The 121,896-nt window shown below is 37.9% G+C and overlaps 1 protein-coding gene across 6 annotated transcripts; it reads left to right on the forward strand.

Annotated features, from left to right (window-relative positions):
* Window positions 1-52,222: 52,222 nt before the first annotated feature.
* Window positions 52,223-119,095, forward strand: SEPTIN10 (septin 10). 6 transcript variants are annotated; one of them, XM_019434601.2, is made up of 12 exons: window positions 52,223-52,441; window positions 79,792-79,860; window positions 85,608-85,728; window positions 86,133-86,328; window positions 90,892-91,078; window positions 94,149-94,310; window positions 95,897-95,993; window positions 97,180-97,348; window positions 109,759-109,891; window positions 115,475-115,662; window positions 116,178-116,335; window positions 117,431-117,507. In XM_019434601.2, the coding sequence occupies exons 1-11, from the start codon at window positions 52,346-52,348 to the stop codon at window positions 116,293-116,295; spliced, it is 1,536 nt and encodes a 511-aa protein (XP_019290146.2). In that variant the 5' UTR covers window positions 52,223-52,345; the 3' UTR covers window positions 116,296-116,335; window positions 117,431-117,507. The 6 variants fall into 6 exon arrangements, with proteins under 6 accessions (XP_019290146.2, XP_053746462.1, XP_019290150.2 ...); XM_053890488.1 differs by lacking the exons at window positions 52,223-52,441; window positions 116,178-116,335; window positions 117,431-117,507 and adding exons at window positions 53,445-53,974; window positions 54,616-54,763; window positions 118,795-119,095; XM_053890487.1 differs by lacking the exons at window positions 116,178-116,335; window positions 117,431-117,507 and adding an exon at window positions 118,795-119,095.
* The last annotated feature ends 2,801 nt before the right edge of the window (window positions 119,096-121,896 follow it).

Here is a 121,896-nt window from a genome sequence, read left to right on the forward strand (position 1 = left end):
ACTGTAATTTATGTTTTTGAGAAACAGCTGTTAGTTTCCTATTGAACTCTGGTAGAGACTGAAAGTTTGACCATGGGACATCAGATTAGTAGGCAGCACAACTTGCCATCATGAACTGGATGATATCTGACCCATCAAGCCATATGGCTGTGCACACACAGCAGGAATTCATTATCAAGTGAGAAATGCCTTACTTCCTTTGATATGTAAAGAGTTCCTTGGTCAGAGTAAGGTTTTACAAGACACCATGATAGTAAATAAAGCATTTTTTGAGTCCGTGAATAGTGGGGCTAACAGAAATATCGCAGGCAAGGAAAGCAAGTCCACATCCAGAATAGGTGTCTGTTGTAGAGAGAACAAGTTGCTTCCCCTTCCATAATGGAAAGGGATTTAATGTAATCAACATACCACCACATAGCTGGCCTGTTACCAACCCCCTCTTGGAAATGGTTCCCTATTAGGGAAGAAGTGTTGGCTTATGCCATCAGCAAATTGGGTGCTCAGCAATGGCAAATATCCAGATCAACCTTGGTAAGGGATAGTCCATATTGTTGAACCATCCTCCCTATTGCTATGGTTACTTTTTACATGGACCACTGAGCAAGCTGAGGAGAAACCTAATATTCACATATTAATATCATTATGTCCATCTGACTTTTGAAAGTCTCCTCTGCAGTGGAGGCCATTGGTTATCAGATGAGACATAAATATTATCATGTTCCATCCATTCTGAGAGGTCATACCTTTTCCCTAGATTTCTTTGTCATAAATCTTCCAATCTATTTTAAGTCCTCAATCAACCAGCAAAACCATTAGCCATTGTCTAATGATCCTTACCTCTGGCTACCTCTCCTGCTGAGCAAAGTGCTCAAAGTTCTGACCATCAGGAAAATTTCTCTTCACCACTGTCCTTCAGGGCCATCTTGAAAGGGGCTGAATATAATGGCAGTCTATTTCTTGTTAGTGCCACTATGTTGTGTAGATGCATCTGTAAACCAGATATAAGTTTTTATGTCCCTCTCATATGGTCATAAAGAGCTCCTATGAGGCTTGAGTTTGGAGGAAGTGAAGGGAGCAATGCAGCAGGAAGAGGTATCATGAGACTACCTTCTGGTTCTTCTTGAGCCCAATCTTATACATATGTAGCTATCAAACCAGCAGGGAAACAACATCAGGAGGGGGAAGCTACCTTTCAGAATGCTTTCAGCTGGGGAGCAATATATGGTGCCATTTTCTCCCATAGCATGAATTCACAAGTCCAAGGATCAAGGGGTAGAAGTGTTAAATAACCCTCTCACCATCACCATCCTTGAAAACTTGGTCTGGAGGTTTAGAGTTTTTGTCTGTCACCAGGGAATACTGTCTCAGGTGATGTACAATGTTCCCACTGACTCACATATTGAGACATGGCAATTTGGGGCCGCCTTATACCACTACCTCGTACCAACAGGCAGATAGGAAAGAGGACTTAATGAGCTGGCTGGGTAATACATCCTGATTTCCAAGGGGATATTAAGTTGGTGTTATATAGTGGGGGACAAGAGAGGACCAGGTCTGGCACCCAGAGGATTTAGTGGGCTCTTCTTAGTACTCCCATGTCCAAAAGTAAAATCTAATAGAAACTACAGCTATCCATTCAAGTCAGGACCCCTGAGGACTCACACGACTCAGAAATAAAGGTTTGTGTCATTTTACCAAAGTAAAGAATGCCAACGAAGTGATGGCAAAGGGAATTTGGAAAGGGTAGTGGGGGAAAAAAGGTGATAATATCAACCTAATGACAGTTACAGAAATGAGAACTGTAGTAGTTTTCAATAATACGATATAATGTAAAATAGAAATAAATGGAAATAAAAATACAAAATATATAAATAAGTTTTTAGATTACACACACACACATCCATTTTACCTGTTGCCTATTATTTTAGACAAGGAGAATTGGTGGTACTTAACCGGTATAGTTCATATACCACATGTGAAGCCAAATCTGGATCTGACAGAGAGAACTATGTATACACTTTGAGATGGAGCCAGAGATTGCTGGGACTTTATGTCTCTCTCTCTGAAGGGAGAGGATATCTTAAAGGAGATCTGATCCTTGTAGTTGACTCAGTAATATTATCGAATGAGAGTTAAATATGTCTAAATATATGAGAATAAATAGAGCCACAAAAGGAGTGGTTGTGCCAGTTATTTGCCATCTGCTCTCATAGCTTCCCAGCCCTCAGCCTGCTGTGTTCTCTCAGACTTCATTTCCCAGACTTCCTTGCCAACCTCCAATTAGGATTGGCCAATGGTAGAAACTAGCAAGAGATTGGCAGGAAGGAAAAAGAGAGAAGCAAAGTAATCCCTCCCCATTCTCCCTGGTCTTACAGTGTCTCTAGCTGTGTCTCTTCTGTCCCTCAGCTCTGACTAGGTGGTTTCTCTCCCATAGCCCCAGCTTCAGCTCACACAGGTGGTTCTGGCTTTTGGACTCCATGCTTTACCTCCTTTATTTGTCCTTTCCGCCCTAGGGAGGTAGTAGCTTCCTGAAATTACTAATGTCTGGGATACCTTACCTTCCACTGTGCTCTGTCAGCTTCTTTACACATTGCTCCTAGTTCCCCAGATTAAATTCCTGCTGTTGATCTGTGTGGTTTAGGCTATGTTTCCCAAACCTAATTACTACTCTGTGTGCTGTCACATCACTAGAAGGTACTGTGTTAAGTCTTATGAATTTCTATCATCTGCTTGACTTTTCTTTCCCACGAAATCCAAATGAGCACATGTGTTTGTGAATCACTTAAAAAATCAAATTCACACACTTCAGTGCCTTGCAAAGAACATCCAGAACTGAGCTTACTCTGGGAAGCTTTAGGACCACTGCAGCTCTGCTCAAAGAAAAGGTCACAACTGTTTTGCAACAAACAGCTGCATCCTAGAATCATCCTTTAATCATGTCTAGTATGACATGCTGATGAGGGAGAGGCCATGTGCTCCAAGGGGCTAATTATCAGTGTGATGGGTCTTCTAAGTTCATCTCTGCCTAAGTAGTTATTCATTTCCTTTAAACACACAGTAGGGGAAACTTTCTTAAAGGAAAGTTGTGTTCTAGAAATCACCTCTTAAGAAAATGGAATATAAAAAACTTGGAATTTTAAAATAGAGAAATGAGGAATTAATCAGATGCATTATAAAAATATTGGTTATTTTAGGAAAGCATAAAATTCATAATACCTTTAAACACTAAATCCGTGTAATGCATTTAAAAATATTTTCAGGAACATATCTCATTAAAAAGCTTCAACTTCAGCTCCCTTCATTTGGCATGCAGGCCTAGACATGGAGACAATTAAATCATTCTTGCTTTCTAAGTAATGTCTAATTTTCAATTTCTCAGCTTATACGAAACTGGCTTTTTGTTTTTCTTTTTCTTGTTTTCAAAGTTTGTCTTAGTCAGGTTTTTATTTTCTAATTCTTAACAAAAACTGTAACATTTTAATTTTTAGTAAGCACCAAGTCTTACTTTTTTGTTTTATGGTGTGAAGGTAGTAGTTAACAAGCACTGTACTAAGGAGAAATCACAGAAGCTCTAAATAGGGTACAGATGAGTCATAGGTCCAAGGTGACCTGGCCTGGTCACTTTACTCTTGGTTTGTGGACCAGCATCCTCTGGGCTCTGCTTAGGAACATGATCTCTAACCTCACCCAGACCTACTGAGTCAGAAATTCGAATTTCAACACGGTTCCCAGTTCGTTCACATTCACCTTCAAATTTGGGAAGCACGGTTCTGTGGTATAAAGGTTTTTAGAGAAGCAATAAAAAAAGTAAAGTAGTTGTGGGTAAGCACACACAGACTGTTGAGTCTTGAGTCTGGGTTCCAGCACTGACTATCTTGGGAAGGACATAGCTCTAAAGGAAGAACAGAAAGCAGTTCTGGTCCCTTCAGGCCCTAGGGTAGTGACTGGACAAGGAGGGTACATGGCTTATTTTGCATCAATGTGTCTTTTCTTCTCCCCAAATCCTGCAAGCATAGAGGCCACCTATAGTTCTTCAGAAACCTGAAGTGACCACAGCAGACATCCATTCCCTCCTGCTTCATTCTCAACCAAGCACCATCTTAGACAGGCATCCCTATCCCAGCCTTGCGTAGACCCTGGTCAGCTGAAGGCCTGTGTGTTCCTTCCTTAAAGAATGAGGGACCCTTTCCCAGAGCTCTCCAGCAGCCTCCCCAACATACTGTTAGCCAGGGTAAATTGTTAGCCCTTGGGGAACTTGCATGTCTAGGCAACAAGTCTGGCAATGGGCTAAGACTGACCAAGATTTCTACACTGAGGAAAGGTCACATTCCCAAACAGTGGATTACTGGGCATAAGTGGGAAAAAGAAAGGTGCTTACTACAAAAAGTAAGGTGATCAGGTATCAGTGTGCACAGGGGAGTCATCTGGGCCAGTCAAAAAGGGTGGATATGGCAAACAAAGGAGTGTGAGGGGAGGGGAATGCCCCATTTTCCCCCAGCTGTGTACCCCCCAAGACCCACAACCTCCTGCTTTCTGGGGAGGTAAGAGCCAGCACTTGGGGAGGCTGCCACCTCAAAGGTGGACCTGAGCCCAGATGAAACAATTTTCATGACTCTGTTATAGCGAATGATATTCTCCAAATCCACAGGACCAGAAATCAGCTATTCATCTTTTCTCCAGGCCAGGTTGGGTGTGGGTGTGGGAGGGACATTAGAAATGCTTCTATTTCCTCTTCTTGGTTTTACCCCCATCCTCAATGGCTATGGGCCAGTAGTTTGTTGGAGGCAATCGCAGACATGCAGGTCCAGGAAGGCCAGGCTGTGGAATCCTGTGTGTTCTTCCTTAGCACACTGGCGAAGCACTTTTCACTTTGTGTGATTATCTCTTATTGCACTGATAGAAAGAATGGTAAGCAGAAAAACAGACCCAATCTGATGGAGGTCCCTAAGATGCCTGAAGAGCAGGCCCTCTGATTTAAGCAGCCAGCCTGAACAGAGAGGGCCCAAGGGCACAACAGGCCTGGTTTCCTCAGTGGTTGTGATCAGAAGCTGTCCTGTGTGCCCTCCCTTACTAGGGACTCAAGTTAACTATTAAATACATTATATGTCAGCCTCCATAAAGGCTCCTCCCCAAACCAGGACTCACTGACCCAATTTGGGCTGAGACATGTGGGGACAGTGGGCCTTTGAGAAAAATTCCCTTACTCTTAAAAGGAAGCTCCAGGGTGAAACTGAGTCTCTCAGTGATGGGGCCCCACATCTGCAGCCATGGAGGGGATTCAGCTGAGCATAGAAGTCTAAGAATGGCAGAGCATAGGGCATAGTGATGGAATGAACCTGAGTCCCTGATGACATCATGAAATGACCATCACATCTTTGGAAGGTCATGTGATAAGAGATAATAAACACTCCTCCTTAGACAACTTGGTTGGGATTTTTTAGAACTTAAAACTGATAATAATAGAGTAGCCCTGCTACTCACAATGAAAAAGCACAGGCTTTGCCCTGTGGCCAGTTTATCAATATTGCCTTGCATCTGTAGGTTCCTTCATTATTTGTCAACGTACATGGTCACAATCACTACTTATCTGCTAAGTTAGGGGGTTAGCTTGAGGGAGAGAAGTACTCATTCCTCTATCTTCTGAAATTGGTTCTGAGATGGAGAGGGTGTTCTGGTTAGGACAAGAGCCACTCTACAGGAGTGGGACTATGTATATCTCTGAGTTCTTGAGGGGCTTGCCTTTGTAACACACCTATCTGCCCCCAGGAAATGGTGACCCATGAGAGCCTGACCATTCCAAGCATTTGCAGGTGACATGCAGTTACTGCCAGTGAGAGCAAAGGACATACTTTCCTAGTTGTATTACCACCGACCTCCCCAGGTTATACCTGCAGGAGGGCCTGAGGGTGTGGTCTGACCTAGTGACAGCACCCCAGCCCAGGTGAGCTCAGCCTGGCTTTCCATGTCATCTATGAGCTCTTTGGTCTGACCCAGACACTTGCCAGGTTCTTTTTTTTTAAATAGTTATTTTTTTGAGAGAGAGAGAGAGAGAGTGCATGCACCAGGAAGAGCAGAGAGGAAAAGAGGATCCGAAGCAGGCTCCGTGCTAACAGAAGCAAGCCCAATGCAGGGCTCGAACTCATGAACCCTGAGATCATGACCTGAGTCAAAGTAGGATGCTCAACCAACTGAATCAAACAGGCACTCTTAGGCTCTTATTTCCAACTGGCTGCCTCACCTTTCAACTTAGATAAGCATGTCAAATTTAACCCATCCCAAAATATAAACTTCGGTTTTCCCCTAAAACTTTTTCCTTCCACAGGTTCATCATCTCAATAAAGATACCACATTGTTCAAGTCAGAAACTGGAATCTTTTGTTTTTTTTATATACTCCAAACCAGACAAAAATTAACTGACCATGTTGGAACACAAGCCAGTGGCTCCCTCTGAGGAGGTGGGTGGGGCAGGGACTGGGAGGGGCACAAAAAAGCTCTGGGAGGTGATGAGGTTTTCTGTCTTGGTCTGGGTAGTGGTCACCCAGTGTGTTCACATTGTAATGGTTCACTGAGCAGCAGTAACTGACCCCATACTCTACTGTCAGAAGAGCAGACAGGCCCAAGAATATTGCTTTGCCTCCTTTGAAATATGTTGGTATTAGTATTACCTTACATTTATATGTTACTCTTCTATTTTGTATGTTATTTTTAAAGTTTATTTTAATATTCTTTGAGATTGTTACATGTTAATTTTTCTATGTTTGTCTCAAAAATATTAGAATGTCATGTAAAATTGCTTGGAACCTAATTCTTCAGACTGGACAGAAATCGATGTGATGTGGTGGCTCTTCTTCCAAGCTGCCTGAGTTTGAGCCCTGGTTCTACCACTTAAGTTTTAAATTGTGTCTCAGCTTCCCCATCTATAAAATGGGCATGGTGATGATAAATATAGCATTCAAATGCAGAAGTGCACATTCAGAATGGTGTCTGGCAGGATCAAGTGTCATATAACATTAGCTTTTTCTTTAAAAAAAAAATGCTTTATGAAAAGTTTCATTCATATACAAAGGAAGAAGGAATGGCATACTTAACCCCATACACCCAAAACCAGACCAGTGATTATCAACACATGGCTGGTCTTTTTTCATTAAGACATCTCCATCTACTTCTACAATCTCAGGCAGACAGATATAATACCATTTCACCCAAATATATTTTAGTATATATGTCTAAAAGATAGGAACTCTTTTTGAAAATGTAACTGGGATTCATTCTTGAGTCTTCCCTAGCCTTCTCCATTCATTCCATTAGTAAGTCCTGAGGATGCTAACTCCAAAACAGTTTTCCAGTTTAGGCCTTGCTCTTGGCCTCCACACCAGAGCTCCGTTGTTGCTAGGATGGTTACCTCATGTTCCATCTCTACCTCTTGTCCTCCAACTCACTAGTCCATTCTCCGCAATGCAGCCAGCAATATGCTTTTAAAAGATGTAAATTAGACAGTGTCATTCTGTTACTTAAAATCTTCCAGAGGCTTCCCATACATGGAGAATATAGTTCATTGATTCCTGCTAGCCTTCCTTCAGAAACCAGCCCTGGTCACTCTGTTATTTCATCCTCTGTGCTTCTTCCCTAAGACTCTTCTGATGTGTGATTCTGCTTAGTTGTCCATTTAGTTCCTTATTGTCTGCCTCCCCCAACAAGACTGTAAGCAACTCCAGGGCAGGGATAGAGGTCACTTGTCACTGGTCACAGGGCTTTGCATGGGGGATGGAGTGCAGTAAGGTGACCAAGGAGGGTTTGTAGAATGATACTTATTCTCAAGGTCTCAGTTACACCTGGCCAGCACAGGTGTGACCTCTAAAGCCTTTCAGGAAGGAAAGGCATAAAAGCAAGTCTAGTTTGTCCTTAGGTTCTAATGTTGCAAATCTGGGTGAGCTGTGTATTTCCTTGCTTTCTATGCAAACAACTTCTATATTCCTCCCTCCTCTAGGTGCCAAGGTCTTCTAATCCTCTTCGGGTCTCCCTGTTATATTTTCTTAAGTGTTCTATTCATAAGATATGAGTTTCTAATGACACTGAGATGGAATCATTTCTGTCTCACCATTCACTCATTCAATTCCAAAGAGGGTAGCCTTGAGGCTGGAGGGCTGATTCAAAGCCCAGCCCTCCCCTGAACTGCCACTTAAAAGTGTTGTTAGGAGTAAAATGGTAACTCTAGGTAAGTGCTGCTAATAGCACTGGTAGAGAACAAGCACTACTTAAGCATGGGTTGTGAGTATTGTTTCTAAGAAAAATATTTACTCGTGAAGAATGGAAGTCACTTGTAACCATGCATTTGTAAGTTCTAGGGTGGCTTTAGGTCATGATATAACAATAAGATACAGTTTTACCCAAAGTATGTGTTTGTTTACCTCAGTCAACTAGAGGTAAGCACATGGCATTGTCACCCACTGTACCAGGTCCTGGGGACAGAATGGTGACCAAACAGATGTAGACCCCTGCTCCCAGGAAGTTTACATTCTAGAAGAGAAGACAGACACTAAAACATTCTTACAGATATTTTATTACATAATTTTTGAAGGACTTAGCTGAGTAGGGGTCAGGGAAATACTCTCTGAAGAGGTGGTGTTTAAACTGAAACCTGAAGGTTAGCTGTCAGACTTTCTGCAGTTGCTTGAAATAGCCACTCCTGGAACTGCCCTGTATTACTTTACACCAGTTAATTGGTTTGTTGATATTATCTTCCCTCTTTGACCTTTCTCATACATTGTCTTTATGAATCTATGGGTATTGCCAATGACAGCCGTGCAAAGAGTAACCATGTTACTAGGCCTCTGCTATCCTATTTGACTTGTTAAATGTGCTTCAAGGAGTTTCTTATTCTAAATAATGGAAATCCATCTACACTAGCTCAAGAGTTTAAAAAGGACTGGATTATAAGGACATGCATGTAGATGATCATGAAACCCACTGCAGCTTCATGAAGAAACAGTCAGGACCTAGAAGGTTGTTTCCAAGTCCTGCTCCCAGCCCCATGGTCACTTGTCTCCATTTCCATCTGCACATCGCCCATTGTCTGTCTTTGCAGACTGTTTACATGACCAGTTATCACCAAACATGAGTTTACTCCTTGGTGAGTTAAAAGTAGCAACTACTCCAGGTGGAGCTGTCACGCAAAGTAAACGTAATTTGCAGCAAATAAGGAGATAACAGGGAATAACTTCCAAAGCTGTGACTGTCTGAGCAGGGGTTCTTTTTATTTAGGATTTAGGATAAATATTCAGAGAAGGGAGCTTTGTCATTGCAGGTAAAGGCAGGCATAAAGTTGCAAAGGCCTACTTAGAAAATAAGCCTACACATGCACGCATATATAAGTTAATGAAGCTTTTGCACCTCAGGGGAGCACAGGGTGGAGACTTTAACACTATAATGAGGCAGAGGTAACCAGTTGGCAAGGGGAAGGGGCTATGAGCATGCTCCAGAGAGTACCTATATACACTGGATGGGGTCTATGTCCCCTTATCTCTGTAAGGAATGCAAGACCTTTGCTTAACTTTTGAAATAGCACTAGCGGTTTTAGTACTGATTTATTGTCTGTGATATGGTTAGGCTTATTTTCTGGCCTAGTAGAGTGTTTTTGCACTCCCTTTGTTACCTTAAAATCTTTAACTACTGAGGTTTTTACATTTTTTTGTAATTCTGCACCTAGGAAGTTTCCCAAGAAATGTGCTAGGGCAAAGTAGAGCAGGTACATAGGGCATATAGATCTTGGAAAATAGCTGGGGGCCTAAAAGGACTTTTGTGTCACAAAAAGTAAGTCTCATCTTTCTTTTTCTGAGGGCCCTTCACTCTTTGCATACACAGCTACAACTGTCCCCTGGTCTCCAGGCTAGCATGTCCCCATGAATTGGCCAGCACAGACTGGCTTTTCTGCATCCCAGTTCTCAATTCTCAATCAAGATCTATTGTGCTTGGTGTAGTTTTGGTCATGCTTTCAGATGCGTGCCTGGGAGGGCCACTGTTAAGGAACCAGGCTGGAACGCTGGCAGAAAAACCAAGCAGCACTTGGAGATCTCGGTGGATCAGAGATTTATTTAACACCAGCGGGCTCAGAGGAGACCGTTTCTCCAAAGATCTGAGCTCCGAATGAAGGGGGGAAGGTTAGTTTATAGTTGCCAGCTTCCATATCTGTGGCAGGTATTTGCGCACACGCGTGGCAAACAGGACAAGAAGAACCTGGAAGAGGGGTCTCTAAGCTAGAGACCAGAGCTTGTTTTAGTCCCATAGGCCATCTTATGGTGTAAAACTTTATTCATTTTCCCAACATTCCCCCCTTTGATGCCTTTTAAAATCTTTTATTAGGCATCGCTTTTTAGCTCTAGGGGTTGGTACCCTCGGAGGGCTAAGGTACGTGCTGCAGTTTAGCAAGCAACAGTGCTTTCAATAAAACGTACCAGGGTATTTAGTATACATGGGCCAATGGTCACAAGTAAAATTATGGAAAGGAGGGGCCCTGCCAGGGGAACCAGGATGCCCAGTCTGTGAGATCCCATCTTCTCCATTGACTGATATTTTCCTGTTGTCTACTTTGAATTCTTTCCTTGAGTTCCTTAACCTTAGTCCTGATTATTCCTGATTGGATTACAAAATAGCAGCATTCCTCCCAGGAAAGATACAAGTCCCTCCTTTTCCTGAAGTGTGGAGGTCGAGAGCTTACCTAGTTTGGAGGGACACCACTGCCAGGGAGTTTATTTGGCTTTGTAAGATTGTCAGGGAGTCTGCTATCCATTCCATGTCCAGTTTGTTGATGCAGTCTCTATTAGCCCAACAACAAGAAGCAAGATCAGGGCTATGACACCAGTAAGGGGCAAGGGCTGGCAGAGTTGCATCCAAACCCCTGGGCTCCGTCCACATGTTGATTCCACAAGCTTCTGCCATGCACAGATCAGCCAGCTACCAGGGTATGGCTGGAGTAAGACTGGAGATCTCAGGGGCCAGTGTCTTTTTGAAGGTCAGTTTTAAGCAGGTTGACTAGATCTGGATCACTTCGCCAGGTTGAGAGTTCCTCTGAGTTGGCCTTCTTAACTCTGGAGTGATGGACCCATGGGGTTATACCTGAAATGGAATCCTCTATTTGGTGGTATATCTGTAAAGTCCACCTCCAAGCCTTCGAAAGGGGCATGTTTCTGGTAATTGTAAGATCAGGGTTAGGGAAGATATGGTTTGCATATTTAGGTATCCATCCTGTTTTCCAATTGTTTAAATGATCATATGCCCATGAGGTCTTATTATTATTCCCACAGAATAACAAGCACAGAAGATTGTCTATACATGAAATACTGTGACAATTTTTCTGAAGTTTACCTCAAGTTGTCTAGTTTAGGCAAACAACATTTAAAGACAATCATAACTAGAATTTAACATCCATAACGGTGCATTGTTGAAACATAGTTTTTCTCTCTAAAAACTCCCCTTTCCAGAGACAGCCAAATTGACACCAATACATTTGTAGAATAAGTCCAGTCTTAACAAACCTGGCCTAATTATTTACATAAGCTCAGCAAGAATAGCGATTGATCATGAGGATCTTTTAAAGTTTGCTTTGCTGGAAACTTTTATAAGGAACCTCCCAGTTGAACTTTTAGTAGCCTCTCCAGACCAGAAGCCAAGCCAAATACTTGCCATGAGACAGGCCTACAATACCTGTAGAATTGGGCAAATTCCTCTTCATGAGGTCCTCAAGATATCCTGAGGTTCTTACACCTGCCAGAAAGTGACCTTCTTTACTCACCAGGTGAGGCTTCTGGGAACTCTGTAAGCAAAGTATCAGGCCAACATTTCCAAGGGGCTTTATGGCTCCATGTTTCATAAAGCCAACCTTAGTTCCTGAAAGCTGTCTGGTCATATCTGAGTCTATGAATGTCATTTTCAAATATGACAGTCCAGTCAAAGCCTTAGAAAAATAACCAGTATTTCCAATGGTGACCTGTTACAAGATGAACAGATTCTTACTGAACTTATGCAAACAATTGTAACTGCCATGAAAGAAAGAATATTCACTGAGAGTTTTTTAATTTCAGGGGAGTTCTTTAGAGAGAAAAGATAAATGCTTCAGTTTACAAATGAATACTTTATGACATTTCTGTATTTCATAGATATCTTAGGAGCAAGTTTCCTTAATCTGGAAGAGCAAACATTAGAGAACCAGCAATATTTTTGACAAGAATCACAAAACTATAATCTTCCTCAATTCATTTAATCCCATGTTCCTAATTTTTGTTCAGTTTCAATGCAGCTTTTTAGTTCTGGAAATTCTTACCCATTTTAGTATTAATCTTAAAGATGTCAAATACCTGTATTTGTCTCCAAAGTCCTTCTTATAAATCTCCTTGAAAAAGAAACACGTTTTGTGAGAGAATAAGAACAATTATAAATGACAAAATCTCAGAAATAGACCTTGTTAAAGATCTGATGAGAGTTCATTATGATGCAAGTGATAAAGAAATTCGGTTATTTCTGTGACACATAACACTTCAAGTAATCAGAATATTAAGTGATGACCTTATACCAAAACATTAAAACTTTAGGAATTGCATATACAGCATTCACCTGTGCAATACAACCTAAGGTTTACTATTGTATGACAGTGCTTTTCCAAGTAACTTATCATCCCAAATAAAAGGCCCTAATTGGTCAAAAAGACTTCATTTACTATTTAAATCCTGGGAAGTTTGTTAAACCTTAGGAAGTTATAAGTATATCCTAAATAGGATTATAGATCATTAAAAACCTTAAAACTTTATTTATTCAACCAAGCTGGCAATAAAAGATCCTAAAGGTGAATGTATAGCATTATATAGTTACCAAAAACCTAGGTCCTTTAACATTGAGAAGTTTTAACTAAGTAATCAAAGACCTGATAAAGATGAAACCTAAAACTTTGGTTTTCCCAGAAGACAAACCTTTGTTTGCATTGTCTTATCAAGAGTAGATCAACAGTCCAAGAAAAGTTTGTCATTTGAACAGAGAGAAAAGCAGAATTTCAACCTTATACCAGTGTACTTTTAAAATTCCATTCATCTCAATCTTAGTCAATCCTGAGCACGCATAAAATTCCTTTCCAAAGATTTCCCTTCATGAACCTTCTACAGCTTTCCTTTGCCTTCAAACTTTGTCTCAAAGCCATTTCTCTCCAAATAACCAGTCTCATTTAGGACAAAATTACTTCCTTCTAAGCTCAACAAAAATGTTTTTCCATTCCTTACATCTTTCTTACATACCTCCTACTTTCCTACATACAGGATTGCTTTCCTTATTTCCATCAGTCTTAAGTACACTTAGCAGAATTTTAACTCTTAGGAAACTTTAGTCTCCAATTGAGGACTTAGTAACCAATTGAGAGGTGTTTACACCAGACTTTTTTTAGATGGCAAATTCATGAACCAATTAAGTACAAAGCATGTTTTCCAATAGGTCCAAATAGCCTTAATTTCTCTGCGATAAGAAGTTAAAAACACAAACCTATGTTCAGTAATCAAAGCTTTAGCAATTCATTCTATTTGGAAAAGACCTAGATGTCCAAGGGGGTGCACTTTACTCCTTGACCTTGAGGATGGGAGGAGGAGCCACTGAGGAGGGTATAGGAACCAGTTATGTAGACCACACACAAGTTGGTGCAGAAACAGCAGGGGGAGCAGAAGGCAGAAGAGGCAAGGTGGCAGTAGAAGGCAGAGAAGGAAAACCTAATTCAAAACCTTAACTCAGACAGAGGAGCAGACACCATGTTTTTTCCACCAAAGTGGAAATATGGAGTCCACATCAGGCCAGAGAAGACTGGGAATTTCCCTGAAACAAATGGAGTTTCAGCAACTGCTTGGGAACATTCCTTAAAGTCCCCATCCTGAGGTAGACTAACCACAGTTGGCTCCAATTATAGCTGTTAACCTGGGAAATGAGGGAGAATCCCTCACATCTATTAGGCAGAGGAACAGGGAAAGAGAGTCAGTGTCGCCTTCAGTCTGATTCTATCTTGGCCAGACCAATAAGGTCCCCTTCTCAGGGTTCCTCCTGATATCAGCTGGGTTTCTGGGACTTTCCCTGGATGGGACATTTATTCTTCCAGTGTCCCTTCTGTTTGCAGTATGCACATTTGTCTTTTGCTAAGGGGGCTTTGGGCATCTCCCCTTTTGGTGGTTGGGGTCTTCCTGTCTTAGCAATGTCTATTTCTTTTAGTGAAAGAAAGGTGACCTTCTTTTTTAGTCTTCTCCCTGCTTCTCTTTTGGCTACTTCTCTGTTCATGAAAACTTACTGGCGGCCTCTATCAGCTGAGTGATATTCATCCTGGCAAAGCCCTCCAACTTCTGGAGTTTTCTTCTGATATCTGGGGCAGCCTGTGCCACAAAAGAGGTATTTACCATTTGTTGACTTTCTGGTGCCTCGGGGTCAAATGGGGTGTATACATGGTATGCATAGTCTTTCATAGTAGTCTCTGGGAGACTCCCCAGGCTGCTGTGTGACTGACGATATTTTAGTCATGTTCATGGGCTTTTTGGCTCCACCTCGAATTCCCAGAAGGATGGCTTCCTGGTATCATCGGATGTGGGCTTGCCCTTCTTCTGTGGTGAAATCCCATGTTGGGTGTTCTGCAGGTGCAGCAGCTTGAGCCCAGACAGCAGGGTCATTGATCCCTGGAGGTGTGTAATCTAGATACTGTCTTGTTTCTCTCATTCTTCTTCTTCTTTCCTCTGTATTAAACAGAGTATGGAGTAACTGTTTACAATCTTCCCAACTCGGTCGGTGGGTCTGGAAGAGGGACTCCATCAAGTCGACCATTGCTTGTGGCTTTTCAGAGTATGATGGAGTGTTGTGTTTCCAATTGAGGAGGTTGGCTGTAGAGAAAGGTTGATAATACATCATGGAATGGCTGGGCTGGACTGTTCCATCTTTATTCTGTCTTTCAGGCTCTCTCATCTCCCTTACAGGTATTTGGAGAGCATTAGATCTGGGTCTGGGGCACAGTCTGGCTGCTGGCCCTTGTGGGGGAGGGTTCTCTGGGTCTGAGAGAGGAGGGGAGATGGGCAGCGCCCACTGCCATGGCAACTGTGGCCATGGTGGCGGCTGCAGTGGTAACTGTGGTGGCGGCCACTGCCCCAGTGACTATGGCGGCAGCGCTGACTGCTCGGACTGCAGCTGCAGCAGAGAGACAGATGGGGGAGGAGTTTCAAACTCAGGGGGAGCAGGGAGGGAGCTTGGTGAGTCATAAGGTAGCAAAAAGACAGGATCTTCCTCCAGGTCTCCCGCAAACACTAGGGAAGCAGTGGGTTGCTTTTTTGGCTCCCTGGGTGAGTCTCCAGATAAAGCGGCTAAAACCTTTGCCTGGCTCTGCTTGCTATGGATGAATCACACCCAAGGTGGAGGATTTCAGGCAATTTCAAGCCAGAAGTCGATGTGTGGAAATTGATCAGGGTGACCTGGGTCTCAGGAGACAATGTGCCAGATGAAGCAGACCATTGGGACATCCAAAGTTCCCTCAGAGGGCCCTCCTACACCAAAAGTGGGCCATTCTAACTCACATACGGTCCTTAATGTGCCAGGAGTTATCTTAATTCCATAGTCTCCCAAAAACTGCTTCTTTGCTCTGTCCTGACCCCATAATGTTCCCATGAGGCAGAGTCACAAAGACAGACAGAGGGATAGGGGTGCCCTCTATCCCCTCTAATGAGGAGACCAGTCAGATGCCTGTCTGGCCATGTCCCAAAGGAACTTAGGTGACACTAAGCTGTAGCAGTCTCAGCTTTGTGACTTACGATCAGAAGCTATTCTGATGCCACCATAGACTGTGTGCCATTCACCATGGAGTGGCAGACAGGCCCACTCAGACTCCATGGGCTTTTGGGGACCTTAAGGGTGCCCATCCATGGAGCCACAGAATCAAACTCAGCAGGCAAGCTAGACTGAGTCACACATTCACACTCACATACACACCAGACGTTATTATATTCCCTCCCACAGAATTCCTACCTGTGAGACTTCTGAGGTCTTTGGGGAGTGATCAAGTTCCCCTTCTGCTCTTGCAAGTGGGCCTGACTAGATTGGGCCCCAGCCTTACCAATTCCAATGTTGGGTCCAGGTCTTCACCTACCGAGTCTCCTGAGTCTGGTGGGAATGGCAGAACTGGGGCTGGCCTCAGGCGACCAAGGGGGAGACTGCTGAAATTCAGGCAGGGCACACCTTCTCCCTTGCAATTCCTTGATCCTTCACCACCTCACCATTTTCCCAAACCAATGGCAACAATGGGCCAGCGCAATTGGTTTTCCAGGTCAGGAAACCAAATATGTTATGGAAACAGGCTGGAACACTGGCAGAAAAACCAAGCAGCACTTGGAGATCTTGGTGGATCAGAGATTTATTTAACACCGGTGAGCTCAGAGGAGACTGTTTCTCCAAAAATCTGAGCTCCAGATGAAGAGGGAGAAGGGTAATTTATAGTTGTCAGCTTCCATATCTGTGGCCGGTTTTCACATGCCTGGGCGGCAAACAGGGCAAGAAGAACCTGGAAGAGGAGTCTCTAAGCTAGAGACCAGAGCTTGTTTTAGTCCTGTAGGCCATCTTAGGTGTAAAACTTTATTCATTTTACCTGGAATAAATGACCTGAATGGATCACTTCTGGGGGTGAAGGAACAATTTTTAAGTAAGGAGAGGCTAAAAATAAAAAAATAAATTAAAATATAAATAGATAGATAGATAGATAGATAGATAGATAGATAAAGCCATTGGTTGGGCTTATGCCTCCCCAAGCACACACACATATTCATAGATCACTAGACATGGAAGGCAAGCCCAGGGTCCTGCTGACCAGCCATATTGGAGTCTGAGGCAAAGGGTTGAAAGGTGCATGACTCTTCAGAGTTTTATGTATTTTGTAAGGATTTTTTTTTTGTCCCAGAATATTGAAATAGTTAAAACGTACTGAAAAATTTGAAACATAAGCTTATTAAAACTCCCAGCATTATTTTAAGTTTAAATATTTTACTTATACTCAAAATAGAATTATCATTTTACTTTCCAGGCTTTGATGGAAATAACCTCTTTAATAATGTTTTATCAAAATCGTTAGCCATTTAAAAAACATAAAAACATGAATATGGGGAAGCACATTATTCCCTTTACCTCAGGCTTCACTATTGCTTGGATTCTGTCTTCATTTAAATTTTTAATACTTTGTTCATCATGAATGCTTTGCATTCATGTGATCTTTTAAAATATTAAATCAAACTATTATTTATCTGGATGACTGAGTTTTCTGGCACTGCTCCCCTTGCAGTTTGTGCCCAAGGTGTGTGCCTCACCCTGATACCTGAGTGAAATATGAGGGTCAAGTCACCTGAAAGGAGACCAGAAGTATAACCAATCAACAGAAAATAACCTAGGGAGTGTGCACAGTGTGGTCTTCCTCAGAAGAGCAAGGTGACTGAGGAAGGAAAGTCAGAGGTCAAGAAGTAGGAAGTCACCTGAATGGGGTGCCAGACCCATCTCACCATATCCCCTAGAGCCCTACTCAGCTGGTATCAGGTTTCAGATTTCCTTTCACTTTAGATCCCTTTAGTTCTCCTTATGTCTTAGTGAAGATTTTGTGAATGTTGCAGCCTATCTTGGCTGTGCTAAGAGGAAATAAGAACTTTATTTACACTGAGAGCAGAGAGTTTAAAATGGGAACTGTGCTTCTCTGGGAGCTAGCCATAAAAAATAATTATAACACTCACCCTGGCCTTCCTATAGACTCCAGGCACAGAAACACAATGTTCTCCCATCTATCCACACGGACCCTTGGAGACTTACAGTGTAATCCTCACCTGGAAAGTCTCCTTTCAGGTATAAACTTGGGAGGACCTGGGTTTATGTTAATAAGGCATGGGCTCATTTACTAATGGCAGCAACACTTGGCTTTACACAAAGAACAAAAATCTCAGGCTAAAAGGGTGCATTTCAGGCACCTCCCATCAGAGATTTGGCCAGAAGAGACTGGGTGCCCACTTGCCAATTCAGACTATTTGTTGCTATAAGACAGGTAGCTGAAATTACCTAGTGGATTAGTGAGGGTTTGCAATGCCAGTCCCACCCCACTGCCTTCCTCCTATCTGTTTCTAAAGTCCTTTGTCTTGAAAGATTACCCTGCACTCTGTTGGCAATAGAAGCTCAAAAACAATGTGTAAGGAATTAAACTCATTGAGCCCATGAAAGTGTGCATTACCAATAAAATGCCAGTGGAAGAATTTTGCAAGTGGATTGAAGACTAACTTTGCTGCTAGCATTCACTGTAACATTTAGGATCTCACTTGCTTGTGAATTGAGGCATTGTTGTTTGGGAAGCAAACAAAAACTGCTCAGAGTTAGCATTGCATTGCTATTCCTGGGGGTGGGGAAGAGCAGGAACAAACCAATGGGGGGGGGGGGGAAGTCCCTAAAAGTAGACAGTGTGAGCCCAGTGGTTTCTGCTGACTTCCTCTTCTGTTTGTTCTAAGTGTCAGGCCCTGGGGCTTGGCAGTGGATGGGGTCCTGTGATCTGGAAATCAAATATTGACAAGCAGCTAAGGAAGCAGGGCAGGAAACAGAGTCCAGGTTTGGATGACAGCTCCATTTCTTTGGAAAGTGGAATGCTGGCTGGCAGCTTTAAATCCCAGCCCAAGGCTGCACTGAGGCAGCATTGCTGCAACTTCCCCAGCAACAGTGTTCTAGATACTCTTGGGGATAAAGAGACACTGGAGCCAATTCACAGCTCAAATGTGGTTACTTCAAAAGTCTGATTTCTATTTTCTCGCTTCACAGAAATTTTGCAGATGATTTCTTAGTACTCATCTTAGACTCTGGAACATTCTAACTGAAACACAGACTACTTTCCTTCAATCACACTCTCTCCCCAAGTGACCTTATTCAATTCTTTGTCCTTAAATACCATCCATTGGTTGATGATTCCTGTTGTGTAGCACCAGCTCCATCTCCGCTGAGCCCCAGAGCTGGATATCCAACTATGGACTGACACTTCTAATCGCCACCTCAAACTCAGTATGGCCAAATCTGAACTTCTGAGTTCTGCCTCTCTCAGTTTTCTTCTCAACAAGTTCATAGTCATCCTTCCAGTTGCTCAAAACCAAAAACCTAGAAATCATAATTGGTACCCCTTTCCTAATACTACTAGAAAACAGTTCTCTACTCCCCCAAAATATAACCTAATCATTCAGTTCTTACAATCTCACTAACAGAACCAGAGTACCAGACACCTTCACCTCTCACCTAGATTACTTCGTGAAAGTTTCCTTCTTCCTTCTCTCTCACTTATTCATTTTTACTTAATTATGTTTTAAAGAACTCTTTATTTTGCAAAATTTTAAATATACAAAAACTAAAGAGAATAATATAATAACCTCCATAAACCCATCACCTAGCTTTAAAATATCAACATTTTGCTCATATCATTTTTATCTTTTTTTCGTACAAACATTGATATTTTGTTTAACTTCAGAAATTTTAAAAGCAAATCTCTTATATCCTGCTACTTTTTTTCTGTAAATACTGCAGTATGCATCTGTAACTGATAAAAAATTTTTAAGAAATATAACCACCATAGTATTATCATATCTAACAAAATTAGCAGTACTCCTTTCATACTGTACATATTGTTTTAAAACATACTTTTTACAAGTGTTTTGGTGGAATCAAGATCCAAACAAATTCCACATATTGTATTTGGCTAATTTGTTCCTTAAATCTCTTTTATAATCATCCTTCCTCTCCCTTTTTATGACATTAATTTGGGGGGGTCCTGGTCATTTGTCCTGTGGAGTTTTCCACATTCTGGATTGATTAATTTATAACATCCCCATAATGTCACTTAAATTGTTTCACTGTTCCCTGCTATTTCCTGTAAGAAAGGTAGTAACTAGTTATACAGGTTTGATTAAGTTTTGGTTACATTTTTATGGCAAGCACTACATAAGTGGTGCTGAAAACTTCCTGCATCATATCAGGAGGTATAATGTCTACAGTTCCAGTTTTAGTGCATTTATGACTGACTGTGGGTTCAAGTGTCTGACTTATTTTTATATAGGCTACAGTTGAGAATCCCTTTGGTCAAAATTAATGAAATGGAGCTATAATTTTAAAAATTATGTGGGAATTCTATTTGGTGATCCAAACCTAGAGTCTACATAGTAGGTGGGAGAAATGGAACAACGTGATTAGTTGGGACTGGTTGAAAATAAGGGATAAGGACATGACAGTAAGGCATCCCAAAATCTCAGGCCACCTGTCTCACCACTGGGATCAGATACTGAATGATGTCAACCTGAGATGGGCTCTTGACCTTGACTTGATCTTTTTCTTCCAGACACTCACCTCTACCCTACCAGCCCTCTGTTCTGTCTGGACGCATGGAGCAGGGTGTTTTGCCAGAAAGGGGCCTTTGCTGATATTACATTGATTTTTTTGCTTTCTCCTTTAAAGAGAAAATGCCAGCTACTTCGTAGCATAGTCAGTACTAAAAATACTCAGGCTAAGAGTGGGCCAGTCATCTCTTGAATGTATTAGAAGAATGATGAAACAAGATGTTTTGAGTTCTGAGAGTTTAAGAAAAATTTATCAAAAGAACTTAGTCAGCAAGAAGTTGAGGGGCACGTGGGTGGCTAAGTCATTTCCACATCTGATTCTTGATTTTGACCCAGGTCATGGTCTCATGGTTTGTGGGATCAAGCTCCACGTTGGGCTCCATGCTGACAGTGCAGAGCCTTCTTGGGATTCTCTCCCTCTCTCTCTGCCCCTTTCCCACTTGTGCCTTCTTTCTCTCTCAAAAATGGATTAAAAAAAGAAAGAAAGAAATTGAGGATGGGAGGAGCTGTCAGTTGCAGGTTTAGGAAGTGGCAGATGCTAGAGTAAGTCTTTTCAGCTTTAGTGTCTTCTTAAATTTTTTTTTTTCAACGTTTTTTTTTTTTTTTTTTTTTTGGGGGACAGAGAGAGACAGAGCATGAAAGGGGGAGGGGCAGAGAGAGAGGGAGACACAGAATCGGAAACAGGCTCCAGGCTCCGAGCTGTCAGCACAGAGCCTGACGCGGGGCTCGAACTCACGGACCGCGAGATCGTGACCTGGCTGAAGTCGGACGCTTAACCGACTGCGCCACCCAGGCGCCCCCTTAGTGTCTTCTTAACATGCACCCCATCTATCCACTGCAGGCTGTGCCCCAAAAGAAGATGGGTCAAAGATATGTTCCCTAATGACCCCTATTATTATGGGGGATATCCTGTGTGTATCAAGAGGAAGGGATAGTGTTTTGGAAGGGAACAGACTAGACTTTCAGTCTGCCACCTCCCAATAGCATATAATTGCTCTAAGATCGAGAGGGTCTATGAATTGCACTTCTTTCTTTTTTAATGTTTATTTATTTTTGAGAAAGAAAGAGAGAGAGAGCATGAGCAGGGGAGGGGCAGAGACAGAGGGAGACAGAGAGTTTCAAGCCGGCTCCATGCTTTCAGTGCAAAGCCTGATGCAGGGCTCAAACCCACAAACTGTGGAATCATGACCTGGGTTGAAGTCCAATGCTCAACCAACTGAGCTACCCAAGCACCCTTATAAATTGCATTTCAAACTGTGTAGAAGGACATCTAGTTAAATTTAGCATATACTGTCTTGTTGAATTCCCCTAACAAGCTTATGAAATAGTTGCTATTATTCATCTTTATTTTGCTGATAAGAAAGCTTGGGCTCAGAGAAGTGAATCAAATTGATCTAAGTCTCACAGCTAGTAATATGTTTTATTTTTTTAAATTTTTTTAATGTTTATTTATTTTTGAGAGAGAGAGAGAGAGATAGAGCATGAGCAGGGGAGGGGCCGAGAGAGTGGGAAACACAGAATCAGAAGCAGGTTCCAGGCTCTGAGCTGTCGGCACAGAGCCTGATGTGGGGCTTGAATCCATGAATGCAAGATCATGACCTGAGCCGAAGTCAGACACTCAATCGACTGAGCTCCCAGGCACCTCTGTTTTATTCTTTTAAATGGATTTTATAGCACTGTCCTCTGAAAGACCTAGAAACAATGATAGACCCAATAGCAATGATAAACTCAATAGCACTCTAGATGTCTCAATAGCATTTCTCACTAAAAATAAACAAACAAATAAACAAACAAACAAAAAACACCTAGGCTTCTTTAGAGAAATGTCCAATTCCAGGTATGGTGAAGAAAATGTACAAAATGAACTTGGAACATATTGTCATATTAGAAAGCAAAGAAGTAACAGAGTCCTTGAGTTATGTCACAATGAATTATTAGCCAACCTGAGAGCCAACCAAAGGTCAGAAAGACCCTCTTACATTGGCTATGAAAATTAGAGCATCAAAAAGTAATTGGAGAGGGTTGAAACACGTTAAATATGTTAGAGCTCACAGTTCATAAAGTTATCTTTAAAATTCCAACTCACTGGCCACCTTTGGGAGATTCTAGGAAACCATTTTATTATTTGGAAAATTGACAGCTAAATGGGTAAAGCCCATGCATTTGTCCTTCTTTTCCTATATGAACTATATCTTAATGTAACTGAATAGCTGATGAGAAGAAGTTTCTCCTTACAGAAGTATTCCACCTAATAATTGAAGAAGGAATGATAGAATTAGAAGATCATCATTTGACAACCCTTAATGAAATAGTGAATCTGGGCACCAATCTTCAATACCACTAACTTCACATTTATACATACAAACAACAGTTATCTTGGGTTTCCTGATAAAAGTACACAACGCCACTTATGAAGTATTCTTGGCAAAATGGAAACTGAATATAATCAAGCCTGTAGATATGAATACCAATTTCCAGGAAATAAGGGATGGAAGAACATGCTAAATGACACCATAAGGATGCAGTTGGCAAGATCTAGTCTATGGGAACTCTGCAGGAAAAATGACCCAGTTTCTTCAACAAATAAATAGAAACTATAAAGAAAAATGTTGATGGAGTAATTGGAGGAGAAACATATCAATTAAGAGACTTAAGACATATTGACCAATTGAAATACATGAACCTAATTTGGACTCTGTTTTGAAAAAAAAATGATCTATCAGTGCACCTGGGTGGCTCAGTGGGTTAAGCATCCGACTTCAATCCAGGTCAGGGTCTCACAGTTCATGGGTTTGAGTGCCCCCATTGGGCTCTGTGCTGACAGCTTGGAGCCTGGAGCCTACTTTGGATTCCGTGTCTCCTTCTCTTTCTTTGCCCCTCCCCTGCTTGTGCTCTCTCTCTCTTTCTATCCCTCTCTGTCAAAAATAAATAAACATTAAAAAAATTTTTTTAAGACAAAAGGAAAAAAAACTGTTTAGAAACCTGAGAAAATGGGGGAAATTTGAACACTCTGAATATTTGATGGTGTAAAGGAATTATTGCCAATATTTTAGGTGTGATAATGGTATTGTGATTATGTGATTGTGTGTATGCATGTGGTACACACATTTACCTTTTAGGGACACAAACATTTTTTTAATCTTGAGTTTTATTAAGAATTTAAAAATCTAAATATTTTGGAGAGACTGGGAAGGCTTCCTGGACACAACACCCTCCTGCATTAAACATGTCCATATACTTCACTGTGCACACACCTGATGATGTTCAACTTGCCAGCACAAAGAGTTTCCTCTATTTTTAAAATTCTTTGAAAACAGCCATTTAGATTTCAAAATTTATATTCCTAAATTACCAGCAGCAGTTTTAAGCATCTCAACAATATGTATGAGCTCCACCATTTCTGATGTCTGGGATTTGCTTCAAAAAAACATGAGACAAGGGAAAGTGGGTAGGAAAATAGATGAAAGAAGATTTGACAAAATGCTGATAACTGTGGAGCCTGATTTGTGAGTTAATTAGGGCTCATATATACTCTTCCATATTTTTGACATGTTCCAAAATGAAAAGTTAGTAACAACAACAAAAGCTAACCATTTCCCTCAAGATAATATCTTGTTTCTTAGGACCCACAGTCTTTCAATAGCAATTCCTATTTCCTACCTTATGTTCTACTTCTTGGAAGTACACCTTGTTCTGGCCAAAGTGAATTATTCATTGTTTCCCAATGTGAGGTGCAGACCCCAGACACTGAGGACATGCATTATATTGTCCTGTTGCTGGGACCAACCCTCCATCATCACTCCAAGTACATGGTTCCTCAGTCTGTCTCCTTTAATGCTTCCCATTTTACAATATGTTTTCACCTCTTGGAACATCAGTAACACATTAGTATGCATATCTCTCCTTTAGCACTGACATTGTTAGTTACCTTTCTATATGTATGTGACTTTCTTCCCTATCTAGGATAAGTTCCTGAGACCCAAAACCTTGTATTCTACTTATTGGTAGAAGACTTAGCACTATGGTCAATAGTAAATGATTAAATAAATATGAGTTAGTTAAATGGCTGTAATGACTTAGATGCTAGAGGTAGAAATTTGAAAGGAAAAAGATAGTGATATTTGAAAGCAAAGTTGGGAAAAAGAAAAGCTAGAAGTGAAGCAATCTGTCCAGAAGAGAAAAAAATTACCTGGTGACAGCCTTCTGAATACTTTGGTCTCAGTATGGGAAGATTTTGTCTTATGACCTTAGCAGATAATATTAGCAGATTTACTCAAGCTTTAAGTAAAGCATCATTTTGTTCACACACAAGGGACTTTTATTTCCTGCTGACAGCATAAAACTTCTGTCTGTCCCAAATGTTCAGTTGCCAAAGTACACAATCTGGCTGAAACACCCTGAACCATGCATTAAGTGGACATTAGTCAGTTCCTTTTATTAATCCTAATTTCTTTTTAAAATGTATTTCAAATAGCCAAAAGAAAATAAGGAAAGATTATTTGAGAAACAGAGAGCCTGTCTCTACCATTTACATGACTGGCTAGGATACTATCCCTTTTTCCCCAATCCATTTTTTTTAATGTAGCAAATATACATAACATAAAATTTACCATTTTAGCCATTTTTAGATCAATTCAGTCATTAAATACATTCTCTTGCTGTGCAACTATCACTACCATTCATCTCATTCATCTCCAGAACTTTTTCATCTTGCAAAACCGAAACTCTATACCCATTAACTACTAACTCCCCATTCTCTATCCCCCAATCATCTCACAGCCACCATTCTACTTTCTGTCTCTATGAATTTGACTCTAGGTACTTCATATAAGTAGAATTATACAGTATTTGTCTGTGTCGGCTTATTTTGCTTAGCATAATATCTTCAAGATTAATCCAGGTTGTAGCATGTGTCAGAATTTCCCTCCTTTTTAGGTGGAATAATATTCCATTGTATGAATATACCACATCTGTTTACCCATTCATCTATCAATGTCATTTGGGGTGTTTCTACCTTTTAACTATTGTGCATAATCCCACTATAAACGTTGGCATACAAATATCTGTTCAAGTCCTACTTTTCCATTGTTTTGGGTATATGCCCAGCCCAATCCATGTTTGAAAGCCATTATTTGCAGTTATACTTCTTAGGCATCCTGGATATCTCCCTTCTTTCTTCTCTTATTTTTTAAGTAATTCTAGGAGATTTATCTTCAATTTCTAGCCTCTGGTAAGCCTCATATAAAAGCAACAGCCTTTAAGTGCCAGAAGATTGTTGGAGTTGATTTGGAAGCAGCAGCCAGGCGGATATGGATGGATGCTGAGACATCTGATTCAGTCCTTCCGGCTACACCTGGGCCTAATTTAGAATAACAGATGCTTCAATCTCCAGGCTTGAGGATTTGGAATGACTGTTCAGTAAACAGCAGTCGGACAGGGTAAAAACAGAGCCCAGGAATTTGAACCTCCTATCAAGAAAGGGCTGAGTGTGACTGTGATTCATGGGAGCAGGAAGCTGGCAACCCAGAGTTAAGGATTGCAGTGACATACTATGGTAATGAAGCATTGGCTGTGGCCCTCAGTGACTAATCAACTTTGCCCTTCCCTGGTTTGAATTTGCCAGCTTTTAGAAAAGGGATCTTTATTGTTCATGCTTCAGAGCCATGTGAATAAATATTAAATATTAAGAGAGTTGGGCTTTGAAAAAAAAGAAATCATAATTCCTAACTGTGTGAATCCTCTACTATGGTTAATATACTCTTTCAGAAAAAAAATAGAAGGCCAAAAAAAAAAAAAAAATGAGAGAGAGAGAATATCCCCAGTACCTTTCTGAGCGGAAATTTCCATGGGTTCTTTTCTAATCTAGTACTGTTAGAAAACATGAGTGACCTGTAATAACCTTTTGTAAAAGGCATGTCAAAGCCTCTAGATTATAATCAATTTCCTCACATGATTTCTAGAGTCAAATAACTACTTAATTAAAACCTGCAGAATTCCGGAGGGATTCTCTTTACTCCCATCCACTGAGATGGAGAAACATATGCTTCATTTTCTTAGCATAAATTTGGCCTAATGTTTAAATCCATTACTACTCCTCAATTCAGAAAGTAGACAATAAAAGCACTTGAAAAAAATCTCAGTGAATCTCTGCAAATGAGGAAGTGCTGCAGATCAAACTACTTTGACATATGAAGAAAGCCCTATTTGACAACAAAAAACATTCTAAGCATTAGGGAAACTAGCTCCTACTCTCTAAGATTATTGGCTAGAAAAGCCAGGTGACACTTCTTTTAGATTGCTCCATGTTTGCCATAAAGGGATTTGGCCAGTAGCAACGTCTGCTGGGTCCAGGCTCTGTTTGGGAGCATGGCCAGAACTCTCCTGAAGGTAGAAAAAATTCTCCAAGCTCTGTTTCAAGAAACATCATCTTGGTGTTGGCAGAAGAAGCAGGGAGTCTTATAAGAACATCATCTCAACAATGCAATTTCCTAGGCATTTGAAACTGCTTTTCAACAGTTTTAGTTGTTTTTAATGGTTTTTAACAGTTTAGTGTTTTCAGGAGAGCCAGTCCTAGTAGCTGAGATCAAGACACCTTGAGTGAGCCATTAAAAGAATCTAAAAGAGAACAATATTGTACTATAATCATTAATCTTAAGAGATTAGAATTTAATGATTCCAACCTCTAAAAAGAAAGGATAATTATGTAATATGATAGAGGCGCTAATTATTGCTACAACGGCAATATTACAATATATAAATGTATCAGGGTGCCTGGGTATCTCATTTGGTTGAGCCTCTGGCTCTTGACTTTGGCTCAGGTCATGATCCCAGGGTCATGGGATTGAGCCCCACATTGGCTCTGCACTGAGTGTGGAGCCTGCTCAGGATTCACTTTCTTTCTCCCTCTTTCCTTCTCCCCCACTCACACTCTCTCTTTCTAAAAAATAAACCATAGGGGTGCCTGGGTGGCTCGGTCGGTTAAGTGGCCGACTTCGGCTCAGGTCATGATCTCGCGGTCCGTGAGTTCGAGCCCCGCTTCAGGCTCTGTGCTGACAGCTCAGAGCCTGGAGCCTGTTTCAGATTCTGTGTCTCCCTCTCTCTCTGACCCTCCCCCATTCATGCTCTGTCTCTCTCTGTCTCAAAAATAAATAAACATTAAAAAAATTTTTTAAATAAACTATATATCTATATCTATCTGTATCTGTCTATATCTTTCTATCACCTATCTATAAAATGCATCAAGTTAACATGTATACCTTAAATTTATAAAATGTGTTTATCAAATATATTTAAATTAAAAATAAATAAAAATTATTTTAAAAGAATTTTTAGAAGAATGATGAGAGCCCTGTTGCTGAGGCTCCATTTAAAAAAAATTTTTTTAGCACTGTGCAAACCTACTCTGTATTACTGTGTATTACTATATATTATATGGGGAATCAGAAGTTGATTTTGTATGTATGTATGAAAGCTAAATTGAACTGGATTGATTTTTAAGCTGGTCAATCGAAAGATGTCACACAGAAGACCAGCAATTAAATCACTATTATCTTTTTGTAGATGGCTCAGTCCCACTCTTGGAAGTCAACTTCAAAACCAGGTTCAGGACAAACAAGAACAGCACACGCTGATCCAAACATGTAATATGCATACCTTGGGGAGAATTTGGAACTTTGGTTTGTTTTTATAGAACATAAAGATGAAAGTTTCAGAAAAAAAATTTTTCAGAGAGCAAACCTTGTGTTTACCACATCTTTATATGAACTTAATTTGGTTCTAGTGAATGCTACATCTTAACTGTTAACTCTTGCACAATAGTTTGTTCTTTTACCTAATTTTTTTTTTTCGGTTGAGCATCTGACTCTTTTTTTTTATTATTTAATATATGAAATCTATTGTCAAATTGGTTTCCATACAACACCCAGTGCTCATCCCAAAAGGTGCCCTCCTCAATACCCATCACCCACCCTCCCCTCCCTCCCACCCCCCATCAACCCTCAGTTTGTTCTCAGTTTTTAACAGTCTTTTATGCTTTGGCTCTCTTCCACTCTAACCTCTTTTTTTTTTTTTCTTCCCCTCCCCCATGGGTTTCTGTTAAGTTTCTCAGGATCCACATAAGAGTGAAACCATATGGTATCTGTCTTTATCTGTACGGCTTATTTCACTTAGCATCACACTCTCCAGTTCCATCCACGTTGCTACAAAAGGCCATATTTCATTCTTTCTCATTGCCACGTAGTATTCCATTGTGTATATAAACCACAATTTCTTTATCCATTCATCAGTTGATGGACATTTAGGCTTTTACCTAATTTTTAATGTAAGTTGAAATAAGAGCACAAAGAATTTCCAAAACAAAGAATTACCTAATTTTTAATGTAAGTTGAAATAAGAGCACAAAGAATTTCCACAAAGAATTAGGACAAATTTCTTTTGTCCTAATTCCCCAAATGTTAACATTTTGCCACATGTGCTTTAACTTTCTCTTTTGCTAATTTTTTTCCTGAACCATTGAAGAGTAAGTTCCAGACATGATGCTCCTTAGCCCAGATAGTGTGTATTTCCTGGAAGGAAAGACATTCTTTTACATAACTATAATGATCAAAATCATGAAATTAGCATCAAAACAATACCATTATAATCTACAGACCTTATTCGGATTTTGTCAATCATCTTAAGAATGTCCTTCACAGCAAAAGAAAGTCTGGATCATGTGTTGCCTGTGGTTGTCATATTTCTTGAGTCTCCTTTAATCTGGAATAGCTCCTTTGACTCTCTTTGTCTTTTTTGATATTGATGTTTTTGAAGACATGTTAACTATATTTTATAGAAATTCCTCCATTTGGGCTTGTCAGATGTTTCCTAATTATTCCATTCAGGTTACATGCTTTTGGTAGAGATTTCATAGAAGTAATGTATTCTTTTCAGTGCCTCATATCAGGAGGCATATTATGTTAATGCATAATAATTTTTCATAGAAAAACTATATCTTGGTATGCTCTTCTCAATGGGAAAAAACACAGGACAATTCTAAACCATCATCAAATTCTTAATAACTGTAGTACAATTCTATGTTTATTTTATCACTTTCCAGCAGTGAGAAAAGTGTAGATCATCTCTTATTCATATTTACAATTTAGCAGCCAGAAAAGTGCATGACATCTAATTGCACTCAATAATACATAATGAATTTTTTTTTAATTTTTTTTTTTTTAACGTTTATTTATTTTTGAGACAGAGAGAGACAGAGCATGAATGGGGGAGGGTCAGAGAGAGAGGGAGACACAGAATCGGAAGCAGGCTCCAGGCTCTGAGCTGTCAGCACAGAGCCCGACGCGGGGCTCGAACTCACGGACCGTGAGATCATGACCTGAGCCGAAGTCAGACGCTTAACCGACCAAGCCACCCAGGCACCCCCATAATGAATTATTTTTGAAGAGGAGAGCACTCACTTCGTCTTTACAAATCATCTTTACTCTTGGTTTCTGCTCTGTATCTCCTCAACCTTGGCTTCTACCTCAATTTAGACAGAGTCAGACAGTAGCCCAGTTTGGATACAGCTCCCTCTTAGACATGATATATGCCTCCCCTTGGGAGCTCAGAGTGGTAAAAAAAAAAATGCCACTCACTTCAATGTTTGAGAATATTGGATCACTAAATAAAACATGTTTAAAATATAATATGCCAAGTAATTCTCTCACTTCTGCTAAACACTGGAATTTCACATTCAGAAACTTTTCTTTTTGCAATTTACAGAAAATGTTAGTATCATCAATTTCAGGTTTCCCCATAAATTGGTGTTAACACTCAGCATTTAGGCTCTTGCCATAGCCTATGTGTTAGTGGTTGCTGGCAGATGAAATAAGTAAACATGTCAGCAATGGGATATTTAATTAGAAAAAGAAGATCATAATTGTTTACCAGGCTTTAATTTTTTCATAGATACTCATTTGGGTTTGACTTCATATTATATGCAAATTAGTATTATCGCCAACATTGATCTTTTTTTGTATGCAGATCTAAATTCCTTCCTATGTTAGTTCTCTCTTAATTTTTAACACTGCAAGTGATTGTCATTATTGTATTATGCAGTCACTAGACTTTTGATTTGCCCACATATGCACATTAATGTACACATAACCACATATGTCTCAGAACTTCCATCTAGGATTACTTTAGCTTTTTCTGAATATAGTTCTTTAATGAGAAATTATGTTGGCAGCAAAGTCTCTCAATTTTTACTTATCTGAAAATATCTTTATTGTGCCCTCAGTCTTCAAAGACCTCTTAGCTTCATCTTCAATTATAGCTGACTATTATTTTTGCCAGTGCATAGAAGCCATCATACCCCTGGCCTTGTGGCTCTTATTGCTATTGAGAGATTGGCCCTCAGCCTAGCTGTCCATTTTTGAGAGATAATGTGCCTTTTCTCTCTGGTTTATTTTAATGTCCTCTCTTTGTACTTGGTGTTCTTCAGTCTAACTATAATATATATTCTGCTTATGATTTGTTGGACTTCCTGATCAATGATTGGTATTTTTCATCAGTTGGGGAAAATTTCACCATTATTTCATTATCTCCTACTAAATGCATGTATGTTGGGTCTCATCCTATTCTTTATGTGTCTTAACTTCTTTTTTTCTATTAAAAAAATCTGTCTGAGTTCCATCTAGATAATTTCTTCAAATGTATCTTCCAGTTGATTTTTTTTCTTCCTCTGAAATGTCTAATGTGGTGTAAGGCTATCCACTAAGTTTTTTTTATTTTAAATTTAAATTACTATACATTTTATTTATAAAATTTTGTTTAGTTTTTTTCAAATAAGCTTATTGAACTTATAGTCTCTCATTAGCTGCTCACATTTTTGTACTGAGCGTTCAGAAAGGAATAAGAAAAAAATCCATGCCCTGAAAAAGCTCACCACATAGTATGGGTAATAGTTAGGTAGAAAAACTAAATTACAACATCATAAGAGAAAGTGCAACAGGGAGCACACAACATGTAAATGTATCAACTTGTCAAAGTTTTCTTGAAGAAAATGACTAACTATGAATTGCAAGTGAAGTTACCAGTTAATCCATATTTCTCTTGAGCAACAACATTCACATGATACCAACTGTTGCATAAGTTAGATTTTAACAGAATTAAATAGAATCAATTCCATGCTACCAGAGAAAACAAATATCCACTGACTTTTTGAAAATCAACCAATCTGTAACAGTCCTGGAATCTAGCAATCTCTTATTTTGATTCCTACACTCATTTTCTGTGCTCAATATCATCCTTTCAACCCTAGATTAATTCTCTACCTGGGGGACAGATCATCTAGGTTTAATTTTGTTTCAGTTCTATCCAACTGCTGACAAGCACTGGAAGAGGGGGACTGACTCACTCCTTGCCCTTGGCTGTGGTTTAGCAGTGGCCGCATCCTTCCCAGGATGACAGGACTTGCTGGACAGCCCCTTTCTCCAGCTCTCTCAACAGGTGCTGGTAACATCTCAGGCTTGAAGGTGGTAACAGCTTCCTGGGTGCCTCAGCCCTCCCGGCTGGTTCCTTAATCCTGTCTTTTCTTTTTTAAATTGTTTTGAGAGGGTGCCTGGGTGGCTCAGTTGGTTAAACATCTGACTTTGACTCCAGTCATGATCTCACTGTTTGTGAGCTTGAGCCCTGCATTGGGCTCTATGCTGACAGTGTGGAGTCTGCTTTAGACCTCTGTCTCCCTCTCCCTCTCTGCCCCTCCCCAGCTTGCACTCTCTCTCTCTCTCTATCAAAAATAAATAAACATTAAAAAAAATAAAATTTTTCTAAGAACAAGACACCCCAATAATTAGACAGCAACAGCTAACAGACAAGATGAGTTCCCTCATGTCAAGAGAAAAAAATAAAATTTTAATCGGGCTGAACAGCTATAAGAAACAAAATTAGTCACCACTGCGGCACCTGGATGACTCAGCTGGTTAAGCTTCAGACTTCGGCTCAGATCATGATCTCACAGTCTGTGAGTTTGAGCCTGGTTTGGACTCTGTGCTGACAACTAGGAGCCTGGAGACTGCTTTGGATTCTGTGTCTCCCTGTCTCTCTGCCCTTTCCCCGCTTGTGCTCTCTCTCTCTCAAAAGTAAATAAACATTAAAAAAAAAAAAAACAGCGCTAAGGTGACAGGCTTGCACAAAATTCATCAAATTTGCAGGAAGACCACTGCAACATATCTTATCATGCTCTTTAGAGACTTCTGCCACATCCTGAAACTGCTACCAGAAATCACAAGCTGTATCCTTCTGGTCCACTCTGCTCTGAAAGTGTGCAGTTTGGCACCTTGACTCTGACCAATTTCGATAAAGGGCACAGAACTTCCAGTTTTCACTGATTTAACTCTGGGCCTAAACTTTCCCTCTTGAAGCATATTTTTGGTTTGTAACAGAGGCTGTGTCTCCCCAGTTTGTAAACTGCATGGCGATAAATCTTCCTCTTCCCTCTGACCAAATCTTTGCATTCCAAGAATTTTTGTTGAGAGTTCCTTCATTCAAATGTCTTTTTAAAAATTCCAGCTGAACATGCCTTTTGTTTCCCATCATCACTCTGCCTAATACAGTTTCCCAAAATCATTTCTCATACAGCATGAGCACAGGAAAAGGGGAGTAACAACATTTATGGTAATGTATAAGATTTTGGAGGCAAAAAGGAATTCAAAGGGAAAGAAATGTCACATGATAATTGTGCATTTCATCTTGGACATCAAGTATTGAATAGATAATATGGAATTGTTTCCACCAAAACTGATCTGACACCAATTGGGTACACTGTAATTCAATTCCAACACTAACGACCTGAAGTTAGTGCAGACCCCACAGGTTGAGGGTAGAGTCCTCTACAGGCTGCCCTCACTTTAGATGGCAGCCCTAAACCTCAGAGGGTCCCCAGGCCACCTGCACTTCTCACTGGTTGGCTACAATTCAGGGTTTCTCATGACCCCCTTGGGTTTGATACTTCACTAGAACAACAAACAGAAGTCAGGAAAATGCTATACTTAGGAGTATAGTTTTATTGTAAAAGTTACACATAGGGCAAGATCTGGGAGGGTCCCAAATGCAGAATTTCTGTGCCTTCTCCCTGTGGAATCAGGGTATGTCACTACTGGGACTTCATTACATGGGCATGGCTGATTAAATCACTGGCCACATAACTGAACTCAACTTCCAGTCCCATGTCCCTCCCCAAAGGTATAAAGTCCCAACCCTCTAAATGCATGTTGGCTTTTTTGGTGACCAGCCCCCATCCTGAAGCTATCTAGGGACCTATCTTGAGTCAATCATTAGCATAACAAAGATACAGCTATCAGGAAATTCCAAGACATTTTAGAGTCTCCTTGCCAGGAATCTAAGACAAAGACCGGAAACATTCTTTATTATACACAATGATCATAAGATGGCTTAATGAACTGGTAGCTTTCCCAGAGCACGGGATTTTCGAGCTTCATATTAGTATTGAGAAGGGACGAAGGACAAAAATCAGCATATAACTTAGGTTTAAACGTTATTTACAACTAGAGTTTCCCAAATTAAGGATTTGGCAAGTTATGACAGATGTTGTCATTAAACTTATGAATTGATATCTACATACTTAGCTCAATTTCCAAAAAGATTTGGGACTATGAATAAGACTTATTTTCAAAATATCCTATTTTAAGAACATATAATTCACCTAAACCATAGAAAATAGTCTAAGTGAAGGCAATAGTACTGAGACTCTGTAGGCTTAGATTCAAGTCCTAGCTCAGCCACAATGTTACTCTTGCCTTATCTCTGCTGCACTCGATATAACACCAAGAGCTGGACAAGATGGCATCTGCCATCGTAGGCCTGCCACAAGTCAACTGCCAGTTCACACAATGATGGCATCATGTGTATTTAAGCTTCAAATAACTAACACTCTTACAATATTTTTAGTACATATTTTTCAAGCTTTAAACTTAGAAACTTTCTACCATTAGGTATGGTAATTGAGATTTAAAAATCAATTCTTAATTTAGCAAATATTTATAAAGCTAATTTTTATATTAAGGTAGAGATCTTTCATTTTTCAAGTTTGTGGAATTAAGTCCCCCCAAAATGAAAAATCACTATAATTTATTAAAGAAAAAACTACTTTTAGGCCAAGTAATAGTTGTACTTTGCTGGTGGCTATTCAGTAGTATTTATCCGTTTGGTAGTATTTTTTATTTAGCCAGATGCTTACAATTAAATGATTGCCAGTGTATTTGCCAAAAACATGAGTTTCTTCAAAAGAAAAAAAAAGGGGGGGATAACACCCAGAACTACATAAGTACTTTTGTAAGGTTAACAAAATCTGCCATTTAAGTGTAAATTATTCTTTTTCTCTCTCCCTCTGCTCTGCTTCGCAGCTTGCATACTGTCTCTAAAAAAAATTAAAAAATAAAGGTTAAGTGCCTTAACTCCTGATTTCAGCTCAGGTCATGATCTCACGGTTGCTGAGATTGAGCCCCACATTGGGCTCAGTGCTAACGGTGTAGAGCCTGCTTGGGATTCTCTCTCTCCCTCTCTCTTTCTGCCCCTCCTCTGCTCACTCTGTCTCTCTCTCTTTCAAAATAAATAAACATTGAAAAACAAATAATAGATAGATAGATAGATAGATAGATAGATAGATAAATAGATATAGATAGATAGATACTTTTTTAAAAGGCTGCCTATGGGGCGCCTGGGTGGCTCAGTCAGTTAAGCATCTGACTTCGGCTCAGGTCATGATCTCACGGTCCATGAGCTCAAGCCTCACTTGGGGCTCTGTGCTGACAGCTCAGACCCTGGAGTCTGCTTTGGATTCTGTGTCTTCCTCTCTCTCTGCCCCTCCCTAGTCACACTCTGTCTGTCTGTCTCTCTCTCTCAAAAATAAATAAACATAAAAAAATCAAAATAAAAAGGGTTGCCTGGATGGCTCAGTTGGTTGAACATTTGAGTCTGATTTTGGCTCAGGTCATAATCCCAGGGTTGAGGGATGGAGCCCCATGTTGGCATTTACACCAAGAGTAGAGCCTTCTAAAGATTCTCTTTCTCTCTCCCTCTGGCCCTCTCCTCTGCTCATGCTCTCTTTCTCTAAAAAATTAAAAAATAAATAAATAAAATAAATAAAATAAACCCATTAAATGTACTACCTGAGATGAGTTGCCTTGAAAAGGTCATCATATTGGTGAAATGCCTTGAAATGAAATGTGGATAGATTTTAAAATATATAAAACAAGCAGACAGCTTTGGAAGCAGAAAAATGCATCCACCTAAAAAGCATGAGAATATAAATAAGCATATGGAGGAGAGGGGTCTACCCTAGTAAACTGAATGTGGCTATAATGGGAATAATGGGAAATATATTCTTTAATGGTCATGATCAGTTGTTCATAACAGAAACCAGGAAAGGAGGATTTATTGCAGTCTCTTAGGTGTCTGGAACATCTTTGTAAGAGTTAGAGAGAGGCTATCAGCTGGGCTTCTAATACCTTCCCAGAATACCACCACAGAAGAGGACTACTGGAGCTGCCACCTCTGTTTCTATCTGGAAGATAGAGAAGCAAGTCACTGTCCCAGATAGACCACATTTAAACATTTGTATGCTGTGCCACCCAGCTATGCTTACCAAAATCCTTTCATTAGGATGTTCATAGTACATTCATAATAGCTTCAAAGTGAAACTACTCAATTGACCATCAACAGAAGACATAAATTGTGTTATAGTCACACAACTATATAGCAATGAGAATAAACAACCAATCTGCAATCAATAATATGGACGAATCTTACTAACACTGTTCAGCAAAAAAAAAAAAAAGTCAGACACAAAGAGTACATACTGTATAGTTCCATTTTTATACAAGTCAAAATTAATCTATGGAATATTTTATATACTTCCATAAAATACTTTTTTAAGCCACTGCCTCAAATATGGACCTAGGCCCCCAAAGCCCCAGTGCACACCAGCAAATTGGATGCCTTCACACTGCTCTAGACTTTCATGAATCTAAGGACCAAACTAGGCCTCTACTCCCAGGAAGGATCTCCATCCCCAGCTTGTCTGTGGAATGACAGACATAGAAGCTCCTGCATCTCACCTTGACCTTCCTAATCTGCAAGGCAGCAATTTGATGGAAACCAGTCTAAATAAAAATTCTCAAATTTGAGGGTCTAAGAGGTATAGCTGCAAGTCTGAAATGTGCCAGTTTTCAGAGTGAGGCAAGGACAGAGGGCTGGAATAGAGTTGTGTGACCAGTCTGCAAATCAGTCTCACTTTCCCATCCACTAGCTGATGTCTTTGATATTTCCCTCTTTAGTTTAATTCTGCCTAGTCTGTTAACAGCTTGACACTCTTTCTCAGAAACTATATTTTATCCTTTAAATTATATTGTGAATGAGTTCAGATAAACAACAAAATAAGGAAGAATGGAAAAGTTGTGACAGGAGACCAAAGTCTTTTTTTTTTTGTACTTTTTTTCCTCGTGCAATATCTATCTCAAACATATTTTAAAAATATGTATATTTTTATAAACATATATATACCTATCAACAAGCTGTACCATATTTAAACATCTTGCTATGTTTGATTCTGAGTTTCTTTTAAGAAAAAGAACACCATGGATCTAGTTATTTATCCACTTCATTCTCCTTCTCATGCAGACATAACAACCATATTGAATTTGGTATATATCATCCCATGCTTCTTTTTGTACCACAAATGAAACAGAATATTATTTTATTTTCATATCATATAAAGTATATCATACTCTACATTTCAGTCTGCAATTTGCTTTTTTTGTTCACTTAACACTACAATTTTGAATTTAATCCATGTTGTTATATATGGTTTTACTTCATTTATTTTTAACTACTTTATAATATGTCATTATATGGCAGTACTACAATGTATCTGTTCTCCTTGTGTTGGAAATTTGGGTTGTTCCTTTTTTGGTTGTTATTAGAAACAATGCTACAGCAAACATACATGTACCCCTGCTTGAAATCCCTAGAACTTATGCTTGCCAATTCCTGGGATCTTGTTAAAATGCGAATTCTGATTCAGGAAGTCTTGGGTGGGGCCTGAGGTTCTGGATTTCTAATAAGCTCCAAAGTGATACTGATGCTGTTGGTCCGAAGGCCACCTGCTGAGTAGGGTATGTATTCAGAAGTGGAATTATTGGCTTAACGGGTATATGTATCTTCAACTTCATTACATTTTTCCAAATTACTCTCCAGTTCCCTTTGCTCTACATTTTAACTAACACTTGGCATTATAAGAATATAAAGTTGTTTCGATGATTATACAGTTTTTCTCCACACCTGATTGTGGTATGTTATATCAAACAGGTTTTCTCATTTGGAACCAGCTTTTCACTGCTGAAGGGAGGACCTTACTTGAATTTGATGAATTTGATAAGTTATTATTAAGGATTTTTAAATCTAAGTTAATAAGTGAAATTGAGCTATAATTTTCTTTTCTTGTAATCTACCAGTCTGATTTTGGTAACAAGATTACATTAAATTCATAGAGCATTTCTTTTTACATTATCTGAAACAATATATGGCAGGAAGTATCTGCTGTTGATACATTTTATTTGTTTTAAGAGATTACAGTGTTTGGGGAAAGATGACTTTTAATTAATAACTAAATTTATTGAATGCTTATTTGTTTTTTAAAGAATTTTCTATTGCTTTTTAAGACTTCTTCCCCTAAAACATGACCTATTTAATATTATTTCTCAAATTGTTACCATAAAGTTACTACATTGTTTTTGAATAATTTCATACCATCATCTTTAAGTTTAATGTATTTCTAGTTTGATTTGAGTGATTGACCTAGTTTCAATCTTTTTCTAAATGAGTTTCTTTAAGGCTATAAACTTGGCTCAAATATCCCATTAGATGCATCATACAAATCTTGATATATCAATAGTACTTTCAATGTAGTTCACTTCTAGGCCCAATATATTGTCATTTCAGATGCAATTTTTTTAAACTCATTAGAATTTTAGGAACATAATTTTAGGTTTCCAAAGAAATTATTTATAAAATGATTATTGTTGAGGTAATTTAATTGCACTGTGGTAAGTGAATTGGTTTGTGTGATATTGATTCTTTAAAATTTGTTGCTGGGCACCTGGCTGGCTCAGCCAGTTAAGTGTCCAATGCTTGATTTTGGCTCAGACCATGATCTCACAGTTCATGGGACTGAGCCCCTCATCCGGCTCCACACTAACAGTGTGGAGTCTGCTTGGGATTTTCTTTCTCTGCCCCTCCCCCACTCATGCTCTCTCTTCCTCTCAAAAAATAAACTTAAAAACAATTTGTTGTAACTTCCTTTTGTGACTTGTAAATGATCAATGCTTGTAAAATTTTCTGTGTCCATAGTACACACAGATACATACCTACCATTTGTTAGGCACAGTGTTCATTTATAAATACATTAAGTAGTTATTCATATATTCTACATCATTTCTAGCATTTGGGATGCATGAACTCTCAGTCTCTGAAAGGCATTTTAAATATTTTGCTCTAATTTATCACTTTCTCTTTGAAATCTGCATACTTTTAACTTTACTCAGGGGAAGCTTTGAGTATATAATCATGATTTTAAAGAAACATCCAAGGTGCCTGGGTAGTTCAGTTTGGTTAGGCCATCAACTCTTGATTTCAGCTCAGGTCATGATCTTGAGGTTCTTGAGATCAAGCCTGCAACAGGCTCATGCTGACAGCTTGAAGCCTACTTGGGATTCTCTCTCTCCCTCTCTCTCTGTCCCTCACCCTTCTCTCTCTCTCTCTCTCTCAAAGTAAATAAGCTTTTAAAAAGTTTTTTTTAACGTTTATTCATTTTTTGATAGAGACAGAGCATGAGTGGGGGAAGGGCGGAGAGAGAAGGAGACACAGAATCTGAAGCAGGCTCTAGGCTCTAGATTGTCAGCACAGAGCCCGATGTGGGGCTTGAACCCACAAACTGTGAGATCATGCACTGAGCCGAAGTTGGAGGCTCAACCAACTGAGCCACCCAGGCGCCCCAATAAATAAACTTTAATAAATGAGGGAACTGCCTGATTCAGTGAGAGAAGAGGAAAAAGGAACCTTGATACTGGACTTCTTTAATTCCACATGTTATGTGTTCAATACTTTACAGATTTGAAGCAATCCACATGATATATCATTTGAATCTCAAAACAACTATGTGTGATATGTTATATGATATATCATCTCCAATTTATAGATGAAGATTACTGAAACTCAAAATACAGTGCTTGCCTGAGTTTAAATGGCACATAAGTGGCAGATAAATTTTCTAGTGACCAAGAAATACTGATCGATTTATTTTTTTAAATTTTAATTCCAGTTAGCTAATATACAGTATTATGTTAGTTTTGGGTGTACGATATACTGATTCAATACTTCCATACAACACCCAGTGCTCATCATAAGTGTACTCCTTAATCCCCATCTCCTATTTCACCCATCTCCCCACCCATCTTCTTTCTAAAGTAACCATCAGTAGGAGTCTGTTTCTTGGTTTGTCTGTCTCTCTTTTCCTCATTTGTTTGGTTTCTTAAATGAATAGTGGTCACTTCCAGGGCACTTGGGTGGCTCAGTCGGTTAAGTGCTCGGCTCCTGATTTTGGCTCAGTGCATGATCTCACATTTCATGAGATCGAGCGCTGCATCAGGTTCTGCACTGCTGGCGCAGAGCCTGCTTGGGTTTCTCTCTCTCTCTCTCTCTCTCTCTGCCCCTCCCCTGCTCTTTCTCTCAAAATAAATAAGTAAACTTAAAACACATTGGTTACTAAACATATAAAAAATTATATCTAAATAAATATTTTATAGTACGATAAACAATACTGATTGGGGGTCAGATCAACATGAATTGATGAAAAATATGAATTTTAAGATGTCATAAGTGAAATTAATTTCTATTTATAAAATCAAACTAGGCTGAAAAATTTCTGCTTCAACATAGTTCCCAGTGTTAATGAATGCTGGGAGTGACCTGCCTCTATGCTGAGGCATGAGAATAAGCATCTGTAATCACAGAATCTTTTGGTTAAAATGTTCTCAAAGTTTATCCTGTCCAACTTTCTACTCATTGCAAGAATTCTCTCTTCAATATCCTACACTAATGGTAGTATTAGCCTCAAATGAAAGGCACACATGATGGTGGTTTATAGTCTTCACCTAGCAATCTTTCCCTTAAATACTCCTTTATTCTATTTGTTTGCTTACAAAAATATGACTTCATAATTAGCTAAGAGCTTAATTTCAATGCAGCCTAAATATGAAAAGATTTTCTGTGTATGCCCAAGAGACAGTGAGAGATGTATGGAAGAACACAGGAAGAGAGCTAATCTGAGCAGTCCGCATAAGAATTATACATATCTAGACTATACTCATTAACTCCCCTCCCCAGAAGGCAAAGAAAAGAAGAGCAGACCTCAAGTAACATTCCCCAGGCAACTTGCAGCTAACTTCAGATGGACACCTGAAGTAACAGTCTAAGAGACTGTAAATTTGAAATATTTGTAAATAATGTTTATAAAACTGGCAAAGTGGATGAAAGCATATTATCATGGTGAGGTGGAGAGGCAGTGAGGGGAGTAGCAGAAGATGAAGACATAAAGTTGAAAGTAGACTCTGGGAGATTGTAAAACCCTTGTAAGTCCAAAGCCAGGGATGGCATGGTCAGATGTTCATTTGCAAATCTCCCTTTGGAAAGGGTGCCTTGGACTGGCAGAGGAGCTGGAACAAGTCCCTGAATGAAACTTCCTGTGATACCCAAACTGTAACAAGTCCTATTGTCGTCCCAGAAGACTTGTAGTTAAGGTGTCCACGGTGAGAGTCTGAATATTAGCTTTTGGGAGGGCACCTGGGTCGCTGTCAGTTGAGCATGGGACTCTTGTTCTCAGCTCAGGTCTTGATCTCAGAGTTGAGTTCAAGCCCCACACTGGGCTCCCCACTGAGTGTGAAGCTACTTTTTAAAACAATAGCTTTTTTCACTCCTTCAATATCTGTATTAGGTATAATCCAATAAAAACTGAATAAATTATTTTATTTATTTTTTAATGTTTTTATTTATTTCTGAAACAGACAGAGACAGAGCATGAGTGGGGGAGGGGTAGAGAGAGAGGGAGACACAGAATCTGAAGCAGACTCCAGGCTCTGAGCTGGCAGCACAAAGCCTGACGCGGCGCTCAAACTCACAAACCATGAGATCATGACCTGAGCCAAAGTCGGTCACTCAACCAACTGAGCCACCCAGGTGCCCCCTGAATAAATTATTTTAAACCAAGGAGAGATTCCAGTCTGAATTAAAGAAAAGTCAAATATCTTAAAGTATAGAAGGAACCATTAAGTTGGAGTTATTCTGGGGAATGTAAATAGGAAAAATGAATACTTTTTGCCCTATCTGCTTCTATCTTGTCATTTGTTGAAATCCATGAGCACACATCACATTTTTTTATATAAAAATCATTAATAAATTAAAGCAAGGCATTTTTTTCAAATTTTCATTTAAATTCAAGGTAGCTAACAAGTAATGTAGTATTGGTTTCAGAAGTAGAATTTAATGAATCATCACTTACGTATAACACCCAGGTCTCATCCCAACCATTGCCCTCATTAATGCCCATCACCCATGTAGCCCACCCCTACCTACCTCTCTCCATCAACCCTCAGTTTAATTTCTGTCATTCAGAGTCTCATGTTTGCTTCCCCTCTTTCTCTTTTTTCCTTCCGGTATGTTCATCTGTTTTGTTTATTAAATTCCACATATGAGTGGAATCATATTAAATAATATGATATTTGTCTTTCTCTGATTGACTTATTTCATTTAGCATAAATACACTCTAGCTTCATCCACATTGTTGCAAATGGCAAAATTTTATTCTTTTTGATGACTGAGTAATATTCTATTGTGTGTATATATATATATATATATATATATATATATGTATACACACACATCTTCTATATCTACATCTTCTTTAAAATTTTTTTTTTAATCTTTACTTATTTTTGAGAGAGAGACAGAGTGTGAGCAGGTGAGGAGCAGAGAGAGAGGGAGACACAGAATCTGAAGCAGGCTCCAGGCCCTGAGCTGTCAGCACAGAGCCCAACATGGGGCTTGAACTCATGAACCATGAGATCATGACCTGAGCCAAAGTCGGATGCTCAACTGACTGAGCCACCCAGGCACCCCGTATATCTACATCTTCTTTATCTATTCATTAGTCGGTGGACATTTGAGTGCTTTGCATAGTTTGGCTATTGTTAATGCTGCTATAAACATCAAGATGCATGTACCTCTCTGAATCCATATTTTTGTATCCTTTGGGTAAATACATAGCAGTGCTATTTCTGGGTTGTAGGGTAGTTCTATTTTTAAGTTTTTGAGGACCCTCCATACTGTACCAGTTTGCATTCCCACCAGCAGAGCAAAAGGGTTCCCTTCTCTGCATCCTCGCTAATATCTGTCATTGCCTGAGTTGTTCATTTTAGCCTTCTGACAGGTGTGAAGTGGTATATTGTTGTGGTTTGATTTGTATTTCCCTGATCATGAGTGATGTTGAGCATCTTTTCATGTGTCTGTTAGCCATCTGGATGTCTTCTTTGGAAAAATGCCTATTCATGTCTTCTGCCCATTTCTTTACTGGATTATTTGTTTTTTGGGTATTGATTTTGATAAGTTCTTTAAAGATTTTGGGTACTAACTCTTTATCAGGTATGTCATTTGTAAATATCTTCTCCCATTCTGTAGGCTTTCTCTTAATATTGTCAAATGTCTCCATGGCTGTGCAGAAGCTTTTTATCTTGATGAAGTCCTAATAGTTCATTTTTGCTTTTATTTCCCTTGCTTCCAACAACGTGTCTACTAAGAAGTTGTTCCAGCTGAGGTCAAAGAGGTTGCTGCCTGTGTTCTCTTCTAGAATTTTGATGGTTTCCTGTCTCACATTTAGGTGTTTCATCCATTTTAAATTTATTTTTTTGTATGGTGTATCAAAGTGGTCCAATTTCATTCTTCTGCATGTTGCTGTCCAGTTTTCCCAACACCATTTGTTGAAGAGGCTGTTTTTTTTTTCCATTGGATATTCTTTCCTAAAGCAAGACATTTTTATTCATTTGAAGTATATATGTAGTTAATTGGGTATCAAAGTTTTAGGAAATGACTTTTTTTTTTTGGTTTCAAGTTTTTATTTAAATTCTAGTCAGAATTTAACTAGAATTTAACTAGGCCACAGCAACTTCTTACTTGACATGTCTCTGGAGGCAAGGAAAATAAAAGCAAAAATGAAGTATTGGGACCTCATCAAGAGAAAAACAACAACAACAACAAAACTTCTGCACGGTGAAGGAAACAATCAACAAAACTAAAGGCAACAGATGGAATGAGAGAAGATATTTGCAAATGACATCACATAAAGGGTTAGTATACAAAATCTTTAAAGAACTTATCAAAGTGAATACCCAAAAAACAAATAATCCGGTGAAGAAATGGACAGAAGACATGAAAAGGCATTTTTCCAAGGAAGACATCCTCAACATCACTCATCATCAGGGAAATATAAATCAAAACCACAATAATATATCACTTCACACCTGTCAGAATGGCTAAAATTAACATCTGAGGAAACAACAGATATTGGCAAGGATGCAGAAAAAGAAGGCTTTTGCACTGTTGGTGGGAATGCAAACTGGTGCAGCCACTCTGGAAAACAGTATGGAGGTTCCTCAGAAACTTAAAAGTAGAACTACCCTATGACCCAGTTATTGCACAACTAGGTATTTATCCAAAGGATACATACGGGAGTGCTGTTTCGAAGGAGAACATGTACCCCAATGTTTATAGCATTGCTATAAACAATAGGCAAATTATGGAAAGAGCCCAAATGTCCATTGATTGATGAATGGATAAAGAAGTTTAGATATACACAATGGAATACTACTTGGTGATGAAAAAGAATAAAATCTTGTCATTTGCAACAACGTGGATGGAACTAGAATGTATTATGCTAAGCGAAATAAGTCAGTCAGAGAAAGACAGATATCATATGGTTGCACTCATATGCGGAATTTGAGAAACACAACAGATGAACATAGGGGAAGGGAAGAAAAAATAAGATAAAAACAGAGAGGGAAGCAAACAATAAGAGACTTAAATACAGAGAACAAACTGAGGATTGCTGTAGGGGAGTTGGGTAGGGGATGGGCTAAATGGGTGTTGGGCATTAAAGAGGGCACTGGTTGGGATGAGCCCTGAGTGTAATGTTTAAGAGATGAATCACTAGGTTCTACTCCTGAAGCCAAGACTACGCTGTATGTTAACTAAGTTAATTTCAATAAAAATGAAAGTTAACATACAGTGTAATAGTTTCAGGAGTGGAATTTATTGATTCATCACTTACATAAAACACCCAGTGCTTATCACAAGTACCCTCCTTAATGTCCATCATTCATTTAGCCCATCCCCTGCCCACTTACCCTTCTAGTAACTCTCAGTTTATTCTCTATGGATAGGAGTTTCTTATTGTTTGCCTCCCACTTTCTCTGTCTCTCTCTCTTTTCTTTTTTGAAAAACGATTCATTGTTAAGAGCAGTTTGCAAACCAGGTGCATCTTTAAAGATTCTCTTCTTTAAAACACTCAACTGTCACCCTTTTCAATACAGCAAAGGCAAGTGTCTGCCTATTCCAAAATGGGTTATCAAAGTTCAGATTTATTGGTTAAATTTATGTCAAGGAAAATGGATGATGTATTGTTGGTTTTCTTCCAGGTTGATCATCAATCTTAAGATTGTGTATAAGTGGCCCAAATCCTTTCATTAAAGCTTAGTGCTCAGACAAGGTGGGAGGAGAGACTAGGAAGAGGGGAGGGGAGGCTGACCAAAGAAATATAACCACACCCTATACTTTTAGGAACTCCACCATTCTGAGCTAAGAAAATGTTCTTTCCCAACCCAAATGAATTTTATCCTAGGTGAGACAGAAAAATCTAAACACCTAAAAATCTAGTTTTAATCTTATTCCTGTGTAGTAATATTAGGGTATTAATGTCAGTATTTGTCTCAATCATCAGTGCGTGGTTGTGATTTTTGTTTGGTCTTTTACACAGGGACTATGAATTTTCTACATCATTTCTACATCACTAGGTGGTAGCCTTGTGAACTTATGGCCAGTTGACTATAACTTCTGTTCCCTGAGAAGTAGTATAGTCTGTTGCTTACCACAAACCCTAAGTCCAGGCCTAGGGTCTCATATAGTCTGTTGCTTACCACAAACCCTAGGCCCAGGTCTACTACCAACTAGCTTTGTGAACTTGGACAAATAGCCAGTTTCTGCCCTTCAGTTCCTCATCAGTGAAATGGAGAGACTGGAACCGAATGGGGAGGGAGATGGGAGAATTAAACAGCTTACATTTTTCTTAAGTTTATTTATTTATTTTGAGAGAGAGAGAGAGAGGGAGGGAGAGACATGCACAAGCAGGAGAGGGACAGAGAGAGGATGAAAGAGAGAATCCCAAGTAGGCTCCACACTGCCAGTGCAGACCCCCACATGGGGCTCCAACTCACGAACTGTGAGATCATGATCATGACCTAAGCCGAAATCGAAAGTCAGCCACTTAACCGAGTGAACGAGCCATCCAGTCGCCCCAGCAGCTTACTTTTTATAAAGTGCTTAAAACCTTGCCTGGCATGCACAGTAAGCTTCCTGGAAGTATTAACTGTTTTCATACAGCCAAAGAGAACCTTTAGCTGGGTTTGGAATCTCCTCAGTGCAGACTCAGCATGCAACCATAGGATTGAACTGCTGACCAAAACCAAATCATTGCCTCCTGAATGCATACTTGTTATGGACTCAATGTTTGTGTCCTCCCCAAATTCGTATGTTGAAACCTAATCCCCAGTGTGATGGTATTAGGAGGTAAGGCCTTTGGGAGATGATTTGGTCATAAAGATAGATCCCTCATGAATGGAATTAATGCCCTTGTAAAAGAAACCCCAGAGAGCTCCCTTGCTCTTTTGTTATGTGAGGGCACATGGAATAGACTACTGTCTATGACCAGGAAACAAGTTCTCACCAGACATGGAATCTGCCAGTGCCTTGGTCTTGAACTTCCCAGCCTCCATAACTATGAAAAATAAATGTCTGTTATAAACCACACAATCTATGGTATTCTGTTATAGCTGCCTGCATGGACTAAAACAAAACTCAAAGATCACGTTTATTAATATTGGAAACTTCTGGACAGATCTCAGGAATACTCAATTATATTTATAGAAATTAAATCCAAAGCTTCTGAGAGACCTGTAAGAGTATTCTAACAGGTACTTCCAGGTTCTTTCATTAGAGCACCATAAATTTGGGTTAAAAAATTACATAGTGCTACTTTGCTGGATAACTTACTTCATTCAAAGTCAGGTCAGTTTTGGCTAAACCTTTGGTCAGAATAGATATGGCCTAGAGCAAGATTTATCAAGACAGAATCAGGCACAAGGATGCCTTAAATCTATTTTAACTTCTCAGGTGCTCATGTAACCTCTGATCAATTATTTCCAAGGGCTATGTTCTACCTCCTAAGACAGTCCACATCATGTTTAAAGTGACTATTAGAAATTTCTCTAAGCTAAACTAAATTTCATCTCTATTCTTTTGCTTTTTGGGGTTTCACAAAGTAGTCATTTGTATACATAATTAATACTTAGAATATTTAAAGCCAGTTAAAGTAGATTCTCCTAGGGATTATGTACTTGGATCAACTTGTAAGGTAAAACTTTCTTATAATGAAATTTACTCATGAAAATCTTCTAAGTTGCTCACAAAGTAAAATCCTATTAAAGCCTATTTTACCTCCTGGGTTGGAATACTGTTCTTTTGGCTGGTCTGCAAATGAGGTAGTTGACTGGTATTTAGGAGCCAGATCCTATGAAAAATACTTACCTTTATTCATTTGGTAGAAGGGCATATCTCTGAACTTATCCATATGACGCAACATTATGAAATATTTCTTTAGCGTTTTCTATTTTTAAAAAACCCACTTATCATCTTCAATATACTAGGTATTGTGCAAGAGTTGGAACTTGTCTCATATTCCTCACCAATAAATGTGGAAAAATAGACACCTTTTTTAACTGAATGGGGAAGCCTCTCCTGAGATGAAAATGAGATTTAAAGAGAAGATTAAGGAGAAAAAAGTATAACATGAGGGGCGCCAGGGTGGCTCAGTCAGTTGGCCGTCCGGCTTCTGCTCAGGTCATGGTCTCGCGGTTCGTGGGCTCGGGCCCCACGTTGGGCTCTGTGCTGACACCTCAGAGCCTGGAGCCTGCTTCAGATTTTGTGTCTCCCTCTTGCTCTGCCCCTCCCCTGCTTGTGCTCTGTCTCTCTCTGTCTCTTAAAGATAAATAAACATTTAAAAAAATTTTTTTAAGTATAACATGAAAGTGATACTCTACGGAGAAAAATAATTGAAAAAGATGCAAACAACTCTACTGCTGAATCTTGAAAAATGAGTTCACAAACTGTCATCTTCCTGCTTAACTTCTAACGTTATTTCACGAAAATCTGGCTAATCACTGAAGGAACAATGCTTTGCAGAAAATTCCCAGAGTATTTATTTTTAGGAATAAATTCTAAGAAACTCCAAATAATTGCCTTCCTTTAGCAAAATTAAAAAAAAAGGTTTTCACCAGGATTAATTACAGAGATCTTCAAGTGGACTATTCAATGAATCCTTTTAAGATGCCTATTTCTAAGGAAAGAAGTCATTCTAGAAACAGAAACTAGACTTCAGTTCTTCAGTGGCACTGAAAAATATTTTATAAGTTGTCATAAAGCAAGAGCAACAACAAAAATCTCCAAAACCAATCATAATGGGATCTTCCCAAGTGAGCCATGGCTGACAATTACATCAAGGTTTCTGATGCATCCCTTTGCCATCAGAACAGAGGTGAATTTCGTTAAAATGAAGATCAAAGTATTTCCTTGGTGAGGAAATGGGCTCATTAATGTCCAAAGATTAATGGATATTGAAGAAAATTGAAAAAGGTATTCCCATATCTTTCCTAAGATCTGGTCTGGGTAGGAAGGGCTCATAGTTAGCTGGTGTGTGCATGAACTATAGCGTTGTTTTTTTTTAAGGTAGTGCTAAAAGTACTACCTTCTGTCCAAGTGGATTCCTCTATCATTGAAGACAAACTACAATAGTTTTGCCAAAATTAGGCAATTGGAAGTGCAGAAAATATAATGTGGAACAGCACTGAATCTTAAAATCTTACTAACTGCTATTTACTTCGTGACCCTGAACAGTCATCGGCTTTCATTCCCTTTTCAATTTTAAGGGACAGGAAAGGGATCAAATAAATGTGAACTTCAAAAAGCATTGTATGAACTATAAAGGACTACAAAGATTTAGACAATTCAGAGAAAAAGTCTAGTGTGAACCTTTTATTTTGACAAAACAAATTTTTACAAATTATACACTCTAAACTCCCAAGTTTCACTCATTTAAAATATAAGAGATGAGGCATCCTGGACTCCCAAGATTTCAGGCATGAATAAAACAGTACCAGATTTTCAATTTATATAAGCTAGTTGCATTTTACATACCATAAAAGTGAAGAGAATTGTGACAAGCATTCACTAGTTTCAAATGTACCTATAAGACACGTGGGCAACTTGGGTTTTTTAACCACACAGCTTCCTATTAACAAATATCTAAGTAATTGACATATATATTTCCATTAATGGCAGACACAACTCCACAAAATCAAATTATATGAATAATTTGCTTTTAATAATCTCAACTTGGAAACTGAAAAATTAGAGGAATGTATAGTTAAGTAGCTGAAAATGTTATACTTATGGCACACAAGCACATCATGACAAGGAATGCTAGAAGTTGTTCCCCTCAGGAATGAATTTGAAAATTTAAAGTATATTTTATTGAGAAGCTAATATCCTTAGTGTGAAAATCAGGTTAAATGAAGTGTTGACTCAATCTCTAAAGATCCAGTAAATTATAGATTTTGTGCAATTAGTTACTAACATACACATTTCAAGATTAATACTGATTTCAATAGAACATTTAGATGGTTCTGAAGTATCTACTTTTTATAGTTCACTTTAACTACACATGTCAATGAAATGTAAGATTCCTCAGTGGGAAGTTATAAAGCTTGTGAGGCACTAACTACAGGTAATATGTATATGATTCAGAACAAATGGCTGCTTTTCACCTTCAAAGAGCCCCCTTTTAATTTATACAAAATTAGACTGTTTTTACCCACATGTATGCATAAAAGTGCTTGTCAAATGTACACAGTCCATTTCCATAATCCTAAAACAAAACAGGCACACAAATGGATAATAGTTTATATGTTTTATGTGAATATTTTTGATACACCTTTAAACAAATTCAATTGCTATCTAGAGAGGTGTAACAAACTTGGTACAAATTTCTTTGACTTGGGAAAGTAAAGATCTAAGAACTCTCTAAACTCTGCAATTCAGTTTGATTCATATACTGGTTCACTCACTCTGCAAGCTGTTAACTCACTCCTTAATCTCTAGAGGCTGCAGGTACTTATGTTTCAGCAATTATGAGACCAAAAAGACTAAGGGAGAAGGACTTGTTAGAATTAGTCTCCCACAAAATAGTTTTGAATCTAGTTACAAATTGATTTAATATGCTTGTGAGTTAAATTTTATAATAATTATAAAGACATTTACTCTAACAAATTTGAATGAAATGTAATTAAGGACTACACCCTTAATTTTAATGAAAGGCATTTTTCATTTACATACAAAGGAATTCAATAGCCAGCAGCATTTAAATAAAGATATAGTTCCATCTCTTCTCTTTTCCCTTTTATAAAGTGCTATTTTTAACTGGGTAGATTTACTATCCAGCTTTTCAGTAACTTCACTGTATGTCTCTAATAGATTCAAGGAAACACTGAAAAATTCAAAGTCCTTAGTATTAGAAATATTTGCAAACATTGCTACAAAGCACAGACTATGAATGTATTTTATGAATAAAATAAAAAGTGTACCTTATGTGAGAATCATTAAGTTGATTTAATAATTACTTCACAGAAGCATAAGCTGACTAGCATTTATACCAATTTTTGCTAGTCCTCTAAACCAGAAACAGCTTCTGTAGGCAATTCAACTCTAAGCACCACCAAATAGGGTCATGTCAAATAGAACAAATGATCCCCAGAATAAAAACTCTGACAAATTTAGACTGTTAGACTAGCAAAACAAATTACTGAGAATCAGAACCAGAGGCAACATTTTACTTAAAAGTACCATAGGTCATCAAGTGTTTTCTTTAAATAAAATTTTGTGTAGTTATTAATAATGTACCTTAACACTAAGTGCAGTGGTCTTAGAGACAGTTAAAAGAAAACCAGAGTACAGATTAACTTAAAAGTGAATGCTGCCTATTTCTTTAGTTCAGTAATTAAAGTTGAAATTGCTATTTAAAAAATAGCTGAGCACTACCTAATACAAACAGGATACCATTTTTACTCACATTATTCTGTAAATAGCTTTTTGTATTTCAACTTTGACCTGACCTTCAGTAGTATCTCTACTGTATCTACTCTAAAGGCAAATGCAATTAGTAAAAAACAAAAAACAAAAATCAGGGCAGTATGTAGTTTTGTTCACACTTAAAATTTCATTACAATTTGCATTTCTTGTCACTCTTGGAAGAGTAACCACTTTTAAAAACAGAAACATAAAAGTGTAACATTCCTTACTTTGCATGGCATCCAGTAATGGTAAAATCAAAGGATCCCTTAATCATCAATTCTGTACACCCAATTTAAATACATTTCCAGTCCTCAGAAACAGGGACTCCAGGGCAGAGGGGTGGCATATGGAAAAGAGGCCTAGGGCAAGGTTTGATGAAATCACTTGGAAATTTACTTCACCCAGAATGCTAGGTTATGGTAATTCCTCCCACCCATTCCAACTTCCCAAGCCAGAATGCAGAATTTAACCTCTTATCTGGTCTTACTTTCTTGCCTACTCCTAGTATTCTATTCCTGAAAACAAATAAACCTAGAATTTTCTAAAAGAAATTATTTTTTACCCAAATACATTGGACTTCGGTCTCAATTTGAATGAAGATGAGTGGCTTTTAAGAGCCCGGTCCTCCTCTTCCTCCTCTCCTTCCTCCAGTAGCTGCTCTGGGTCTCTGAAAGAGGGTGTAGTGTGGATGATCTGGGTTCGGAAGCGGATTTTGTTGAGTCTGGGTTTTATTCGTCCACTAGAGCTGCCGGAGGCCTTGCGACCTGGATCCTTTGCTTTGCCTCCAGCCCATCCCTCAGTCAAGTGGTGGTGGTGGTGGTGATGGTGATGGTGATGATCCCCTCCATCCTCTAAGACATGTGAGAGTTTGTAGGTGATGAGGTGTGAAGGCAGCACCTTTGAAAGCCTCCATCGCCCACCCCCGCTGCCAGTGGCACTCTCTCCATCATCCTCATCCAGGGCTCCCACCAGGTTCTTGATCTCCTCAGCGATGCTCTGACTCAGGTATTGAGAGGCCTTTTTCCCACTGTAGTCCCTAATGTCCACGTCTGCGTCGTAAGCCCCCACCAGCAACTTCACCACCTCCACGTGGCCGTGCATGGCAGCTAAGTGCAGGGCAGTGTAACCTCCGCTCGTCCTGGCGTTAATGTTCACTGGCAGCTGGTGTTTGTTAGCGAAGTTGACCAGCATGGCCAGGAGCTCCTGTCTGCCATGCTTGGCGGCCCAGTGCAGGCAGGTGAAGCCAGTTATGAAGTCCCTCTTGGCCAGCAGGCCGGGCTCACAGGTGAGCAACCCTTCCAGGCTATCCCACTTGCCGTCAGAGGCTGAGAGCATCCAGGCGTGTTCCAGAGGGTCCAGCGTCACGGAGCCGCCACCGCTGCTCTCCTCCTCTGCCGACGACGAAGCGACGGATGCGCTGTCTGAGTCGCCCCCGCCTTTGCCGCGTCCTCCCCCAGAGGAGGTCCCCGGGCTGCTGCCCCCAGGACAGACGCTCCTCTTCAGCTGCGGTGAGCTGCCCATCACAAGGTCCCTAAGGTTCTGGCGCGTAGATTTTGGGGTGGTGACGCCACCGCCGGGGGAGCTGCCCGCGTCCGTCTCCTCGCAGCCATGGGGTGGGGGCTCTAGGTCCTCGCTGGGCCCGGGGTCCGGTCCCCGGGGGGAAGGCTGGACCTCGCGCTGAGAGCTTTTCCTCCGGGCCCCGCCGCTCAGTGGCGGCCCGCTCAGGGTGTCGCCAGTGAGGCTTGGCGGCCCAAGCGCGGCAGCCGGTGTCTCCCCATGGCTCTGCTCGCAGTCTGGACCCGAGGACGCCTCGGGAGACGCCACCTCTGGGCACAAGCCGCCTTCCTGGGTCTCGACCCGGCCGTCGGGCGTCCTTGGGGCGCCGCTACTGGACTCTGGCTCTACGGTCACCGAGATGCTGGGCAGGTCACGCGAGGGCGCAGCTTCTGACTGGGGGGGTCCCTCGCAGAACCTCTTTTTAAGGTGCACGTACTTAGAGCCGTCAGCAGGGTCGGTGCGCACCGTGGCCACGGCATTGACCAGTTCCTTGAAGAGAGCGCGGGCGCGGGCGCGCTGCTCCGGCTCGCCGCCCAGAGAACCTCTGAAGTGCTGCACCAGCTCGGCGTGTCGGGCCCGGCCCCCGCGCTCCGCGAGGAAACGCAGCACGGCCTCTGGGCTGAGCTCCACGGGCCCCTCCATCCGTGGCCGCCCTGCTCCTCCCGCGGCGGGTGGCTCAACCCGGCCCCATCGCGGCCCGCTTGAAAACACTGGCTTCTGAGGGACGTAGAGTCCAATCGCCTGGCTCCAGTGGATTCTTGCCAGAGCGTCCTCGTCAGGAGACGCCGCCACCGCCTCACTGGGGCCGCGCCCCTGGGGAACACCCCCGCCCCCCCCCGACAACCCCGCCCCTACGGCTTCACCCCGCCCCCCCAAGACCGCCCACTTCCGGTCCCTGCGCTGGCCGCTAGCGCTGCTTCAGGCCGGCCGTCGGCGGGCACGCCCCCCGTCCCATGGCCCGCCCACTTCCGGCCTTAGCGCGGGCCGGCAATCACTGCACCCACCCGCCGCCTGCTGGCTGAGTATTTTTCCGCGCGTCTTTCTTCTAAGGTCCTGAATCTCTTCCAGTCACTCTCCCTCCGCTCTGGTTTGTCGTCTTCTGAGGCGTCGAGGGGATACTCCTGAGAGAGGCTCCCTTCGCGCACGCGCGCAACTATTTGGCGCGGTTAATTAATGTCGCGCGCCCTGCCTGGCGGGGCCTTAGCCCTCTGGCTTTCTGCCCTCGCGTCACTGAGGCCACTAGACTTGGCCCCTCCCCTTTCCCCGGACACCCCTACCCCCCCTCTCCCGCGGAGGCTGGCCTCGCCCGTTACACCGCCTCCGGTCCGCGCCCCGCGCGTTCAACTCTTCCCGGCGCCCCTTTGCTCCCTTCGCGGTCGGGACGCTACGCTCGGGGGCCCGGGCTGAAACCCCACTTCGCTGAGACCCCAGCCTCCACTCAGCTCCCGCTCGGGACCATGACCTCTGAGGTGGCGCGGCATCTGGTGAGTCCCTGTCGACTCCTCACGACCCCTCCGCTGCCAAGCGCTGCCCCCTCCACCCTGGGCCCGACTCCCCGGGCCGCCGCCCCGCCTTTCCCAGGGTCCCAGCGTAACTTCCTCAGTCCGGAGCTTGGGGCCCCTTAACACAGTCAGGCCCCGTCCAGTCGTGGCCGGGATTGTGAGCCGCGCCGCTCCTCAGCTCCCATTGCCCTCTCGGCCGGTCATCCCCAGGCTCCCGAGGTCGGATGATCCGACCCTGCTGGGAGAAGGGATTCTCTCTTAGCGCGGGAGGCAGGGAGCGGGGCTGTTCCCGCTGCCAGAAGCGGGGGCACAGGGCGGACTCCCCAGCCTCCCGACCCCACGTTGCTGGAGTGGCTGGGAGTTTTTTGCACGGCTTCTCTGTCTAGCCAAAAGTTAAATCTGAAACAGCGGTTGTGGATCCATCATTTTTGTAACGGTTTTGGAGGCACAGATTAATGCAATAGTAGTGTAATATTTTACATCTGTATACTCTTCCCTTAGTCTTTACGATTTGAGCCTTTTTTTGTTTTTGTTTTTTGCTTTGGCACCCTTGAACCTTAAAATGATGTATGTGACAAATTTGTTCAATGTTTTATACTTTTTTTTTTTTTTTTTTACTTTAGAGGGAGAGAGAGCAGGGGAGAGGAGCAGGGAGAGAGAATCTTACCCAGACACCCTGCTCAGCTCTGGCCCGAGGCAGAACTGGATTCCAGGACCCTGGAATCATGACCAGAGAGGAAGAGTGGCATGCTCAACCACTGAGCCACCCAGGCACCCACAATATTTTATACTTTTAAAATCACTTATATATTTACCTCACTTGATATAGTAAGCCAGTGGTTCCCAAAGTGTGGTCACAATTATTTTTGTAACAATACCAAGCTGTTATTTGCCTTTTTCACACTCTTGCTGTTATGAGTGTAAAACGAGTTTTCCAGAGGCTACATGATGTGGAATGACCTCACCATTCTGAGGGCTAATGTGTGTACTTGTCCTTTAAAAAAATTTTGTTTAGAGGTGCCTGGGTGGCTCAGTCTCTGGGACTCTTGGTTTCATCTCAGGTCATGATCTCATGGTTGCCCGCCCCCCCCCCCACCCCCCCTTCCGTGTTGGGCTCTGCACTGACAGCATGGACCCTGCTTCGGATTCTGTCTCTCTCTTCCCCTCCCCTGCTTGCTGTTTTTGTTTCTCTCTCAAAATAAATAAACTTAAAAAAATAAGAAATTTCTGTTTTAATTAATAACACTGTAAATATTAATGGTTGTAAGCCAGGTAAGCAAAAGCTCTATGTGGGCCCGAGACCAAAAAGTTTGGGAATTACTGGTCTAAGCTCTTAAATTAGATTGTAGAAACAGAGTTCAGATTGTAGCCTGAGAGATTAGGTGATGTGTGGAAAGTTACACAGCCAGTTTCTTTGATACATCCTGGACAAGGATTTTTCTCCCTGATTCAGCCCAGGTCTCTGGACACTCTAGTCACATGTTTAGAGAAATATCAGTTTTTCTGTCTGAACTGCATTACAGTTGCTTTGTGTGCATGTGTGGGTGAGGAAAATATTTTATAAACTCATTCACAGTCATCTTCAGAATTAAACTTGAGCTGAAGAGATCACTTCATTTAATTGGTGTTGGATTGCTTGTCAACTGCTGTACTTATTTTGCAATAGTAAGTGTACTTTTATTTTCTAATTAAACTTTTTATTTTGAAGTAATTGAAGATTCAGGTGCAGTCTTGCAGTTAAGAGATAATGAGATCCTCTGTACCATTTATCCAGTTTTTTTTTAATAATAACATCTTGTAAAACCATAGTACAAGACCACAACCAGGACGTTGCCATTGATACTGTGAAGGTAAATTTCCATCATCACAGCATCCCACAGGTTTCCCTTTTATACCACATCCACTTCATTTCCACCTCACTTCCTCCTTAACCCGTGACAACCACTAATCTGTTTTTTATTTCTATAATTTTCTCATTTCAAGACTGTTATATAATGGACTCATATAGTATATAACCTTTTGGAATTGGATTTTTTTTCATGGAGCAAAATTCTCTGGAGCTTTCATCCAGGTTGTTGGATGTGTCATTGAGTTGCTCCTTTTAATTGCTGAGTAGTATTCCATGGTATGGATATACCACCTTTGTTTGAAGGACATCTGGTAGTTCCATTGTTGGGCTACTATGAAGGAGGCTTCTATAAACATTCCAGTATAGTAATATATAATGTCACCTAATGAAAACATAAGTCTTCAGTGGATGGAACTGGAGGGTATTATGCTAAGTGAAGTAAGTAAGGCAGAGAAAGACAGATACCATATGTTTTCACTACTTAACAGAAGACCATGAGGGAGGGGAAGGGGAAAAAAAAAGTTAGAGGGAGGGAGGGAGGCAAACCATAAGAGACTCTTAAATATTGAGAACAAGCTGAGGGCTGAGTGGGGAAAGTAGGGGATGGGCATTGAGGAGGGCACCTGTTGGGATGAGCACTGGGTGTTGTATGGAAACCAATCTGACAATAAATTATATTTAGTATATATATAAAAAAAGAAAACATAAGTCTTCAATCCTCTGGGATAAATTGCCAGGAGTGTAGTTGCTGGGTCACATGGCAGTTGCATGTTTAGTTTTAATGAGAAACTGCTAAACTGTTTCCCAGAGTTTCTGTACTGTTTTCCATTCCCACCAGAGATGTTATGAGGGATCATCAGCATTTAGTGTTCCTATTTTTTATTTAGACGTTCTGATAGGTATATATGTATGTATGTATCACAGGTATGTGGTTTTAATTTGCATTTCCCTAGTGGCTAATGATATTAGCATCTTTTCATGGGCTTGTCATCTGCATATTCTCAAGTGAAATGTCTCTTCATTTCTTTAGCCCATTTTTGAATTGGATTTTGTTTACTGTTGATTTTAGAGTTTTCTTTTTAAATATGTTCTGGATGCTAGTCCTTTCTTGATACATAGTTTGCAAATGTTTTCTCAGTCTGTTGTGTTGTTGTTGTTGTTGTTGTTGTTGTTGTTGTTGTTTCATCCTCTTAACAGAGTCTTTTGCAGAGCAAAAATTTTCAATTTCGATTAAATCTATTTTATGTTTTTCCTCCTATGGATTATACTTTTGGTGTCAAGTCTAAGAGCTCATTGCCTAACCCTAGATCTCAAACGTTTTCTTATTTTTCTCCTAAAAGTTTTGTGGTTTGTGTTTTACATTTAAGCCCATGACCCATTTTGAGTTAATTTTTGTATAAGGTGTAAGACTTAGATCAAGTGTAACTTTTTGGCCTACAGATGCTCCAGTACCGTTTATTGAAAATATTGTCTATCCTCTATTGAATTGCTTTTGCCCTTTGCCAAAAAACCATTTGAACATACCTGTGTGGATCTATTTCTGGGTTCCCTATTAGCACTAGCACATAGTCTTGATTCTTGTAGCTATGTAAGTTTTGAAATAGAGTAGACTTATTCCTCTCACTTTATTCTTATTTTTTCAGAAATTATTTTGGCTATTCTAGTTACTGTGCCTTTCATTATAAGTTTTAGAATAGTCTTGTCTATATCTACAGAGAATTTTGGTAGGATTTTGATAGGAATTGTATTAAATCTGTATATCAATTTAGGGAGAATTGAAGTCTCTACTATGTTGAATCTTCCAATTTATAGACATGGTATCTCTTCCAATTTCTTTATATTTTCTTTCATTTCTTTCATCAGCATTATGTAGTTTTCAGCATACAAGTCCTGTATGTTTTACTAGATTTAAACCCATTTCATTTTTTAAGCAATTGTAAATTGTATTGCATTTTTAATTTTATTGTCCACATATTCAGTGTTAACATGTGGAAATACAGTTGATTTTTGTATGTTTATCTTGTATCCTTTGACCTTACTGAATTCATTTATTCTAGGAACTGGGATTCCTCCTAGATTCCTTGGGATTTTCTTCATAGAAAATCTTGTCATTTACACATAGAGACAGTTTTATTTCTTTCTTTCTAGTCTGTTTGCCTCTTGCTGCCTTATTTATGCTGGTTAGGACTTGTAACATTATTTGAATAAGAGTGGTGAGAACAGACATACTTGCTTTGTTTGTGATGGGGGGAAAACATTCAGTCTTTTATCACAGATGTAGATTTTTTTGTAGATGTTCTATCAAATTCACAAGGGATTTTGGTCTGTAGGTTTTTGTATTGTCTTTATTTAGTTTGGTATCAGGGTAATAATAGTTTCATAAAATTAATTGGGAAGTGTTCCCTCCTTTTTCTGGAAGAGACTGTATGTATAGTATTGGTGTTAATTCTTCCTTAAATGTTTGATAGACTTCTTTAGTGAAACCATCTGGGCGTGGAGATTTCCTTTTTATAGTTTTAAAATTACAAATTTAATTTCCTTAGTTGTTATGTGGCTATTAATATTATTTCATATTGGGTGAGTTGTGGTAGTGGGTGGTTTTGTGATCCATTCCTTCTAAGTTGTTATTTTTATGTGTATGAAGTTGTTAATAATATTCCCTTATATTGATGTCTTTGGGGCCTGTAATAATATTCCCTGTTCCATTTCTTTTTTTTTTTTTTGAATTTTAATGTTTTATTTGTGTGAGAGAGAAAGGATGTGGGTGGAGGGGAGGGGCAGAGAGAAGGGGGTGGAGTGGGGACAGAGGATCTGAAGCTGGCTCTGCACTGTCAGCAGAGAGCCTGGATGCTGGGCCTGAACTCAGAGTGTGAGGTCTTGACCTGAGCCAAGTCAGACACTTAACCACCTGAGCCACCCAGGCATCCCTCCCTGTTCCATTCCTAATAGGGTTATATTGTGTCTTCTGCCTTTCTTGGTCAGTCTTGTTAGAAGTTTGTCAATTTCATTCATCTTTTCAAAGAACCTGCTTTGTTTCATTGATTTTTCTCTGTTGTTTTTCTATTTTATTTATTTATTCATTTATTTTAAAGTTTATTTTGAGAGAGAGAGAGAGAGCAGGAGCAGGGGAGGGCAGAGAGAGAGAGGGAGACAGAGGATCTGAAGCAGGCTCTGTGCCTGATGCAGGGCTTGATATCACAAACCGTTAGATCATAACCTGAGCGGAAGTCTGATGCTTAACTGAGCCACCCAGGTGCCCTTGTTTTTCTGTTTTAAATATAACTGATTTATGATCTTTATTTCCTTTCATTTGCTTGTTTTCGGTTTATTTTGCTCTTTTTCTAAGTTTTTACGGCAGACCTCAGATCATTGATTTGAGACTTCCTCGTTTCTAATATATGGACTTGATGGTGTGAACTTTCCTCACAGCATGGCTTTAGCTGTGTCCCACAAATTTGGGTATGTTTTATTTTCATTTTCATTCTACCTTTATTATTTAAAGAGTTATATTAAATCTCGCTTGATACTCAGGTTTCCAGGTTTTTTTTGTTTTGTTTTTTTTAAGAGAAGAGGACATCAAGACTCTGAAAGTTTTGTATTTTGCTGATGGAATCATAGCTGGTGATGGTGAGATCTGCTCTTGGCATATTGTTTCTGCCAGTCTCCAGGATGCCCCTTATTAGTAATTGCATAAGTTTTATTTCAAAAGATCTTGACTATATAGTTATATATTGCTGACTGCGATAATAGATCTTGAAATAACATTAACTACCTTTTCCTTTCTCCTGAGAAAAGCACCTATAAATTCCCACTTACGAAAACTTTTAAATGGTATCCATATTTTTTCAGTTCTTATCTGTATTTGTCATTTCCTCTTTCAGCTGCAATGCTTCAGAACTCTTATGTTTCTTTTTTAGTTATCTTTCAGTGAGGATGTTTGTATCTTAGAGGCTTCCCTCATTTTATTTTCCATTTCAAAGTTGTGATTCTTAATTCTTTACTTTCACGTCTTGGAATTAATGACCACCTCAGTGCCTTGATGTATTTTCATTTCGTCATCTGGAGAGACTTCTTTCCTACTGATCCATATCCTATAATCATTATGGGATAATGAAAGACCAAGTTCCTTTCTCACCTTCTCTAAAACTTTTCCAGAGAATTCTAATCCTCGACAATCTGTCATACTACTTGTTTGCCACTTAGTCACATGCTACCTTGTAATACTTCCTAACTTATGTTTGTATTGTTACTTAACTTTTTGCATCAATTAAATTTTAATGAGCCTTGCATTTTCCCCCTCTATTAAATGATCTGTCTTCAGGAAGAGAGCCTGTAATATTCTTTGTATCCTTCATACCATGATTTTATATTGTTTAGGACAGATGTTGATTACATTTTATATGGAAAATAAGTTCACCTTGAATCATTTTATTCTTGTTCAATGTTAAATGCTTAAATTATGAATTCTTGTAGGTAGCCAGGAGCTATTTCTTAGTCTACATTTATGCTTTCATGAAGCTCCACCTTCATCCAGGCTGGACACAGATAGTGTCATATCTTTTAGGTATTTCCAGACTGATTTTGATCCTAACATAGTCCCAGACTATACCTATTTGTACTGGTATGTATGTATGTATTTCAGTGTGTGGAAGAGGAGGAAGAAGAAGGGTGCTTTTAAAATTTTATATTTTACTACAAATAGATTTTCTCTCTTTAGGAATATGTATCAGACCTCATTTTTAATCATATTAAATATAGCTTTCTCTGCTTAAGATTTTAAGTATTCCTAATATAAAATACCTGATTCTAAAAGCTCTTTTACTGGGAACTTTAATTTTTACAATTTCTTGTCATTTATTGGAAGGAAATTTGATTTAGATGGTGCTGTATTTTAAAAATTTACTTAACACCTTGTAAGATATGTATCTACTACTGGTTTGAAGATCAGGGAAGTAGGAATCACATTTATAGTCTCAATAACATAAATAAAAGATTAAAAACTCATTTTAAATACCTTTAAAATAAATATTATGTTGTAGTAGACTGGGATATAGCATTTAGATTTTGTTAGTATTACCTTTAGTAAATATGCATGTTGTGCTCTAATATTCTTCCCATTTTTGAAAATTTGTCTTTGGCAGTTACACTTATTTGAAATTAACTGCTCTTTTTTGCATTTCTTAGCAAGTATAGAGATTTTTCTTTTTTTTTTAAGTTTTTTTTTATTTTGAGAAAGGGGGGCCATGCGTGGGTGAGGGGCAGAGATAGACGGGGAGGATCCCAAGCAGGCTCCACATTGATAGCTCAGAGCCTGATGAGGGGCTTAAACCCAAAAATGCAAGATCATGACCTGAGCCAAAATCAAGAGTCGAACGCTTAATGGAATGAGCCACCCAGGTACCCCAGTCTAGAGATTTTTCATTGAGGATTTAGCTAAAATAGTTTAAGTATAGTAGAACTCAAAGTTCATTCCAGAACATCTTCTTCTTTTTTTTTCTTAGGAAGACGTCTTTATTGCTAAATTTAATGGACACATTTTATTAGTTATTTAATATTTCAGAATTTCTTGTTGCTGGTCCCTTCTTTAAAACAATTCCTCCCCCTTCAAGATGTCGTAACTGTAGGATTTTCTTTCTGTTTTCTTTTTTAAAAAAATTATTTCCTTATGTTTTAAATTTTATTTATTTATTTATTTATTTATTTATTTATTTATTTATTTTTATATATGAAATTTATTGTCAAATTGGTTTCCATACAACACCCAGTGCTCATCCCAACAGGTGCCCTCCTCAATGCCCATCACCCACTTTCCCCTCCTTCCTACCCCCCCCATCAACCCTCAGTTTTTAAGAGTCTCTTATGGTTTGGCTCCCTCCCTTCTAACTTTTTTTTTTTTCCTTCCCCTTCCCCCATGGTCTTCTGTTAAGTTTCTCAGGATCCACATATGAGTGAAAACATATGGTATCTGTCTTTCTCTGTATGACTTATTTCACTTAGCATAACACTCTCTAGTTCCATCCATGTTGCTACAAGAGGCCATATTTCATTCTTTCTCATTGCCCAGTATTATTCCATTGCTTCTTTTAAAGGTGAATTTTGTTTGCCAGTCTTTTTTTTTTTTTAGAGAGAGAGAGAGAGGGAGAGAGAGCAAGCACGAGCTGAGGAGAGGGGCAGAGGGAGAGAGAGAATCTCAAGTGGGCTCCATGTTCAGCTCAGAGCCCCAGTCAGGGCTATATCCCATGACCCTGGGATCACAACCTCAGCCGAAATCAAGAGTTGGATGCTCAACTGACTGAGCCACTCAGGCACCCCTCCCTTGTTTGCCAGTCTTAAAGTTGTTCAGTATTATATTTTGGCAGCCCCCTTTTCCTTCTCTGTTTTGTTCAATTTAAATAATGTTACGTCAGATGTACAGGTTTCCCTTTGGCTCTCTATAAACCATATTATCATAGACAAATGAAGGTGTGTGATTACAGTTTTACCTAGAGAAGTCTTGAGTCCTGGAACAGTGCCAGGTGTCTTAGTACATGATCCCTTTAGACCTTGGTTTGAAGAAACATGGTTACCATATTCTCTCAGTAACCATGAATTGATTACATTGGGAATTCTAGAATTTTCAGTTTCTTTCAGTCTGTTTTTTCAGACACTAGATCATTTTAAGTTACAGAGTAAATAAATTGTTGGGGCAAATTTTAAAAAGTGAACTGGGTATTGAGGCTAGAAAGGAAGGTAAAGGCAAACAGCATGTGAAAGATTTTTGAAATGTATCCTAAGGGAGATACAAGCTGAGGAGAAGGACCCTAGGCTTTAGAATTTCACTTCTACGTCTTTCTCTTATAGGGGAAGATGCTTGAAAACTGAAGTGACAGGAAGTGGTAGTTTCTGTGATAGGAACATGGGAGAGCTAAGGCTGTAGAACCTCTATTAGGGGAGAGGGATAAAGATATACCCTCTCAGCCAAGTTCCATTTAATGCTGTCCCAGGTCTTTTTCCATTTAAGGAATCCTACATAATCTGATACTAAACCTGAGACAACTGACAGATGTAAAAAAGTAAATATATGGCAGTATTTTAGAGATTGCATAGTCATCATTTAGTTAACAAAAGATAGGTCCCAGAAATGCTTATGACCAGACGTAGAAATTAGATAGGAGACACAGGATTATTTGCTGGAATATCAGACTTGAGTAATGTATTAAATTGAAAAATAAACTAAAATAATGCCATATGTTGAACAAAGTAATATATACTTAGGAAGAAGAAGGGGCTACCATTGGGAAAGAAAAGTTAATTGTGTTTGAGATTTGGATGTGGGGTAAGACCAGGAGGATGATCTGGCCCTGCAGGTCCTTGCCAGGCATAATGGGTGCTCTAGCCCCTTCAAACTAGTTTCAGACAGCCTATTGTCATATGACCCAGGGATTTACCAAAGAGAAGATGGGAGAACCATGAGACATCTTCTCTGATCTCCTTTTACCTCTCCTCTTAAGAACTAGGTCAAGTTTATCCTACCTTCTGTGTGAGCTATGCTTATAGAGACAGCAAAGAGTCCTGTTATTCTGTTTATTATGATATGTGTAGAAAGGTATTTTGTGAGTCATCTGTATGCTGTTTTTTTCATAGATGAATATAAAATGTGCACAGCAATATTTTCCTTAGTTGAATGTATACCTTTTAGCTGGAATGTTACTTTGCACTGCGGATTAAGCCAGAGATGATTGAATCAGTTTTGAAAATAAAAAGATATCTTTGTTGTTTTTTTTTAAATGTTTATTTATTTATTTTGAGAGAGAGTGAGAGCGAGTGGGGGGAGGGGCAGAGAGAGAGGGAGAAAGAATCCCAAGCAGGCTCTGCACTGACAGTGTGGAGCCCGAGGGAGGGCTCACGAACTGTGAGATCATGACCTGAGCCAAAATCAAGACTTGGATGCTTAACCAACTAAGCCACCCAGATGCCTGAACATGAGATGCCTTTTAATTGTATTTACCAATCAAGAGAAAATTCACTTAAAATTTTTTAAGGTTTTTTTTTTTTTAAAAACTAAAGTGAACTTTACCCATTATTTTCAATTTCTTTGTACATACTTTTACTTTTTTTAGTGGTCTAGTAATCTTTAAAGATCTTTGCAAAAGTTAAAGTATTCAAGATACATTTTTATATGGTTTTCTCCTTTGCTGCTTTGAGTAAATCCACTGGGGTAATTGGATAATACCAAATGCTAAAGTGCATTCACTGTGACAAGTACTTTAGTTGTAATATCACATTTATCTTCCCAACCCTAGGAGCTCAGAACTGTTATTTTCATTTTGGAGGGATGAGGCTTAACTTTCTCAAATTTTGCTGAGAAGTCTTGTTTTGTTTATGTTGTTGTTGTACCTCCTTGTCCCAGGCCCTCCTACATGGCTTTGGCAGTTATTTAGTGCTCCAACAGTTTGCGTCTGTTGCCACCATAAGCAATTAATTCTAACAGCCTTCTTAAGCCATACATTTATACTGATGTCATGTCAATTCTTCTCTACTGTGACATGGGCCATTGAGATCATTTCTAGGGGATCTCTGTTTTGGGAGAAGACAGGCTGCTTGTCATATGGTAACAGAGATTCTGTTGTATAGAAAAGAAATCTAATATGCAGTTTCCACCTAACTCTGAGAGCCAAAAGAACTTCATACTGAATTGTAATTTGAGCAATTGGAGAAAATATTTTAATCTCCTTTTGCATTTGCTTATTTTGGTGTATATTTACTTTTTTATTGCTGCTTACAAATTATCATTTGTTGTCTCAATGACCTAGTTTATCCTCACATATTCTAAGTTTTTGTTAGCTTCTGCTTTCTCGTGAATTGATTACTTATGTTTAGTTAGAAAATTTTGTTATATCTTCATAAATTAAGCTTTTTTATTGAGGTATAATTTATGTGTAGTGAAATTTACCCTTTTTTATTATAAAGTCTTAGGAGTTTTGATGAACACATATAGTTGTGTGTAACTACAACTATAATCAAAGATATAGAACATTTCTATCACCATTTCCATCCCCTGTTATTCCTTTGTGCTTCTTTGTAGTCCTCCTCCATCTCTGACAATCACTGATCAGTTTTCTGCTCCTGTTGTTTTGCCTTTACCAGAGTGTCCTACATATGGAATTATTGTAGCCTTGAGCTGGCTTCTTTCACTGAAAGCAATACTTTTGAGATTTGTCCATGTTGTTGCATGTTCCTTTTTATTGCTGAGTAGTACTCCATTGTATGGATGTATCACAGTTGAGTTTGTTCATTCTTTATTTGAGGAATACTTGGGCTGTTTCCAGTTTTTAACAGTTTTGAATAAAATCACTGTGTACGTTCACATACAGGCTTTTATGTGAATATAAGTTTTTTATTTCATCTGGGTTGATATCTAGGAGTAAGATTGCTGAGTAGAATGGTAGGTATGTATTTAAGAAGCTGTCAAACTGTTTTCCGAAATGTTTGTACCAATTTGCCTTCCTAACATTAATGACTGAGAACCCTTGTTGCTCTGCATCTTTGCCAGTATTGTTAGTTTTTTAAAAAGTCATTTTTATAGGTATATAGTCATATCTTGTAATTTATTTGGCTTTATCTAATGAGTGATGATGTTGAGCTACTGTCATTTGCTTATTTGCCATCTCTGTATTCCTGGTGAAGTATCTGTTCAAATATTTTCCCATTTTTAAAATTAAGTTATTGTATAATTATTGAGTTGTACAAGTTTTAAAAAGATACGTTTTTCATATTCCTTTATGATATAAATAATTTACAAATGTTTTATCAATCAAAGTATGTGTCTTGAGTTTTCATTCTCTTAACAGTGTCTTGAAGAGCAGAAGCTTTTTTGGTTTATTAGGTTCAATTTATCATTTTTTTCTTTTATGGATCATGCTTTTGGTGTGGTAGCTAAGAAGTTTTTGTCTAACCTAAGGCCACAAGGTTTTATGTATACAATCTGTTTTGAGTTAATTTTTGTATATGTTACCAGGTTCCTTTTTTGTTTTTGTTTTTGTTTTTTGGGGGGAGATATTGGAATCTTAATTATTCTGGCACCATTTAAAAATTTTTTTTTAAATGTTTATTTTTTTTTGAGAGACAGAGACAGAGTGCAAGTGAGCGAGGGGCAGAGAGAGAGAGAGAGAGAGAGAGAGAGAGAGAATCCAAAGCAGACTCCAGGCTCTGAGCTGTCAGTGCAGAGCCTGATGTGGGGCTTGAATTCATGGACTTCGATATCATGACCTGAACTCAAATCTGATGCTTAACTAACTGAGCCACCCAGGCGTCCCTCTGGTACCATTTTTAAAAAACACTATCCTTTCCACATTGAATTGCATTTGCACCTTGTTGGAAATCTACCTCCCCCTCTCCTTTGACTGCTCTGGCTCACATCACTCTCTTTCCTTCATGATATTGACCACACTTTGCTTTCTTGTTTAACTGCCTCCTCTTCATTAAGCTCCTTGAGAGGAGGAGGTTTTGTATGGGACCAAGGATAGAAAGGGTATCCAAGCAGAGGTAATGATAATTGCTGGGGTAGAAATTTGGCATGTCTGAAAACATGCCAAAAGGGGTCATCAAAAACAACATGAAGCTGCAGAAATAGATGGTGGTCAAATCCTGTAGGGCCTTAGTGAGGCCATAGTACCAAAGGAGACTATGGTCTAGGACAAAAGGATTGGCATAGAGAGGGAACAGGGCATCATCACACTGCGATACTCCTTTTTGCCAAAGTGTATAAAAGAGCGGCAATAAAAAATTTCATTTATTTATTACCTGTGTCATGTTTCACAGCTCCCTAAAGAGTTCTGCCCACTGCTTTTCTTGGGTTAAAATGGATTAAGCCTTCCTTACGTATTGGTTATTTTAGTCAGAATATAGTAATGTTTTACTAAATTTACATGTGACTAAACTTTTCCCAGAGGAGATTTGCGAGAGCTACGTTTCAAGGATTCCTGTCACTAATGGATACCTCTTGTAGCACAAAACCTGGAGATGGCCTGGTTGACCCTTTACTCCTCATTGCCACTTCCAGATCATTCTCCTCTCCTCCCTAAACATTCTCTCTTGACTTTCAATCAGCTATCCCACTGTATACTCACTATCTCTCTGTTACATTCATCTCTGAAACTTATCTGCCTCCATGCTTGATGGTGTAGGTACTGGCTCCCTGTGATTCTCCAACATTAGATCTGTGGTAATTCTATGGGATTTCAGTATCCACATGGATTATCCTTTCAGTACCCTGCCTTTCAGTTTTTGGCCTCTTCTCCTTCAATGTCTTGTATTCTGTTCCCTGCTTTCACCTGTCCTTCTTGTGGTTAATATCTTGACCTTGTTATTCCCTGTAAATGCGGCCCCTCCAGGCAGTCCACTCAGCCACACCTCCTACCTTTTCTGTTTACTCCCTGTGGTACCAAGTCCCACAATTCTTTGACCTGACCTGTTGTTCCTACTACCTTTTCCCTTCCTTCATGTCTTCCATGCTCTTTCCCCTTTTTGCCCAGTTGTAAGTCCTTCCTCATAACATTTATAGTCATTTCCTTGCGTGTCTCAGTTCCCTTCCTTGCTTCATCATTCTCCACTGGCAAAAGCCACACACAGTGAAATTATACTATCTCCAGACTCTGCTCATGCAGCCTCACAGCTGAATAAGATTGAGGGTAATCATGCTGAATGGTCTCACTCTTAAGTCATGACCACTGGACTCCGGAGGCCTTGGTGCTGCCTGAAAATTGTACCACATTTTCTTCATTTATTTGCCCTCTAATTCTTCTAGATTAAGGATCTTCTAGATTAAGGGTTTTCTTTATAGGGTCAAATAGTATTTTCAGCGTTGTAAGCCAGATGGTCTCTCACAACTATGCAACTCTGTTGTGGCCTGAAAACAACCACACACAATATGTAAAGGAATGATAGTGGCATACTCTCTCCTCCCCCAAAGGCTTTCTTTACCTGTCTTCCAGGATTCCACATATATCTGGATTTCTTTCACCCTCTTTGGCTGATCTTTCTCAGTCACTTAGACTGGTTGCTCCTCAGTTCCCCAGCCTTTAAATGTTGGAGTTCCCCCAGCGTTCACTTCTGTGATCCCTTTTCTTTTCTAAATACCTTTTACTCCGTGGGTGATTTCATCTCTTCCTGTAGCATTGACTACTTGCCATGTACTGATGACTTCAGAATTTTCACCTGTGATCTAGAGATCCTTCACTCTTAACTTGTCTATCCAGCTACCTACCTAGTACCTCCACTTCAGCATCTAATAGGCATTTCCAATTTAATATGTTTCAGAGAGAACTCCTGACCTTCCACAGTCCTCATTCTATTGTCTTCCCAGTTCCAGTAAGTGGAAGCTCCCTCCTCCATGTTGCTCAAATAAAAAACTTGGAAACCATTCTCTATATCTCTTTACATCCCACATTGAACATTCAACAAGTTCTAATTTTTTTTTAATGTTTGTTTATTTTTGAGAGAGACTGAGACAGAGCTCACGTTGGGGAGGAGCAGAGAGAGACACACACACAGAATCCAAACCAGGCTCCAGGCTCTGAGCTGTCAGCACAGATCCCAATGTGGGGCTCGAATTCACAAATGGTGAGATCATAACCTGAGCCAAAGTCGAAGTCTTAACCTACTGACCAGCCAGGTGCCTCTCAACAAGTTCTACTTTTGAGGTAGATCCAGAATTTAACCATGTCTTACCTCTTACATCATTCACATTCTGCCATGATCTCTTTTCTTGAATTAACATAGTAGCTTCTTAACCAGTCTACCTGTTTCTGTGTTGCCATTATTTTTTTGAATTTTTGAATTTTATTTAAATCCAAGTTAGTTAACATATAGTATATTAATTTCAGGAGTAGGATTTAGTGATTTATCACTTGCATATAACACCCAGTCCTCATCCCAACAAGTACTCTCCTTAGTGCCCATCACCCATTTAGCTCATTCCCCCTACCCAACACCCCTCCAGCCAGCCTCAATTTGTTCTCTGAATTTAAGAGTCTCTACAGTTTGCCTCCCTCTTTTTATCTTATTTTTCCTTCCCTTCCCCTATGTTCATCTGTTTTGTTTCTTAAATTCCACATATGAGTGAAATCATATATTTATCTTTCTCTGACTGACTTACTTCACTTAGCATAATACACTCTAGTTCCATTTGCCTTGCCATTCTTTAGTCTACTCTCAACATAGTAGCTGTAGCGAACTATTTAATACAAAGAGAAATCATGTCTTTCTTATGCTAAAAACTCTTCAAAGCCAGTCCTTACATAATTTGGCTCTCATTTCTCTCTGACCCCTCTGCATCTCCCTTCCTCCCCTGCAGCCACCAGCCACATTGGCCTCCTTGATGTTCCTCATACCAACAGCAACATCTGCCTCAGGATCCTTGCAATGGTTTAATTCCTTCTGCCTGGAATGCTCTTCCTCCAGATAGCCCCTTCATCTGCTCTCCTCCCTTAACTCCTTCAGGTCCCCTAACTCCTACGTCTTCAGGACATACTTACCACCTTTCCAGTTAGGCCTTCTCTAACCTCAGGGCACCTGGCTGGCTCAGTCAGTAGAGCATGCAACTCTTGATCTCAGGGTTTCGAGTTTGAGCCAACGTTGGGTATAGAGATTACTTAAAAAAAGTAAAATCTTTAAAAACAAAACCAAAATGATCTCTCCTCACTCATGCCACCTCCACATTTCCTGTCCCCCTTTCTTGTCTTATTTTTCTTTATTGTGTTTATTATTCTCTTTTATTAGCAGTGTCTGCTTTATGCCTGTCTTTCCCTAACTGGAATGGAAGCTCCCTGATGGCCAGGACTTTTTTCTGTTTTGCTCAGTTATACTTCCCCCATACCTAGGATAGTTCCTGGAACATAGTAGTCATTCAATACATACCTTTTGAATAAATGCATTTTTATAGATATTTGAAAAATACTTATATTCTGTTAGTCTCTGTTAAATTCACATAAATGATAATATTAATGGTTATCAAGAAGAAAAGGTAGTATTCTCTTCCCTCTAAGAATCAGACTCCAGGTGTTTGTCCATATGCATAAATAATCTGTAACCATGGTGTCAATACAGTTTTATATTCTTATTTTGCTACTTAATATCACATCATGTCATTAACCTTAATTTTCATAACTATCATTTCCAATTTTTTGTAAAAAAAGTATTTCAACATAGACTTATATGGAACTTCTTCCTTTTTTTAAAAAAGATTTATCTTTTTCTGACTTGTAAAAATAGGATAATACTTTCTAAACTGCAGCCTGTTACTAGTAATATATAGCATTAACTATGTTCAGTCTAAAAATCAAGACTGACTGGCTTAGTGAGTTAGGTTAAATTTTTAGTGCTCTAAAATGTGGAAGAATTACCAATATGGATGAATTCCAGTCTTAGGGAATCAGTGGCAACTTCAAGAGAAATGGGAATTATCACTGTATTTATTTATTTATTTATTTATTTATTTATTTATTTATTTATTTATTTATTGTTAATGTTTATTTTTGAGAGAGAGACAGAGAGAGAACATGAGTGGGGGAGGAGCAGAGAGAGAGGGAGTCACAGAATCCGAAGCAGGCTCCAGGCTCTGAGCTGTCAGCATAGAGCCCAACGTGGGGCTTGAACTCAACGAACTGCAAGATCATGACTTGAGCCAAAGTTGGATGCTTAACTGACTGAGCTACCCAGGTGTCCCACCACTGTATTTATTTTTAATAATCATGTAAAAGTTACCCTAGATTAATTATACACTTGACTGAAGACTTCAGTGGTTATGTAGAATCTCCTTGAGGGATCCAGAGCGCTCATGAAAACCTTAAACTCAGTATTTCCAAAATTGCATCAAACCAGTGCTGATTTATCTCATTTTCTTTCCTGCCTCACAGTAACATCTACCAAATTACCATGGGCATGGCTTTGAAGGTGGGCATGGCTTCACTCTAAGGCAGAGTGGATGTCCAGCCCCCTGTTTCCTTGTCCAGGCTTACCTCTTCTGTCCACCTTGCACTTAACCTTAAGCCTCCTTAGGCTTGAATGATAATGAGCTTACTGCAGTTTTCCTAGCTTTCCTAGTATACTTGCATGCTTTTGCACACATTGATTCCTCTACTTTCTTTTCCCATTTGCTAGGAATATTCCTATTTCTCCTTCAAGTCTTTGCTCAAGGCTTTTCTTGGCAGTACCTTCTCTGACCATGCAGGGTTCAGTATACCCCGAGCTACTGTGGTGTTTATAAGTTGAATGCATGTCTCCCCACAGTACTAAAATTTAAATTGCAAGGATATTGGCTTATTCACCTTTGTTATTCTGTCCTGAAGATGGAAAACCTTTTAGTAAGTATTGTGTACATTTGTGGAATAAATAAAAAGCAGTATATTGATAGTCTTCATACTGACTCCTCAGTATTCTTTTTTCCCAGATATTCCATGTCAATTTTAAGTCTTTTAATTTAATTTAATTTAATTTAATTTATTTTTTTATGTCTATTTATTTTAGAGAGAGAGACAGAATGCAAGTGGAGGAGGGGCAGAGAGAGAGGGAGACACAGAATCCAAAACAGGCTGTAGGCTTGGGTGGCTGGGCTCAAACCCACGAATCTTGAGATCATGACCTTAGCTGAAGTCAGACACTTAACTGACTGAACCCCTATTTTTTTACTTTTTAGAGAGAGTGCACACAAGCCCAGGAGAGGGACAAAAAGAGAAAGAAAGAGAATCTTAAGCAGGCTCCCCATTCAGCTCAGAGCCCGACGTGGGGCTCAGTCTCATGTCCCTGGAATCATGATCTGAACTGAAATCAAGAGTCATACTGTCAACCAACTGAGCCACCCAGGTGCCCCTAAGTCCTTCTAATGAATTTCTTCTGCCTTCCCCCCTTCTTCAGCTCCTTTTCCCATTTGCTTGCTTTTCCCATTTACTTTTCAAATTTGACTGGCTTTTTTTCATGAGTCTACATGGAACATGCTCCCTCTCCCAGGAATTCAAGCTGTCTACATTTCATTTTAATAGCCTTTGAGATTTAGTTCCAAAAAGCCTTTTCACATCAACTAGATGCAATTATGTCATGCCTGTCCTTACTTCCCCTTGTCTGAGCATGCAGTTTCCATGGCTCATTCTTCATTCTCCATATCACATACTTTTTCCTCACTGCTTGCTTATAGTTATACAGTCATAAAATCTGAGTTGAAAGAGACCTTAGAAGTTCATTATTTTTGCTTCTCACTCAGTGAAGGAATTGGCTCTGTGTGTCCAGTTGATGACTGTGTCACTGTTTAAACTCCCCCCCCCCCCCCGGGCCACTAACTGAATCCTTATGGGGACAGCCCATTCCACTCTTGCTAGGCAGCTCTAGTCATTCAGTAATTTCTCTTCACTGTGTCAGATTGACCTCTCTAGTCCATTCATGCATGCTAAGTTTTCCCTTGGGAACTCATTTCCCTAAAACAGACTATAGAGATGTTTGAATATACTTTGCTATCCCTTGATAGAGCAATAGGCTAAGAATGTTGGGAAAAATTCGGATTGCCTTGACTCACGCAGTGCTAGAAAATAATTTTTAGAAGGCTTAAAAATTTATGTGTAAGACATGAAACCCTTAAAGAACTTGGAAAAAATTCAGATGGATTTTTTTGAACCTCAGGGTATGAAAAGATTTTTTAAGCTTCACATTTAAGGAAGAAACCAGAAAGGAAAACATGGATTGGACTCTATGAAAATTGAAAGAGTCAGTGACAAATCAGGAAAAGATATTTGTAATACACATGAGAAGCACAGTTATATCTAACAGCTTTTGTTAATAAGAGGAACAAAAAAGGGGATACCCCGATGGGCAAATGGGGGAAAACATGAATTTAAGATTTATGAAAATATTCTGAAAAAAATACTCAAAATAGTGGACGTCAAATTAAGATGTCAGTGTTTGCCTGTGAACTTGACAAACACTTAAAAAGTGTTAATATACTGTATTGATGACTTCATAGTGAAATGAACATACAAATTTTATTTTTTGGTTTTTTTTTTTGAACATACTAATTTTGGAAATGTGAGCAGGTATATAGCCTTTTTGAGGAGGAGTTTGACAATATGTTCATACCTTTGATCAGGACAATATGTTCATACCTTTGATACTAGGAATTTATCATGAGGAAATTATCAGATGTACAAAATGATTGATGTTTATACAGGTGTGTCCCCTTGGGTCCTCTGGGAAGCAGATGCTGAAGTTAAGAGTGTTAGAAATAGATTGGGAGTGAGAAGCAGGGAGGGGAGGTAATGCCTGTAGGAGACAGGGAGGAAGCAGTACTGGAAAGGAAAAGGCTTCAGGCTCTGATGCAGATTTTGACAGCTGTGAAAGGAAAGAAGCTGAAGCAGAACTTGGCAGAGAGAGCCTCAGAGGATATTCAGGTCTGGCAGTCTGGGCCAACCCAGTGGAGACCACTCTGACTGCCTGTTAGGGGGGGCTCACCTAGTGCAGAAGGGGCCAGGCCCTGACACGCTCTTTGTGCTCAGTCCTGGGCTAGGGGCTGCCAGGAAGGAGTGGTCTTGGGTGGAATACTGTGCATCCTGAAGGCTCTAAAGCTGGAAGCTATCAGCCAACTGCATTCTTTGTAGCCAAAGGGCTAGTTCTTGCTGGAAGGGAGATGTAAGTACTATACCACAAAATGGATGTTCATTGCAGTGTTATTAAAATGACATGATTAGAAATGCTATTTTTTCCTATAATAAACATAAAGTACTCCCATTTCTAATTAAGAGTAGGAAGGTAACTTCAAGATAAGATTACATTTATTATTTTAAGCAGCCATGTATTACTGTAAACTTTTGTTAACCTTGATACCCCTAATTTTTTATCACATGAACTACTATCAAGAATTTACATGTCTTGATCTTTTGAGGCTGAATATTAGACTTTGTATTTACCCTCTAACTTTTATATTTACTGGAGATGATGGTAAAATTGAGGTGATATTTTGATGGGATTTAGACCACCCCAAACTGCCTTAAACTGAGACTGCCCTGGAGGAGATCCAGGTGTGCACATAGGAGGCCAATGTGTTGCTTTGCCTTACACTGCCCAGTCTCACTGGTTTCAGTTGAATTCTTTCTTTTTCCCCTGGGGTGTAATTAGCATCCACTTCTAGAATCAGGTAATGTTAGCACTTGTTTTTAGGAAAATTTTAGATCAACACTCTTAAGTTTATTTTAAAGTTTCCTTAACCTGAAGATTTAATAAAATGATTTTAATCAATGAGTCTGTGGAATCTTTCAAAGAACTCTAAGCCATACAATAGGCCTAGGTAATTATTTTGACCACTCTCTGCTTTTCGTTGTCTCTTACTTTTTTTTTTTTTTTTTTTGGTCCTAAAGGACTCCAAGAAACACACCAGGGGACAGTTTGAAAACTTTGGTTCTTTGATTAATTTCTTTTTAATACGATATTTATTGTCAAATTGGATTCTATACAACACCCAGTGCTCATCCAAAAAGATGCCCTCCTCAATGCCCATCACCCACCCTCCCCTCCCTCCTACCCCCCCATCAACCCTCAGATTGTTCTCAGTTTTTAAGAGTCTCTTATGGTTTGGCTCTCCCTCTCTAACCTTTTTTTTTTTTCCTTCCGCTCCCCCATGGGTTTCTGGTAAGTTTCTCAGGATCCACATAAGAGTGAAAACATATGGTATCTGTCTTTCCGTGTATGGCTTATTTCACTTAGCATAACACTCTCCAGTTCCATCCATGTTGCTACAAAAGGCCATATTTCATTCTTTCTCATTGCCACGTAGTATTCCATTGTATATATAAAGCACAATTCCTTTATCCATTCATCAGTTGATGGACATTTAGGCTCTTTCCATAATTTGGCTATTGTTGAAAGTGCTGCTGTAAACATTGGGGTACAAGTGCCCCTATGCATCAGCACTCCTGTATCCCTTGGGTAAATTCCTAGCAGTGCTATTGCTGGGTCATAGGGTAGATCTATTTTTAATTTTTTGAGGAACCTCCACAGTGTTTTCTAGAGCAGCTGCACCAGTTTTCATTTCCACCAACAGTGCAAGAGGGTTCCCGTTTCTCCACATCCTCTCCAGCATCTATAGTCTCCTGATTTGTTCATTTTAGCCACTCTGACCAGCACGAGGTGGTAATCTCAGTGTGGTTTTGATTTGTATTTCCCTGATGAGGCGTGATGTTGAGCATCTTTTCATGTGCCTGTTGGCCATCTGGATGTTTTCTTTAGAGAAGTGTCTATTCATGTCTTCTGCCCATTTCTTCACTGGATAATTTTTTTTTTTCGGGTGCGGAGTTTGGTGAGTTCTTTATAAATTTTGGATACTAGTCCTTTGTCAGATAATGTCATTTGCAAATATCTTTTCCCATTCCTGCGGTTGCCTTTTAGTTTTGTTGATTGTTTCCTTTGCAGTGCAGAAGCTTTTTATCTTCATGAGGTCCTAATAGTTCATTTTTGCTTTTAATTCCCTTGCCTTTGGGGATGTGTCAAGTAAGAAATTGCTGCAGCTGAGGTCAGAGATGTTTTTTCCTGCTTCTTCTCTAGGGTTTTGATGGTTTCCTGTCTCACATTCAGGTCCTTCATCCATTTTGAGTTTATTTTTGTGAATGGTGTAAGAAAATGGTCTAGTTTAATTCTTCTGTGTGTTGCTGTCCAGTTCTCCCAGCACTATTTGTTAAAGAGACTGTCTTTTTTCCATTGGATTTTCTTTCCTGCTTTGTCAAAGATTAGCTGGCCATACTTTTGTGGGTCCAATTCTGGAGTCTCTATTCTATTCCTTGGTCTATGTGCCTGTTTTTGTGCCAATACCATGCTATCTTGATGATTACAGCTTTGTAGTAGAGGCTAAAGGCTGGGATTGTGATGCCCCCTGCTTTGGTCTTCTTCAAAATTACTTTAGCTATTCGGGGCCTTTTGTGGTTCCATGCATGTTTTAGGATTGCTTGTTCTAGCTTCGAGAAGAATGCTGGTACAATTTTGATTGGGATTGCATTAAATGTGTAGATTGCTTTGGGTAGTATTGACATTTTAACAATATTTGTTCTTCCAATCCATGAGCACAGAATGTTTTTCCATTTCTTTATAGCTTCTTCAATTTCCTTCATAAGCTTTCTATAGTTTTCAGCATACAGATCTTTTACATCTTTGGTTAGGTTAATTCCTAGGTATTTTATGGTTCTTGGTGCAATTGTGAATGGGATCAGTTTCTTTATTTGTCTTTCTGTTGCTTCATTATTAGTGTATAAGAATGCAACTAATTTCTGTACATTGATTTTGTATCCTGAGACTTTGATTAATTTTATAAAGATAAAAATTGTGGGAAAATAAAATTAAAATGAAGCTATTAAAACCAAGTCACATTTCTTTTCCTCTAAGGCTCATTGTTATACCTAGAGAAAGGGGCAGTTTCAAGAATGTTTACAAGTAAGGAAACTTGTTATCTAATGTATTTTGTGAAAGAATCAGCAAATGTTTCCCCATAATTGGCTGATAGGAAAAAGGTCATCTACTATATGTCTCCCTAGGGACCCAGAACAATTGTGTGCCACCTCTGTTGTATTGCCGATACTCCCCAAAGTGAAATTTTGAAGAAATTTCCTTCAGCTATCTCAATGTTTTGGTACTTTTTTTCCCATGATTCATTATATATTATAACTTAAAAAAAAGTGTGTTAGACTTTGCCAGGAATTAAAGGTACTATATGTTTTTTACTTCTAGGTAGTGTATGTATAGATTTAAATATATATGTGTTTGTGAATGTATGATGTATATATGTATTTAAAACAAAGTGTAAAAGCAAACTGCATAATCGAGTGTAGGTAGTGGTTTCATTAGTCTAACTTAGGATGAGACTGTGATTGTCTGTCATGAGTTTGTGTTTCTCAGAGGTAAGTTCTTAAGGTCAGGGCTGTGTCTTACTCCTCTTGAGACCCTGGTACCCAGCACAGTGATTTACACATAGTAAGTGATCATTGATATTGCAGACTGGAATTTCACTTCCAGTTTGTTGTTTTGTTTTGTTTTGTTTTAATTTAGGTTTTGCCACTAGAAGGACTTGGTCAGCTCTTGTCCCCTTCTTATTTTACCTTCAATAATGTCCTGTTAATTTATTAAAACCTTTTTATTCTAAAACTTGTTTTGGAAATTTGACTAGTCAGGTAGCAGCAGTGGAAAATATTAAAAACAACTATTTATAATATTTTTATGTGACTCATTCATACTTCCTGATCAAAACTTTTATCCACAGAGATATTAAGTAGACTTTTTGGCAGGTATTCAGAAACACAGGAAGTGAATAATCAAAAGCAGATCTTTGAAATGAGCTTACATAAATGACAGAAAAATAACCTAGGTTTTATTAGTCAGAATTTAATGATGAACTAGTACAAAACTTATCCTGTTTTTTTAAGCAAATTTTACTTATCAACCGAATTGCTTACTAAGCAAGCATTTAACAAAAATATGCTATTCATTACATTAAAACCCTAAAGCTACTTTCTTACCATATTTTTTTTTACATCAGGAAGTAGCATTCAGCATGGGATGTTCTACACTTTTACTCGATTTATCTAAGGCAAGGCTCTCAACAGGGTCCCCAAACAGTTGTGTTCTGTGGTACTTCTTTGCCTTTACCAACAAGTGAGACTCTTGAGATAGACTCTTCAAAATTCCTCAGTCAGCTACTCATCTCTTGTCTCTAATCTGTTTCTCATCCTCCTTCATAACCTCATTCATAATAGCAAAAGGAGACAATGAACTTTTTTTTTCCCTGTACCAAACTACTGTACTCATGATTTACTTTCCCCAAATACAAAATTTTACCTCGCTCCAGTGCTTAGGGATTTTTTTCTACCCTAAATGCCACCTTCTCTCTTGGTATATATACCACTTTCCTGACTCATTTCAATATTATTGTCTTCTCTGAAAACTGCTTTGGCCTTTAATGATCTCTTTCTCCACATGTCTGTAACTACCATTGCTCTTTCCCTTAGTTCTTTCTTACTTTTCTGTTCTGGCATAGGAGAGGGACATGAGCTACTGCCTACATGCCACACAATGACCAGAGGTGAGACAGCTGGATGGAGGGAGTAAGGTGAAGTATATATATAATTAAAAAACAAAACCTTAGGCCAATTTGATGTGCTTTGTATCATTATGTAATTTTCACTTTTTAAATTATGAAAATATGGCTATTATCTGTAAGTGTTCATCACAGAGCTTTTGTTGTGTGCTTTTATATAAGGACATCTTCCAACTTACAGGAGTCATTTCATGTTGGAACAATGTGTTCAGTTGTATGTGTAGTGGTTAAGTCACAAGGCCAGCCTTCAAAAGCTTCTGTTACCCAGAATGTACAGAGGTAGATTGTTGTTAGCTTTCTGTAAAATCCAGTTATGATATATACCTGTCTATCTGTGAGATTGCATTCACAATCCCAGTGTGTGTGTGTATGGGGGCGGGTGTGTGTATGGGTGTGCATGGTGCCAGAAACACTATTTTCTTGCTACAGTGGTAAGGTTCTTCTCCCTTTCATCATATATTGTCATATACAAAACAGAATACTATACCACAGAATGAATGTAGTAGATCTACATACTAGAAGCAGTTTTCAGGAGAGATTAAGGGAAAAAAAATCACAATGCAGAGCAATAGACCACTACCATTTATATAAACAAAGACACCTGCATATTCACTTATGTTCATACATGTATGGTCTGTCTCTGGAAGTATACATAGGTTTGCTGAAGTACTAGCAAGTCAAGGGTAGGAAGGGAACTTATTTTGCAGTTTTCTTATTGGCACTGTTTGCATTTTTCTTACTATAATCCATTTTACTGCTTTTTTAAAAATGCCACATTTCCTTAGTATCTTGTGTAGTCAAAAGTAGGATAGCAGTTTTTGAGGTAGTATGGATTTGAAATTCCCACAACTTCTCTTGTACCTTTTTCCCCCCATTCCTCACTGTTGCAAACAGTGAATATGTGTTTGGTTTACAACTTGGGACAGTAGTAGAAGGAATATCTGCTTTGCAGGCAGATCAGACCTATGTCTACAGGATACTGGCTTTTATGATTTGGAGTAATTTATTTAATTTTATAGAAGCCTTGAATATGTATAGCTCAGAAAATAATAAACATAGTTAAATAAGAAAATATACTTAATGAGCTGCATAGTGATAGACATATAATAGGAATTCTATAAATGATAATTATTTCTATTTTAGTTGGATAACTAAAGGACTTGTTTAAGTTTTTTTTAATTCATTTATGTTTATTTATTTTTGAGAGAGAGAGTGACATAGTGCGAGCAGAGGACGGGCAGAGAGAGAGACACACACACACACACACACAGAATCCAAAGCAGGCTCCAGGCTTTGAGCCATCAGCACAGAGCCCAATGTGGGGCTTGAGCCCATGAACAGTGAGATCATGACCTGCGCCGAAGTTGGATGATTGACTGAGCCACCCAGATGCCCCAGGACTTGTTCAGATTTTTAAATCACTGCTTTCTTAAATGTACTAAAATTGGATCGTTAACAATTGTATTTACTCTGGCATGCTTCTGTGGCAAGTACCTAATTTTGAATATCTCCTTGGCTCTTAGAGTATTTTTTTAGTGAAATAGCTTATTTTCCCTTTTTAATCCTGTAAAGTCTTTTAAGTAAAAGTAATGTTCTTTGTTTTCCTGGATGTAAATGGGAGTTTACTCTTTTATAATATTTTTGCATATGTGGGTAAATGTTTTAATATATATTATATATTGCATATATTTATCCAGCAAGGAAACCATGGTTTTAAACATGAGTCAAGTGTGTAGATTACAAGTGACAACTTGATGATAATGAAAATTTTTAAATTCCTTTTTAACATGGATATATTATTTAGATATAGGGTTTTTTAGAGTAATATTTTTTTTAATATATATATATTTTTTTTAGCTCTTTCAGTCTCACATGCCAACAAAAACAACTTGTCCATCCTCACAAGTATCTGATGATGAACAGAAAGTGAGTATATCTTTCAAATAGAGCCATATTGTACTCCACATACCTATAGGATTTCAAAATAACTGCTCAGAGACCTGACATTTTGTTTGTACCTTGAATGTAAATTAACTTTTATGTTGATTGAAATTGAAAATCAGTAATAGATTGAATAATTGTTGAATGTTTTCAGTGTCTCTTACTGATGTATGGGACTTGAAACAAACTAAAACTCTTGACTGCTTCCAGAGCATTCAGTAGGAGGACTAGCACTGCTTTTGCTGGGCATGCTTACAGAACTTGGTGGGTATAGAGAACTCCTTTAATGACAGGGTGTAGGAAGTCTCCAGGTGGACCTGCAGATGCCTTCCTGAGTGTGAGATCAAGCTCTTAATGCTTCCAACATTCTTCTAAGTGTGCCTGCATAAGAGGGATGTGTTTTAGTAATTCATATTAAAATATATATTAAAAAAGAGGGAGTATGTTTAACTTGGTGAAAGAGGTGAGTTGATGAGTTTTTAAATAGAAAATGGCAAAAACAAGCACAGGTAATTCAGTAAGATTAAATTATTTCCTTTAGTTCTGTGCCCATTAAGCCTCTTCTTGCTTTTCTCTCTTCCTTCACAAATGCTAAGTTCCCCATGGTTTTGATAAATTATAGTTTGACCACCAAACTACCATCCTTTTTATCTTTTTTCTCTCATTGGTAATAATGGTCTGCTCCATCTTTATTTTATCAACTTGCAAACTTTTAGAATTACTCTTTATCTGCCTTCTAACACATTGCTTTGCTGAAACTGCTGTCAATAGTCACTAGTAATCCTTTAGTGATGAATGCACTGAGTGGATTGCTTAGTCCTCATTTTCTCTGGTCCCTGTTCTTCGTTAAATTATGGTGACCACTGGCACATTTTTGAGAAGCTTCTGTTATTTTCATGACCTAACAGTCTTACAGCTGTAGAACGAGAAGGGATTCTACAGGCCATTTACTTCAAGTTTTATCTGATAAGCATGTGCTAATCAAGTAAAAACTCTAACAAGTATCTAATCTTGAATACTTTCATTACTGGGAAGCACAGTGTTTCTTCACTTTCTCTTTTTTTTTTTAATTTTTTAATGTTTATTTATTTATTTTAAATATTTTTTAAGGAAGTATGATTGACATATCAAAATTATATATATTTTTTAAAGTTTAAAGCTTTTTGTTTTTATTTTTTTATTTTATTATTTCTTTTAATGTGAAATTTATTTTTGAGGAAGAGAGAGAGAGAGACAGAGTGTGAGCAGGGGAGAGGCACAGAGAGAGGGAGACACAGAATCCGAAGCATTCTTCGGCTCCCAGCTCTGAGCTGTTAGCACAGAGCCCAATGCAGGGCTGGAACTCAAGAATGGCAAGATCATGACCTAAGCCGAAGTCGGACGCTTAACCTGACTGAGGCACCCAGGTGCCACTTTACTTTCTTTTTCTTAATGATAAAGATAACATACTTATGTGACTAAAAGGGATCTAAAGGGCAGAAATGAGAATATAGTATACTAGTTTTCTATTGCCCCATAACAAATTGCCGTGAATTCAGCTTCTTAAAACGACACCTATTTATTAGCTCATAGTTCTGTAGGTTATAAGACTAGGTTGGCATAGCTTGCTTCTCTGCTCAGGGTCTCACTTAAGATGTTGGCTGGCTGGGTTCTTATTTGAAGCTCCCCTTCAGACTCTTTCAGGTTGTTGGCAGAATTTAGTTTCTTGCTGGCTGGTTGCTGTCAGCTCCTAGAGAACATTCTTATGTCCTTGCCATATGCTTCTCTGTCATTCATACAACAGGGGAGAACTAATGTCAAATCAGGTTTCAAATCCCTTTCACCTGAAAGATCCCAGTGCATTTTAAGGGCTCACCTGATTAGTTCAGACCCACCAAGGATAATCTCCCTTTCTTAGATTAACTGATTTGGGACCTTAATTACATCTGCAAAATCCCTTCATAGCAGCAGATAGTTTGCTGTTGGGTTGAAAAAATAGAAGATTGTGAGTACACCAGAGGCCATGAATCCTGGGGTCCATCTTGGAATTCTACCTACCATATACAGTAACAAGTGAATCTTTCTCACCTCCACCTCCAAGACCACTCCCTCAACCTGCAAATCCATTCTCCATTAATAACCACTCTCATGGACATTTTCATCCATATTCATATATATGAGAAAATATGAAAAAAATAATACTTTTTTTTCTTAGTCAAATCACAGTAAAAAAAAAGTCACTTAGTTTTTGAGACTTAACCATGTTGTGGCATGTATCAGTAGTTTAGTATTCCGTTGTATGGATATACTACATTTTATTTACCCATTAAACAATTGTTGGATATTTGGGTTGTTTCTAGTTTTTGACTATTTGGACCAAAGCTTCCATGAACATTCATGTGTGTGGATGCATGTTTTTATTTATCTTGGATACCTTCAGTTAGGGATTTTTGGTTATGTATAGTAATGTGTATTTAACTTTATAAGAAAGTACTCAACTGTAATCCAAAGTGGCTGTACTGTTTTGCTTTTGTACCAGAAAATTTATCAGAGTTCCATTTGTTCTTCAGAATCTCTAATGCATGACATTATATGCCTGCTAAATTTTAGACATTTTAGTGGTTATTCAGTGGTATCTTACTGTAGTTTTAATTCACATTTGCCTGATAATGTTGCGCACTCTTTCATTCACTGATTGGCTATTTTGTTATCTCTGTTCATGTCTTTTACCCATTAAAAAAATAGATTGTTATTATTGAATCATATGTATTCTGAGTGTATGTGCTTTGTCATATATATATGTCATATATATAATATTTTCTTCCAGTCTGTGACTTACATATTCCTTGATGATCACAAGTTTTTAATATTGATAAGGTAGAAAAATATAAATAATAAGATTATCCCAATACCACACTTCCTGGTGATTGTAACTTTATGATTAGATAGTATAAATCCTTTAGCTTTGTTCTTTTCCATAATTGTTTTAGCTATTCTAAATCATCTGCATTTCCACATAAATTTTAGAATGATCTTGTCAGTTACTATATTGACAGCATGGAGTTGAGTCATTCTTTTATCCAATCTGGCAATTTCCTTCTTTTAACTGAAATGTTTATATATTCACTGTCCATTATGGTAGCCACTAGCCACATGTGGCTATTTAAATTTAAATTAGTTAAATAAAATGTAAAAACCAGTTCCTCAGTTGCACTAGTCCCATTTGAAGTGTTCAATATCTGCATGTGGCTGGTGGCTACCTGTTGCATAGATCAGATACAGAACACTTCCACCATTACAGGAAGTTCATTCTATCAGATACCGTTGGTTTAGATCATTTACATTTAATTTAACTATAGGTATAGCTAGGTTTAAGTCTGCCAATTTGCTGCTGTTTGTTTTCTCTTTGTCCCATTTGTTCTTTCATTTTTCTTCTTTTTCTGCCTTTTTTTTGGATTCGTTTTTTTTATTGCATTTCATCTTTACTATTGACTTCTTACCTATACCTCTTTGGTCTTTTATTTTTTTTTAAATAGTAGTTGATGTACGCTTTAATTTATTACACATATCTTCCAACAATATTATAATACTTCATGTATAATACAGAAACCTTACAACCATAACTGTCAATTCCCTCTGTTGTGTTGTCATTATCATACATTCTATTTCTCCATGATTCCAAATTCTGCAATATATTGTTGTTGCTTTAAATGGTAATATTTTCAAGAAATTAAAACGAAAAGTTATTTTACACACATTTACATGTCATTTTTTTCTTTTGTCATTTTATTGATTATTTTCTGTGGTCTTATGCTTTGCATTGTTTTTTTGTGAGAAAACTGTAGTCATTTTATGTATTATTTGTGTGTAATATGTCTCCCCACATCTGGTTGTTCATAAAATTTTTCTTTATCCTCTTGTTGAAACATTTTGTTCTGATATGGCTAGTTGTGGGTTCCTCTGGATTTTTCCTGTTTGTAGTTTGCTGAAATTCTTGGATCTCTGAGTTCATGTTTAGAATATTGGAAAAATTTCAGTCACTGTTACTAATATATTTCTTTCCATCCTCCTCCAGTCTCTCCCCATCTGTTCTATATGATACTCCAGTTACAGGTATGTTAGACCATTTGATATCATTCCACAGTTTTTGGAGCTCTATTGCAGTTTTATCTTTTCTATGAGAGACTTTTAGCTTGGAGAAATAAAGGTATTTAGCTTGGATGATAACTATTGAAGAAATCTTTCCTTCCATTGTTTGATCTGCTGTTAATATGGTTCAATAAGTTTTTTATTCAGATGTTGTATTTTTCCTTCCAGGAATTCCATTTGCTGACTTTTGTTGTTGAGAGCTTCTATATCTCTCTTGTAATTCTGTCATGTTAGCCACTATATCCATCTCTTTTTCCTGTAGAAAAAGAGTATAGTTTTCTTCTTCAGCATATTTATCATAGTTATTTTAAAGTTCTTATCAGCTGATTCAACATCTGGTTCATTTGTGGATCTCTTTCTGTGCTTTTTTCCCCCTTGACTGTGAATCACATTTTTCTACTTCTTCCTCTAGTAATTTTTTATTATATGTTAGATACTGTGGATAGTACATTGTGGAGGTGTTGGATTTTGTTTTCTTCTTCTGAAGAGTGTTGACCTTTGTTCTAGCAGGCAGTAAATTGCTAGGTTGTTGCATTGTTCATGTTGAACCTTGGTTATAGGCTTTTTTAGGGCAGGTCTATTTCAGCTGTGTATTAGGGAACATTTCTGATTTCTGGGATGTGATCCTTACTCCTAAAATGTAGTCCATATAGTTTTTCAATGGAAAGCCTGAAGTGTTTACTGAGCCCCTTTAACTTATAGACTTAAAATTTATGCTCCCCAGGATGGCATTCTTGAAAACTCTATATAGCTCCTTCCAATTTCCATCCCCCTCCCCCCTTTAGGCTCTTTGTGCTCCCCTTATACTCAAGTTCAGCAGTCAGCCTGAGTTTTAAGAGGAGTGTATTTGTAGATTTTAGTCCAAAATCTTCTTCCTTTCTGGAATTTTCTTCTTCAATTTTCAGCTGATCTACCTGCTCTTGTTTCCAACTGACTACTCAACCCAGTAAGACTACTACTTCCATCTTGAGGTCTATCTTCTTTGTGTAGCAGTGACTAGGTTGTGCCCTCGGAAAGACCTAGAAAATGTACATCTCACCCTACATGGTCTCCTGTTCCCAAAAGTCTCATTCCCTCTAGTGTCTATTGGCCTTTGGTTGCACTTCAGCAACTTGGAAGAATTGATTATAATTGTTAATTAGTAGGAACATTAGTGTGACATAAGTTTGCTGTCCCATTGCTGGGAGCTAAAACTGTATAATTTTGTATTGTACTTTATTCATGTAACATTTAAATTAAAATTTAAATTGCTAAATATTTATCATAAACATATTTAATCACTTTAAACATTCCATTTTATGAATGAATATGCCATAGTTTACATGATTATTTTCCTATTTTTTGGAAATCAAATATTCGTGATAAACAATGCTGGACTCTCATTGTATGAAGAAAATAAGAAATGCAGATGTGTTTTGAGGGTCTGGACACAGATTTCTCACAAATTTGCTTAACACATTTATATCTTGGTGAAGGTATAATGATCATAAAATCTTTAGTTTCTTTGATAAATTATATTTATCATTTGAAATGTGCTTATATCCTATTTTAGTAAAAGGTTTTTTTTTTTTTTAATTATTGCCATTGTGTTTGTTTTCTTTCAGCAAAAAAGAGAAAATACTCGTTCTTTAACTATGTCTGGCCATGTTGGTTTTGAGAGTTTGCCTGATCAGCTGGTTAATAGATCCATTCAGCAAGGCTTCTGTTTTAATATTCTCTGTGTGGGTAAGGGCCAAACTCTTCTTCTATATTATTCCTTTATATTCCTTGTGTTCTCTTCATTCTTGCAAAGAGTATGATGCTCATGTCATTAATTTGATATCATGATCGCAGATTTTTTCAGTTATTTAAATTCTATTAGTTTTTTCTTAGCTTTTCTGCTTTAAATTTTTTTTGTTCTTTAAATATTTCAGTACTTTCTTCAGAGTTCTGAGTAACTTAGCATACATACTTACTTTTATGTTCTGCTAATGACTCAGTGGACCAGCCTTTATATGTATGTCTTTCATAGACAACTCAGCCTTTGAAATGTTTGAAATATTTGGGATCCCTTGAAACCACTCTGGGAGTTCTATTTTTTTCTCATTTGTCTTAATGCACCTGTGAAGATATACCTTTGTTTCTTTCAGGGGAAACTGGAATTGGAAAATCAACATTGATTGACACACTGTTTAATACTAATTTTGCAGACCATGAATCCTCACATTTTTTCCCACATGTTAGACTTAAAGCTCAGACATATGAACTCCATGAAAGTAATGTTCGATTGAAATTGACCATTGTGAATACAGTAGGATTTGGTGACCAAATAAACAAAGAAGAAAGGTATGTGTTTTCTTATTGTAATGAAATAAGTTTTTTCTTATTTTAAGACAATTGTCTGAGGTGCGTGCATTAATCATCTGACTTCGGCTCAGGTCATAATCTCACAGTTTGCAAGTTAAAGCCCTGTGTCAGGCTCTGTGCTGACAGCTGAGTGCCTGGAGCCTGCTTCAGATTCTGTGTCTCCCTCTCTCTGTGCCATTCCCCCACTCACGCTCTATCTTTCTCTCTTAAAAATTAGTAAAAACATTAAAAAAAAAAGACATTTGTCTTGTGCCATGATTTGGTTTTCTACTATGGAAATTCAAACCCTTCCTCCCAGACTTTAATTTTTTTAATAATTCAGCTATATTTTGTTCTTAACAAATTGACATTTTCTATCCAGTTTAATTTTTTTAGAATAATTTGAATCACATTATTGAAATGTGTATTTCAGCAAAAATTATTTTAATTATTCATATGCCAATTTGGTATATAATAAGTGATTTGTACTAATTTTCAGGCAGGAAATTATTTTGTTGAGGGTAAAATAACAAGACATACAGTGGCAGATATATAATGGCCCAATCCATGGTGCTTGAATTTTTTGTGTGTGAAATTCTAACCAAATCAGCCAGGTACATTATTAAGCATTGCAGGAAAGGTCTGATATAAATAAATTATTACTTATATTTTATAGGATATCATTATTTCTCCTATGATACTATAAAGAATGATTATAGAATCTATATGAAATTTAAAGTATGAAATAGGGAAATAGATTGGAGTAAAGCAATAACATTTTGTTCTCTTTCCTTTTCAAAATGCATATATTTTCATTATTAGAGGTAATTTTTTAGTTTCCTAAAGTTTGCTTGAGAGGAGAAATATTTTGCATAATTGGCTCCCTTTATGTGACTTATGTTAGCCTATCAGCACATTTATGTGGGTTTTCTAGAGGAAGAAGATTAGTGGTAGAGTCAAAGGCCTGTGACATGTTGCTTTAAATCTTCATAATTTTTTTATAATTTTCTATGTAGACATCTTATACAGCTTTATTCAAATTTATTCTTAAATATTTGGCATTTTAATGCTTTCATAGATGATATCTTTTAGAAATACTTCACTTTCTATTTGGTGTATAGAAATATAATCGATTTTGCATATAGGGACATTTGTAAATTCTCTGATTAATTCCAAAAATTCATCTCTAAATTTGTGTAGATTTTCTATGTATGTAATGTGTAATCTCCAAATAATGACATTTATATATCTTTTTTTTCAGTTTTTTTTGTTCCTTTTAAAATAAATTTTATTGATGTATAATTTATATAGCATAAATAAAATGCACTGACTTTTTTAAGTGTACAATTCAGTTAATTTTTACACATACATGGTTTCATAACCACCACCAGGACTATAATATAGGATATATCTATAGTCTTGGGTTCTTTCCTCAGACATATATGCAGATTAGTGCTTCACCAAAGACTGGAGGGAACTGCTGTCCAGATCATTAGCACTTTTGTTGGTGCAGCTGTCTTCTGTTTAGTGTTTTTGCCTACAAATTTTATTTGCCTTGGCCTCCCTGAACTCCTGTTTCTGTCTCCTCAACTTGGTGAGCCCACCAGGCTCTGGCTCTCTTGTGCTGTGCCCTGGAAACTTATATCCAGGGAGTAAGCTGAGGGAATTATAAAGTTTTTCTCATTTATTTCCCTTCTGAATGAACACAGTTTTATACGGTGTGTTGTCCCATGTCTTGAGAGCCTTTTTCGTGTATTTTATCCAAGTTTCTAATTGTTTAGGGTGGGAGAGTAAATCCAGTCCCAGTTACTTCATCATGGCTGCAGAGAGTTTTTATTTTTTTTTCTTCCATTTTTAAAACCTGACTGCACTGGATAGAATGTACAGTATTATATTGGATAGCCAGTAGTATTAGTGGGTATCTTTGCCTTGTCCTGATGCAAAGGGAAAGCTTGATTTTTACCACGTATTATGCTTCCCTGCTTTTTTAAATATTTTAGTTGTAGTAAGGAAGTTTCATTGTATTACTGGTAAGGGCTTTTTTTTCTCATGAATAAATATTATCAGATATTATTTTGTTTATTCATTCTGTAGAAAAGAATTTACTTTCTCTTGTTTAATCTGTAGCAAGGTGAATTTTAGTAACTGATTTTTCATTGGTAAATTAGCCTTGAAATCTTAAATACCATTTTGCATACTTAAGATTATAAATTATTTTACCGATGTTTGTTTTTTTACTTTGGGTCTTATTCATTGTGTTTTTTTTTTCTCATATGCTTGGTTATTTTTTATTGTAGGTATCATGGTCTTTGAAAAATTATTTGCAGAGATACTTTGAGGTCTAAGATGAAGATGCCTTCCTTTGAACAGATTTAGATTTGCTTATGTTATGCCCCTGTGGCATTAATACTCTGAGGATCCTTAAATCCGTTTCATGGCTAGAGGTTTTCAGTATCAAAGAGGCTGTGAACCTGGGCTGTGGATATATGTGAGGGCAGACCCTGTGGCCTCAAGTTCTCAAAGACTTTTTTTCTTCTTTCCTTTTATTTTCCCTACTTCATTTACTGCCAGGGCAACCTTCCCTGCAACAACTTGGGGGGAGAGGAGGAATTGTAGGTTAACTTCTAGTTCATTCTTAACCCTGAGGGTGTAGGCTCTCAGGATCTCAGCTCAATGTGGGGAGGCAGTCTCTTAATAGATTGCCACTTTGTGTGGGTCCTGGGCTTTGATTTCTTCTTTCTTGTCCTGTGAGTCCTTCAGAACTAAAGCTCAAGAACTAGATTGACAAGTGACCTCAGGACAAAACTAGCACTGATGCTTTTAGTGCAGGGGTTAGTAAAATTTTTCTGCAAAGTGCCAGATAGTCAATATTCCAGACTTTGCGGGACATATGGTCTCTGTCCAAACTACTCAACTCAGCCACATTAACACAAAAGCAGCCATAGGCATTACATATACCAGTGAACAGGGCTGTGTTTCAGTGAAACTTATAATATACAAGCATCGTCTGGACTTGGCCCATTTACTACCTCTCCTCTAAGTCCTCTGCTCACCTCTCTCAGGTTCCACTCTCTTCAATTTTGACCTGGTTAATTCCTTACCATTTTATGAATATTTGGAAGTTTTCAAGGAGGTTATTTTTGTATTTTAAGCCATTGTCTTTTGTTTCACTGGAAGAATGAGTATGCAGTGTATTGGAAATGGAAACCTAAAGCAAATTACTATGGAAGAACACCTAATGGTAGACTATTTAGCAGAAAATGTTTTGGTTTACATTTTGACAAGCATAACGCAACACAGTCAGGTAGAGGACCATTTATGGCTATTAGGGCATAAAATAGGTCATATTACTCATCTCCTTCAAGTCATTAATAAAAGCTTTGGATTTTTTTATGTTAAATATGTATTTAACAAATTAATTTTTAGTATTTTATTATTTGGGGGAGGAAATCATGTTGCGTCACATTTAGACAAGTTTTCCAAGTGTAGTGTTCCTGATAGTGAATACTGGTGTTCCTAGTAGTCTCTCTGATAATGTTCAAAGTATTGTACTAAGTGTTGTGGAGAACATAGAAGATACTGTCTCTGTCCTCACATTGTTTACCATCTGTGTGGGAAGAACAAGGTATTCTATGAGATTAAAAGAGGTGATGATCCTAAAGGACTAAAAACGTCAGGCAACTTCATGGAAGAATTCAGTTCTGTGCACATGTATTGAGTATCTCAGCTGTATGAAGTACCACTCCATTTGCACTACAAAGATAATTAATAAGGTATCCAGGGAATTTGACAGAGGAACTATTTGCTGTTATTTTCACTTGGAAACCCAGATTTACTTAACTAGAATGGTTAAGAGTAGAAAGTTGAGTTGAGTAGACAGTGATTTAGCATATCAGAATGAAGTGGAACAGTCACAAACTAATGTGAATGCTGGTGCACATGCAACGTAATATGATTTGCATCTTGAAGGATGCATAGAATGAAATAGCTAGAGGAGAATTTATTTGGGCAAGGACTCAGCATAGAGTATGATGCGCTTTTAGAATTAAAAATAAAATTATGCCTGCATTACTGGTTACGTTCATTTTATATATGCATTTCCTCCTTATTATGTTGCTATTCTTCATGCCTTATGGGTCTTATTTAAGAAGGAAGAAATCATAGAATTTGACTTAGATATCTTTTAAGGTATTAGTACTCATACCTTTTATCAGTCAAATAATGTGTCATGTCCAGTTTGGTTATAGTTAGATGCCTGTCCTCATTCAGCAGTCTGGCAAGTGTGGGAATCCTTGTCAGACGTGCAGTGTGCAAATGAAGGTGAGAGTGAGTCTGTATATTCATTCTATTTCTGTAAAGCACAGGGTATACTGATGGTTTTAAAGTACTACCTTTGTATATGCATGTTCTGCACAATTTGTTTTATTACTAAAGTTCTCTGTTTAGCATAGATAGTAGCTGTTTATTAATTGGTGAAAATACACATCTTACACTTGAGAATTACATAAATATTACGGTAGCATGAATATGCTGTATTAAATATTTAAATGTTAATTTTTTCAGCTACCAACCAGTAGTTGACTACATAGATGCTCAGTTTGAGGCCTATCTCCAAGAAGAGCTAAAGATCAAGCGTTCTCTCTTTAATTACCACGATTCTCGCATCCATGTGTGCCTCTACTTCATCTCACCTACAGGTCACTCTCTGAAGACACTGGATCTCTTAACAATGAAGAGCCTTGACAGCAAGGTGGGCTTAGAAAAGGAATCAGCTTATGCTTTAATATTTATTTTGAACTATTAAAATATCTTTGTGATATGTATATATATCTTAACTTTTATTCTGTGCATTTTAAAAACATTTGATAAATTTCAATCTTAGGTTATTTTCCAGGGAAATTCAATTTGGAAGATGAACTGCAAAGAAAAATATGTTAACATAAAACTTTAGTCCTTTTTTTAGTGATTAAATTGCATGCCAGAATTTGACACTGATTTTACTTAATGATGCTATTGAGAAGAAGTTCATTGACAAAGGTTGAGATCTAATGTTTCATCATGTGTTATAGTAATTATGTTTTAATTTGAACCATACCAAGAAAAGCTAGTTTTGAACATCTGAGCAAAGAAGTGGTATATAAATTCAGGGAGCTATAAAAATAATATCCACAAATTAACTCACTTTGGGGTTTTTTTAATTCATTTTTTTTAATCTGCGTAGAAGATGGTTGAAGACTACTATCTTATTCTAAAAAAACTCCAGAGTTTTCCCATAACCTTTGATGGTGTGAGAAATGCAGTTTTCATTATCCTGCCTAATGATTTTATGAAATAGGATTCAGGGAAAAGGGCATTCTGTCCAGTACTACTCTCTATGTAGAAATCCGTGTGGAAAGCATAAAGCTGCCAGTGAGGTCATGGTACATAGATTGATTGATTTTTGACTAGTTGCACAGTCCCCTGGATTTAGCAAAAATTTGATGAAGCTTACATGATAGTCTATTCATCTGATTAGATGTTGTAACCATTTACCCAGTATTTTAATAGTTGAGTCTGATTATATGGAAACTCATAAAATCAAGCATGTGCCAGTTTGTCTTAGCTAGACAGAAGCAACATGATGTAATCTGTATAAACATTATAGAATTTGGTGTCAGTAGAGGCCGGTTTTAAATACTGGGTCTGTCCCTTAATAGCTTTGTGGTTTTTGGCAAGTTTGTTTAGCCCCCTGAGTCTCAGTTTCCTCACCTCTAAAATAAAAATTTAAGGAGAAAAATACCTACCTCAAGGGACAGATGTGAGGGTTAATTAAACTGATATCTTGTCTTTTATTCCTAAGCTTGACATGGAAAGTTATCTTATGCAAACAGTGTAAAATCTCTTTCCCTCCCAGCGACATACAAATAAATGGATATGTAGCATTCAGTCTGTGATATACCCTCCCAGTCTAATTAGAGTGATATTCTTGGCTAGGAATGTCTGAGGTACTCCCCCAACTATATTACTCATAGCATGCCCCACAGATATCCTTCCCAGGACCAGTGTCATGGCTGAGCCGGCCCTTATAGCTCTTTTACTATGATTTCAGGATGCACTTCAGCCAGATACCATCAGGGAACTTTGAAGAACAAGATCTATTACTCACAGGTCCTGGAGGGTACACAACATGTAGGAGGGCCACACAATAAAGTTGACAGTGAACCTGGGCTCTGCTTTTATTAGGGTTTAGGGTCGGGTGTCTAGGGTTTTGCGGGTTCACTCCTGGCAAATTTAAAGGATAAGAGTGGAATTAGGGCACGGGGAGGGAGAAGTGGGCTCACTCAAGTGGTCAGTTACCTGGGTAAGTCACCCAGGTTTTCTAAAAGGGGAGCTTCATGGGTGGGGGTGGCTTTGTGCTTTATTCAGTTTTGCTAGTAGCTGTGTCATACACTTGGCAATATGTTTATTCAACATGGATGTCTTTGAAATGAGTATCTTGGCAATCAAAAGCTTAACGTTAGGCACTTACATTAGAGCATGCTTCTGCTATTTACTGTGGAAGCAATTATAAGTTATTAACTTGGCATAATTTATTGACAATCTAAGTATACAATATTGAAACCAAGAACTTGGCATCAAATTTTTATGTACTTTGATTAATTTAGCATGAAAGCTGTTTGCCCATAATTGCTGGAAAGTTTTCATGGGTAGATGAAAAAATCTTTATCTTCTGTGGAGCATATTAAGACTAATAAATCTGAATATACATAGTAAGTCACTGTGAAATTGGAGAAGAGCAAGAAATTTACAAATAGAGTACGAATTATGACTTTTACTTTTCATTCTGAAAATTACATTGATATCTCACTCTCTTGATACATATGATTAGTTAGCCTGAAGTTTTTCTCTAAAACCAACTAAATAACCAAAAAACAAAAACCCTACAAACCCTTAGATTTGTGGAGACATTAGTCTTTTGTGGGACTAATGTTGTAAAGTTAGTCCGTCTTCACAACCCCAGATTTCTTCCTCTTTGGCCAGTGATAGGGCTTTAATGCTAAGAGTGTTATTCCTTTGAGTCATGAAAACTTTCAGTTAATATTCATAAAATTTCCTTCCTTCAACATCTAGGTAGGAGTCTCTAACAACAGGGTTCAGATAGGATGTATTGATTGGGGAGAGGACCTGCTGAAATGAGGGGCGGAAGGAGAAACTCACCTGCTTCATAGTTTTGCCAAGGGATCAATTACTCTTATTATTTAGTGCTTAGATTATTAAGAAATAAAAAATTCTTAGTGAATTAAGCAGATGATCTCAGCTTCCTGCTTACATTTTGTATGTGATAGAATTATAAGAGACGTTGAAAAAGAAAATGTAAAATTTATAACCCTAAATTCAGGTGTAAGATTAATCTTATAAGAACTCTGCATTTTAAAAGGAGTTACTATTAAGGCCAGCATCTGTAGGAATGATTGTATAGGGGAATATGGTGACAATGACAAGCCAGAGATTTTCTAGGTTAGGAGTTGGCAAGCTTTTTCTATGAAGGGCCAAGTAGTAAATAATATTTTAGGCTTTACAGGCCATATGGTCTCTGAGTTAATTGCTCATTTCTGCTATTGTAGCATGAAAGTGGTCATGGATAATATGTAAATGAGTGAGCCTGGCTGTGTTCCAGTAAATCTTTCTTTATATCAACAGGCAATGAGCTGGACCATAGTTTGTTCATCTGATTTAGGTTAAAAGTTTGTCGAGACTGAGTGGTTTTGAATGCAAAAAACATAGAATTAAAAAAATAAATCCTCAATTGTGAGATTTTGTTTTTTCTTTATTGTTGGTAGGTGAACATTATACCAGTGATTGCCAAAGCAGATATAATTTCTAAAGCTGAATTACAGAAGTTTAAGATCAAGCTCATGAGTGAATTGGTTAGCAGTGGTGTCCAGATATACCAATTCCCAACAGATGATGAAACTATTGCTAAAATCAATGCTTCAATGAATGTAAGCTCCTAGTTGAATGTTAATTCTGTTTTACATGTGAAAAGAGTAATGTATAAATGACATTCCTACTAACACACTTTCACTTGCGTCTTCTCAAAAGACTTCACACAAGGTGAATTTTCAAATGTTCAGTATAGAAAAATGTTTTATTTTCTAGAGTTGGGAAAAATATAAAGAGAATATATTTTTGAGCATATTTTCTTTTCTCTACTTTTACCTAAATAGAATGATACATTAGCGAGGCTAGGGTTCTCCTTTTGTGGCACTATACTTCCTAATTGCCTTAGGAAGATGCCTTTCTATCCTGTCTTTAAAAACATGTGAAGTCTTTATACTCTCCCTTGGAATGCTTTAGAATCTTAAAACCTTTAATGATATGTTTCTAATCTGGTATTTAAGCTCATTCTCCCTTATGGTGTTACATGTACATATTAAACATTCATATAACTTTTAATTTAATATAACCAAATGTGGCTAATTTCTTTGTGTTACTTTCTCCAAGCTACTAAATTTCTTACATATCTGGTTATATTTTGAAGGGTCATGGGTTTTGGAGTTATATAGACTTAACCATATGTTCTTCTGGGAGTTATTAACCTCCCTGAGACTGTTAACTTACCTACAAAATTGGGTTAATACCTATTGTATGTGTTGTTGTGAGGAGACAGTCCTTGTTCACTGCCTAACACATTGACATTCAGTAACCCTGCAGGCTATTTCTCCTTTTCCTTTTCTGATTTTTCATTCAGATACTTTAAATATATAAAAAGCTGACTATGTAAATGAAGTGATCTCAATACCTATGTGTTATATTGTCTTCCAATCCAATTTTATTTTTTGTGCCCACTTGGAATAATTTTCCAGAAAGGCCCAATTAAGACACTGTCAGTTATTAAATATTAAACAAAACACTTAATACGTTTTATATTAGACTTTTCCCCTGTATTAATCCTCAGTTTCAGATAGACCAGTCTATTCACCGTTTCCTAAATCTAACTATTTATGTCTTTGTTCAAAATCTTCCCCTTGCCAAAGTTAGTTCTTACTCTCCTTGATCCATCTCTGGTTTAGGTTGTATCTTCTTGCTTACAATAATCCCTCACTCTTCTAAGTTTATGTAGCATTTATTGCATTTAGCATTAGTTTTGGACTTAAATATTGCTTCATATTATCATATATCTGTGCACACACTAAATATAGACATATGTTTTAGTTATGTATTTTGTGTGTGTGTGAGTATATGTACTTGTGCAATTTCCTAAACATTGTTTTTTAGAACCAAGATAATGTTGAGGGAAATTATACTAATACTAGAATTTTTTTTTGTATTCCTATTACGTAATACCTTGCATGTGGGGGATGCTCAATAAATAATTTTCTTTATAGGGCCTAAAATTTACTCTTAGAGAAAAATTGGCACATATTCACTGCCAAGTTTTAAAATTGGAGGCATAGCAGGTCATTTGATTTTAATAACTTCATTATTTAGTAAATTTTCTCTAATCTGTTATTTTTATAAAACTTGTTTTAGTTAGGCATTTATCACAGTAATATGAGATATGATTGATATCATGGTTCCTTTCCAGGGACATTTGCCATTTGCTGTTGTAGGAAGTATGGATGAGGTAAAAATTGGAAATAAGATGGTCAAAGCTCGCCAATACCCTTGGGGTGTTGTACAAGGTAAATGAGATGAATGATGACTAGGAATATGTATGTCACCTAACAGTCTGAAAGTAGCATTCAGTATATTCTGAGGTATTATTTATTTTGGGTTATGATTTGTTTATCAGGAGTGTGGAATGTGTTTTATTTTAGCCAACTCTGTAGAGGCTGGCAGAGCTTCTCTATTTTCTGCATGATCCCACACACATTTCGTGTCTGGTGTGCCAAGACATTCAGATGGTAGAAAGCACTGGTCAGGTCCTTTGAACAGAATTTGAGGGTAAACACTAGTGTTTGAACATGATACATAAACTAATTACTAGGTAATTCTAGGCACAGTAAACCATCTTGTACATTTACATATTTTCACTCATCAAAGTATTACTATTTCTAAAACAAATGAGTCAGGCAATTAAGAAACTTTAGGATTTATCTAGCATTATAATGAATAAGTAATTAGTACTATCTGGTTCATTTACTTGTGGTGCTAATTAATGGGGAATGGATTACCTCTACTAGTACTGATTTCCCAGTGCTGCTTTTTTAAATTGACAAATTTGTAATTAATAAAAATATTGACAAAACTTAACATTTTTAATGTGTAAAAAAATATACAAATAGTAATTGTACTTAAAACTATTCGTTTCAGTAACACATTTATTTGTAGTCTTTGAGCCACTGTAAACAGATGAAGGACCATGTAAGGAGGACTCAGTGTATTTATTCATTAATTCTGTATCGTGTCAAACATAGCATCATAAATGTGACATTGTATAAAAAGAATTTGATAATTATAGCATGTATAGGTGGTATCTTGAGTACTTTGAAGTTTTAGTATAATAATGTTATAGACTCTTTTTAAGCACTTTGTGAAATGTCCTGAGGATGGTTTTGTAAATTGCTAACAAAATATTAGTGAAATAACTGGAGCATATGGTAACATAACGTAATGTATTTCTTTCCTGTGTATCTATTGCCTACTAAATTTAAAGCAATCTCCCAGTCTGTTAATTTACATGCCTGTAATTCAGTGTATATATTTCAAGAGTTTCTTCCTTGGTTATTTATATAAAATAGTTGTAGGTAACTGATCATTTTACTGTTATTTCAAATGTGTTTTTTATACATTCATTCATTCAACAAATGCTAACTGTGTGCCAGGAATTAAAAATTGGTGTTGCTATTTTCTTGTTTTTCGGACTAGTGGAAAATGAAAACCACTCTGACTTTGTAAAGCTCCGAGAAATGCTTATTTGTACAAACATGGAGGATCTGCGAGAACAGACCCATACTAGGCATTATGAACTTTACAGGCGTTGCAAACTGGAGGAAATGGGCTTTACAGATGTGGGTCCAGAGAATAAGCCGCTCAGGTAAGGGGGGGGATTTCTCTGAGAAGCCAACCAAAGAGGAAGTTAGAACTATACTATGTTATATATCCAGGATGTTGGAGAATGTGGTTTTCAGAAATCAGGCAAACCATGAAGTAGAATCATTTCCTAATGATTAATTATGGTGCTTCTCAGATTAGTTGAGGCCTTCTTGCTTTTCAAGGGTCTCTAAGACCTCATCTGACTTGAAGTGTTTAAGAAAGAACATGGGGCAAAAGCCCACTATCTCAGTACATGCTGAAATGAATAACTAAAGGAAAGAACTCTCATTATTTGGTTCTGTGTTTGTATTTTTCTGAAAAAGATGAAAGTATATTTATCCTTTCTTCTAAAAGAAAGTTAGAATGTGCATCATAGTAAAACAAACAAAAAAAAAAACCACTTGGTTTTCCTCCTGATGAAAGTTTGGAATGACTTAAACTTAGGGAACTATCTTGTAAAGGAAAAATAAACGTGCTTGCAGGAAGTCAGAGATTAGACTTGTTTCTTAAAATATTTCAGTATAGTTATAAGAATTTTAGAGCCTGATGACCTTCTTGCTCAGTGATTATAGCATTCAATGTTATAGTAAACTTGCTGGGTAATTTTATATGCTGCCACATTCCTCACTTTTTTTTTTCTTATTAAGATATGTAAACATGAAACTCTAATCCTTAACCTACTACATCAAATTTGATTTGATGTAGCATTCCAGAACAGTTTTTGCATGGAGGAAAGCATGAGATCTTTAAGACAAACACTCTTTCAAACTCTGTTATGGGACTAAGGATTCCTTTTTCATTTCATTATTTGCATTTCTGTCATTTCCCTGGCTGTTCCTATTTGCACTAGAGTAAACACAAAAGGAAGGAGGAGGAGAATGTTAAATCAATGCTGCTATTGCATATGACCTTTGGGAAGATTTAATAGATGAGGTTAAATTTTCAATTTTTTTTCTATCTATGGATTTAATTACTGTTTTAGCTTTAGTAGCATGATAAATTAAGAATTATATGTACTTAACCCCTCCTCACCAATTTCAGGCATGCTGTGCTTCTGGTTATGGGTCAGTTCTGATAAAATTATTTTCTCTATTGAAGATCTGGCTTTGCCACTGTTTCCCAGATGAGACTTTACTTCTTATTCTTTCAAGTCTAAGGGTCAATTCAGAGGTCTCATTGGGGCGCCTGGGTGGTTCAGTCACCAAGCTGGTGGTTCAGTCAATCAAATTTGACTCTTGATTTCAGCTCAGATCATGATCTCAGTGTTGTGAGATCAAGCCTCACATCAGGCTCCTCGCTAAGCATGGAGCCTGCTTAGGATTCTTTCTCTCCCCCTTTCTTTGCCCCTCTCCCACTTGCATACACATTCTCTCTCTCTCTCTCTCTCAAAGTACATAAATAAACATGAAAAAAATTCAGAGGTCTCAATGTACATTACTAAGACATGGATCCTGAGTGAGAGCAAGTGGGACAGCATTGAAATACTCTGAAAAGAGGGATTCAGGTTGTCTGGTGGGTCAGTCATCAGGCATCTGTGAAAGATTAAGAAAGACAGGTTCAGAATTTCCAGGGATGGGCCAAAGGATCTACATTTAAGTTAAAATTATCATTCAGTCATTTAGTAGATATTTACTCTTTGTCTCCCATCTGCCCCACACAGTGCTAGTCAATGGATATGTATGCACTGTGGGATTAAACAGAAACCCTGCCTTACAGAGTTTCTGGGGTAGAGGTGGGAGGAGGGTATTCTGGCCCTGTGTGGAAAATAGAGTCAGGGTGACTGCTGTAGTAGTCCTGGTGAGACCAGAGAGGCTTGGATTAGGGTGGTAATGTAGAGGTAGTCAGAAACACATTTAGGACATCTAATTTGAAGGTAAAGTTAATAGGACTCATTGATGTTTCAGATATGGGATGTAGAGGACAGAGGAATCAAGGATAACTCTAGTCACTGTGGTTGACCTGAGAAATGGCTGAATGGTGGTGATGTTTACTAATATGAGCAAGGCTGGGGAAAGGGTCAATTTAGGAGTTATGGTTGATAATTGAGAGGTTTGGGACATGTTAAATTTAAATTGCTTATTAAATATTACAGTGAAGAGTTTCAGTAGGTCCTTGCATAAATGAATCTAGTGCTTAGAAGTTAATGCTGAGATAATAATTTGGGAATCAACAGTGAATAACATTATGTAAAATCATAAATATTGTAAAGGTGTTTACTCTTTGCAAGGCTCTGGGCTAAGTGCTGGGGATATAATACTGAATAAGATCCTGTAGACATGGCTGTCATGGAGTTTACATTCTTGTAGGGGAGGCCAAAATCAATAACTAATTCCACAATCACAGTTGTGAAATACACACTAAGGGAGAGATGTTATATTGGGGGGGGGTATCCTGATTTAATGTGGAAAATTAGAGACTTTCTTGAGGCAGTTACTGTTTTGAGCTAATAATTTGGGGAAATAAGAGAAAGACATGAAAAGACTGTGTAAGCAGAGAGAATAACATTTTGAAGTCTGTAGGAAGGTCAGTGTAGCTGGAGAACAGACAAGTTGGGGGGTATAAGATTGAGAGAAGAGGTAGATAGGAGTCAAACTGGGGAGGACCTGGTAAGGATTTGGGCTTTGTCCCAAGGGAAAGGCAAAACCATTCAAGGAGTTATATCATATTTGCATTTGAAATATCACTTTTAGCTATAATGCAAAGAAGGTATTAAAGGGGTGTGCAAAGCTACTTTGGAGAGACCAGTGGGAGAGTAAAAGCAATGAAAATAGAACTAGATGTGCTTGCAAGATATCTAGAAGATGAAATTGAAAGAACTTAGTGATTGTTTGGGTGTAATGAGGTAAAGAAGCAAGAGATGTCAGAAGATGTTAAAAAAAAGACTTCTGGTTTCCTAGTATTATGGTTTCATTGGCTAGGCAGATGGTTGTTGCTTTCATTGAGATAGTTATCTCTGGAAGAACTGGCTTTTTTGTGGAGCAGCAGTGATGGCCATGATGGAGATCAAAAGCTTGGTTTGGGACCTGCTGACATGAGTTTCCCCTCAAAAATCCAAATAACAATGTTGATAGGCACTTTGAGTACTTCTCTGGAGCTCAGAGGAGAGGGCTGGGCCAAAGGAATAAACTTAAGAGTTATCAGCACTTAGATGTTTATTTGAATGTATGGGTGTGGATGAGATTGCCTGGAGAGAGAAGTATATCTGGAAAGCAAGGTACCTTGGAAACAGACTTGAGTCACTCTAATATTTTTCAGCCAGAGAAGCAGATAGAAGAGATTGAGAAGGCTTGGGCAGGAAAGCCAGCAGTGTCATGTCTTGGCAGCCAAATGAAGAGGGTTTCAGGAAGGAAGAGGTCAGCTGTGTTGAAGCTGAGGATCAAGTTCTTGCTGTAGAAGTATAGCAGTGTAATACAATCCAGTTGCTTCCTTTACAGCTCTTTGAAAATGAAAACCACTCCGTCTAAAACAAAAAGGGCAATAGTTGGAAGACTACATTGGCCAAGACTTACAGATTCAAAGGGAAGGCTTAGAACAGGTAGAAACCAGTTTCATTCTATACTGGAAGTGGAGTGAATGAATTGAAACCATTTCCAGACTTTTAATTCTCTGCTTGACAATTTATAGCCCAGGAGAGAGTGTCCAAAGGCCTACCTTAGGACGTCTTGCCTCGTCTTGGCCAGAGTGGGCATGAATCTAATTAATTGTCCCATCATACGATATCCCCAGTGGGGAGAGGTAGCTCTCCAAAAGGTAATCAGGTAACAATACCAAAAGGAGGTATAGATAGATGGTGGGCAGTCGGAATCAAAGAGTGCTTAGAACATCTTTTTTTTTTTTTTTTTTTTTTGAGCATATCTTCAGTCTGGGAAACATCCGCTCACAAATCAGAAGAAGAATGGAAAATTGGCAAAGGAGGTTCTTCAATTTATGCCAGATTTCAGATTGGATAGGGAACAAGCAAGAAAAGATGGGGAACTAGATCTCAGTGTAAGGAAGACCTCTGCCTGCATGGGTCCTCTGCCATCCTTAAGAGAGAAGAAATTTCTTACTGGATTTCTTGAGTCAGGCATGGCAGATGTTTCTTCTCTTGGTGTTTTCTCATTTGTGAATGAATTATCTGATAAAGCTTCTATAATTCAGTATAGCCTGATGTCTTAGGAAGGTTTTACAGCTTCAAGACGTTGTATTCTATTTTCTGGGCAATGTTTTCCATTTAATTTGGGGTGTATGTAAAAATAGTCACTGTGATTTGGTTGGCATATGAAATCCATCCCTATTATATCTATCAATAAAAAATAGTTCTATGAACCTGTTAGGATGACCTTTATTCTTCACTGCCATACCGTCAGCTTGTTTTCCACTTACATTTTATTGTGAACAGTTATGCTGAGTCATAGTTAGCATCCTAATCTCCCAACACTGTTCAGGTGCTTATCATGAGGTCCCAGTAAATGGCATTATACTCTCCTCTAGTCTTAATTAACTGATCTTTAGTTATTTAAGCTAGATCAGACATGCTTATAAAGCTCCTTAAATCCCCAAGTTATTTTAGATTAACATAACCACTCTTATTCCCCAAATTAATCATCTTTAACATTAGAGAATAGAAGGGACCTATAGATTTGAGGGACCTATAGTTTTGAAAAGAAGATTTTTGTAGTATTTTAGAGTTGCTTAAGTGTTTGGCATGATTTTTTTTGTGTTATAAAATTTGTGTCTTTGGAATTCTCAAGAAATAAATAACTTTTGCATTTAGTCTACAGCAGAAATGGAGAAAGTTCAGCAGGTTTATTAGAACTGTATATGAAACACAAAGAAATCCCAAGTGAAGGGACTGCAGTGATTTTCTTGATGAAAATGAATTTCTGAGAATATTTTTTCTTCTTTGGTTTTCAACAGTGATACTTTAAGTATAGTAATATGTTGCATTGAATATTCACAGCAAGCTACTTTTATATTAGAAAAAGCAAGAATTTTATATTAAAATAGCAAGAAAACCATTTTTTCATTTTCATTTAATGAATAAATCCATGATAGTAAACAGTGGTTGTCTTAGTTTTACAACACTAACTAATAAATCATTCCCTTACAGATTTTCTAAGAGTTTCTTTATGACTTTTTGAAAGATAGTGCAGGTTTCTTTACTTACAATTGGCTTTTGGTTGTCAAAGTTGAAAAACCATATGACATGGTGGAAAATATGCAGGAGTAGTACATTTTTATCTTTAAAAAAAACCAAAAATCTGACCTGGTTCAATTTCCAACTTTCTACTTACCAACTATGTTGCTTTGGGCAGATTACTTTACCTTTCTGAGCTTTAGTTTTCTTATCTGTAAAACAGAGTATTAGTGCTTGATCTTCACAGATGGTATGGGAATTAGATAGATACGGGAATTACCAGAAAATTACCTTGCTGTTAGCAGCTATTCAACAAATGTTAGGTCTTTTCTCTTTACCAGGTAGATTTATTTTCCTCCTAAGCAACTCAAGTGCTTATGTATGAACAGATAATGAGAACTTTTGAAAACATTTTAAAATTCACTTAAATTCCACATATTATTTAAATCAAGTTTGTCATCAAAGACTATCAAATCCAATATGGGGCTGGTGAAATGTAGTGAGGTTTCTGACAATGGTGAAGGTAGCCTGATAGATTTAGAGGCTTCTTTAAAATAAGACCAAAACAGGGAGGAGCCAAGATTACGGAACAGCATGGAAGTCTTTTTGCATCTCACATCCATGAAATACAGCCAGATCAACACTAAACCATCCTGCACCCCTAGAAAACTGATTGGAGGATTAACACAACAATCTGCACAACCTGAGCCACAGAACTCAGCAGGAATTCACCCCATAAGAAAGAGCAGAAAGAAACAACAGCCAGAGACTTAATCAACACAGATAAAAGCAAGATGTCTGAACCAGAATTTAGAATCACGATAGTAAGAATAGTAGCTGGGGTCAAAAATAGATTAGAATCCCTCCCTGAAGAGATAAAAGAAGTAAAAACTAGTCAGGATGAAATAAAAAAATGTCATAACTGAGCTGCAATCTCGAATGCCATGGTGGCAAGGATGGATGAGGCAGAATAGCGAATCAGTGATATAGAGGACAAACTTATGGAGAATGATGAAGCAGAAAAAAAGAGGGAAACTAAGGCAATGAGCACGATTTAAGAATGAGAGAAATCAGTGACTCATTAAAAAGGAAAAACATCAGAATCATAGGGGTCCCAGAATATATATATAGAGAAAAAGGGGTAGAAGGGTTATGTGAGCAAATCATAGTGGAAAACTTTGCTAACCTGGGGAAAGACACAGAAATCAAAACCCAGGAAGCACAGAAGACTCCCATCAGATTCAACAAAAACTGACCATCAACAAGGCATATCATAGTCAAATTCACAAAATACTCAGGAAAGGAGAGGATCATGAAAGCATCAAGGGAAAAAAATCCTTAACCTACAAGGGAAGACAGATCAGGTTTGCAGCAGACCTATCCACAGAAACTTGGCAGGCCAGAAAGGAGTGGCAGAATATATTCAATGTGCTGAATTGGAAAAATATGCAGCCAAAAATTCTTTATCCAGCAAGGCTGTCATTCAAAATAGAAGGAAAGATTAAAAGTTTCCCAAACAACAATTAAAGGAATTTGTGATCACTAAACCAGCCCTGAAAGAAATTTTAAGGGGGACTCTCTGAGGGGAGAAAAGACAAAAAAAATACCAGAAGCAACAAAGATTAGAAAGGACCAGAGAACACCACCAGAAACTCCAACTCTACAAGAAACACAATAGCAATAAACTCATATCTTTCAGTACTCACTCTAAATGTCAATAGACTAAATGTTCCAATCAAAAGACATAGGGTAACAGACTGGATAAGAAAACAAGATCCATCTGTATGCTGTTTACAAGAGACCCACTTTAGACCTAAAGACACCTTCAGATTGAAAGTAAGGGGATGGAGTAGCATCTAGCTAATGTCAACAAAAGAAAGCCGGAGTAGCCATACTTATATCAGACAATCTAGACTTCAAAATAAAGACTGTAACAAGAGATGAAGAAGGGAATTATATCATAATTAAGGGGTCTATCCACCAAGAAGACCTAACAATTGTAAACATATATGCTGCAAATGTGGGAGCACCCAAATATAAAAATCAATTAATCACAAACATAAAGAAACTCATTGATAATAATACCATAATAGTAGGGGACTTCAACACTTCACTTACAGCAATGGACAGATCATCTAAATAGAAAGTCAACAAGGAAGCAATGACTTTGAATGACACACTAGACCAGATGGACCTAACAGATATATTCAGAACATTTCATCCTAAATCAGCAGAATGTATATTCTTCTCCAGTGCACATGGAACGTTCTCCAGAATAGATCACATACTGGGACACAAATGAGCCCTCAACAAGTACAAAAAGACTGAGATCATATTTTCAGATCATAACACTGAAACTCAAAATCAACCACGAGAAAAAATTTGGAAAGACAGCAAATACTTGGAGACTAAAGAACATCCTACTAAAGAATGAATGGGCTAACCAAGAAGTTAAAGAGGAAATTAAAAAGTACATGGAAGCCAATAAAAATGATAACACCACAGCCCAAAACCTCTGGGATGCAGCAAAGGTGGTCATAAGGGGGAAGTATATAGCAATCCAGACCTTCCTAAAGAAGGAAGAAAGGTCTCAGATACACAACCTAACCTTAAACCTTAAAGAGCTGGAAAAAAAACAGCAACTAAAGCCCCAAACCAGAAGAAGACAGGAAATAATAAAGATTAAAGCAGAAATCAATGCTATTGAAGCCAAAAAATCAGTAGAACAGATCGATGAAACCAGAAGCTTGTTCTTTGAAAGAATTAACAAAATTGATAAGCCCCTAGCCAGTTTGATCAAAAAGAAAAAGGAAAGGACCCGAATAAATAAAATCAAGAATGAAAGAAGAAAGATCACAACCAACACAGCAGAAATAAAAACAGTAAGAGAATATTATGGGCAATTATATGCCAACAAAATGGGCAATCTGGAAGAAATGGACAAATTCCTAGAAACATATAAACTACCAAAACGAAACAGGAAAAAATAAAAAATTTGAACAGATCCAAACCAGTAAAGAAATTGAATTAGTAATAAAAACACTCCCCCCAAACAAGAGTCTAGGGCCAGATGGCTCTCCAGGGGAATTCTACCAAACATTTAAGGAAGAGTTAACACCTATTCTCTTGAAGCTGTTCCAAAAAATAGAAATGAAAGGAAAACTTCCAAACTCATTCTCTGAAGCCAGCATTACCTTGATTCCAGAACCAGACAGAGACCCCACTAAAAAGGAGAACTATAGACCAATTTCCCTCATGAACATGGGTGCAGAAATCCTCAACAAGATGTTAGCCAACTGGATCCAACAATACATTAAAGAAATTATTCACCGCAACCAAGTGGGATTTATACCTGGGATGCAGGGCTGGTTCAATATCCACAAAACAATGTGATTTATCACATCAATAAAAGAAAGAACAAGAACCACATGATCCTCTCAATAGATGCAGAGACAGCCTTTGACAAAATACAACATCTTTTCTTGATAAAAACTCTGAAGAAAGTAGGGATAGAAGGATTATACCTTGAGATCATAAGAGACATATGTGAAAGACCAACGCTAATGGGGAAAAACAGAGAGCTTTTCCCCTAAGGTCAGGAACACAACAGGGATATCCACTCATCACGGTGATTCAACATAGAATTGGAAGTCTTAGCCTCAGCCATCAGACAACACAAAGAAATAGAAGCATCCAAATCGGCCAGGATGAGGTCAAACTTTCACTCTTCGCAGATGACATGATACTGTATACAGAAAACCCAAAAGATTCCACCAAAAAACTGCTAGAAGTGATCCATGAATTCAGCAAAGTGGCAGGATATAAAATCAATGCACAGAAATCAGTTGCATTCCTATACACCAACAATGAAGCAACAGAAAGAGAAATCAAGGGATCAGTCCCAATTGCACCAAAAACCATAAAATACCCAGGAAGAAATCTAACCAAAGAGGTGAAAAGTCTATACACTGAAAACTATGGAAAGCTTATGAAAGGAATTGAAGAAGATACTAAAAAATGGAAAAATATTCCATGCTCCTGGATAGGAAGAACAAATATTGTTAAAATGTCAATACTACCCAAAGCAATCTACATATTCAATGCAATACCTATCAAAATAACACCAGCAGTCTTCACAGAGCTGGAACAAACAATCCAAAAATTTGAATGGAACCAGAAAAGACCCCAAATAGCCAAAGTAATCTTGAAGAAGAAAACTAAAGCAGGAGGCATCATAATTGCAGACTTCAAGTTGTATTACAAAACTGTAATCATCAAGACAGTATGGTATTGGCACAAGAACAGACACTCAGATCAGTGAAACAGAATAGAGAACCCAGAAATGGACCCACAAACATATGGCCAACTAGTCTTTGACAAAGCAGGAAAATATCCAATGGAATAAAGACAGTCTCTTCAGCAAGTGGTGCTCGGAAAACTGGACAGCAACATGCAGAAAAATGAACCTGGACCACTTTCTTACACCATCCACAAAAATAAACTCAAAATGGAATGAAGAGCTAAATGTTAGACAGGAAGCCATCAAAATCCTCGAGGAGAAAGCAGGCAAAAACCTCTTTGACGTTGGCCACAGCAACTCCTTACTCAACATGACTCCAGAGGCAAGGGAAACAAAAGCAAAAAAGAACTATTGGGACCTCATCAAAATAAAAAGCTTCTGCACAGCAAAGGAAACAATCAGCAAAACTAAAAGGCAACTGATGGAATGGGGGAAGATATTTGCAAATGACATATCAGATAAAGGGTTAGTATCCAAAATCTATAAACAACTTATCAAACTGAACACCCCAAAAACAAATAATCCCGTGAAGAAATGGGCAAAAGACATGAATAGACCCTTCTCCAAAGAAGACATCCAGATGGCCAACCGACACATGAAAAAATGCTCAACATCACTCATCATCAGGGAAATACAAATCAAAACCACAATGAGTATATATGTACAGTGGAGTATTACTCCAGAAGTAATGCGGAGTAATGAAATAATAAAGAATAATTCATTAATTATTCCGCAAGTAATGAGGAGTAATGAATGAGTAAAGAATGAAATCTTGCCATTCGCAACTACGTGGATAGAACTAGAGGGTATTATGCTAAGCGAAATTAGTCAGAGAAAGACAAATGTCATACAACTTCACTCGTATGAGGACTTTAAGATACGAAACAGATGAACATAAGAGAATGGAAGCAAAAATAATATAAAAACAGGGAGGGGGACAAAAACATAAGAGGCTCTTAAAAACGAAGAACAAACAGAGGGTTGCTGGAAGGGTTGTGGGAGGAGGGGATGGGCTAAATGGGTAAGGAGCATTAAGGAACCTACTCCTGAAATCATTGTTGCACTGTATGCTAACTAACTTAAATGTAAATTAAAAAAAATAAATAAAAATTAAAAAAATGTTTAAAGAACAAAAATAAGATGAGAACAACCACAGAAAAGCAAAAAGCCTGGTAAAAAGCAAAATGTTCTTGAGATCTGGGACATTTATGTGCTTATCTAGGGCAGTTTGTACATTTTGCTTTTAAAGAAAGTGTTTAGGATCTTTTCCTCCTCAGAACACCTGCTTTGCATACCACACACAATAAGCCATAATAGCTGTTATGCAACATTTCTTACTCTATTTCTTCATGAACTTTTAAAATTCTATACTTGGAAGATTTATTTCTCCAGTTACAACATTTAAGATTGTAAAATGCCTTAATTTATCACATTTTATATCTATTTAGATGTAAAGTTTTTTTTTTTTGTAAGCAGTAGAAATTTCTAACTGCAACACAGCTGGAAGGTGCATTTGTGTTCCCTGTTAAATCTTTAGGATAGTCTCATAGTGAGTTGAAATGGAAGGGCTTGGCATTTCTGATGTATAAGAAGTACATCTGAAATGCTATAAGTAAGAAAGAGCAGCTAGGCATAGTGTTCCAATACAGTCCTTTCTCTGGTTGGTTAAATCTGGCTCTACTTTCTGCCAATTTCTGTCACCAAATGAACATTTATTAAGAGACTGAAATGTCTAGAGAGCTTTGCTGTATAGTCACGTTACAAAGATAATGATCTATTGGAAGAGAGAGGCAGATAGGATATAAATGCCAAGGAAAAGGTACAAAGTGCCATGAGAATGCTTCAAAGGCACAGTTAGTTCCAATGGGGGAGACTAGGGGAGGCTTTAGAGAGGAAGTTGCATTTGAATTTGACCTTGAGAAGTAGAAGATTAGATGGGTAGAATGAGGATTGAGAGGTGGGCAATAACATGGGAAGCACAGGAGACACATAAGCTAAAGCATGAAATTTGTGGTGTGTTTTAGGAACAATGAGTAGGCTGTTATGACTGGAACCTTAGGGCATTGGATTTGTTTGTTAAGAGACAAATCTGGAGAGGCATCTGGGGTGGCTCCATTGGTTAAGCATCCAACTCTTGATTTCAGCTCAGGTCATGATCTCATAATCCCCTCGTCTGGCTCTGTGCTGACAGCAGGGAACCTGCTTGGGATTCTCTCTCCCTTTCTCTCTCTCTCCCTTCCCCCATCTCTCTCTTTTTCTGTCTCTGTCTCTTTCTCTCTCTCTCTCAAAATAAATAAATAAAGTTTTTTTTTGTTTTAAAAGAAATGAATCTGGAAAGGTAGAATTAGGCCAGCTTGTGAAGTTTCTTGAGTGCTATTTAAAGGAGGTGGGACCTTATTCTGTAGATAACAGAACTAGTGCAATGGAAAAAAAGATGAGATTTGTGGGACTTTTTGGAAAATCTTAGGAGTGAAAAGAAAGAAGAAAGTGAAAGAGGAACTAAAAGCCCAGAAATCAGTTATGATATTGCAATAGTGAAAGCAGAAAATGACCAAGATTGAGCTAGGATATCTGTAAAAATCAGAAGATTGGAATGAAATGATGTCAGGAGCACAGACTGAACTCCCAGACTTTGGTGATCAGATAAGGTAAGGGTAGAGTCAAGGATGACTTCAAGACTTCAAGGTTTTCAGACACAGTGATGCCAATTAACAAAGACTGAAAGAGGAATTCAGTTGGGGTAAAATTAGAATACTTCTTGTAAAGGGCTTATAAAAAGCAGAGATTTCAGAAGTCCAGTACTCTCTGTTAGCTGTGTCACTGGTGGCTTTTTATGTCTCATTGCTATAGGAAATATCATGTTTTGGGTTGCTGTGTGTAAGAGGGTATTGGAAAGTATGGTATACTTATGAGGATTAATCCAAGATGTTTGACTGTTTGAAAGTTTCCTACATCGTTTTTTAACATGAGAGTACCACAAATAACTTTGTAGTCTTCAAGAGACCTATGAAGCCAAAAGACATGAATTTTATGGTGAACGTCAGAGGAAGGAAGAAGAAATGAAGCAGATGTTTGTGCAGCGAGTAAAGGAGAAAGAAGCCATATTGAAAGAAGCTGAAAGAGAGGCAAGTACACTGGTTTGATGTGATCTGCATTTGTTTTTTAGGTGTCCTGTTTGAGAGATTTATCTCAAGAATTTAGCTGAGATGCTTTTGGAGAGTACTTATTGTTCTTTAAAAAGTAGCTATTTTAGGGGCGCCTGGGTGGCGCAGTCGGTTAAGCGTCCGACTTCAGCCAGGTCACGATCTCGCGGTCCGTGAGTTCGAGCCCCGCGTCAGGCTCTGGGCTGATGGCTCGGAGCCTGGAGCCTGTTTCCGATTCTGTGTCTCCCTCTCTCTCTGCCCCTCCCCCGTTCATGCTCTGTCTCTCTCTGTCCCAAAAATAAAAAATAAAAAATGTTGAAAAAAAATTAAAAAATAAATAAATAAATAAATAAAAAGTAGCTATTTTAACACATAGTCTTTGGATACAGACTTTTAAAAGTCTGAAATCAAATAAAAATTTGGCTTTTTTGAGCAAATCGTCTTCCATTACAAATGGTTCTCCAAGGGGACTAGGTCACTAATAGGTGTTTTAAGTATCTTAACTTTGTTATTTATTTATTTATTTATTTATTTATTTATTTATTTATGCTTTAGTTAATATACAGTGCAATTATTGGTTTAGGAGTAGATTTCAGTGATTCATTACTTAAATACAACACCCAGTGCTCATCACACCAAGTCCCCTCCTTAATACCCATCACCCATCTAGCCATCTCCCACCCACTTCCATCAACTCTTAGTTTGTTCTCTGTCGTTAGGAGTTTCTTGTTGTTTGTTTCCGGCTCTTTTTCTTCCCCCTCCTTCCCATATGTTCATCTGTTTTGTTTCTTAAATTCTACTTATGAGTGAAATCATATGGTATGCTTTTTGACTTTCTCTCATTGACTTATTTCGCTGTTTAGTAGATGCATTCTAGTTCCATCCACATTGTTGCAAATGGCAAGATTTCATTCTTTTTGAGGCTGTGTGTGTGTGTGTGTGTGTGTGTATACACATACCACAGCTTCTTTATCCATTCATCAGTCAATGGACATTTGGGCTCTCTCCATAGTTTGGCTGTTGTTGATAGCACTGCTATGAACATGTACCCCTTTGAATCAGTATTTTTGTATCCTTTGGGTAAATACCTAATAGTAAAATTATGGTCAACTAATCTTCAGCAAAGCAGGAAAGAATGTCTAATAGAATAAATACCTTAACTTTGAACCAGAAATGTTTTAGCCGTGGCTTAATAAAACCTTTCTTGAGAGTTCTTGAGAGCTGTTGGGGTTGATGCCATGAAACAGGTAACTATGAAAACAATTAAGTAACTCTTCTGAGTTTGAACTCAGGCTTTCTAGACCAGTCAGGTGGTCAAATCACTTTTGGATAACCTTGGCACACATGTGCACATGCACACACAAACATTGCAGTTATTTCCATAGTTTTGTTTGCTTCTAGTTCTTCAAGCAACTAGTTTTATTTGAGTTAAACTATTTTCTATAGACCTAACTACAATGGCTACTTTTAAGTAAATGGCCACATTCAAGATGAGAGTCAAAAAGGATGAGTTCAAAAAGGAATTTCTAAGACAAAAATGTTAATACAAGTGAACTTGATAATACAAGATTTTCTGAATTATTTATAATTTTACAAATTTATTTTTTCAAGTATACTTGTAAGTAGTTTTATAAAATTAATAGTCTAATATATCTTGTTTATAATTTGAATTTGAACTTTTTATTTTGAAAAAGTTCAAACAGGAAAGTGAAAGTAAGGGTACCTACCTATGTCCCTCCCCACACCTAGATTTAGCAATGGGTGTTTTGCCACCTTTATTTTATATATACATATATATGTATGTGTGTGTGTGTGTGTGTGTGTGTGTACGCATCTGGGAGAGAGGGGTGTCCATTTTTCCCTGGTCATCTGAAAGCTGGTTGTAGACATTATGACACTTTACCCCTAGGCACTTCAGTGTGCATCTCTGAAGTTAGGCACATTTTCTTCCATAACCATTGTACTAGTATTACACCTAAGAAAATTAATGGGAATGCCATAATCTCACCTGATCTCCTGTCCACAGTCACATTTCCCCAGTTGTCCAAGATGGTCTTTTATTGTTTTTTTTTCTTTTATTTGTTTACAGATTTTTTAGTTTTTTATTTTTGAACTGGAATTCAGTTGTAGGTCTCATATCACATTCGGGTATTCTGTTTGTTTAGTCTCTTTTGTCCAAGAATAGTTCCCTAGTTTTGAGTTATTTTTAAGTATAAAAATTGAAGAAAGAGTTGTAATGAGCAGGAAATGAGGATGCTGACTTTTTTTTCATTAGTAGATTCATCTTTAAGATAGAAGTAGAGTGAAACTATTTAAGAGTTTAATTCTCATATATCATGATTCTTAGTTTTTCCAGTGAGGAGAAAAGATGTAGAAGTGGTTTACAGTTGAGTTGTTCCTTTCTTTTTCTTTTTTTTTTTTTTTCAGAGAGAGAGAGAGAGACAGAGACAGAGAGAGTGAGCATGAGTGGTAGAGGGAGAGAGAGAATCTTAAGAAGGCTCCACATTGACGTGGCGCTCAGTCTCATGACCCCTGAGATCATGACCTGAGCTGATATCAAGAGTTGGATGCTTAGCTGACTGAGCCACCCAGGCGCCCCTATAGTTGAGTTTTTAATTTTTAAAATCCGACACAAGATTATCTTGTTTAAATGTGTGTTATTTAAAAGGAAATTGAAAATTCAGGGTTGAATTTCAAATCACATGGTTGAAAGAAAAAGAGACCGTTTGTCAGTAGATCCTTTATAGACTTTTATTTTTAATTTTTTAATGTTTATTTATTTATTATTTTTTTAATACAATTTATTGTCATATTGGTTTCCATGCAATACCCAGTGTTCATCCCAACAGGTGCCCTCCTCCATGCCTATCACCCACTTTCCCCTCCCCCCCCCCCATCAACCCTCAGTTTGTTCTCAGTATTTAAAAGTGTCTTATGGTTTGCCTCTCTCCCTCTCTGTAACTTTTTTTTTCCCCTTCCCCTCCCCGATGGACTTCTGTTAAGTTTCTCAAGATCCACATGAGTGAAAACGTAGGATATCTGTCCTTCTCTGACTTATTTCACTCAGCATAATACCTTCCAGTTCCATCCACATTGCTGCAAATGGCAAGAATTCATTCTTTCTCATTGCCAAGTAGAATTCCATTGTATATATAAACCACATCTTCTTTATCCATTCATCAGTTGATGGACATTTAGGCTCTTTCCATAATTTGGCTGTTGTTGAAAGTGCTGCTATAAACATTGGGATACATGTGCCTCTATGCATCAGCACTCCTGTACCCCTTGGGTAAATTCCTAGCAGTGCTATTGCTGGATCATAGGGTATATCTATTTTTTAATTTTTTTAGGAACCTCCATACTGTTGATTTAGTTTTGAGAGAGAGACAGAGTGTAAGTGGGGGAGGTACAGAGAAAGGGAGACACAGAATTCGAAGCAGGCTCCAGGCTCTGAGCTGTCAGCACAGAACCCCACACGGGGTTTGAACTCAAGAGCCATGAGATTATGACCTGAGCTGAAGTTGGATGCTTAACTGACTGAGCCACCCAGGTGCTCCCTAAATTTTTAACTATATAGCATTATAGGCAGTAGATTCTGGGCCTCTCTTATTAATGTTACAAGGTACTTCATGGCTAGTTTTAATACTGTAAAGCCAGTATCATTAATACTTTAGAGTCAGGGTCAAGAAAACAGGAGACCTTTTGTGCTGTTGATAACTTCTCACCAATGCCCTTAAGACAGTATCACCAATATGCTATATCTTTTGTAAACACTGCTTCTGAGTATTTGAAATATGTTTGAATTAAATAGTGGAACCGTAAGTGAGTGCTTTATGTACATGGAATAGACTGCTGCTGTCAAAAGTTATGAATTCCACATTATGTAAATAATAGTCATACCTATCTCTGCCTCCCTTTTAAAAACACTTTTCTTTTTGTAGTATTTCTGCAATTTTTAGTCAACTTCATGAATGATCTATGAAGTAGTCTATAACCTTTCAAGATATTTATGCATATAGAGTATACAGCCTACATTTAAGTAATCAGAGATGTCTTTGTACATGTCATCTAAATCTACTCCTATACACATAATCTAAATCCACTCCTGTATCCTGTCTTTCCAGGCTTTACTCAGCTCCTCTCCCACATTTATAGGAGAAACACACATACTCAGTTGTGACTCTATGTATACCATTGATTTGAATGACAACTAGATGAACCCCACTTTTTAAATACACATGCACACACACACATAAATTTTTGTAAAAGCAGGAACTATGAAATAAGCAAATACTAAGGAACTGATGCTTCTCTGAAATGCCATCCTCAGGAATAAAATCATTTTAGGGAAGAAGAATTTTACTTAATCTGTTTCAATCCTGTTCTGTCTCCTTTTAAATACATCTCCTGTCAGGATTTACTGGCACACAAGACAACCTCTTCCATATTTGGAACAGTGAATTTTTATTAGGATGGAGTTTAGCTCTTCAGTTTCTTATATGCCATCTTTTCTAGAAACCAAGTCCTACTTTTTTATATGAATGCTACCCAGAACTGAAAATACTAAACATTATCTAACTAGACCAGGGAATTCAAAAAGTTACCTTTTTTATCTAGATTTTGGATGCTGTGCGTGTGTTCTTGGCAGGCAAGACACGCGGCTGATTGATATAGGATCCACTAAAGTCCCTAGATTCTTTTTTCTAGATAAACAAACCAAGGAAATATCATGTTATAATGTTATAAACTTTTACAAACTGATTTTAATGGTTGCATTGAGTGTATTTAGCACAAATTTACTTTTTGACTTTATTAGATGTGGGCTATGTTTTCCATTATGCTGTAAACTCAACTACAGTGATTATTTTTATGAATAAAACTTACTCAATTTAGGATTTCTTGATTTAGCTTAGATTTCAAGAAGGTGAATGACTGTGGGAAAATGTAATAGATTTTTAAGGTTCTTGATTTAAATTGACAATTGACACTTTCCAAGCAAGATTACCAATAGAACTTTTAACAGTTTCACTATATTTGGTAACTTTATTTGGAAAATAACTTGCTTTTGTAATTTGTGTCCCTCACTTTTATTAAGCATGGATTTTAGAGAGTTTTATTTGAAGAGGCTTTGCAGGGAAATATATAGAGCAAGAAAATGAAAACTCTAAGAAAAGGTCAAATGTTTTAAAAACATGGGAATCTACTCCCGAAGCCAAGAACACACTGTATACACTGTATGTTAGCTAAATTGATAATCAATTATGTTTAAAAAAAAATGAAAAAATAAAATTAGAATAAAAAAAACAGGATTTTACATGAGACTGTATTTTTTTTATTATGTGTTTTTGTTCATGCATCTTTTGCATGGGAACTCATTTATAATTAAAGTTACCAAGGCAGTTCCATATGTACATTTTTACTTAAAGCATGAACTTTCGAGACATCAGGAAAACTTGTAGATTGCTGTGTAGGTTAGTGTTAGAAATTGTTGCTAAGCCGGAGAACATTCCTGTGCATGTGCTGCCACAATGTGTTGTTGATGGGAACTGCACCTTTCTTTCACAGCTACAGGCTAAATTTGAGCACCTTAAAAGAGTTCACCAAGAAGAGAGAATGAAGCTTGAAGAAAAGAGAAGACTCTTGGAAGAAGAAATAATCGCTTTCTCAAAAAAGAAAGCTACTTCAGAGATATACCAGAACCAGTCCTACATGGCATCAGGCAGCAACCTGAAGAAGGACAAAGACCGTAAGAAGTAAGCCATCCCCAACTCCCTGACTCTGGTGGCCCCATTCCTCCATTACTTTCTTTCTCATTGCCCTGTTTGATCTTCATTGAACTTACCAGTTTCCTTATTCCTTGTCAACCTCTTGTGATTAAAATATCAGCTCCTTGAGAGCAGAGACCTATCCCTTTTCTTCACTGCTGTTTCTGCAGCATCTAGAATAGCACCTGGTACATATTAGGTACTCAGTAAATATTTGCCAAACTGAGCAAATGAATGAGTGAAAAAAAAGTATCATAATGTAGAAAGGGTCAGCTACCTGGGGGGAAGAATGGTTGCTCTTATTTTGTCACCTAGCCTGTATTTCTAATAACTGCTGACTTACCTACCGTTGGTTATATTTATTTTGAATTTCATGTATATACTTTGTTGGGGAATCATAGAAGTAAAGTAATACTTGATAAAAGACCAAATTCTTAGGTTCTCTTTTTTTATTTTATAAATTCTACTGATAATGATTTTGTGAGAATTTTTATTTTAATAAGGGATCCAGGCTATCGATTTGAACTCCTGTGCTTTGATGTCAGAGCTTGTGAAATCAATGGTGGACGTAAAGATGCAGAGGAAGGTAGAGAGGGCCCCTGTACAATGGGGTGGCCATGAGTAGCATTTGGATGATAATCTCAAGGCTTATAGGTTTGGGGTATGTGTTAAAATCAAAGTTACCAACATTTTAGAAAATAAGTTGTTGTTTTTTTTCTTTTCTATATTTTATGTCCTTTATTTCTCCTACTTAAAATGCCCTTGTCATTTTGCCTAGTTGACTCTTCTTGAAATTCATCATTAACCTGTTCTGTTGAGAGTGCTTCTCTGTGACTCTTTGCCTTAGTTTATTCCAGCTGCCTCTGTTTTGGCAGCATCCAGCTCTCCTTATGTTCCTCACAGAGCAACATTTCTGATTTAATTTTATCATCATATCTTATTTCAAACCCAGCATTTTCAGAATATTGTGACTTACTTCAAATAATTAGGGAAACCTAACATTGGACCATGGGGACTTTCCAATTTTTAAACTATGGAGAAGTAAATCCACAGGGTTTTGGTGGATTTAGCCGACCTGTGGATTTTATAGTTTGGGGAGAAGAAAGAAAGAAGGAAGGAATTCTCATGTGTGATCCTTCCATATAAACTTTACAAGGGCATGGATCTTTGTTTTGTTCATTGATGCATCCATGTCTAGAGCCTATAACAGTGCCTGCTATATAGTGGGCATGCAATTACTTGTCAAAAAAATGTATATGATTTTTAATAGCTATTTTTATTCAATAATTGAATTTCAAAAGATAAGCTATAAATATAGTTTATTACTGCTTTCAGATATGCTTCGAATTGTACAGTTAAGGGACCTTTTACCTTCTCATCCTTTCATCTTAATCCAGTGTTACTAAAATTGGATTCCCCAAGTTTATTCCATGTATGAAAGACAGCTTACATTTGCTTTGTAAAAATTGTCACCCTGCTCCACTTAGCAACCATTAGTATGTGTTCTTGTTTATAAAGTAAGGGCAAAGCCCATAGTTTTTTGAGAGCTCAGAAGAATTAATATTCAAGAAAATAGAGTTTGATGAGGTATTTTTATTTTTTCTTTTCCAAAGTCCCATAGCTAAATATCCTATAGTATATTAGATGTATATTTGCTCTTTCTGTAAAAGCTTTGTAAAACTAATGATTTTAGTAATTTTTATTTCCTATATAGTTTTTTATTGTACCAATCAAAAGGTTTTTTTTCTCTTTCCAGCTCCAATTTTATGTAAAACAAAGGTTCCAGATCATAGAAGGTCATCACAAGCAAAAGTTATTAAAATGTTAGAAGTATGCTCTGATTTTCTTGCTGTTTTTATTTTCTGTATCACTTATTCTATATCTGGCAAATGGCCACAAATGGCACTTAAATGCTTTTAAGTATAAAGTTAATATATAAGCCACAGTGAATGATATCACTTATATATTCACTGTTGTTAGAGGTTTTCAAGTTGCTGGTTTGTGATGAATGTAGATCATTTTTCCTGCTGCCCGGTTATTGTCACTTACATGCATTGTACCATGGAGCAAAGTGTCAATGACATTGAAAATACAGAACTCATTCATTGTATGGCTATCTGATTGCATTTATATTCCAAGAGGAACTCCTTTTTTGTACATACCAAAGGTAAAATTTGGGAAATATGTTTTAAAATGTATTATATACCTGAAGCTCTAATCTCTTAATAGTTTTATAGAAGTTTTTAATTTTTGTACCATTATCCAATTGATAACATGATCCTACGCTTTTGTATGAAATTATGTAACATGATGGCCTTCTATGCTTCACTATACCTTATTGTGGTTGAAGTATTGTTGTGATGGAGCAAGATATGTTTGAAAGTAATAACATCCAGGTATAAATCCCTTTTCTAGTGATGAGTACCTTTGAATCTGGGGTGTTGCCACTCTATTTCATTAGGATATTTTATATGTTTAAAACTGTCTTCCAGGGAAAAAAAAATCATAAGGTTGAATTGTCTTATTAAAAATACTTCTTAAGAAAATATCTGTCAGCATCTGAATATTAAAGATATAAAAATTTAGATAACTCATATATTGAGATATTTGAATTCAGTGCCTTCATAGTATTCTTAGAACAATTGGATGCCTTCTAACTTTTTCTTAACAGTCATAGGTATATAATTTTTCACTTTTGTACTTGAATATCCTAAATAAAATATCCTCTTGACAAATAAAATATATCTACGTATTTACTAAAATTGGTTTAAAATTACTTTAACTTTTCTTTTTGCAAACTGTCATCTTAAAGAAACATTTTGTCAAAATTAGTTCATTTAATCATGTGTTTGAATTATTTTAAGACAGAGGTGTATATTACCAGTATTTTTCAGAAAACAAAATGTTTTACTCAGCCTATGTCAGATTCTGAGCAGTGTATATTTTCATGAAATTGTATAAGTTGCAAATAAAACCTTTCATTTCATAGCATAATTTATCAGAACAAACACCTTAAATTCCAGTTTTGCATTTGAAATTCACAAATGTCTCTTAGCCTTTTAAAACATTAGTAAAGTAAGTTATAAGTATCACAGAAAAAGCTCTGAACTTTCTTCTCAGGATCAGTAATGCCCAAGTTCTGGAAGGTGGGAGCAAGAGAGCCTCTGAGTCCATGAGGGCAGGTAGCCTGGTGTACAGAGCCCAGCTGGAAGGTGAGAGCAGGAGAGCCCGTGAGTCCCTGAGGGCAGGTAGCCTGTCGTACAGAGCCCATCCACTGCCACAGCACTGAGCGTTAGCTGAGGGGAGTGTCATCCTGGAAACTCAATTATGTGATGTGAGTGCTGGTCATCTGTAGTTTTATTATATCAAACTATGTATTAAACAGCTATCCTCAACTTTAATAAAGTAAGTTTAAATGCCAGATTGGTTGTTGGCAATGTTAAAAAAATTATTCAATTTTCTAGTTGAAAAGATTATGGAAACCTGCCCAAGACTCTGAACTTAGCAGAAGGGTAATCATTTATTACTACTACTGACTCTGCTGTAAGCAAGACTCACCACATGTGCTTCAACTGACAATGTGATCTTTAATTTATTTCATTCATTTGAGATTCAAAAGTTTTGAGAACAAATATACTATAATGTTCATGTTCTTCTTACAAACCTGATTTATTCTTCACTATCCAGGTGCAGGGTTACAAAGTGAGTTATGATCCAATGAAGCTTGAATTAATAAATTCCCTGGGAACAAAATAAAGCTAGACATGTTTTGGTAATTTGTTTTCCATAAAGCATGTGAAACAATTACCTCATTATCAACCATTAATCTTTACATACTTGTCTGATCTTTAAAGCTTTTTCACATAGACTATGATTTCAGCTTCAGAAAAACACAAAGGGGGAAAAAAACATTACAGGGACTATTATCCCCTTTTTGAAGAAGAACTCAATTTAGGCCCCATTTTCCTATTGGGCTAGGAAATAGGCATACACATGGTTAAGGCTAGCCATGCCCTAATGGAGCAACGAGAACAGTAACAAGACAAGAGAGCAAATTTACGCATAGAGTAGTCTCAGAAGGGCTTTTATCTCACCCACAGAACACAAGAAAGCACTCAAGGAAGTGACTGGGTCTTGAAGGATTGGAAGCAGTTTTTTAGATACGTGAATGGAGAACCATAATTCAGGTACAAGGAATAGCATGTTTTTGATAATATCTGTGTACTCTAGAAAATAGCTAACTATGAGTAGAGAGTATAGGGGAGATGTGGAAAAAGAGTGAGGATGAAATTTTAGAATTAGGGGACAGATCAAGAAAGAGTTTATAAACCCAATCCCACAGGCAGTAGGAGCCATAGAAAGATTTGACCTCACATGGTCAGATATTCCTCCAGAGTTAGCAGAAAAGATGTATTGGAGGAGCTGGAACTGGCTTGGGCAGGGTGACTCAGTAGAGAGACTGCAGTCCAGGTGAGCAGTTCTTTTTTTTTTTTTTTTAAATTAAAGTTTTTTTTTTAATTCAAGACTACAGTGTAGTCTTGGTTTCCGGAGTAGAACCTGAACTCTTAAATATGACATCCAGTGTTCATCCCAGAAGTGCCCTCCTGAATGCCCAGAGCCCATTTAACACATCCTCCCTCCCACCCAACTCCCTTTCAGCAACCCTCAGTTTGTTCTCTGTATTAAGAATCTCTTATGGTTTGCCTCCCTCTGTTTTTCTTATTTTTTCCTTCCCTATCCCTGTGTTCATCTGTTGAGTTTCTCAAATTCCACATATGAGTGAAATAATGTATGTCTTTCTCTGACTGACTTATTTTTTATAGCATAATACTCTCTAGTTCCATCCATGTTGTTGCAAATGCAAGATTTCATTCCTTTTCATCACCAAGTAGTATTCTATACCATATCTTCTTTATCCATTCGTCAGTCGATGGACATTTGGGCTCTTTCCATAATTTGGCTATTGTTGATAATGCTGCTATAAACGTTGGGGTGCATGTGCCCCTTCGAATCAGTATTTTTGTATCCTTTGGGCAAACACCTAGTAGTACAATTGCTGGGTCATAGGGTAATTCTATTTTTAATTTTTTGAGGAACCTCCATACTGAAAACAGGTGAGCAGTTCTTGTGTAATAGAATAAATAAGTAGTTAAAAAAATACGGATGCAGAAAGGTATATATGGTAATGGAAGTGGTAACCAAATGGATAAATCTAAATGAATAATGACTGCAAAACAATGATAATGTCTTAAAGAGTTGGAAATATACAGAAAACTAAAACACAAGACTAGAGTGGCATATAAATTGGGGGAGTGGGATAAATCAAGTCATCTAAGGTTCTTCCATTAACTGGGAGGAGAATGAGTCCCAGTCAGCCCAGTAACATGAGACTTCATAAGAGTGCACGTAAACACAGTAAAGTGTGTAACTTTCAAACTGGCAGAGGGAACACTAGTCTAATAAATGATAATTCAAAAGAAAGCAAAGAAAATAAAACAGGTATGACAACCAGAAAACATTTAAAAATGGGATAGATGTAGACCCAAGTAAATATGTTATCACATTGATTACATGCTGTAATTTTTTTAGACAAAGTCTTTAAAAATCAGCTATAATCATTTTATGAGAGGCCTGAAACTTTCTCTGTCTTCATAGACAGAAGATAGGAAAAGGTACATCATGCAGACTCTAACCAAAAGCTAATGTGTAGCTATATTTTCTATATATTAAAAAAAAAAAAAACTTTAACGCAAAGGTATTGTTGGAGATAGACCTTCAAATACAAGAATATATAACAACAAATTTGTATGTACCTTACAGCCTCTGTGAGCATATTTAAAGCAAAAATTGATGAGAATATGTGGAGAAGTGTGCAAATCCATACTCTGGGAGATTTCCATACACCTTTTGTATATGATAGACCAAGCGGACCAATATTAGTACAAATATGGGAGCCTTGAAGAAAACATTCAACCACATTGGCCTGGAGAACAATTAATTATAGAGCAGTATACCCCAAATCACAGAACACGCACTGCTTTCAGGCCCACTGGGAAGATGTATGAAAACTGACCAGGACATTTGACTACAAAGTGAGCCTGAGTACCTTCTGAAGGAGTTACATGTAGACTGATCATCATATAATTAAGATAGAAATCAGTAGTAACAAAAATTCCCATATATTTGGAAACTAGCAAATAAACTTCTAAGTAACCCATGGGT

This window comes from Panthera pardus, unplaced genomic scaffold (assembly GCF_024362965.1).
Source record: "Panthera pardus isolate Hobbes unplaced genomic scaffold, ASM2436296v1 HiC_scaffold_25, whole genome shotgun sequence".
NCBI lineage: Eukaryota > Metazoa > Chordata > Mammalia > Carnivora > Felidae > Panthera > Panthera pardus.

What these genes read in the sequence shown, in the direction of transcription:
- SEPTIN10 (XM_053890487.1), top strand. Translation starts at nt 52,346, where the DNA reads ATGCGCTGTCTGAGTCGCCCCCGCCTTTGCCGCGTCCTCCCCCAGAGG. An exon ending in CCAGAGAATAAGCCGCTCAG is followed by an intron (nt 97,349 to 109,758) that starts GTAAGGGGGGGG and finishes ATAACTTTGTAG; the next exon opens with TCTTCAAGAGACCTATGAAG. An exon ending in AAGGACAAAGACCGTAAGAA is followed by an intron (nt 115,663 to 118,794) that starts GTAAGCCATCCC and finishes CTTTCTTCTCAG; the next exon opens with GATCAGTAATGCCCAAGTTC.